Consider the following 144,179-nt stretch of genomic DNA (forward strand, 5'->3'; position numbering starts at 1 on the left):
TGCCTTCATAATCACTCTGGGTATGACTGTCTTAAGGCAACTGAATGCCTTCTGTGGGGTTACTCAGACATGCTTCTCTATAAACCTCTTGAAGTCCTGGTCAGTCATCCCGGCCTCCAGTCTTCAGCTGCCGTCTCAGACAGCTCCGGCCAGACTCCCACGCTCAGGACCCCCCAGGCAAGGGGAAGGCCCCAGTCTCATGGGGTAGGATGTCGATATTCCCTCCTCGAAGACTTTCCTCTTTTCTAGGTTTGCCTTTAGGACCACTCTAACTTGGCTTAAGGGGACAGCCCTCCTTTCTTACCCCAGATTGAAGATCGGGAAGATGCCATGATGCTCTTACACCTATGAATCCCATCTAAATCATCCTCCAGCTTTTTCTTATACAGTTGAAGGTGGTTGATGGAGTTGATGAAGCTCTGGACAGTTGAAGAATCCATTTCTTCTTCTCTCAGTAAGTCCTACAGAAATGTGTCTAGCATTGCTCTTTATAACATAGGGAATTTGTCACACATTTTAACTAGCTTTGAGTTTCAGCCGGAATTCCTGCAGGAAACATCCCATTTCTCATCATATGTATTTTATTTTTAATTTTTTTCTTAGTGTCTGATTTATTAGCCCATTACGACCTCCATGCAAATAAATACTGGCCCATGAACCTGAAGTCTAAAGAGATTTAGGAAGAATAACAGTATAGAATATTGCCTCTTCTTTCTATGTGCTTATGATTGTGGGTTACTAATCTGAATAAGATTATAAAATTTGTACTATAGAAGAGTGCATGAAAAAGCCCATCTGGATGATGTTTGAGTTTAAGGGAGGATGATAATTAATTGCTCCTTCTCTTCAGAGTCCAGAACCAATTAAGAAATAGAGTCCAATGCACAGAGGCCAAAACATTAAATTTATAATTCAGCAAGGCTAGATTGGAGAATGGAGCTCATCCTGTAGCAAATGGAGGCTTCCGCCCACTGCCAACTCAGAAAGGCAGGCCACTGCATCCCGGAGCCACGGATGCATGCCGATTGTTGAAAGGCAGATCCCAGAGAGACAGTCACATGACCCATTTGAAAGGGAGCGAGAATCAGAGAAGCTTGGACAAGCGGACGTCCAACTTTCCCTACCTCCCAAATAAGAATGGTGAGAGAAGAGAGAGATACTTAAAGCACTCCGTGCATCCTTTTCCTTCCTTCCTCCTTTAAGGAAATGTCGTCCAAGAACCCAGGTTGGTAACAGTAACAGTACCCACATTTTAAATGCTCAGCAGCCACACTTGGCTATACTGGCCACTGAACAGCAAAGATAACGAATCATTCTGTCATTACAGGAAGATTTATCAGCTCTGTTTCACTCTGTATAATTACATAACAATGTAAGATAGAATATATTTGTTTCATGTGGGTGTGCCTTGTTTGTTCAGTGAGCTCAAAAGTTTTTCATGGGCAGGACTCTTCTCTTACACTTCTTTTGTATCCCAGAGCGCTAAGCCAGTGCTGGGCATGTATGGAAATAGTTTATAAGTATTTGTTGAATTGAATTTTTAGTACTAACTTGGCAATGTGTTATGAAGTAGAGTAGTAGAAAGAGAACTAATTTGGAAATCAGGAAACCAAGTTTCTCGCCCAAGCTCTTCTGCCAGTTAGTGTGTACCTTGGAATACCTCACTTAACCGAAGTAGTTCATAGTTTCCTCATGTGTAAACAGTTATAGATTAGGCTATATTGGAGGATTTTTCCAGGTTTGGAATTTTGTGATACATGTGGAGTGTTCACTTTTAAATAGAAATGCGCTCATGCGCGCACACAGACACACACACTCAGAATGGAAAACTAGCCTGTTAAAGAATATTCTAGCCTGTTTAAAATCTCTGGAAGTAAGAGTGCTCCCTCAATAGGAAGATCTAAATGCTATTAACATTCAGAGAGTAGAGAAAAATCACCTAGAAGTGGAAAAACACTGGGAAGGGAGCATCATGAGGTTCATTTGCTCTGACGCTGCCAGGTGTGAATTTTTCAGGGGAAGGTGTGTAGGAAGAGTTCCTGCCAGAGGGAGACTGTGAGTGAAGAAGAGGGGGAAAGGCAGCTGTCCTCGGGGAGAACTGAGTGGTCTAGATGGACTTGAACACCAGCAGCTTCAATGGGGGAATAGAGGGAGAGGGTGAAAAGGCCATCTGGAGCCAGGTTGGGGAGGATCTTGGTTACAAGCCATGGAGTTTGTATATTATTTGGTCAGAAGTTGGAAGACAGTCAAAGTTTTTGAGTAGGAGAGGAACATAATTATAACAATGCTTTAAGAAAATTAAGTCGACAGCAGAGTTTGGAATATATTTTCTGGTGAGATTTTGGAAGCAGGAAGATCACTTAGAGGTCCAAGTGGAAGTAATGTTAATTAGTGTCAACGCAGGGGAGTTGGAAGGCAAACGACATGTGTGTGGTGCTTTAGAGTTCACAAAGTTCTTTTCCCATCAAGTACTTCAGTTGATACGGCAATTGTGGGAAGTAAGTTTCTCAATGACAGACACAATGCAAGGCAATCAGTTTGCATCAATAAATCTTAATTGAATTAACTTCAGGAAGACTCTAAAGGACTTGGTGACTATACACGGGAAGGAAGGCAGTGGGAAAGCAAAGATGACTCATAGACTTCAAACTAGAATAACTCGTTCATTTGTCAGACATTTATTGAGCTCTTATTATAATGCTAGGAACTGTTCCAGTTGCTGGGCTGCAGCAAAGAATTTGACGGACAAAGACCTCACCCTCAGGGAGCTTACATACTAGGAATAAGAGTTCATCAATAGATATATAAAGAAATATAAAATATCATGGGGTAAAGAGAAAAAAATCAGGGTGAGAGGATGGAGGGTCAGGAAGTTCTTTTTTTTTTTTTTTTTTTTTTTTTTTTTTGCGGTACGTGGGCCTCTCACTGTTGTGGCCTCTCCCGTTGCGGAGCACAGGCTCCGGACGCGCAGGCCCAGCGGCCATGGCTCACGGGCCCAGCCGCTCCGCGGCATGTGGGATCTTCCCGGACCAGGGCACGAACCCGTGTCCCCTGCATCGGCAGGCAGACTCTCAACCACTGCGCCACTAGGGAAGCCAGGAGGTTCTTTTTTAGTGTATTCAGAGTCCTCTTTCTGGAAGTGGCCAGGACAGAGGCATCTGGAGGCATCTGGCCAGGACAGAGGGATAACAAAAGACCAGATTTAGAAGGGTCTCATAAGCCAGGCTAAGTCATTGTGTGGAAGAATCATTCATAGAGGAACAAAAGTGGACATACAGAGACCAGCAAGAGGGTACTACAGGGGTTCAGGCAAGAGATGATGATGCCTTGGACTAATGTGATATTTTTAGAGAATACAAAAACCAGCCAGATTCCCAATACATGATAAGATAAGGCTTACAGGATCTTTTTCTTGGATTTGTTGTAGCGTGGAAGAAAAAGAGAGAAATCAGAATGCTTCCGAGGGTTTTGCTCTGAGTGGTTCGGTAAATAGTTGTGCCCTTCTGAGATGGGGAATAGTGGGCAAAGGAATCAAGAGCTTTGTTTTGAACCTGTTATCTTTGATCAACCTGCTGAACATTCAAGCGGAGACGTTGCAAAGGAAGGATACGATTCTGGAGTTGGGGGAGATGTCTGGGTTAGAGATCTAAATGTCAGATGGCTTTACCATCACCAAAAATAGAGGGGCCAGGAGGGGGAGGCTGTTCTCATACTTATCCAGTATGTATTAAGTACTTAGTATGTGTAAAGGATTTCTCTAGGCCCTGGGGGTGCAGAGGCCAAAGACATAGTCCTTGCCTTCGAAGGGCTCACAGGTTGTCAGGAATACAAGCAAAGAAACCAATCACATTATAGTATAAGTTCTATAGCAGGAGTTTCCAGGGGTGATACAGGAGACTGCAGAGGGGCAGCAGATCCAGAATTCAAGGAAGTCTTCCTTAAGAAGGTGATACTCAAGAGAAGTTTTGAGAATTGAAGAAGTGTTGTCTGGGGTGGGGGGGAAATCCAAGCCCAGGAAGAATGGCAATTCAGGTGGAGGGAACATACTTTATAACATAGAGGCACAGGATAGCATGGCATGGTCATGCATCTGTGGTTATTTCGGTATGACTGGAAAAGAGGGTGTTTGTAGGAGGGCGGCAAGAGATGAGACTAGACAGGTGGGCAGGGATAGATCATGCAGACCCCTCTAGGCCATGCTGAGGAGTCTGCCAGGTGGAGAAGAGGACAAGTTTAGTCTTAGAATTGCTGAGTTTGAGATAGACATGGGACATGTCGAGAAGGTAACAAAAAACAGAAGATCAGAACTCCAGTGAATATTGGGGCCAAATTCCTCCTTTTATTTCTAGCTATATTTATAATATTTCAGCATCTCCCTCACAGAGATCATTGTTAAAGACATAGACATGAATTAAACATCCAAGAAACAGGAAATGCAGAGAAAAGAGGAGCAGGAAAGGAACAGAGCTGTAGGCAATGCCCACAATTGGAGAACTGGTAGAGGAGCAGAGTCAGGATGGAAATCAGGGCCCGAACAGTCAGAGAAGGTTAAGAACTGGAAGAATACATCGTCACTGTAGCCAAGGACAGAGGAAGGTGTGTGAAGGGGACTGTTGGTGGCAATGTCATATACTCAGTGAGGTTAAGGAAGGTGAAATTTGAGGGAATGTCATCCAATGTGGTGACCAAATGGTCCCTTGGTGACCTTTGGGAGAGTAATTTAGAAGCCTGGGGGTGAAACTCAGCAGCCAGGGGTTAGAGTGACTAGGATTGGAGTGAGAAAGTGAAGCCAGAGAAGGGGAACTTCCAAGCCTCGAATGCCAAGCCTGTCCTAGTTTCACACCTGGCATCTGCCGTTTGTATTCAACCTTCACTTGACCCTTTTTTCCTGGCTTTCTGTCCTGCCTCTCTTATTCCCACTGTCTACTTCCCAACAGGACAGCATCTCCTGCCAACAACAACCCTAGCATTCAGCCAGCCAGCAAGCTATGAACTGAATCATCAAGTAGACTTTATCAGATGACAAAATAGGGCAAGGTTTACCTTGATGAAACATGTGCTGTCATCGATTCTGTAAAATGAATAGAATTTCATTAAGGACACCTTTGACCTGGAAGAATTCACACTAATCTATGAACAGTGGTTACTAACTGGGTCCAGGCAACTAGGAGGTTGCGGGGACAGGAGATGTTTTTTCATTTCTACCATATGCACCATTTTATTGTTTTAGGTTGTTGTTGTTTTACAACAAAAATCTGTTGGTTTTCTAGTTTTAAACATTTTGGTTAAAAAATAAAAACATGACACGCCTCCCCCACCATGCTTCTAAGCTGCAGAAGTACCATTTGGCCAAGACCATCTATATTTCTTCTTTTCTTTATGTTCTCCTCCCATCAATCTTTGGCAGCTAGAATTAACTCAGTGGAAATGCTGGCAAACTCTCCAGTCAGACATTCGTTCTCTTTAACGTCTGGCCATATTGAGATAATCGTTCTTCTATATCCATTGATATCTTGCTTTTAATTAATTGGATCTCTGCATATCCAAAAGCCACTTATGCAAATTAAAACAATGACTCCACTCAAGAAACTGGGAATGATAACCACAGTCATTGTGAAAATGAGTGAAGCTAATCAAAGCCCCATTGTCATAGTTTTCTTCTTAGTGACCAACAGCTGAAACAAGTGGAATCAGGAAAAGAATAATTGGCCACTTATTCCAATTCCCACCATTTATAATAGTAATACACAGCACAAATAGCAAACAAATTAAGTACTGCTCCCATTGAGCTAATCAATTAACAACATGACAGCTTTACCTCCCACTGCTTGAATCTTTCCCTTCTATCTCCGACTCATTCGGACCCCATTCCACTCCCTGGACCATGACAATAGCCTCCCAGACTCTACTCTTGTTCCTCTTAAGCATAGCCTCTGCATTGGTCACTGGAATGAACTCTCTAATACAAAATCCAGGCCACCGCCTTGCTTAACACCTTTCAACCTGGAATGTTTAAGCTTTTTATCATAGCATCCAAGATGGCTGGTTTCTTGGCTCCTACCTGTGGATCTTCTGAACTCAGGCTCGTGGTGTATGAGATGAAGATTTCATCTTGATTTGGGACTATGGTGTGGAGCTCAGATCACTGCCAAACTCCACTTTCTCTTGTGGTGAGTTTCCCTTTGGGGAACCAGAGTGTCCTCTTCTGTCACTGAACAGTGCTCAGGACTGCCACCGTCCACTGTAGCAGGTTTTACTAATTTTAAGATGTGATGGAGAGGGTTAGTACCTCACTTTTTCCCTCTCAGAAGGCTTTTAGGATCCTTATGCAAATACATCCACCTTCTCCCCAAACCTCTGCAGACTGAGCAGAGGTCTTGGCTAAATCAACAGCATTAAAAAAAAAGTAAACAGTATGCCATTTTCCAAAGTCGAATACCTCAATTCTTATATTTATATAGAGGATGCAACTCCGATGTGACTTTCTGTTCGCCTCTAAATAAAAAATTCCACCACACCAGGTACTCATCATAGGTATAAGCACAGACGTATATCTTAATTCTTTTTATGTCTGCTTAGAAAATTACTTTTCTGAAAACTTCCTTTAGTAATATTATTGATATTTTATAGGTGATCTGACAGATCATTTTCTAGAGTCAATAGCACTAAGATTAGAGCCTTCTTAACTTTAACCAAAACCCAAATGAATGAACCATCTCAATCAACTGTTAATTACTTCTTTTGCTCCAGACTTCTAAAAGAAAGAAGGCAAGAAGCTAATAATTACAGATTTATCAGAGACCATTTACAGGAGCTGTTGAGACAGCATCAGCCTCTATAGACCTCAATCACACATTCACACAGAAAAATGCAGTATCTACAGTTCTTAGGATCAAGTGGCTCTTGGGAAGGCAAGGTTTTCAAACTTGGCCTATTAAAGCTCTTTCACCAATAATAACCCTGCCTCATGGAAGAGCTTCTCAGGCCTCTATCAAATAGTGACTGCAGAAGTAGGAATGTCCATTGAAGACTTGACGGGAAAAACTTTAGAAAGACAAGGCTGGACCTTCTGACACCAGTAAAAATATTAGCAGGACCCACAGACATACAGTCAACTAGCATGCTGTGGTCTTTTTAAAGATCCTTAAATATATAAAAATACAGAGTTGGCCACGTGGATGTCTTCAAGTCCTCCAGCTTTCTGAGCTCATCCATTCTTACATGTACAAGTTGAAGCAGACAATGAACTTATTTAAGGACACTAGGCAGTGCTAGAACCTCTGGGAGTCACGTTTGGAGCTGTCTGAGCTACCTGGCCAGGAATAAGGCTATCCAAGTCATGCAAGAGTCCCACCTATTCGGTTTGAGATGGTTAGGGGAGGTAAATAAAGCTTTGTGTCTTTCTTCACACTATAGTTCCTCATTTTCCCCAAATAATAGACCCTTATAACCCAACACTTATCCCATTTTTGTCTTAGTTCTCAGAGCTCCCTGTAGTAACTCCTCAACTAAAGGTTTTGGCAGCATCCTCTTCCCTTTCAGAGTCACCTTATTTATATGGGTTAAACTCTACAAAGCCAGTGTAGAAACTCTAAATAAATTAGTTAAATTAAGTAGAAAGAGTAGCACATCGCCATAGTCAATTGCTGCTAGACCTAGATACAGACATGGCATAGCTCTGGTCTTTTAAGTAGACCATGGATTATCAAAAAATGAATGTCTGTTATTTCACTTTTGCTAAGTCCTTTTATCTTCAGAGGACATCATCCCTTCAATATCCTAATGAAATTGCCTGGGCCCCGTACCATGTGCCTTGGGAAATCCAGGCACAGACAGTGCATGCAGGAGCCGTATGCACACACTTAGCCTATCCCGTTTCAGTCTCTCCAAGGCACCCCAAGAGGTTATGTTTCTAGTCGTCGGTACGTGCTCTGAGCTACCTCTTTCCACTTCTTTGCTCAAAGATTGTTGGCATAGTGGACTCTGTGGGCGCTCAACCAAAAGGAGCTGCCCGGCCTTCAGAGAAGATAGGAGACAATGACTGACCGACACAAGACTTTGAAAAACCATCCCTTTGCCTCAAGAGGAGACCAGCTCCGTGGTGGAATTCATGCTCCAGAGCTCACCGAGGGGTCAGATCCAAGTCAGCCCCTGCCAAGGTCACATCCATGAGGGGTTTTCCTCTCCTTCCCTGCTCTTGTTCTCCCACTCCCCTTCTCCAAGCACTGCCTCAAAACATCACTGTCACAACAACCCCTGACCCAGGTTCTGCTTCTGGGGAACCAGACCTAACACAGTTGGATTTATAAGATTTTTTCCAGAAGGGGACTGAGAACTCAACACAGAACAGCAAGGATTCAGATCTGGGTTCCGTGCTACATTGCTAAACCAGGAGCCCCAGCGTGAACCACCGCAGGGTAGAGAATGCAACAACAGGACAAAATCATAACTACTTTCATGGTTTTAAAGGCTTTTATTCTGTCCTCTCTAAACTGCCTCCCCAGAAGGAGGTGAGCACAAGAACAAGAGGGCAGCAAATTCTTGGTGTAGTTACTTCCCAGAGTTTGACACTTGTATTATAAGAAGTTTCTGAGAGCTGTGGAAGCAGACACGAGGCGTGGCAACCAGACTATTTAGCTCTTATAAATCTGCCCTTCCCCAGACTCATTCCTCTCATTTTCTTTTCTTTTGTTTTATACTTCTTGCCATTACCAGATTATGGGTTTTTTTTTAACATCTTTATTGGAGTATAATTGCTTTACAAAGTTGTGTTAGTTTCCATGGTATAACAAAGGGAATCAGCTATATGTATACATATATCCCCATATCCCCTCCCTCTGGCATCTCCCTCCCATCCTCCCTATCCCACCCCTCTAGGTGGTCACAAAGCACCGAGCTGATCTCCCTTTGCGATGCAGCTGCTTCTCACTAGCTATCTATTTCACATTTGGTAGTGTATATATGTCCATGCTGCTCTCTCACTTCGTCCCAGCTTACCCTTCCCCCTCCCCGTGTCCTCAAGTCCATTCTCTATATCTGCGTCTTTATTCCTGTCATGCTACTAAGTTCTTCAGAACAATTTTTTTTTTTTTAGGTACCATATATATGTGTTAGCATATGGTATTTGTTTTTCTCTTCCTGACTTACTTCACTCTGTATGACAGATTTTAGGTCCATCCACCTCACTAAAAATAACTCAATTTTCTTTCCTTTTATGGCTGAGTAATATTCCACTGTATATATGTGCCACATCTTCTTTATCCATTCATCTGTTAATGGACATTTAAGTTGATTCCATGCCCTGACTATTGTAAATAGAGCTGCAATGAACATTGTGGCACATGACTCTTTTTGAATTGTGGTTTTCTCAGGGTATATGCCCAGTAGTGGGATTGCTGGGTTGTATGGTAGTTCTATTTGTAGTATTTTAAGGAAATTCCATACTGTTCTCCAGAGTAGCTGTATCAATTTACATTCACACCAACAGTGCAAGAGGGTCCCCTTTTTTCCACACCCTCTCCAGGATTTATTGTTTGTAGATTTTTAAATGATGGCCATTCTGACTGGTGTGAGATGATACCTCACTGTAGTTTTGATTTGCATTTCTCTAATGATTTAGTGATGTTGAGTATCCTTTCATGTGCTTGTTGGCAATCTGCATATCTTCATTTGGAGAAATGTCTATTTAGGTCTTCTGCCCATTTTTGGATTCGGTTGTTTGTTTATCAATGGAACAGGATAGAAAGCCCAGAGATGAACCCGCGCACATATGGTCACCTTATTTTTGATAAAGGAGGCAAGAATATACAAAGGAGAAAAGACAGCCTCTTCAATAAGTGGTGCTGGGAAAACTGGACAGCTACATGTAAAAGAATGAAATTAGAACACTCCCTAACACCATACACAAAAATAAACTCAAAATGGACTAAAGACCTAAATATAAGGCCAGACAGTATAAAACTCATAGAAGAAAAGATAGGCAGAACACTTTATGACATAAATCACAGCAAGATCCTTTTTGACCCATCTCCTAAAGAAATGTAAATAAAAACAAAAATAAACAAATGGGACCTAATGAAACTTAAAAGTTTTTGCACAGCAAAGGAAAACATAAACAAGATGAAAAGACAACCCACAGAATGGGAGACAATATTTGCAAATGAAGCAACTGACAAAGGATTAATCTCCAATATTCTTAGTTTTTTAAGGAATCTCCATACTGTTCTCCATAGTAGCTGTATCAATTTACATTCCCACCAACAGTGAAAGAGGGTTCCCTTTTCTCCACACCCTCTCCGGCATTTATTGTTTGTAGATTTTTTGATGATGGCCATTCTGACTGGTGTGAGGTGATACCTCATTGTAGTTTTAATTTGCATTTCTCTAATGATTAGTGATGTTGAGTATCCTTTCATATGTTTGTTGGCAATATCTTCTTTGGAGAAATGTGTATTTAGGTCTTCTGCCCATTTTTGGATTGGGTTATTTGATTTTTGATATTGAGCTGCATGTGCTGCTTGTATATTTTGGAGATTAACCCTTTGTCAGTTGCTTCATTTGCAAATATTTTCTCCCATTCTCAGGATTATTTTTTTGTCTTGTTTGTAGTTTCCTCTGCTGTGGAAGAGCTTTTAAGTTTCATCAGGTTCTGTTTGTTTATTTTTATTTTTATTTCCATTTCTCTAGGAGATGGGTCAAAAAGGATCTTGTTGTGATTTATGTCATAGAGTGTTCTGCCTATGTTTTCCTTTAAGAATTTTATAGTGTCTGGCCTTACAATTAGGTCTTTAATCCATTTTGAGTTTATTTTTGTATATGGTGTTACACAGTGTTGTAATTTCATTCTTTTACATGTAGTTGTCCAGTTTTCCCAGCACCACTTATTGAAGAGGCTGTCTTTTCTCCATTGTGTATTCTTGCCTCCTTTAGAAGAGATAGGGTGACCATATGTGCATGGGTTTATCTCTGAGCTTTCTATCCTGTTCCATTGATCTATATTTCTGTTTTTGTGCCACTACCATACTGTCTTGATTACTGTAGCTTTGTAGTATAGTCTGAAGTCAGGGAGCCTGATTCCTCCAGCTCCGTTTTTCTTTCTCAAGATTGTGCTGGCTATTCGGGGTCTTTTGTGTTTCCATACAAATTGTGAAATTTTTTGTTCTAGTTCTGTGAAAAATGCCATTGGTAATTTGATAACGATTGCACTGAATCTGTAGATTGCTTTGGGTAGTATAGCCATTTTCACAATGTTGATTCTTCCAGTCCAAGAACATGGTATATCTCTCCATCTGTTTGTATCATCTTTAATTTCTTTCATCAGTGTCTTATAGTTTTCTGCATACAGGTCTTTTATCTCCTTAGGTAGGTTTATTCCTAGGTATTTTATTCTTTTTGTTGCAATGGTAAATGGGAGTGTTTCCTTAATTTCTCTTTCAGATCTTTCATCATTAATGTATAGGAATGCAAGAGATGTCTGTGCATTACTTTTGTATCCTGCTACTTTACCAAATTCATTGATTAGCCCTAGTAATTTTCTGGTTGCATCTTTAGGATTCTCTATGTATAGCATCATGTCATCTGCAAACTGTGACAGCTTTACTTTTTCTTTTCTGATTTGGATTCCTTTTGTTTATTTTTCTTCTCTAAAACTTCCGTAACTATGTTAAATAATAGTGGTGAGAGTGAACAACCTTGTCTTGTCCTGAACTTAGAGGAAATGGTTTCAGTTTTTCACCACTGAGAATGATGTTGGCTGTGCGTTTGTTATATATGGCCTTTATTATATTGAGGTAAGTTCCCTCTGTGCCTACTTTCTGGAGAGTTTTCATCATAAATGGGTGTTGAATTTTGTTGAAAGCTTTTTCTACATCTATTGAGGTGATCATATGGTTTTCTCCTTCAATTTGTTACTATGGTTTATCACATTGATTGATTTGCGTATATTGAATTATTGCATTCCTGGGATAAACCCCACTTGATCATGGTGTATAATCCTTTTAATGTGCTGTTGGATTCTGTTTGCTAGTATTTTGTTCAGGGTTTTTGCATCTACGTTCATCAGTGATATTGGCCTGTAGTTTTGTTTCTTTGAGACACCTTTGTCTGGTTTTGGTATCAGGGTGATGGTGGCCTCATAGAATGAGTTGGGGAGGGTTCCTCCCTCTGCTATATTTTGGAAGAGTTTGAGAAGGATAGGTGTTAGCTCTTCTCTAAGTGTTTGATTGAATCCTCCTGTGAAGCAATCTGGTCCCGGGCTTTTGTTCGTTGGAAGATTTTTAATCACAGTCTCAATTTCAGTACTTGTGATTGCTCTGTTTATATTTTCTCTTTCTTCCTGGTTCAGTCTTGGAAGGTTGTGCTTTTCTAAGAATTTGTCCATTTCTTCCAGGTTGTCCATTTTATTGGCATAGAGTTGCTTGTAGTAATCTCTCATGATCCTTTGTATTTCTTTAGTGTCAGTTGTCACTTCTCCTTTTTCATTTCTAATTCTGTTGATTTTAGTCTTCTCCCTTATTTTCTTGATAAGTCTGGCTAATGGTTTATCACTTTTGTTTATCTTCTCAAGAAACCATCTTTTAGTTTTATTGATCTTTGCTGCTGTTTTCTTCATTTCTTTTCCATTTATTTCAGACCTGATCTTTATGACTCCTTTCCTTCTGCTAACTTTGGGTTTTCTTCGTTCTTCTTTCTATAATTGCTGTAGGTGTAAGGTTAGGTTGTTTATTTGAGATTTTTCTTGTTTCCTTAGGTAGGATTGTGTTGCTATAAACCTCTCTCTTAGAACTGCTTTTGCTGCATCCCATAGGTTTGGGATCGTCGTGTTTTCATTGTCATTTGTTTCTAGGTATTTTTTGATTTCCTCTTTGATTTCTTCAGTGATCCCTTGGTTATTTAGTAGTGTATTGTTTAGCCTCCATGTGTTTGTATTTTTTTACAGATTTTTTCCTGTAATTGATATCTAGTCTCATAGCGTTGTGTTCAGAAAAGATACTTGATATGATTTCAATATTCTTAAATTTACCAAGGCTTGATTTGTGACCCAAGATATGATCTATCCTGGAGAATGTTCCATGAGCACTTGAGAAGAAAGTATATTCTGTTGCTTTTGGATGAAATGCCCTGTAAATATCAATTAAGTCCATCTTGCTTAATGTATCATTTAAAGCTTGTGTTTCCATATTTATTTTCATTTTGGATGATCTGTCCATTGGTGAAAGTGTGGTGTAAAGTCCCCTACTATGATTGTGTTACAGTCAATTTCCCCTTTTATGGCTGTTAGCATTTGCCTTATATATTGAGGTGCTCCTATGTTAGGTGCATAAATATTTACAATTGTTATATATTCTTGGATTGATCCCTTGATCATTATGTAGTGTCCTTCTTTGTCTCTAGTAATAGTCTTTATTTTATAGTCTATTTTATCTGATATGAGTATTGCTACTCCAGCTTTATTTTGACCTCCATTTGCATGGAATATCTTTTTCCATCCCCTCACTATCAGTCTGTATGTGTCCCTAGGTCTGAAGTGGGTCTCTTGTAGACAGCATATATGCAGGTATTGTTTTTGTGTCCATTCAGCCAATCTGTGTCTTTTGGTGGGAGCATTTATTCCATTTACATTTAAGATAATTATCAATATGTATTTTCCTATTACCATTTTCTTAATTGTTTTGGGTTTGTTATTGTAGGTCTTTTCCTTCTCTTGTGTTTCCTGCTTGGAGAAGTTCCTTTAGTATTTGTTGTAAAGCTGATTTGGTGGTACTGAATTTTCTCAACTTTTGCTTGTCTGTAAAGGTTTTAATTTCTCCATTGAATCTGAATGAGATCCTTGCCAGGTAGAGAAATCTTGGTTATAGGTTTTTCCATTTCATCACTTGAAATATGTCCTGCCACTCCTTTCTGGCTTGCAGAGTTTCTGCTGAAGGATCAGCTGTTAACCTTATGGGGATTCCCTTGTATGTTATTTGTTGATTTTCCCTTTCTGCTTTTAATATTTTTTCTTTGTATGTAGCTTTTGATAGTTTGATTAATATGTGTCTTAGTGTGTTTCTCCTTGGATCTATCCTGTGTGGGACTCTCTGAGCTTCCTGGACTTGATTGACTATTTCCTTTCCCATGTTAGAGAAGTTTTCAACTATAATATCTTCAAATATTTTCTCAGACCCTTTCTTTTTCTCTTCTTCTTCTGGGATCCCTATAACTTAAAGGTTGGTGTGTTTAATGTTGTCCCAGTGGTTTTTGAGACTGTCTTCAATTCTTTTCAAGCTTTTTTTCTTTATTCTGCTCTGTGACAGTTATTTCCACTATTTTATCTTCCAGGTCACTTATCCATTCTTCTGCCTCAGTTATTCTTCTATTGATGCCTTCTAGAGAATTTTTTATTTCATTTATTGTGTTGTTCATCATTGTTTGCTCTTTAGTTCTTCTAGATCCTTGTTAAACATTTCTTGTATTTTCTCCATTCTATTTCCAAGACTTTGGATCATCTTTAATTTCTCTGAATTCTTTTTCAGGTGGACTCCCTATTTCTTCTTCATTTGTTTGGTCTGGTGGGGTTTTACTTTCCTCCTTCATCTGCTGGGTATTTCTCTGTCTTCTCATTTCACTTAACTTACCATGCTGGGGGTTTCCTTTTCACAGGCTGCAGGTTCATAGTTCCCGTTGTTTTTGGTGTCTGCCCCCAGTGGGTGAGGTTGGTTCAGTGGGTTGTTTAGGCTCTCTGGTGGAGAGGACTGATGCCTGTGTTCTGGTGAGTGGTGCTGGATCTTGTCTTTCTGGGGGGCAGGACCGCATTTGGTGGTGTGTTTTGGGGTGTCTGTGAACTTGGTATGACTTTAGGCAGCCTCTCTGCTAATGGGTGGTGTTGTGTCCCTGTCTTGCTAGTTGTTTGGCATGGGGCATCCAGCACTGGAGCTTGCTGACCGTTGGGTGGAGCTGGGTCTTAGCATTGAGACGGAGATCTCTGGGAGAGCTCTTGCCAAATGATATTACGTGGGGCCGGGAGGTCTCTGGTGGTCCAATGTCCTGAACTCAGCTCTCCCACCTCAGAGGCTCAGGCCTGACACCAGGCCGGAGCACCAAGACCCTGTCAGCCACACGGCTCTGCAGAATAGGGAGAAAAAAAGAAAGAAAAAAGATTTTTAAAAAATGATAAGTAAAAAAAATTATTAAAATAATAAAATAATAATAATAAAAGAAGAGAGCAACCAAACCAATAAACAAATCCACCAACGATTCAAGCACTAAAAACAAAACTAAGATAAACATAAAAATCAGAAACAAATCAGTCTCAGACAGCAAACCCCAAGGCAACAGCTGCTCCCAAAATCCACTGCCTCAAGTTTGGGATGATTCATTGTCTATTCAGGAATTCCACAGATGCAGGGTACATCAAATTGATTGTGGAGCTTTAATCCGCTGCTCCTGAGGCTGCTGGGAGAGATTTCCCTTTCTCTTCTTTGTTCGCACAGCTCCCGGGTTCAGCTTTGGATTTGGCCCCGCCTCTGCATGTAGGTCGCCTGAGGGCGTCTGTTCTTCGCTCAGGCAGGACGAGGTTAAAGGAGCAGCTGATTCAGGGGCTCTGCTCACTCAGGCCGTGGGAAGGGAGGGGTACGGATGCAGGGCGAGCCTACAGCGGCAGAGGCCAGAGTGATGTTGCACCAGCCGGAGGCGCGCCGTGCGTTCTCCCGGGGAAGTTGTCCCTGGATCCCGGGACCCTGGCAGTGGCGGGCTGCACAGGCTCCCCGGAAGGGAGGTGTGTATAGTGACCTGTGCTCGCACACAGACTTCTTGGTGGCGGCAGCAGCAGCTTTAGCGTCCCATGCCCGTCTCTGGGGTCCGCATTTTTAGCCGCGGCTCGCGCCCTTCTCTGGAGCTCCTTTAAGCAGCGCTCTTAATACCCTCTCCTCGCGCACCAGGAAACAAAGAGGGAAGAAAAAGTCTCTTGCCTCTTCAGCAGCTCCAGACTTTTAGACTCCCTCCCAGCTAGCCGTGGTGCACTAGCTCCCTTCAGGCTGTGTTCACGCAGCCAACCACAGTCCTCTCCCTGCGACCCGACCTCCGAAGCCCGAGCCTCAGCTCCCAGCCCCCGCCGCCCCGCCGGGTAAGCAGACAAGCCTCTTGGGCTGGAGAGTGCTGGTCGGCACCGATCCTCTTTGCGGGAATCTCTCCGCTTTGCCCTCCGCACCCCTGTGGCTGCATTCTCCTCCATGGCTCCAAAGCTTCCCCTCTGCCATGTCCCCGTCTCCATAAGTGAAGGGGCTTTCCAGTGTGTGGAAACCTTTCCTCCTTCACAGCTCAGTCCCACTGGTGCAGGTCCTGTCCCTATTCTTTTGTCTCTGTTGTTTATTTTTTCTTTTGCCCTATCCAGGTACTTGGGGAGTTTCTTGCCTTTTGGGACGTCTGAGGTCTTCTGCCAGCGTTCAGTAGGTGTTCTGTAGGAGTTGTTCCACATGTAGATATATTTCTGATGTATTTGTGGGGAGGAAGGTGACCTCCATGTCTTACTCCTCTGCCATCTTGAAGGTCCCTCATTCCTCTCATTTTCTTTCTCAACCACTTTTATGCACAAAATAAAGCACACTTCCCTCCATTCCTTTAGGGAGTGTGGCAAGTGCTACAATGAGGGATGTGTGACGGTTTGAGGAAAGGTAGAAGGTGATCTGGGCACAAGGAAATCCTGTGGGAACCGAGATGTGCAGGAAGGGCATGGCTTCCCCTCCATGGAGCAAGGGTAACATGGGGTGCATATGCATTCTCCCTGCTGCAGCAGGTGGGCTAAGTTGGGGGGATAGACAGATTGCCAGGGGACTGCAGAAAAGAAAGCCGTCAACATGACTTGGTGATCAGGAGGTGAAGGTCAGCAAACTTTTCACTGAGCTTAGGACATCTGATCTATGCCTGGAAGGATAGGAAGTGGATTACCAAGGAGAAAAGGAGAAAGGAGGAAATCCCAGTTGAGAGCCCCGAGCTGCAGAGGTGTGAACCCAGAGAATCCCGCAGTGGTAGGACCAGGGAATCCTGCAGGGCTGTGGCAGGAGATGAGACTGGGATGATAGCTTGGAATCAGCTTGAGAAGGTCCAGAGGATCATGGAAGTGATTCCAGTGGGAACCACTTTGTTCATATGCCCACCCAGTGGGGAATAGACTAGAGAGAAATAGAGACAGAGAGGTGAGAAGGCAGTGAAACCAGTTAGGAGGCTTTTGAAATGATCTCTAGTGCTTACTACATACTTATGACATGCCGGGCACTGTTCCAAGTATTTTCCACATTTTATTTCACTTAATCCTCACAAGGGCTGAATGGGACAAATACTATCGTGCATCTCAAATGGCAGGAGGAAACTGAGATGCAGGAGGCTAAGTAAGTGGTCTAGGGGGTCCAAGCTAGTAAGCACAGAGCAGTGACTTAAACCTGGGAGTCTGGCTCCAGAGTCGGCAGGCTGTTCTGCTCCCCTATTCTGTAATCCTCCAGGGGAGAAATGTTGAAGGTCTGTCCGAGGGCAATAATTGCTGGAATAGAGAAGAGGGAACAAGACGAATGACATTTGCAGGGTGAGTAGGTGAGACAAAGAGATCAGTACAAATAACTGAGGTTTCTAGTTTCAGTGAACGAAGGCATGGACTTTCGCATTAATAAGATGGGGAATAGCAGCTCCAGGGGTGAAATACCATCTCTGTGTGAGATGCGAAGTTTGCAGGGATTAGGAGATATCCTGGTAAAACGTTCAAAAATGTGTCTTACTCCTCCCCTCCCCTTCCTCCCTTTCCCATCCTCCCCAACTCGCATCATCACATTTGCACTGTCCTTTACTCTATCAAAATGTCTTCTCGGGGCTTCCTTGGTGGCGCAGTGGTTGGGAGTCCACCTGCCGATGCAGGGGACGCGGGTTTGTGCCCCGGTCCGGGAGGATCCCACGTGCCGCGGAGTGGCTGGGCCCGTGAGCCATGGCCGCTGACCCTGTGCGTCCGGGGCAAATGTCTTCTCAAGAAACTGCCTGGGACAGATGCCATTGACACACTAAGGCCAGTAAGTTCTCTCTTCCTGGGCAACTCTAATCATAAATGAGAGGCTTATTCCTATCGAAGGAGTCAGTAAAAATCAAGATAATATGCTGGAGAGGAGGCTTCCTGGCACCATGGAGAAATTGACCTCCTTAAGAAGAGGACAGTAAGTCCCACCCGCCACGACCAATCCAAACTTCCAAATAGATCAGGGTCTCCCATTAATTCAATGGCTGTGGACAGACTGGGGTAGTTCTCAGGGTTCTCTCACAGGACACAAAAGCCGTTGGGAAGAGAGAACACTGGAATCTCAACTAATTCCCAAGAGCATACAGGTCTTCTTTCAAAAATGTTCTTGTCCAAAGCACATATTTTTAAGAAATCAAGCATCTCTCTCTACTTCTTCATCTCTTCCTCCCTCCCTCTCTCTCCTGCCCTCCTGTCCTCCCTCCTAGTTGGTTTTACTTAAGTAAAGTCATCAATAAATGCAAAAGGCTATTCATTGTGTCATAATTTATAATAGCAGAGGATTGGACACAATCCAAATGTCTATCCATACGGGACTTAGAAACTATGATATGTTCCCATAGTTCTGCAATTCAGCCTTGAGGAAAAATGAGGAAGATTCCATGCATATCAATATGGATACTGAGATAAATTATGTGCAAAAAGCAAGGTGCAAACTGGCAAGTCCTATGCCACCTTTCCTATATATTTTTTTATATTTGCATAGAGAAATATATTTGCATAAAGACTATTTTCAGAAACAACATTAGTTACCTGCAGACAGCAGAGGCAAACAGGGTGGAGGGTACAGGATGAAAGCAACAGGGCCCTGGATATAACCATTTAATGTTGACTTTGGAATCATACAAATCTTATGTTCAAAAAGTAAAATTAAATGTAAAAAAACAAGGAAAATAGCTCATGCAGAAATTAAAAGGAGATATTTTACAGAAGTAATCCACAGGAAGAAGTCAAACCATGGTGTATGGCCCTCTGGACAAACCCTCAAAGTAGGGGGACCTACTAGGCCCCGGCCGGTCCTCTCTAAACGGTTTTCGGTGGATGGGTATAGGATGAGAGGAGGACAATGGCGGGGAAAGACGCCATTGGATGGCGTGGATGGAGAAAGGGGACAATATGGTACAGGAGGAGAGTGGTCCAGAGGAAGTGACAGGAGAACAGGAAGGGAGAAGCAGCATGATCAAGACATCACTTCCCCAAACGGCCTCCTCCCCCAGCCTGCAGAAACTTCTCCCTCAATCTTGCCACAGATCTTCGTCATTCGCCAAAACTTTTTAGAAATAGTTTTTCTAAATATTTAGGGGAGACCATCTTCCCTATTAGCATTATTTGCTTGTGGGGCAGGATGATACTAATTTAAAATACTAAACTGTGTCTTTTTTTCTCCAGGTCTGACCCTTCTTTCCTCTCTGCTGTCCTGCCCCCAACGGAGCAGGGAGGTGTCTGCATGTATATTGCCTGGGGAACAGATGTGGAGGGTAGAACACAAAGGCCTGTCTGTCCAACTTTCACTGCCCCACCCACCAGGAAAGAGGGAAGAAGATCGAGAGAATGATGTCTGGCATACTGAGAATGAGAGGATCCATCTAATATTCCGGGCACAGACAGCAAGACTCATGGCCATGTGGCCGGGACCCTCCAGGCAGCCCGGCCTGAGGCCTGTGCTCCAGGCAAGGCAGGGAGACAGAATGAGACCCACATGGTATGAAAGGACTATGCAGAGACAAACCTATAAAGATGGACAGTGAACAAAGCCCAGATCCAACCCCACCCATTCTCAGGCCGGGGACAATATCCGGAACTGTGACACATGTCAGGAAGAGAGCCAGCCCCGGCACAGGGTGAGGATTTCCTCTTCTTTCCTTTTTCCAGCAGCCTACTATGATGTGAGTCTAAAGTTAGTATTAAATTGGTCTACAGATCACTTTCATGCAGTGTTTATTGCACACTTCAATTTGGGGGATGAAATATATGCCCAATATCTCTGATTCTTTCTCAACCTAATTAGACCCACTTATACTCCAAGCGGAATTGTGGCTTGGTGCAGGGAAACAGAAGAAGGGCATCTCTGATTTTCCCTGGGCTCCCCCAGCCCCGTGCTGTCCCATTGCAGTGTCCCACCTACACAGGGTGCCAGTGCCGGAGCCCAGAGGCAATGACATGTCCGTGGCATGGGGAAACAGCAACGCAAAGACGGAAGCTTGGGGAACTTGTCAGGGAGGAATCATGACTGCTCAGTCCACCTTTATTTAATTCATGTGCCCAGAACTAAATTCCACAGAGGTCAAACAAATACGCTAGACTCGAGAACAGCCAACAAAAGTGTCCTGCACTTTGTCCTGAAGGCAAAAACAAACAAAACGATAAAAGGGTCAGAACAGGGACAGGGTGGAAGGGGATGCTAGCTATAAATATAAAGGATTCAAAGAGAATGGAGTTTGTTCAATGTCCTGGAGGTCCAGTAGGTGATGTCAGTTGCTACGGAAGGAGAAAAGTTTGCTTGAAGGTAATCGCAGTACTGAAACCTGTCCCACTTCCTAAAACAAAGTTAACCTTTGGAGCTGTGTGAACTGGCAGACTGGCAGGTGAAATGATTACATTAGGATAAGAAGAGTGCATTTCATATGTTCTATTGCCCTCATAAGGTTGCTATAGATTCTACTAAAAAAAAAACAAAAAAAACCAATAATAATTAAGGCCATCTACCAGTCCCTACTTACCTAGACTAACTGGTTCTTTTTTTTCTAATAAATTTATTTATTTTATTTATTTATTTATTTTTGGCTGTGTTGGGTCTTTGTTGCTGCACGTGGGCTTTCTCTAGTTGCGGCCAGCGGGGGCTACTCTTCATTGTGGTGCGCGGGCTTCTCACTGCGGTGGCTTCTTTTGTTGTGGAGCATGGGCTCTAGGTGTGCGGGCTTCAGTAGCTGTGGCACGTGGGCTCAGTAGTTGTGGCTCACAGGCTCTAGAGCACAGGCTCAGTAGTTGAGGCTCACGGGCTTAGTTGCTCCGTGGCATGTGGCATCTTCCTGAACCAGGGCTCGAACCCATGTCCCCTGCATTGGCAGGCGGATTCTTAACCACTGTGCCACCTGGGAAGCCCTGTCTCCATGTCTTTACTTCCTTCTCACTCCTCCTGTTTGTCTCCCCAGCTGAGTGTTTCTCTCCCACTCATGAGGTGGCTGGCACTAAGGACAGTGATGGTGTCATTGCTGCTAACTCTAAAGGACATGCTTCATGTGTCTCCTACACGCCCTCTGCTGCATCCGTCATCATTGGACCCTGCTCTTCCTTGACCTGACTTCCGTGATAATACCCTCCGGTGGGTTTCTTCCTGCCTCTTGCCTCTCTTTCATGGACTCCTCCTCAGGCTAAGTCTTTCTGGAATGTTGGTGCTCCTCTACTTTTCCTGGGTGCTCTTCTCTCATGCTATATACCCTCCTGGTAGATGTCACCCATCCCCTTGTCCTCAACACCCAGATGCAAATGACACCCATATCTGTATTGGACCCTGATTTCTCTCCAAATCACTATATCTGCATCCATATCCTACTTCCTGGACACCTCCCCTTGGCTATCAGTGGGCTGAAATATGTCATTTTGATTCTCTCAATGGAGGCAGTTTGATCTTAAGCAACGGTCCCCAACCTTTTGGGCACCAGGGACCCGTTTCGTGGAAGACAATTTTTCCACGGACCCGGGTGGGGGTGAGGGATGGTCCAGGCGGTAATGTGACCGATGGGGAGAGGCAGGTGAAGCTTCGCTCGCTCGCCCGCCACTCACCTCCTGCTGTGCGGCCCGGGTCCTAACAGGCCGCAGACCCGTGTCAGTCCATGACCCGGGGACTGGGGACCCCTGATATTAAGGACTGAAATGAAACTGGCAGGGGCCAAAATGAGACATAGTAAAATTTGTTACAAATGAAAGGCTGACTTGAGGATCAAATATCGTTGCTAAATTTAAAAACTGCAAAAATTCTTTCAGAAAATATTGGGCTAGGTTAAAAAAGCAAAGTAAACTACAGTGGACAATAGCCAAAACAGCAAATGGTAAAAAACTTTTATTGCTCACAGATTAATGAAAAATCAGAAAAGATTTGATAAAATTTACATGTATAAAATTTGACATGGTAAAAATAGTGAACCTAAAAGGAAACTTGCCATAGTAAAAGCTATAACCTATAAAAATTTGACAAAGATGAAGAAAAGAAGTTGAACAATCAAGGCTTCCTTATAAAAGGTACATGAGAAAGATTTTATCCTGATGGAAATAATGTTGGTAAAAAAAAAAAAAATGAAAGTGAAAACAATTGGAAACAGTTTTAATAGGCTATATAGAAAATAGATCAGGGCATTAAATTGTCTCAATGGAGTTCACTCTGGAATAAATAAATAAATAAAATAAATAAATTGCCACAGAATTCATCCGTGTTGATATCAACCTAGCAGAAATGTTTACATTCCAGAACAAAAGCCAGCAGGGCCAAAATATACAAGTGCTCAAAATGATGATGTCAAAATGTCCCACACTCCCCACAGGTACTTCAAACCCTACAATTTCCAAACCGGACTCACTTTTCCTTCCCTACGTACATCCCAAATCACTTCTCTGTTTCCTCTCCCTGACTCCTCTCCCCTCCTTACCACCTTTTCCCCACCATCACATCTGATCCCATCCTGCCTTTTCTGGCTCCTAAATATCTCTCAATATGTTCTTATCATCCCGTTCCCGATGTGGTTCCTGCTGTGGAGGCCACCATGACCTCTGGGCAACAGCCTCTTAACTGGTCGTGCTGGTTCCCTTGAATATCGCAAACTACCCACACACTGCCAAGGAGGGAGATCTTTCTGAATATCAAATCTGATCATACATTCTTCACAGGTTCCCTCTGCCTCATGCCTGATATGCAAGGCCTCTCATGGTACTTACATCTCCAGCCTCAACCCCGCGGCCACTGCTAGACAATGTCTCTCTCTGCCTCCTGACTTGCTGTCTTCTCTCTGGCTCAACAGCATCCTATCCCATGTGCTTCCCCTACCACCCCAAATCTTGCTGCCTTCATCCAACCCCAAGAATCCCTGTGCTATTCCTTCAAGAATTATATTGCAGGGACTTCCCTGGTGGCGTAGTGGTTAAGAATTTGCCTGCCAATGCAGGGGACACAGGTTCGAGCCCCGGTCCGGGAAGATCCCACATGCTGCGGAGCAACTAAGCCCGTGCGCCACAACTACTGAGCCTGCCCTCTAGAGCCCGCGAGCCACAACTACTGAAGCCCATGCGCCACAGCTACTGAAGCCCGCCCGCCTAGAGCCCGTGCTCCACAGCAAGAGAAGCCACCGCAATGAGAAGCCCGTGCACCACAATGAAGAGTAGACCCTGCTCGCCGCAACTAGAGAAAGCCCGGGTGCGGCAATGAAGATGCAATGCAGCAAAAAATAAATAAAATAAATAAATTTATTAACAAAAAAAGAATTATATTGCAATTGTCTGTTTTCTTATCTGTCTCTCCCAAGAAATTATAAAGTTCTCAGGGAAGGATCATGCCTTATTCACCATTATATTCTTAGTACCAAGCACAGTGGCTGACATGAAATAGGACCTCTCTATGTATTTGTTAGACAGATGGATGGATCGTATTTAATCTTCACAACAATCCTGCACAGCAGGCATTACTACCCTCACTGAAAGAAGCACAAAGAAGTTAGGTAACTTGTGCAAGTTCCCATAGAAAGTAAGTAGCAGTTAAGATTAACCCTATAACAGTTTAACTATAAGGCGCATGTTCTTTTTATTCCACCATGCAGTGTCTTTTAATTAGATGCAACCCAAATACAGATATGGAGACACAGTTCTTACAAATATGGCATTGAGAGTCAACAGGGAGAATAATGCATTAAAAAATAACAACAGAGCGTGGTCATGTAGTTGTAGGCACACGGACAATGGGTATATACAGAAAAGAGACTAGCCATGGGGGAAAGGGAGGTTAGGGAAGACTGCGAAGGGGTATACTCCAACTAGGGCTTAAAGGATGAGTAAGAGCTTGACCGGCAAAGTTGGGAAGTGAATCCTGGACAGATGTAGAAAATGAGTTTAGTTTTCTCATATACCAGTTGCTGCATCAGAAGAAGCTTAAGAAATTAATATTCTCTCTGAGTGGAGTTTAGATGACAAAGCAGCTAATGCCAACATTTTGACATTTCAAAACACTAAAGTGATTAAATATATGAGTGTAAGTGCCAGTGAAGATGATTTCTCAGAAGCATTGGGCATTATGCTGGAAGTGTCTTTCCTGGATGCTGCCAGAGTCCTCAGGCAGGCCATTATGAACACATTTCTTCGTGTCTGGTACCTCGTCAACCTATTCTTCTGTGTTCCAAGTGCTAATTAAAATTGTATGCTGCCTGCCAAAGGAAAAGTGCTTATATTAAAACAATGTGTCTAAATTAAATGGCTCAAAACAGCCTGATTCCAAGCTGACGTACAGTTCTTACCCCACGCTATAATTGTTGGGGGAGAGGGCTGAAACTCAGACATAAAATTTAACAGTGTATTCCTTCTGATATTTATAATTAATCAAAATAATCTAGAACTTTAAAGTTTCCAAAAAGCAGCTTCCAAGCCATCATCCCATTTTACACTTTCAATAGACTAAAATGATTTGATTTGGGATTTTGAGGTGAAATATGATATTCTATACGTGAAGAATACATTGCTTACGGTTAAATTGCATCTGTGATTCCTTGTCAAAAACCTAACCCTTTGTCTTATAGCCAAACAAAACAATTTTTTTAAATGTTTGTTTTACAAATTTTATACAGAGGTAAATTCTCAGTTAAAAAGATGTTGGTAAAAGTTCTTAGGGACTTGGACATTGAGAATAAAACTTAATACACAGTAAATGCCCCATAAACACAGATCGACTTTCTAATTGTTCTACTTAACAACTATGGGTAGAAGTGCAAGCAAATCTCACTATATATGAGGCTCAAAAAAACTATGAATTATTCTTGTCAAGAAGGCCCAGAGGTAGTGTTAGCAACCTTTTAATCCCCTAATTCCTCATTCTACTTCCAGACCATTTTTGCCCATTCTTCTGTCTAGTCAATGCCCTGCCTCTCCCACCATTTTTTCCCTGGGTTTAGCCCTGGAAACAAACCCAGTCTTGAAGCTCTACTCAAACACTCTGCATCTTCCTACCCGGCTCCCTCGGCACACGCTGCTCCATCTGCCTGTAAGGCCTTTTAGCTACCTGTCTCTGCCCCATTTTCTACCTGACAAACACATCTTCCAAGACCTGTTCAAATGCCACTTCCTTCTAAGCTGTCCAGGCTCCCCCTGAACAGAATTACTTGGTCTCCCCTTTGAACTACCATGGCACTCCATTCATTCCTCTACTGTAATACTTATCACACTGCAATGTAATTTCTTGCGGACAAGAACTACATGTCATTTTCGTTGTTACTCTAGGGCTTTGTGTAGTAACTGACATAAAAAACATTCAACAAGTGTTTGCTGAATAAGAAATACTAAAGTCTGTTAAGTAAGGGTAAGCAATTTAAGGTAAACATTATAATTTAGAAAAGGGAATTTGAGTTCATCAGAAGAAAAATAATATTACAAGCTTATGCCAAGTCAACATTTAAATTCAGCCTAAAAATCTCTTAAGTCTAGAACTTAAAGGAAACTTCAAGACAATATAGCCAATCCTCTGCTGTATGGATCAGGGAACTAAGGTCCAGAGCTCATCCTAAGTATCATGGCTAGTAAGCAGCAGCACAGAATCCTAACCCAGGCCTCCTGACTCCGAGTTTATAGCTTTCCCCATTTAATCTGCTGTCTCTCTATCTGAAGACCTTTTCTAGTCTACTGCCATCACTTGATATTAGATTGTAGAGTCTAGCCCCAAACAAATATGCCACAGTTTGGCAAAGAAGCAAAACAATCAGACTGTTTTGAGAAAACCATCCGTTAGCTAGAAATAAATGCTTGCATGGGTGAATCCACCTGTGTGTTTATATAGGTCCCTTAAGAATTAACAGACACTGCCTCTATGAAAATTTAGTTAAAAAATTACAAACTCAGAAGAAAAAAATCCTTGCTGATATGTTGTTTTTAAAAACACATCCTTACAAATACAAAGAAAACTATTTTCTTTCAAGGGAGAAGCCAATTATACTACTCTCCATAAAACAGAACACTAGGAACTTCCCTGGTGGTGCAGCGGTTAAGAATCCACCTACCAATGCAGGGGACATGGGTTCAAGCCCTGGTCCAGGAAGATCCCACATGCCGCAAAGCAACTAAGCCCGTGCACCACAACTACTGAGCTTGCGCTCTAGAGCCCACAAGCCACAACTACTGATCCCATGTGTCACAACTACTGAAGCCCACGCACCTAGAGCCCGTGCTCCACAACAAGAGAAGTCAACACAATGAGAAGCCTGCGCACTGCAACGAAGAGTAGCCCCCGCTCACCGCAACTAGAGAAAGCCCGCGCAGCAACAAAGACCCAACCCAGTCAAAAATAAATAAATAAATTTATTTTAAAAATAAATAAATAAACAATGTTTTTTCTCCTCAAAGAGAGAAATCTGGACTGGAAAGCTTGCTAAGCCATCGCCATGTTCTCTCTCATCAGTATTTTGGAATTTTCCAGAAATTTAAAATTTAGTATGAAACAAACCTTATATCTGATCTTGAATAAAGGGTCTCATTAGCCAATAAAGCATGGATTTACGTTCATATACTTTTATTACATAAACAGAACCTACTTGTAGGTCTTCAGAACAGACTTTTATAAAATATCTCTTGTAACAATATAGTTTTCAATAGGTCCTGTTTAAAATGTTTTCAGTCCTATATTCTTGTGCCAGAGAAATGCTTTTAGAAAAAAGATTTTGCTCATGACCGTTTTAGTTAAGTTGTAACAGGTACATTAGAATCAAAGGCACATTATTCAATTTGTGCTAGATCTTCCAGAAACAAACTGAGTTGATGTCCTTTAGAAATCCATGGAATAAAGCCCAGACAGGATAAAACATAATAAGTATCAGTCCAAAAAAAATGATTGCCGAAGATAGAAAGTATTATGACTGAAACTCAGAGATTCAATATACTCACATAAATTTACTGCAAAGCCTTGCTCTGGGGCCCTCAGTATATTTTATTTCTTTAGAACATCAGTTGCAATGCTGCTCGGATTTTCTGAAAACATCAATTCATACTTTTCTCTTGGAAAGACAAGGGTGAATGAATTAAATTCAGTACTACATTTTGTGAATTAGGTGTGTGGTATTCATGGTTTAGAGAATAGAAGTCATGTACTGCTAAAATAAATTGTCAATTGGGAAATACAGAATTATTTTAAACTGTATTCTATTCAGTGATTGAATCCATACTACCAAAATGCGTGGTACAATAGTAATCATCTCAAATACCTCTTCAGTTGCTGTTAAATGCTACCTTCAAGCGGTGTTCTTTTTTTTTCTTTTTTTTGCGGTACGCGGGCCTCTCACTGTTGTGGCCTCTCCCGTTGCGGAGCACAGGCTCCGGACACGCAGGCTCAGCGGCCATGGCTCACGGGCCCAGCCGCTCCACGGCATGTGGGATCTTCCCGGACCGGGGCACGAACCCGTGTCCCCTGCATCGGCAGGCGGACTCTCAACCACTGCGCCACCAGGGAAGCCCCAATTGGTGTTCTTAAGAGTTATGCATGTGTCCAGTATGGAAAACTTGTATAAAGCACAGAAACCCTGAGTCTTGGGGTGAGGAGTGGAAAGGTCAGCGGGAACCACCAGTTCTCCTCACACAAAGGGATGAAGAGCTAATGCTTAGCTCATAAAGTTGGGACATTAAAGATGACACACCTTGGATGTGTTATCAATAAAGTTACTGCATTTGAATTCCCTGCGTTCAAATTTTAGACCCAATTACAAAGTCACTCTATAATTAAGGATTTCATACTTTTCTACGAACCTTCAGAGTATAGGCAAATATCTAGCTCTTTATAACCCAAGGGTCCAAGAATCTGAAAAGGGTTTGGAAGGGTTTTATCAGAAAATTATAGAAGAGGCCATCAGGGTAATCTGGTGTAATACTCTACAGTGGAGAAAATGAAGCATAGAGAGGTCACATGTGTCACCTTAGATCAAAAGACTCTTTGACTGGACAGCCAGAGGGTCCAGGCCTTCTCTTGATTCAGCGCCCCTTCAAGTCATCAAAGTGCCTGATGTTCCCGTTACTCAGGAAAAGTATATGAAACTAATTCCAAACATATTTTAGGGGAAATATACCAGAAATGTTATCAAGAGATAAATTGCTTTGTAGTTGAAAAGTAAAACCTACTCAGTCTAAACAAAAGGAAGCATTCGAAGTCAGCACTGAGGAGAAAGAAAAAGGGAAATCTTATTTTTTTCAGCTCCTACTGTAGTATAGGTATTGCCCCATTTACCAGCGAAAGATACTGAGAACCAGAGTTTATAGGCTTCATAAGATAATTTTCTGGAGCTTGAATCCATGGTTCCTACACAATGTGTTCAATGTATTTTGTTTAGTCACAAAATCACAATCATTAAATCTTTACTAAAATAGGCTATTTATTGTTTTAATTGTGTACACTACTCACCCAATTTTCATTCTTTTTAAAAACAACATTTTGCGTTTTGCTATTTTCAAAATACAATAGCTACATGGTAGATATTACCACCATTAGGTAAAGAATACAGTTAATTGAGATTGACATATATACACTAATATGTATAAAATGGATAATAAGAACCTGCTGTATAAAAAACTAAAATTAAATTTTAAAATTTAAAAAAAGAATACAGTTAAGAATACGTGTAGCAATTTTACAAACTCTTAATTGAATTTATATAATCATAGTTATTATGCATATATATTAAAATATAATTTGAATATATAAATCCCTTATTATTTAAGAAGTTTCTTCACTCATTGAGTTTTTTTCCTTCAGTACTGTTTACATGTAAGACTCTTCTCCACTTCTCATTCTTGCTCATCACTTTCCTCTACTGAAACTATTACCCACCAATGAATTATCTCTTTCACTAGCAACTAATATAGTGACATGTTAACAGCACACCATCCTACTGTTTGCTGAATTAATGTTTTAAGTTCAATTCCTGCAGCTCATTGTTATCCAAATTCTGCTTTTAACTTATAATTTAACTCAGAATGTTATTTGATGTCTCTTTAATGGCGAGGGTTATCATGTTTCTGAACTACTCCTATATTTCCTAACGGTGGCATTATGAATCTAAGCTTATATCTTTTGTTCTACAACTGATATCAAGAACATTATGATATTTTAAGTTCTATTTATTGTTCTCAGAGAACTGTTGGTTTTCTATGCTTTGTAACTATTTCTTGAGATTATGTGTAACTTAAGTTTTGATGATTTAGAATACATATTTCATAATACCCTTTTCCTGGATTCTGAAAATTTGCCAATGGGTTGAATTAAGTCAGAGAAAAATTTTCATATACAGTAAGATATTTGATTATCTAATTATCAATACCTAGACAAGGAAAGAATAGTGTTAATTGAAAAAATTATTTATATTAATGTTCATTTCAAAAATGCTTTTTAGTATATTAGACTTATGTGTTTGAAATTGTGCAGTTTCACAAAACGTCAGATAAAATAATGCAGCTCCAGTGAAAAGACCCAACTGATGAAAAGCTACAAGAGCTTCAGCTTTCCCATTTCTGCTTTGGTCCTCTGCTATAACACCTTCAGACCTGGCCCGGACACACTGCTCCCTCCCTCTCTTTGCTGACTATTTTAAAGGACAGAGACAGGCCTTGGAACACCATGTTCTTCCTCAGGCTATTACAGAAAATGAGAGAAATCCATTCCTACAACTGGCTGCCTTAGGAAACAGAATTTTAGATTCCTTCCCTTCCAGCTCCTGTTGAGTTAGAAGCAGGGGCCATAAGCCAATAAATGTGGTGAGACAGCACTTGGGAACTGACATAAACAAGCAATAAAAGCCTACTTCCTTCTTCACAATCAGTGCATAATAGAATGGGATGGTTTTACACTATAAAAGATCAGAGAATAATGGAATTTGAGCTGTAAAGGAATCTTAGAGGCCATACAATTTTCAGTACTTTTTGATTTTCAAAATGATTCTGAAGATTTGACCAGAGCACTTGTTTTTGATTGATTCATTAAGACTCAGTTTTGACCAAATATAGCCAAAACAGAGAATTTCATGGTCACAGGAATGTTTAGAAATGTCATCCTCTGAACTGTTCCATTTTATGAAGGGGAATAAGGATGTTCCAAAGGCATCAGTTCCTCCTTTCACTGGCGGCCGAGGGTCAGTTCCCAGCTACGGGGCCATTTTGGTCCATCTTGGTCGCTCGCCCGTCTCTTACCCTGCTGTTAGACTGTTAGGCGGCTGCCCGCAGCACGGTGCCCAAAATAGCTCACCGTGAGTCTGCAACCAGGTAGGTACTCACTAGTGACAACAGAACACTCAAGGTCTTTGGTGAATCAACACGAGGTCGACTTTGCTCTATTCACACCCGTTTATATCTGGCTCTCAGGTTTAGGTCTAGGGTAATTTCCAGACAGCTTAATGCTAAGGGAAGAATTACAGTTTTCCGTTTTCGAATCAAAAGGGTACCAGAGGTACAGGTGAAGTTGGCAGAAGAGAACTCGACCTGTCACGGTCCCCCTAAATGGAGTGCCCGGCCCCTTCCCCGAGCCCCGGGCATCTTCACTTCCAGGAGCCCTGCGGCGGCGGTGGTCTCGGCACCGCCCTCGGTGCGGAGTCACACGCCTGAGCTGCAACGGACAGTCACCCCAAGTAAAGAGGTCGCCCAGGTGATGGAGCAAGGGCACCACGGCGGCCAAAAGCTGTATCCGAACCCTAATGCCGAAAGACAATCTAGTTTGTCCGCGGGCGCGGAAAACGTATAAAGCACACTGCTCCTCGGGCTGAGTCCCTGAGACCATCGCTTCTCCTCCGCGCCCCCACCTGTTGGGTAGCATCTCCGGGCTCCTCCTTGCCCAAGTGCTTTGGAAACTGTCAACAAAAACCTAGAGGCCAGGGAATGTGACAGATGATCATAACTATGCAGAGGAGATGGAGCCCAGATAGCGGACCTATGGGGCCGGGCCTCGCGGGGGTCGGGGATCTGGAGCCGGGCCCTCAGAGCCGCGGCCACGCGAGCTGTGCCAAGACCGGGCGGGCGGCGCCGGCGCACTCCGGGCACCGAGCCTGCAAAACGGGCCCCGGGCGAGCGGCCGGCCACCTCGCAGACAGCGGGCAGCAGGCGCAGCGGCCGCCGCCCCTGGGCGCCTCGGCCAACCCTCCGGCCGCCGCCGCCTCCGCTCTTGCCCCGCTCCCGCCGGGGCCCCGACCCGAGCCCCGGAGGCGCTCGCTCTCCCCGGCCGCGCGACCCGGCTGCATGGAGCCCGCCGCTGGGTCCAAGACGGCCGAGCCCGGCACGGCGCGGGAAGCCAGCGCGCGCTACGGCGACGGCAGGAAGAAGATGGCGGCGGCCGTGACGGCTGCGGCCTCTCACGCGCAGCTGACGCTAGTGGCGCGCGCCGGCCGGCGGACCGCGGATAGTGGTGGCAGCGGCGGCCCGGGCTCCACAGAGGGGCGGGGCGAGGCGGGAAGGGGGCCGGCCGGAGGCGGAGGCCGGGCGGGAGGCTGCAGGGAGGCGGTGGGGAAGGTTTGTTGTGCTCGGAACATGGCGGGCGTCGGCGACGCGACCGCCCAGAGAGAAGGCGGCGGCGGCGGCGCCGACATCCCGGAGAGGGAAGGCCGCGGAGACGCGGAGCAGCCGGGCGGCGGCGGTCACGGGCCCCCGCCGGCGCCTCAGCACACGGAGACACTGGGCTTCTACGAGAGCGACCGCCGGCGGGAGCGGCGCCGCAGCCGCGCAGGTGAGAAGGGCGGGCGGGCGGCGCTAGGCCGCGGCGAGGGAGCGGAGGGGGGCGGGGGGCGCCGTGGGACTGCCGGCTGCGAGCTCCGGGGTCGCCGCTGCCTCCGGGGCCGCCGTGGTGTGGGCGCGCGGAGCCGCCGCAGCTCCCGAGGCTCCGCGGCCGCTGACAGCTCCTCGGGCGGGTCCGCGCGCAGCGCCGAGGCCCCGGCGGCAAACGCCCAGCCAGGTAGGTGCGTCCGAGAGAGAGGGCTGTGGCCCGGGGAGTTCGTCCCCACTCGCTTTCCTGCTTTTGAAAGGTCTTTCAAAACAAAACAGAACGCCTGGTATCCTCACGCCTCGATAACGTTGGCGAGCATCTCCCCACGTCTCAGGGAGCCCAGAACTGAGAAACGCAAGACTGATTTCATTATCTGTGTGTCAAGGTGACTTTTGTTCTGTGTTTTAAGCGAACTTGAGTCATCGAAACCTGTTAACTTGCCCTCTAAATTTGTGTTCTTCTCCTGCAGATAACAAGGTGGTAATAATGACCGTAAAGTTCAGTCATTTTGCTCAGGACATAAATATTTAGCACTCCTGCAAATGTTACCTGTGAACTTTTCCTAAACCGAAACTTAAGCCACTTTGAAAAAAAAGAAAAAGGCTGCGTAAGATGCACTTGTGGATCCTACTTTCAATGACCAGTTTTAAGCATATTGTTACAATGTTGTTTCTTTAAGCTATAGGAATTTATTCTTATTTTTAGAGAGTTTTTAAAAGTTGCATTTGTATTCATATTGCAGTTGTGTATTAAGCTTAAAAAAGGGGAAGACTGAGATGTATGTTTCATTGAATATAGGGTGATAACAGCATTTTAATTCTTAAATAATTCTAAGTTTTGAGCAGGAACAGACCCATAGCTACATTAATGTCTTCCAACTAAAAATTTGCTTCTGGTACACAATAGGAGCTGCATTAGCCGTTATTTCCTGCAGTTCATGCAAATAAATGTTTAAGTACTAAGGCTTACTGCATCATTGATTGCACTCGGGTATTGAAGATGTGGGAGTACTTAAATGCTAACTTAAGGCTGATCAGGTAAGATCCTGATTGATTTGCTAATTATCAGAAGTAGACGTAGGTTAGACTTTGAAGAGGTCTTTATCTTTGAAAAATTAAGTACAGACTGTGCCTTGTTTTGTCTTTTTCAATGAACCACTTAGAAATTCTCAACTCTAAGTTGTCAGTTAAACACTTGCTTGGGCGAGTATTTACTTTCTAAATTGGTCAGATCTAAGTAAGACAAAGTATTAAATCTCTTTGCTGTCTGTTTACTTACTTGGACTTCAAAATTAAAAGCACTCTGGTGCAAATAGAAAAAAATGTAGCCAGGTTTCACTATAATTTCTTTGAAATATTTATGAGTTTTAGGAAAGCCAACATTATAAAAGCCTTTGTTATTGTTTGCATGCACAAAAAATGAAGTTGTTAGGTGCCTTTTGATGATCATAGATGTTGGGCTTCTGGAGTAACCCTTAACACCCCTTCCGTGGCCCTGCTGGTCATGGGTCTGGATATCTGGTACTGTGGACTTCCATTGACTTCACGCCGCCTGTGCATTCTTCATCATCATGGGTTACGGAGCGTGGTTTACTTAACATGTTTGAAGCCGGACTTTTAACCCAGAGTTGCAGGAAGTCGTTATCGGGGACACACTTCCGGCTTTAGTCTTTGGGGTAGTCATTGTTTCCCCAATTCTGGACGTTATGTTGAGGAGAGATGACCGTGGCAGCTCTTGGGGATGAGGACTTAGGTGAGATACTCCCAGGAGTATTTCAGCTGGAGTCACCAGCCAGCGTTGTTGTGTCTGGGCCTGCACATGGGCCCTTTGTCCTTTCCCCGGGTGTCTGTCTCTCCTCCGCTAGTTACACAGCTCTTGCCCTTGCCAGTGCCCACTCTCCAACTCTGATGCTGCACTGGTCAGGGCATTCTCGCTGGAGATTAGAATTCTTTCAGTCACTCTGAAATGCCCTGGGCTGCTAAGTGGCTTCTGCATTCACCCTAACCCTGCAGCATTGCTCCCTTCCACTGCTCAGCATCCTTTCCTTCCTCTCCTGTCCGGAATTTAGAAAACTCTTACCTAGGGGCTGCCCTGGGCCAGAGGGCCTTGGAGTGGCACCACCTAGTGTCATGTGAGAAATATTTCTTCCCCAATCAAATGTCTTCCAAGCCTAGGTGCTTGCACTTAAGGTGTTACATGTCCATTTTTTATATTCTGGTGCTGCCTCTGATACTCTAGTCTTCCCCCCGTCCCCTGCCAATTCAGGGCGACCTTTGTCTTTACTTTTTTTTTTGCGGTACGCGGGCCTCTCACTGCTGTGGCCTCTCCCGCTGCGGAGCACAGGCTCCAGACGCACAGGCTCAGGGGCCATGGCTCACGGGCACAGCCGCTCCGCGGCATGTGGGATCTTCCCGGACCAGGGCACGAACCCGTATCCCCTGCATCGGCAGGCAGACTCTCAACCACTGCGCCACCAGGGAAGCCCTGTCTTTCCTTTTGAAAGTCATAATTTTAGTGTCTTGTTGGCGTGAACCATCAGTTAGTTCCAAAGTCCCCGTTATCATTTCTCCCAAGGAATTTAGGACTCTTATAAATTAGACGTTTGTTGGCCTGCCCTAACCATCTACGGTCCCGTAAATGAATATACAGATTAGGTGATTATCCAAACCCTCTGAATCCAAGTAAAATAATTCAAAACGTAATGTTTGAGGTTCCTGTTTTTATTTTATACCTGTCTGTGTTCATTGATAGTTTTTTTTTTATGTTGGGGGTAGGAGTTTATTAATTAATTTATTTATTTTTGCTGTGTTGGGTCTTCGTTTCTGTGCGAGGGCTTTCTCTAGTTGTGGCAGGCGAGGGCCATTCTTCATCGTGGTGCGCGGGCCTCTCACTATCGCGGCCTCTCTTGTTGCGGAGCACAGGCTCAGTAGTTGTGGCTCACGGACCTAGTTGCTCCGCGGCATGTGGGATCCTCCCGGATCAGGGCTCGAACCCGTGTCCCCTGCATTAGCAGGCAGATTCTCAACCACTGCGCCACCAGGGAAGCCCGTTTATAGGTTTGTAGAATATTTATGTATATTAGTTTGTATATATACAGCTACATCAAGGGTAAGCTTTCTTTTTGTTTGTCTTTTCAAACTCTTCTAATCACTTTGTTCACTGAACTCCCTCTGACTTATATGTAGCCTGGCAATGGGCTGAGACTTTTCTCAGGTTCTAGTACTTAAACCTTAACATAGATAGGAATGGATATCCCACTCGTCATTCATGGTTTCATTCTCTCACTCATAATGGTCACTGTGTATTCCACCGTAGCCTTATGTGGTCACCTGTCTTGAACTCTGGGTATAGTAGTCATCAAGAACCGCAGATTCATCTCTTCTGTCTTCTTTTTTTCCTCTTCTTAAAAATATGACCAACTTCTATTGTCCTTTTTGATATAAGACCAGATAATAAGTACATATGACTGGGACTTCCCTGGTGGTCCAGTGATTAGGACTCCATGCTTTTGCTTTCTCTGTTCAGGTTTGCTCCCTGGTCAGGGAACTAAGATCCTGTAAGCTGCATGGCACGGCCAAAAAAAAAAAAAAAAAAAAGTACATATTACTGTGTTTCCATGCTTGTGCCCCACTTCACAGGTCTGTAGAAGTTCTAAGTGGGAGAATTTCTGTATAGCCATATTCCCATTTAGGAATCTAGGCCCAGCAAGTCAACTTTTGACTAAGAATTAGGCAATCTGTGCTTGGCTTGGTTCAGTTGTTCAATTGCTTTGTAGACTCTATGTTTGCCTAATCCATTTGGCTCTGTTTCATAACTCCACTACTAAATAGTTTAGTATCTGAAGTATCTAAGTTGGCTCTAGTGACTGGAGACTTAACAGTAGAAGACTTGTTGTAAAATAAATACAACACCTACTGGTGAGGATGAAACAATACCTATATAGTGCAGGTATTGGAGTATGCATAGGGATAGGTATTGCTTGTAAAACAAAAGAACTTGAAGTAAGGTATGGGTGAACAGTATGGTTTTTGACTGTAGCAGTGCCATGGGCCCATTTTGTTCCTTTTTAGGTGGTGACTCGTCACTCTGGAGCTTAAACTTGTTATCCATCCCTTGTGCTTCTCTTCTCTTTCTTTACATTTTAAACTTCTTGCTTTACCTCCATAAGAGAATGAACAGAGGCAGGAAGAAAGACTAAAACTCAGAAAAGCCAACTGATCTCCTTTTTAGCAGCTCCCACAAAAGATTTTGAGTGGGACAAGGGTTTTAACTGTTCGTATTCACTATGTCCCATTGTGTATTTGAAAATTTAACATTTTGAATATTAAAATACATTCTCATTTAACCAGTCCTGATCCTCTATAGTATGTTACATAGTTATCCTTATGGCCCCAAACTTATCCTGATGGATGATTAAAGGCTGTGATTCTGAAAATTATGCTCTAGAGTAAATCAGTTTCTCATTTACAAAGGAAAGTAAGAATAATTGTAAAACTGCCTGAGAAATTACTTGGAGTGAACACAGCCCTGATGCAGATAAAGTAAAATTAGCTTCTTCTCTTCTGACAGATGATTGCTCTCCTTTGAAAATTCTCACTTGCTTTACTTAACAAGTACTTGTAAACTGAACAAGCAATGAAAAGTTATTTATTTTGATCTTTGACTGGTTCAATATTCTTGACCTTTTTAAGATGTTTACCTTCCACCTAGTTTACCCTCCAAAATTCAGTCCTAGCAGCTCATTTGCAGCCCACTTTGGGGATGCTTGCATAAGAGAGAAAGAGGTCTTTGGAAAGACTGTATCATTGACTGTCAAGTTAATGATATTTTGTTCCCATTTTTAGTCCCTTACTTTGTAACCTTATGACCTTGGAAAAAGTCACTCCTCTTTTTGTATCTGTTTTCCATCTATAAATTTATGAATATTCTACCTATTCTTTACTTCCCTAAATGAGATTATTTATAAACAGTTTGAGGACCTTAAAAGTTCGACTGGAACCTTTACTGTATTTGACTTAGGAAAGCAGAATTGCTGTCATTGATTCCTAGTTGGCCTTGTATAAGGGTGTGCCTTTGTATTTGTGTAATAAACTTGTAACTAATATTTTAGTGTAACTTTAGTAAAGCCTATTAAATTTTTGCATTATTTAAGACTGTGGAGATTTGCATGTTTCATAGTATTTTCCTAGCAGTTAACCAATATTACTTTACAGTTTTTTTGATGGTCAATGGTATTTTAAGAAAGATATATTTAGACATATTACTGAACATGTAAATATATTTATGATTACTCATTACTTCAAATTAATACTTTTTTATACTGAGTTTTTATTTCTAAAACAAGCTCTCTCAGAAGATAATTAAACAATATTTCTTCTTTTAGGGATGAGGAAGAAACCATTTATACTGTACTTTTTCTCAATTTAAGATACTGGATCACAAGGCAATTCTGTGGTAGATGAATATTGTTTAAAAATAATCTGGAAGAATTGATCCAGGTTTATGATTGGTATTATTTTCCTAGTGTTAAATATTCATAATTGGCAAGACTAACTTATTCAAATGTAGAAGCTCATTTCTATTATAACTGTTGATAAATAGTAAAATACTTCTATTTTTAAAAGACTTTTACTGAATATTTCTTCTTGGTGAGATCTGGATAAATGAACCAAAATTGGTTGACATCTGAAGAGTTCAAATGGTATTCAGAAAATAAACAATTGGATTATTTTATTTTGGAAAATAATTTGCACTTAAACTATAAAGAAAGATGTTTGGCATAACAAATGAAAGTGACTCTTGCTAAGAAGGAATGAAATATCACCATGGTATGGAAAAAGTTACGGTTCAGTTAGCTAGCAGAATTCTTGAAGAGTGGCACCCACAGGTCAAAGAACAGTAGTAGCCTTCCTAAATCATTAGCCAGGCACTGTACCCAGTATCACGGGACAAGTGAGTTAAGGTAAGTCTGTAGAATGCTAGAGAACAGTATTTAAAACAACGGCAGCAACAAACAAAAGCACTGAAACACAGCTATACTTTGGAACAGAAGATTGAGTAGCATCCTGCAGACAATATCCATGGCCAGGAAAAGATAGGAGGTGGGGAGACCAGACAGAGCGGCAAGACTACCCTATGCCTTAGGAGCTCAGGCCACCGGGCAACAGAATCTTGTTCTTCAGCGTGAATCAGACGGCTCCTTCTGACAGGTTGAAGCCAGATCAGGGCTAGGTCATATTCTCTAGTACGATTGTCAGATAGATGGGTGATAATTATGGTCCAGGGGAGAGAGCACGCTGGACTTGGAGTTCAGAGATCCAGGTTCTATTCCCAACTTGCCCCTTAGCTTTTCAGTGACTTTGGACAAGTCTCCTAACCTCTGTGAGCCTCAGATTCTTCATTTGCAAAATGTGAATGCTGTTAACTGTTCTTTAGCTCTCAGAATTGTGAGAATTTCATGAAGTAGTGTGAGCAGGACCTTTGTAAACTACCCCAGGCCATCTAGCGGGAGGATCCTAATCCCTTAAGTAGGGTCAGTTCTCCAGGAGTGGGGGAGGAGGAGGAGGAGGTAAGAAAGCTTTCAAAATATTTCACCCCATGAAGCTTTTTTTGTTGTTGTTAGTATTGCTTTAATGTTTCTTTTAAAACCATTCCCCAGCCATTAGTATGGTGTTAACTGTAGGCAAACACTGCCCTTACACTCAGAACTCACTGCTGGCCGGACATGAAGAAGATCAGGGTACATGGTGCTTGCTTTCAGAAAGCTCATAGGCTGGTAAGGGAGCTGATTAGTAAACAGTGTAACTTCATAGAAGTAAACCCAGAATGCTACAGGAGCACAGAGATGGGGGGTGGGGGGAGACCCAGTTTTCCAGAACACAATGGCCTGTTTACAAAAGCACTTGAGACAGTGATAGAACAATCTGGTGCCAAAAAGCACACACTTTAGGATAGACTGCTTGATTTGAATGCTGGCTCTACCATTTGGCTTGCTCTGTGACCTTGGAGACCTCCTTAACTTCTCTGTGCCTTGGTTTCGTCATCTATAAATTGGGCATAATTATAAAAACTGTCTCATAGTTATGAGAGGTGTCTACTCAAAACATGTTTTATCATTTGATTTTTAAGTGTTTACTTTTAAATTTTCCATGGAAAATCAAAATTGGTGTTTATAACTAAAATTCTTGCATTTCTAGAGGTAAAATCCTGACACGACACTTTTTCATATTTACTATATAGTTAAAACACTTTCATAGGTTTATATTTTATAACTTGTTTAAGGAAAATTAGTTACTTAAGTTATATAGTTGGTTAAAGATGCTTATTTGATGTGTTACCTTTTATCCATGGAAACAGGATTGCAGAAATAGCAATAAACATTAGGTAACCACCAAACTAGAATTGGTTAATACTATAGATCATGTGAAATTACTAGTCAGTAGTTCAAGCATTGTGTCATGCTTTGCAGTTTTCATATCCTTTCATTCAAGTCCTCTCTCAGTCCCTCGAACATCCTTTGTGGATGGCAAGCAGGTAACAGGTGTTGTAAAACTGCTCCAAGCCTTGGTTTCCTCTTCTGTAAAATTGAGATCTATGAGTGGAGCGGGGTCACGGCACTAATGAGTGACAGAACTGGTGCCAGAACTTCCTTCTTCTAATTGCTAATCCTGTGCTGTCTTTGTGCATCATAACAAAACCCTTATTATGGTGGAAGCTCGGTCATCTTGTGGGCACCAGGGAAGGCACCATTATGGAGGATAATTTTCAAAGTAAACAAGGATACAGTGTTGGGCTGCACCCTGCAGGCCTACAAGCCCTGTGCTTGCCCAGCTTCAAGACTGAAGAAAGAGCCTGGACTCAGCAACAGAGACATCAGTAGTTTAATGGATGGGGGATCTTACACACGTGAAGCAAGGTCCTGGAGTGACATCCCACAATGTGTGGCTGACAGCGGGCAGGACATGGTGGCAGTCTTCGCTCTCAGGGAGAGTGGGAGATTACCAGTTATAGGGCAATTGACCTCAGGTAGGCTCATTAGTTACCAGGGAAACCAGTAGGGGGCACACCCCTCACTACCCCTTTGATAAGAACAGTCACTAGCTGGGGCCTGAGGCAAGTATATAGGAAGATCACTCATGTGCCTAAGATGTAGGTGAAGCAGGCACTGGCTGGGCAGGGGAAGTACAGAGAGCAAGAGAACAGCCACCTTTAGTGGCCTCACCATAGATGCAGCTGTCTCAACCTTTTAATTTAATTGGAGTTTTTTTTTAAAATTATTTATTTATTTATTTATGCCTGCGTTGGGCCCTTGCTGCTGCACCCGGGCTTCCTCTAATTGCTGCGAGCGAGGGCTACTCTACGTTGCGGTTCGCGGGCTTCTCATTGCGGTGGCTTCTCTTGTTGCGGAGCATGGGCTCTAGGCGCGAGGGCTTAAGTAGTTGCGGCACGTGAGCTCAGTAGTTGTGGCGCATGGGCTTAGTTGCTCCGCGGCATGTGGGATCTTCCCGGACCAGGGCTTGAACCCTTGTCCCCTGCATTGGCAGGCAGATTCTTAACCACTGAGCCACCAGGGAAGCCCTTAATTTGCTTTTTAAAATTTAAAATTGTACGGTAACCTGTTTATCTCCTTCACACACTGTGATACTAGTGCGCTCCCCAACTTCCTGCACTTACTGGGAACGATGCACCCAGCCACTCACCAGCTGTGACTGCATTGCGGTGCCCTGTCCTCCTAGGGGTGGAGGGACAGGTACCTGTTGGGGGACCTTTTCCATCATTTGGATGCATACGGACTGGAGGCTCCTTAGCTCCGGCGACTGCTCAGTCCAGTGAGACACCAGGAGCTTTGCGTTCTTGACCTGCTAAGAACACCCCAGTCTCAGAACACACCTGCCTCAGTCACGGGCTCTCTTCCCAAGAATCTGCTACTCTCTGCTTTTGCCACTTCTAATTTCTGATTCTGTTTTTCTCTCTGCCACACCCTCCATTGTGATTTCCCTTCCTCTTCTCTGATCCACACATTCTTTCAGCGAGCATTGGTTGAGCACCTCTTACATGCTGTACCCCGAGGATGCAAAGGTAGAGGAGAACACCAGACAAGAAAACGCATGTACCGTGGCTCCGGGAAGCATGGAGCTGAGTTGGGGGAGGACTTGTTCTGCCTGGGGAACCTGGGAAATCTTCACGGGGCAGGTGACTCTGCACGTGTTCACCTGTGGAGGCTGGAAGGGAGTTCTCAGGCCAGTGAACAGTGTGATCCAACTGACACATTTGCCAGCAGTGAGAAGTGATGTAACTAGAAAATCATAACCTTGAGGTTCAGGGAGGCAGTTGTGCGGCACTGCTGGAAAGATAGCCAGGGGCCAAGGCTGCAAGGCTCTGGTGTTGCCACTGCTGAGGTGTTGACCTCACCTGGAGGTCCCACGAGCCCCAGAGGGTTTCCATGGCTGGCCTGCGTGCACACGGACAGGTGCCAGGCCAGGTGGGACTGAGGGGACAAAGGATTGGAAGGAGGGCTCCGGTCAGGAATCCTCTGCAGTAACCTGGAGAGAGAGGACGAGGACCAAATGCAGGCTGAGCCCGGAAAGAAGAGGGCACAGTTAATAAACATTTCGAGAAAGAGTCATTAGGGCTTGGGGAGAGGAGGGAGGGGATGGTCAGAATTGGCCCCAAGCCGCCAGCGTAGAACCCTCTGTATCACTGGTGAGCCCTGAGCTAACAGCAGGGCTGCAGGAGGTCGGGGGGCGGGGGGGATTAGTGGAGAAGAGGTGGTGTTTGGATTTGCTGGTTTAAAGGTGCCTTTGGGATTTCCAGGTGGCAGTTGGAAATATTGGTTCAGGCTCGGGAGTCAGAGCTGAAGGTATGATGACTTAAGGATTTAGATGATGGTTTTGACCTTAGACGGCCCAAATAGAGTATGTGTAGGAAAAAAAAGACAAGAAAAAGAGAAGGTGGCTGATGACACATCAGAGAATATGGCCTTAAAGGATGGCTGGCATTTTACTGTAACCGTACTTTGTTCGGATGTAGTGAATAGAGCACTGAACCGACCAACAAATGCTTAAGGGTCCGGTGGTGGAGGAGGCACCCCGCAGAGACTTAGGTTAGCAAAGGTGATTCTGAGAGCAGAGCGCCACTGATGGGGGTGGCAGGCAGGAACGTGAAGCTGGGGGCAGATGCCGCTCAGCAGTTATGGTGAAGTGACCTTTGGGGCTCATGACTCAGCTCGCTGGCGCCAGTGAAACTTTGTGTAAGTGCAGTTTCTTCCGCTCTCTGAATGTCCTGTTGCTTCCCAGTTTTCACAGGAAAGAACTGATATTTTAGATATTAGGTAATTAAAACATCCCTTTCTTTCTAATTGGAAAACTGAACTGTGTGCACATATAACTGTTTGATCTTTCTTTTCCATTTTAGCTGTTTTGCAGCTCAAAAGACTCTTTTTCTCTCCTTCAGACAGTAGATCTTGTCCTGGACCTAGCCAGCCAACAGCATATTAGAAAGTTACTAGCCAGAAATTTTACTCTGCACAGATTTGGTTATACTAAGGCCTTTTTTTTTCTTTTCATTTATTTATTTTATTTTAATTATTTATCTTTGGCTGCGTTGGGCCTTCGTTGCTGCGCGCGGGCTTTTTCTAGTTGCAGCGAGCGGGGGCTACTCTTCTTAGCGGTGATCAGGCTTCTCATTGCGGTGGCTTCTCTTCTTGCGGAGCACGGGCTCTAGGTGTGAGGGCTTCAGCAGTTGCAGCTCGCGGGCTCGGTAGCTGTGGCTCACGGTCTGTAGAGCGCAGGCTCGGTAGTTGTGGTGCACGGGCTTAGTTGCTCCACAGCATGTGGGATCTTCCCAGACCAGGGCTCGAACCTGTGCCCCCTGCACTGGCAGGCGGATTCTTAACCACTACGCCTCCAGGGAAGTCCCTATACTAAGGCCTTTTAGTCTGAACATCTATTAATATATGCAGCGAAGTTTACATCTTGTGCACATGGCTTCAACCACAAATGTACTGAGAGCACCGTGCTCGTGGTGCACTGGATGATTTGTCCTGCCCCTGCGCTGGGCTGCAGTAGGTGGAAGTCCGGTTTTCTCTCCATCTGTTTCAGTCTCCTGTTTCAGACAGCTTTCATGGTATCACTGACTCTCCAAATGGATTATGAATCTTGTATTTTAAAAAAATGTGTGTAATTTTTTGGGGGAAGCTGTAACTTCTATACATAAGCAAGCCACTTCACCTGACGCTCAAAGAACTAGCGATCTGTCCCAGTGTTGGAGGAAGTAAGCTCTTTTTAGACCCACTGGGAGATAATAAGTCCACTTCTGAGTCTTCCTAAGGGCTTTTCAAGGGTATTTTGGACTATACGCTGTTCCCCATCCCTGCAACCTTTAAATCCTAGCATCACATAAGACGTAACTATGAGGGTCGATCACTCGTAAATGAAATCAACCTCCCCTCTTTGTCATTTTTTGGAGGGAACACCAATACTGTATTTGGTAAAAGGACCACGAGGCCAGCTCAGAGCAAAGAGGACAATTTGAAACCTTTGGTGTGCTGAGTTCTGGAAGAGAGGATGGCCTCCTTGAGAGTAGAAGTAGGGATGTCTGTGAAGTTGGGGACTGAGAGGTCACCGAGGTGCTGGGCTGTCAGAGAAGTGTCACCCAGTGGGAAGATTGGGATCAGGCATTAACATCCTTACTTCTCATCTCAAGTCCTCCAGGTACAGCCAAATGGAAAGCATTCCACCTCCTTTGGCCTTTCTTTCCTCAGCTGAGATGAGATGACTGTGGGTGAATTTGCCTCAGAGGAACTGAGGAGACAGGTGGACAAATCCAAGGAAAGGGAGGTCTTTCAGATCGGGTTGAGGTTCTGTTTTGTATGACTTATTATGATTACCATCATGTTGGGAAGCCTTCACCTGGGGAAGTGGCATTATTTAGATACTTGCAGGATCTCTGAGGCTGAACAAGGAAGAATTTGCACCAGTGTCTGTGTACTTCACCCAGGATAGTTCTTGGGCTGAAGCAATGCCTGTTAGGTGACTTGGCTCCCTTTTGAGTGTGTGTGTGTGTGTGTGTGTGTGTGTGTGTGTGTGTGTGTGTATCTCCATTTTGTATGTACTTGGTATCTACTCTTTTTACCTGCCTTCATCTCTCCATCAGTCCAGGTCCTATATCACCTGTAAGACCCAGGACTAGACTCTCACAGAACACTTTTCTAACTATTCTGGCTCATAGTAATCGTCCCTTTTATATTCCTGTGACTTTTTCAGTTTATATCACACAGAACAGCAATTTTCTCAACAGTCTTTTCCGGTGGTTTGTATGCAGTTCAGTTCTGGGCACAGAAATGTAGATTACTTTGTTTTATTCTCTTGTTGTTTTGCATATACATTACCTGTAGCACCAGCTAGCATGGAAGTTCCTTGATAAATACTGTTCTTTTTGTTTTGTCATTTTTTTTTTCCTGTAGAGCTTTCATTGTTGAGGTTCCTCAGTGCTGAACTAACCAGAGGGTACTTCCTTGAACATAATGAGGCCAAGTATACAGAAAGAAGAGAAAGAGTGTACACTTGTATGCGAATACCAAGGGAATTGGAAAAGGTACTTTTTTTTTTTAACTCGTCGTTTTGAAAATGATGTCAATATGTTAATTCTATTAAAAAATTTTGAACAGCTTGAGTTGCATTTTTAAAATATTGGAAATAACGTGATCATAAATAATTAAATATATTGGGGGAGTAGGAATTCCCATTCAGGAAGAGTCTTAAAAAGTGTATTTTTAGTGTAAGATCCAGTGATTTTTAACTTTGCAACTTATTAAACTTACCATATTCCCATTTGTGTCCCACCCAAATAACTTTTTCAAGGAATTGCTCTCTACTTATTCCTTTAGTTCTCTTCAGTTTTGTTTTACTAGAAGCAGTTTTTTTCCCATTCAGAGGAATATAAATTACTTAATTGCACCCTTTTTTTTAAGGTTTCAGTTTCTCAGAAAGCCCTCATTTTTAAAAACAGTTTCTTCAAAGAAAAAAGACAATTTGTTTCACCTTCATCACAGAAGACATCTCAGCATAGGATAAACATAGTAATAGCAGCACTAAATCTTTGCACATAGGGTGCTCCCTTGATTGTGTCCCAGGCCATCAAGACCAGTCAGATACGAAATCAAGGCCGCTCTGTCTGCATTGATAGAGTTGACCAGTCTGAGCAAGAAGGAAAGAATTAAGAAATAATTCAGCTTTAGCTATACTGAAACACGTTTTCATACTTTTATAGTAACGTAAAATTTGTAATGTTCCAGTCACTTCTCTAGAATCATACTTGACTATTGGAGTTGGTATCGGAAGAGTTTGGTTGGTTTGGAGTTGGGTTGCTTTCTCAGTGTATTATAATAACAAGAGGTGTGGGACAGTGAAAAGGAAGGATGCCCGGTTTGAGAGATGTTGCTTTCAGTAGGTTCTTAGTGGCGCATCATGTGCTGAAGCTTTGGAAAGTTCTGTATTAGGGTGAGATTTAGAGAGCTAGGGAGCCAGCAGACATTTGAGACAATGAAACAGCTTGTTGCCTTTGGTCAGGATCATTAAACATGCGTAGCTATTATTGTGTTGCTGCTTTTCTGGGGAGTTCTAGGGTTCTGTGGAGGAGCCGAGGGCTGGAGGTGAGGAGGGAGGTGGAGGCCTGGGGGGCACCCTCGACAGCACTCCTCCCCAGGTGCAGCATCAACCTTATTTTGTGTATTGGAGTTGCTTTAAGATTTTGTCCTGGAGGGACCTAGGGGGTGATGTTTCTTTTGCTTGAGAAAAAAAGAAATTTTTTTTTAAGGTAAGTCTTGTGTCTTTCTTAAAACACTTTAACCTGCTTTTCAAAGCTCACTGTTTTCTACCAATGATAAGCCATGGCTGGAAATGTGAGGACACTGCTGGAGGCGTGGACCTCTGCGGCCTGGACTCTTGTCGGGGACAGTGCCGGCCTCATCCGCCCACCTGTCTGAGCTGCTCTGGACTCCCATTTTGCTCTGGGAGAGCACAGAGGGATTTGCCTGCAGTCACAGGCAGACTTTATGGACACGCCTGGGAAGCTGGTTCGACACGGAGAGGTGTCCATCTGACCCCTTCTGTCATCCCACCTGTGGCAGAAATAGTGCGTGATGGCAGCATCCTCTCATAATTCTGTCACCTCATCGGAGGCAGGTTCAATACACCCATCGTTCTCTCTTTATTAGCAACATTGAAATCACAAACAGGTTTCTGGGTAGATTTCTCACAGAAACTTGTAAGCGTTTCATGTTTGTTATTGTACTAAATTGTCTTCTGGGGGAAATCCATGCAGGTCTTTCTGGGACTGCAGTATAAACATTGTTTTTCAAACTGTGGTCCGTTACAGGACCACTGATAGGTGGAGTAACCCATACGGTTACTAATCAGTTAGGATTTATTTTTTTTTAATTAAAGAATAGAAAAAGTATCAGATTGCATTCATTGCCTGTGCTAAGGGTAAGTATTTTTTCTTAAAACTTAGGTCTCACTTCTATGTGTATAAAACGTATTAACGTCAGAAAAGTTGAATGGGCACTGCTCATGCACAGTTGTAATTATTCTAATCCTGTTTCCCATGAGAGAGGTTTTTAGCTTTAGGCCTATTTAGGAAATTTTCATTTAGTCTCTTAGAGCAACACTTTAGCAATTTTACTGCTTAAAATGTACGAATGAATGTCTTCTTTTTCAGTTTAGAGCAATTTCTTCTTCTAAGACTAAGTGAAGCACAGAGGAAAGTTAGATTTCAGTTTAATTCCAGGCTTAAATGTCTCTCAAAACAGCATGAATTCACTCTGCTCTCTCTAAGGCCTTTATTTGATATGTGGGGATCCCACTTCAGACTTTTATTGTGCGAGGTAAGAGGCTATCTAGATATTCACGCTAATCTAATTTATTTTTTATTGGTTTCCTTTGTGTTTGTCTATTCTAATATGTAATACCTTATTCGTTTTTTTATTGTTCTTGTTTTTTTGGGTAAATGCTAATATATTTTCACCTAACCTTTGCAGGAAGAGAAAGTTGATAATTAAAGAGCACTTTGCGTCTACAGGGATTGCAAATACTATAAAGCATGTAATTACTGCATATTATACTTTAAAGTCAAGAGAAAGGTCAGCTTAGTATCTCTTACCGAACCTGTTTAGTGATTGTAAAAAAAAAATCCCATGTTTTTTGTGTCAGTGGATAAACACATTATACTTGACATTTAATAAAGGTGAATTGCTTACATATTTAAAATAGTATTTCCAATTATTAGCACTTTTTTACATTTGAACTTTTCAATCTTAGGTAAGCGTATGAAATTTTGGAGCATTTTGTTGGCTTTGGGGCAACATTTCCTCTTTTCCTCCACAATCCCTTTTCCCCTGTGCCCACACACACCCCTTGGGTTCTTGTCCTAGATCTGCTGCTAACTGCTTACGTGGTCCACTTTGGGGGCTGTGTTTTTCTCTTCCATTACAAGGAGGAGGCTGAACTGTACTTTCTGTGCATCCTGAACTGAGAGCCAGGATAGCAACGTGGGTTAAGGGCATGAACTCTAAAGTCAGTCTGCCTGGACTTGAATCTTGGCTCCACAGTTTATTAACTGTGGGGCCTTGATTAATTTCCTTCTGTCCGTGCGCCTCGGTTTTCTCATCTGTGTGTTAATTATGTGGTGAGCCTTCTGTAAGTGTTTTAAAATCTTTACAAGCTTCTCTTCAGCAAATTGGGAATGCCTTGCGCTGGGAGAACAAGAAAAATTTTGAAAGGTTTCTTGTCCCCAGGTTGCATTCCAGTGGAAGTCTCATTTGCAATAGGGGTAGCTGTCATCTTGGGCTGAGTACAGCAGGAAGTGATTGGGAAAGGACTGATTTTCAAGGTTCTCCTGTGTCCCTCTTTCATCTCCTGCTATACTTTCATCTTCCTTCTTTGCTAGCTAATAAACGACTTTTCTAACCCTGCAAGGGCCATGATTTTCTGACTCTCAGCCCTCTTGGATTGCTGACGTCCTGCAGAAAGAGCCTTTAGGGAAAACTGTTTTCTTTCCTCTTTTTAGCCAGACTGTTTTAGGGTAAAGCTTATCTCTTTCATGAGGATTTAGCTAATGGCCATAGAGATAACATACCTTACACCCTGACATTTTCTGCTGAACCCTCAAGTCTGACCTCAGCAGGCACGGGGCTGGAGCTGACAGTTAGGATAGACAGTGGTTGCTTTAATCAGGTGCTGGTGGAACCAGGGCAGGGGATCACCAGTTTCCCAGAGAGGAAATTCCTGGTGAGTGATTTCCACTGCTTCTTACCCCACTTGGCTTGGCCAGTTACATCCCATCTCTGGCATCCATTTCTGTGTTACTAATAAAATGAATAGCATTTATCAAATAAGGATTAGATGCTTAGCACTGTCCTGAGCACCTGAAATGAAATAGCATTAAATCCCATCAGCAGCCTCCTGAGGTATAAGTACCATGAAAGTTCCGTGTCCTCTTCCTGCCACACTCTGCCGTCCCACGTAGACGCCCAGACAGATCTCACCTTCAACCCATGTTTTGGTTGAAGCATGTGCTAGTGTGTGTTCTGCATTTTGACCCCATAGGAACAGTTTACCCCACACCATGTACAAAATCATCCCTTGTCCAAGGGCTAGTTTTGTCATCTGAGTGAATCCAAAACTGCAGGAAGTAGTGAAGAAATGCTCAACGTAGTATTGGATTGGCCAAAAAGTTCGTTCGGGTTTTTCCGTAAGGTGTTACACGTTTCCTTAACATCTTAACAGAAAAACCGGAACGAACTTTTTGGCCAACCCCATATTTTCTAAAATTCCCTAATGTATTTAAATACTAATTTAGAGAGATACAGCTCACTCATGCATTTATTTATTAATTTCCTCTGTCTTTGTTTTGAGTGCTCACTGTGTTCCAGGCACTTTCACAGTGTGGGAGTAGAGAGATAAACATAAGACTCGTGAAGGTAATGGCAAGGTGATGAGGAGAAAGGTCACTTCTGTACATTTTACAACCTGTGTGGCGGGGACAGGGGTGGTTGTACTAGGGAGATCCAGAGGTGGGAAATTGTTAGGAACACACAAGAAAGGACAGGTACACTGGAAGGTTGGGCTGGATCCAGGTTACTTTGAATGGTTAGGCTAAGGAGTTTAGACTAGCTTTGGGAGGAAATTAAAATTTATTTCTCAAGAATACTTTTAGCTGTATAGGTAACAGAATACCTAATGGTGACTTAAAAAGGTTTTTGAAAAAAATTTTTTTTTTTTTTTTTTGCACTACGCGGGCCTCTCCCACTGCGGAGCACAGGCTCAGCGGCCATGGCTCACGGGCCCAGCCGCTCCGCGGCACGTGGGATCTTCCCGGACCGGGGCACGAACCCGCGTCCCCTGCATCGGCAGGTGGACTCTCAACCACTGTGCCACCAGGGAAGCCCTGAAAAAATTTTTAACAAGTGAAGAGGAAGGAGATCGTAATTGTTCCAGCGGATTAATGAGGCCAGCATGGACTCAAGTCCTTTTTATCTTTCTGTTTCACCATCACTGGCACATTGGCTCTCAGTCCTCCTTTTAATAGAAAGATGACAGCTGCAACCTTGGGCATTACATCTGCATTATAATCAGAAACAAGAGGAGATGGACAGTGCCACCTTTTCCACTGTCCCTTTTATAAAGAATTTAAAGCTTTCCCAGAGGTGCCCCAGCATGCTTCCTTCTGCTGTGTCTTATTAGCCACCGAGTCACACAGCCATCCCTGCTGCACAGGAGACTAGGCCAGTGAATATCATGCTTTTCCAACAAAGGGAGAAACAGATTGAGAATGATAATCGGGTTATCCACCCCTCAGAGCTCTGCTTCTGAAACATGGCAATGTTCAACATGGATTAGAAATAAGAGAAGCAGGGAGAGCTTAAGATCCCTCCATAAGTACGCTCTTTCTTCAGATTAAAATCAATTGATTAGGGCTTCCCTGGTGGCGCAGTCGTTGAGAGTCCACCTGCCAATGCAGGGGACACGGGTTCGTGCCCCGGTCCGGGAAGATCCCACATGCCGCAGAGCGGCTGGGCCCATGAGCCGTGGCCGCTGAGCCTGCGTGTCCGGAGCCTGTGCTCCGCAACGGGAGAGGCCACAACAATGAGAGGCCTGCGTACAGCAAAAAAAAAAAAAAAAAATCAATTGATTAATTTTACCTCTTAAGAAATTTATTCCTTATGTTAAATACATGTCATATGTGGGATATGATTATTATGAAGCCTTTTATCAAAATTACTTTTCTGTAGTTACATATGTTTATGTAACCTTGCCTATATCATAAGAGGTAGAACTAAAATGAAAATATATTTTTGACTTTACCTTATAATTCTGTGCTTTTTGACAATCTTTTATTTCATCATTACCATGCTTTGTATGTTATAGTTATTTAATATATTTTTTTAGAAAATTGAATCCAACTGCTTAGTCTTAAATAGAACTACTTAAGTTCATCAGGTTGAAGATATAAGTATACAGTAGGTATAGAATATTGTGTTTGGGGCATAGACTTTGTTATTATTGGAAGGGAGAGGTTACTGTCACAGAGGGAACTCTTGGGGTCGAGGTGAACAACCTTAGCTTCTCATCTCGGGTCTGCAGGGAAGAGCCCAGTAGCCTGATCATGGTGTTCCTTTGGCTTTGACTTTCTTCGTCTAAGATTAGGCACTTGGACTAGGTCATCTCAGGAGGGTGGGTAGTCCATGACCGTGTGAATGAGTTTGCTGACGAGGGGCAGAGGAAATGGGAGTAATGGAAACGTTCACAGCAGGGAAATTTTACATCTCTAGTGGAGGAACTTAGTTCTGCTTTTTTGAGAGTTGGAAGGGGTAATAACATTTAGGAAAAAATAATTCAAAAAGTTCCTTTCAAAATAATGAACTTAGTGAAAATATATAAAGCCTTTTTGTTGTTTCACAGTGTAAGTGTATATTAAGAAAATGTAGTTATAGCCAATGTTTCACCTTTATTTCAATAAAACAGTCCTGAGATTTTGTTATGAGAGTACTTAGATCTGTTTATGGCAGTGATTTTTTGGGCATCCTACTCGGTTTCTAATTTTCATGAAAACGTGTGGGGAATCATCCCCCTAAATTGTTCTCATGATGCAGCTCTTGCTTGTGACACACCCTGACTCGAGACGTCCCACCACATGACTACTAAGACACCGGAGAGCCTAGGGTATCTGCTCATCTCAGCATCTCAGCAGCCTTCGCTGGTGTTCCTCCTGGCCTGCCTGACGCTTGTCGCCCCTGGCTTGCAGCAGTGGTGACAGCAGCTTCCACGTGTCTTGTGTGACAGTCTTACCGTTATAACGCTTCTTGGCGTGGGGCAGGTGGGAGTGCAGATCCATTTTGGCGGGGGCACGAGTAGCCCACTTCAGAGGGAGGTCTTGGAGGTGATGGGGGATGGCCCAGGCATCCAGGGCTTCCTTGGCCTGGTGTCAGCCCTGTACCTCTTAGGCACATAGGATCCATCAGATGGTTCTAGGGCAACCAGCCAAAGACTTCAGGCCTCCATCCCCTTCACTGATGTGTTTAAAAGACAATTTGTGATCTTGGCACTGTGGGGCTATGTTTATCTTTTTGGATCAGTAACTTATTTCTGTCACGTTAGCTTTGGAAACAGTCTAAACTCTTTCTCTTCCTCTCGCTTTCCATCGTGCTGTATCAGGCCACTGTGCTGTCTCCCTCAGACTAGTATTCTCCTTCGTAACTGTTCCTGCTGCTTCTCTCAGCCTGCTGCAGTGCTGCTGGTCGCTCCCTAAAAAAAGCAGATTTGAGCCTAGAAGGTGTGTGATTGTAGCCTGCAGCAGCTGCTAAGACCTCGCAAATGTGCCATAGGGTCCTGAGGGCACACCCAGCCTTGCACATCACAGCCCTGTTTGTCCTTGCAAAATACCAAGTAATGGCCCCTGCCCCAAGCAAGGGTTGTTGTAAGGACTAAGTAAGTTGATACAGGTCAAGTGCTTAGAATATTACAGTATTCAACAATGATTAAAAATAAGAGAAGGAGGAAAATCTCATGATCTTTCCATGTGCAGTCTTTCTACAAATTAAAATCTTCAATATATTTATTTACCTCCGAAGAAATATATTCCTTGTGTTAAATATGTCAGGCATAAGTTGACTGTTATGAAGCCTTTTATCAAAATTACCTTGTTTTCTGTACGCACATGCGTTTATGTGACTTTAGCTGTCATGAAAGTACTTGGCTCCTTGTAATCCCTTTGTTTACCATCTCCTAGAGTGTAGACTTCCCAGGGGTATGAATTTTGAATTCAGATGAATAAAAATTATTTTATTATAGGGATGACCTTGAAGCAGTAATTGCTTTCAAAGTCAGTCATTTGTAAACTTCCTTATTGATAACCCAGTCTCCTTGACATCCTTTTAACTGATCCCCGCATGTGAGTTTGTTGAGAACTTCCAGAGCACAGGATAAAGATTTGTGCCCCTTAGTGGTTAACTGAGCAGATTCCTGACCCTCTCATCTGATGATTACATTCTGGCCACACAGCCTCCCACTCACGTTGCACCTGAGCACGCTCTTGTCTTTGCTTGAAATGCTGTTCCTCCTTTCTGTGCCTGGCGGCAGCTAGTACCCATCTTGTCTCCTGGTGGGAGATCTTTGCTAACACTGTTCCTCCCTCCCCCAGGTGCCCATCCCAAGTTCACACCCCCCGCCCCCGCCCCCAGCTCGCTGCTCAGACCTAATCTCAGCGCATCCAGAGCACATCCTTCATCCGGCCCTTACTCTGCAGTCTGTGTCCCGCTCACTAGATTTGAATTCCCTGGAGAAATTGTCCTTCCTAAATGACCTTTCAACCCCCGTGTAGAATTAAGCAGGACGCGGGTTCTGCTCTGACAGGAGTAGACCCAGAGCTTTATAAACTGAGACCAGGGGAAGGAAAGAAAACACCCTTCCTGCTTTACTACTGCTTCCCAACTCCCACCCCAGAGCAGCCGCCCTCAGCTCTGGACACTACTTTGTGGTCATGGTGGAGGAGGTAGATTCAGAATTGCCAGAAGATGGTTTGTGCAACTCAGAGAGGCATATTCCAGAATCACTGTGCTTTAATTTTGGCCATAACATTTATTGAAATTTCAAATGGCATTAAAAGGAAGGCAGGAGATTTTTGTCAAAAAAGGAAGCATTTTTAAAAGGTTAAGAAACCTTGCTCCACCCTCCACAGAGAGAGGCTGGCATTTTATTTGTTTATTTCTTTTGAGGCTAGTATTTTTCATATGATTAAGAGCAATAGTGTTAGGTTCACAATGAGTGTGGTAAGAGCTGGTTGTGGAAATTTTCACTAGCGTGTGATGTTTTGTTGACCAGAAAGAAGTGTTACAGAATTGTTGTAGTTTTAACATTGATGTTCAATTATTAAAAACTTCTGTTAAATCTTTTTTTTTTTTTTTTTAAACATATAAAGCCAAATCCAGTGGCGAGGTTGAGGCTGAGTGACAGGTGTCTTCAGTAGAAATAGTGCTTCAGTTTCAAAGCCATGTCTTCTGCAGACCTACTGGCCTTGCCTCTACTGCTCAGGAACTGGGCAAGCTCCCGAGTTTCACTGCAGAGTCGGGGCAGGGGCGGCGTGCTCGGGTTGGAGGTGAGGATGGACGGAGGCCCTCAGGCCCTGTGCACAGCACCTGGCCAGTGCCTGGCCGTATTGCCCAGTACCCGTAAAAGGCTTCTGAAGCCTTTGCACACAAGATCTCCCGCCAGACAGAAAGTCCAGGGAACATTAGAACATGCAATACATGTTTCGTTAAGAGAGAGAAGGAGGAACAAATCAAAGACTGAGCTAACTCTGAAAGTTTTCACACAAAACCTTCTGTAGCATTTTGTCTTCCATCCCTGGGAAAATAACACGGAATGGAAAAGAGGTACAAGCCAAAAACTCCAGTGTGGGGTTTCTTCTTGAAGTTTCTCCATTATGCATGCTTTGGTTTTCTGCATTCTGTTATTCATGTAGTGGCCAGTTCAAAGAGATGACATATTTATAAGGCCTCCCCCACCCTGCCCCCCGTAAAGGTGAGATGCAGCTAAAGTAAGATACCGCCTTCTTCAAGATGGATAAAGTGAGGTGGGGCTGGAGCAGCAGTACCAGAGGAGGAGAGAAATGGGGAAATGGGGTGAGAGAGCAACAAGGGTCCAGTGCGCAAGGCATGACTGTCAGCTGATAGGACGGATGTTCACCCGTGGTTTAAAGAGGCATGTTCCAGAAGCATGGTGCTTCTTTGATTTTAGCCACAACATTGTATTTATTTTGAAATTTCAAGTGGCATTTAAAGGAGATCTTTGTGTTTCTCGAAACAGGGTGGCATATGACACCAATTTCATTGCTTTATAGTCACACCTTGTATATTTCAGGGCCGATTTCATTAGCTGTTACTTAAGACTGCTTGAATGCTTTATGGTTATTTGGTCCAAATGAAGAGGAAATAGTACTTGCCTATTTTATCAAGATGCCATACCAGTTAACTGAAGGTGTGAAAGTACACATTATTCTTGTTAATAATATATACTCAAACCTTTTAATTTTATTAAGATAACATTTTCAAAGCTAGCAGGAAATCTATATGTGTGAAATGTTTATGCCTTTTGTAAATTTGATTCATTAAATGCCTTTTATTTCTACATTTTTTATGACACTAGGCAAATTGGCAAAAGACAAGTTAGCACAAAGAAAATTACGTTAACTCCTATGCCTAGCAAAAATAGGGAGTAAGATCTTTTTGCTGTGCTTAAACTGCTTCAAAGAGAACATGTAGGGCCTTGAGGCAGACAGACCCAGGCGTGAAGGCCAGTTCCTTCACTCTGACCCACAGCCTTGGGCAGGTGTTCAGCCGCCAGAGCTGTGGTTTCCTCGTGTGCTGAGCAGGGATGAAAATCACTAGCTCAAGAGCTGATGGGGGATTAAGTAGTCAGCACTCACCACTCGCCTGGAGGATGGAAGACACAGGAGTCCCTCTTGGCACATCTCCTTCAGACTCCTGGATCACCACGTAAATTAAATGAGATGCCCTCCTGCGCCGCCAGGCTCACACTCAGCCCAGCAGGGGTTTCTTTACCTCCCTCAAGGATGAATGTTTTCAGGATTACATCTTGTTTACTTTTTTGGGAAGTTTTCTCATTTTCATTTGTAAAGAATTTAAGAGAATGCTGTGCTTTGTGAAAAAAGTTAACACCTGAACAGTAGATAGAGGAGTTGGGTCACTTTTCCATGTTTCTAAACCCTGAAAGGCATCTCTTTTGCTTTACTTGTGTATTGCATGTTCTCACATAGATGGATGCCTTCTTTCCACCCAGTTGAAGTTTCTTTAGATCATAGCCACTTGCTTTCCTTCCATTTTATTTTTTAAATTTTATTTATTAATTTATTTTTGGCTGCGTTGGGTCTTCGTTGCTGCACGCAGGCCTCCTCTAGTTGCAGCGAGCGGGGGCTACTCTTTGTTGCGGTGCACAGGCTTCTCATTGTGGTGGCTTCTCTTGTTGCGGAGCATGGGCTCTAGGCGCGCGGGCTTCAGTAGTTGTGATATGCAGGCTCAGTAGTTGTGGCTCGCGGGCTCTAGAGTGCAGGCTCAGTAGTTGTGGCGCACGGGCTTAGTTGTTCTGCGGCATGTGGGATCTTCTCAGACCAGGGCTCGAACTCGTGTCCCGTGCATTGGTAGGCGGATTCTTAAACAACTGTGCTGCCAGAAAAGTCCCTCCTTCCATTTTAATATTGAGATCTGTCATGTCGACAGCTCCAGGTGGTCTTTATGTGGTCAGCAGACAGTGGGGGGAAGATTTTTTCTTGCCCACTGAGTTTACTGGGCTGGTTTAAAATGTGAAGGGGAGGATAAACAACAAGGTCCTACTGTATAGCACAGGGAACTATACTCAGAATACTGTGATAAACCATAATGGAAAAGAATATGAAAAAAGAGGGCTTCCCTGGTGGTGCAGTGGTTAAGAATCCGCCTGCCAATGCAGGGGACACGGGTTCGAGCCCTGGTCCAGGAAGATCCCACATGCCATGGAGCAACTAATCCCGTGCACCACAACTACTGAGCCTGTGCTCTAGAGCCCGCGAGCCACAACTACTGAGCCCGCATGACGCAACTACTGAAGCCCACGCGCCTAGAGCCCGTGCTCTGCAACAAGAAAAGCCACCACAATGAGAAGCCCATGCGCCGCAACGAAGAGTAGCCCCCGCTTGCCGCAACTAGAGAAAGCTGCACACAGCAACAAAGAACCAGAAGCAACCAAAAATTAATTAATTAACAACAGCAAAAAGAGTATGAAAAAAGAATGTCTATGTGTATAACTGAGTCACTTTGCTGCACAGCAGAGATTGACACAACATTGTACATCAACTCTACTTCAATAAAAAGAAAAATTGAAAAAAAAAGTGAAGGGAAGGCCCGTTAGACTTTTGTTACTGTTGTTTACCATGATACTAATACACATTCCTCTAAGCCTAAGAAAGGTGACTGTTCTTTAAAAGAAGGTTTGATTCTTTAAGAGACAGTTTTCGTCATGATTACTTTTCTCATCGGTGTTCTTGTTCACGCTTCTTCCTCCCCTGGAAAGCTTCCTTCCCCTGTTCCCACCCCTCCACCCCCTCCCAGTTTACTCTCTCCAGGTGTCAGTAGCCCTCATCTCAGATGTCATTAAGAGTCTCCTCTTCTATGGAGCTTTTTCTAAATCTCCCAAAGTTGGGTTGGCCATTCTTTCTCAGGGCTCCCCTGTTCCTTGTATACTTAGTTCTATCATAGCAGCCGTTACCTCTGCATTGACCTCCTTTATCTACATGCTCGTGTCTCTATCTGTGAAAATGCGAATAAGCTTGCTGAGGGCAGGAACCCCATCATGAGGTCCTGCCAGGCTCTGCCCGCCAGGCTGAGCATCCTACTTGGCCCGTATTAACGGCTTAGTAGATGCTGATGAATGAGTGATGTGTTAATCCCCAGTGTAAGGTCACGAGAAAGACAGCCACTTACACGGACACAGCAAAATACCTTCTGGGAATGTCAGGTTTCTGTCATTTTCTGCCTTTGGAGTGTAAACAACAGATCACCAGCAAACAGGGAAAGGATTCTTGGTGACAGGAGAGTAAGGACCACTAGCTTTAGGTGGACCTCGCTCAGTCTTTTATAGCACTGCTTTGTAAAACAAGGGAACAGACAGAACTGTGACTGTGCTGACGACAGGATGACTGACTCAGACCAACTACTAAGAAACCTGGCACATATATGTATACATACACATGCGTGTGTGTGTATATATATATATATTTTTTTCTTTGAGACATTCTTGCAAAAAATTAATAAAATGTGTCCTTTCTTATAAAGGTGTGTTAGTTTGCTAGGGTTGCAGTAACAAAGTACCATGAACTGGGTGTCTTAAACAACAGAAATTTGTTTTCTCACAGTTCTAGATGCTAAAAGTACAAGATCAGAGTGTCAGCAGAGTTGGTTTCTTCTGAGGCCTCTCTCCTTGGCTTGTAGGTGGCTGTCTTCTCCCTGTGTCTTTGTGTTGTCTTCCCTCGGTGTCTTGTCTGTGTCCAAATTTCCTCTTCTTATAAGCATACCAGTCATATTGCATTAGGGCCCACCCTAATGACCTCATTTTAACTTAATTAACTCTCATCTCCAAATACGGTCACATTCTGAGGTGCCAGGGGCTAGGCCTTCAACATCTGAATTTGGTGGGGAGGGATGCGATTCTACCAGTAACAGTGTGGATTTTAACTGCTTAATATATATATGTAGGACAGTTTATTGACTAAGAATACATCAAGTGCTGTGTGTGAGGGTGTATATATCATACCATGTTTGTGTGTCAGACATACAGAAAGTCACCACTCTTAAAATAGGGGAGTTTAGTAACCTGGGTATGGCTACTTCTCTAAGCCATCAAAAGATTCTGTCCTCCTTATGTGGCAAGTATACAAGAAAGGGGGAAACATTACAGATATTAGCAGCTATTCCTCCAATTAAGAATAATGCCTTCTCTGTACAACAAGTTAAAGTATACATGCAATTTTGTTAAAATTAGTAATCTCTTTACATAACCTTACTCTTTACATAAGAGTAAGGTTAGACTTTACAAGTTTTATCTGAAAGGTTTTCCATAATATCTCTAAAGTTTGAGGAAGTACCCAGAAAGCTACATCAGATGCTGTGGTCAAGGGCAACTTGTGTTTTAATTGACTTGTGTAGGTGGTAAACCAAAGACTCTGGAAGAAGAACTACAAACTTGCATTTTGAAAACGGATTTTTCATTAGAATATGGCTTGTATACACAAGGAGAAGTACTAACTTGTTATTCCCATGGATAAGTTATAAGAAATGAATTTCCTACAAAGCTTAGAAATTCCTTGATTGTTTGAAATTTTCATCTGTAATATTTTAAAGAATATTTATTTTACATTTTGTTTTTTATGTTCTTCTCTGCTTTTAAAATCCAGCTCATGGTCTTTGGAATCTTTCTGTGCCTGGATGCATTTCTGTATGTGTTCACCCTGCTTCCTTTAAGAGTTTTCCTGGCGCTGTTCAGGCTCTTCACACTGCCTTGCTATGGCTTAAGGTAAGTTTAAGGTTATGAACTATTTTAAACATTTAAGTTATTTTTACTACTTGTAGTTGAGCTAAATAACCACTTGCATAGATTTTTTAGAATAGGGATAATCATTAAGTTTCTTTCACACTTTGGCCCTTAATGCATAAATGAATACTGTTTATCTTTTTAATGAATATTATATAATATGCTTATATAATATTTGTACATTTTATATGTACGTTTTTTTTTCCAAATGGTTTTGGACCAGAACTTTGCTTTGGCTAGTAAACAAATGTTAATAATGCAGGAGGCTGTGTAGAAGAACAGAAAAGGCCTAGCACTGAGAGTCAAGGACCAACCACATTGCCACTGTGCTAGCTCAGCCTGTGCTTTTATTTTCTTCAAGTCCCTTGGCCTCCTGGGCATCATCTGTAAAGTGAGGACCAGGTGCTAGGCTGGGAGGTGGGCGGCGGCTGGCATCAGAATCTCCTAGGGAGCTCTTAGTACAGGGTTCCTCCTCTGTCTCATTTGAGAGTCTCTGTCTTCATGGCCTAGCTAGCCTTAGTTACTGCTTACAGGTGAGATCCCCCTCTGATTTGTGAGAGGGGAAAGCTCTTGAAGACCATTGTCCTGGTGGGAAGGATCAGACAGTCTGGCCCAGCATAGATTAACTGACGAGTCATCAGCAACTTCTCTAAGCTTGTGTCCCCATCAGTAAAAAGGGGATGTTTAGAGCCAGCATCTGTTACCACAAAGACTGAGAGATGTGCAAAGAATACCTAGTGTAGTGCCTGGTTTGTAGTAGACAGGAATAAATACTAGTTTCCTTCCTTCCTTCTCTTCCAAAACTGGGAACAGGAAGATGAAAATGTAAAGCTTATGTGAATCTTATTGCTTTTTTGGTCTTGAGGTTAGAAATTTGGATTTTACAGGTTTTTTCTCTGGTTACATCAACATGCCTCTGCTCTGTGTGGTCACTCTCTGTAACATTATTACAGTGTTCTTAGCATAGTTGCCCAATTTACGTTTCTCACATGCGTCATTTTTCTAAATACGTTTCATTCCGAAAAAGTTGCAAAATACTGAAATGGACAATAATATGTGAAACTTTATTTAACTATAAAGTAGGTGACTCTTCCATGGTATATTAAATATATGAATAATAACATTGTCATCAGTAACCATGGAAACTGAGTTATAAAGTTATTGATCAACATACAGAATTATATGTTCATTTTTTTTTAAGACTAAAGTCATGGAAGAGTCTCTTTTAAAGTAATAAGCATATACTTGATATTTAGTATGTACTGAATAACACATAACAGTCCTTTTAAAAATGGCCTTAATCAGTCTTAATAAGGAAGAAATCCCTCCAGTGTAAACTGGAAGAATTTATCAATCATGATGATCATATTGTGATAAGAGTAAAAGCTCTTCTTTGCAAGATGGCATGGGGTAGATTATAAGAATTAAGATCACGTCATTGTTATATGTGATACTTCATATTCTATAATCTTCCTCTCCTTCCAGAATGAAAGAATTATGTTATATATTTTATTAATTTCTTGTTAATCAAACGGGAGTATCTTTTTTAGTAATTTACCGTCAACTTTAAGGTATTCAAGTACGTGCTTTATGCCTTTGGGAGAATATTTAAGAAGACTTTATTCGTATCAGCAAACCTTTTTTTTTTTCAGACATTTGTAGCATGGTACTCCAATATTCAGAAAGCCTAACCTTGTATACTATCACTATTCCTTTATCACTGTTGGGAGCTCAATAGAATCATGGTTATTTCAGTTACCTTTTCAGAAGACCAAGAAAAAAAATCTAAGACATTACTAAATGGAAGTCTTCATGTGTGATTGCATAACAAGAATAGACGCATGGAAAGTTGGATAAAGCCCAGGTGAGGCTATCTGACATAAAATAGCTCGTGTCTACACTATGAGCTAGATTATTTTTTAGTTATTCTTTGATCAACAATGTGAGGCAAGTTCGTGCTCTAGCTGTCTTTAAGCGAATGGCTTTTAAAGACAGAGCATGTTCTCCGTGGCTGTTGGCACTATGAGATATAGCATTAAAAGGATGTGTAACCTAAAATCAACAAGAGCCATCTTGTTGTTACACAGGTATCTAAACTGTGTCCCTTGTCACTTGGGGAGCAAGGCACCAAAGTAGCATTAGAGAAGTCTTTCAGTGTTTGTTCTAAAAACTGGGAGAGGTGTTGCAGAGAGCTGGGAAGACTTCATCCCTCTACTCCTTGTTGGCTTTAGTGTGAGTGGTCAATGGTCCCTAGAGCCAACCTTTTCTAGGTATTTTAAGGGGGGTTTTTTTGGCATAAAAAGTAAAGGTGATAACTTTCGTATATTACTTTAAAATACTTTTCAATCTAAATTAATTTGAATAACATTTTAAAACAGAATTCAAGTCCGTTCTATTTTCAAGTTTTTATGGCCAAACTGACACTAGAGAGCAGCCCATCACACTACAGTGAAGACTCCGCTAAGTTTTCCTGGGCAAACAGTTCTTGCTATTTCTGTAGTTTGGATCAACTGAAAAATTACATTTTATGCCATCACTAATAAATATGTGTATATATAACGTGAAGTGCAGTTAAAATTATATAACAGAACTTCAGCACTTTAAATACTCTGTGAGTGTAGGCAGATTATACAGAATATGAAGATACTGCCTTCCTGTCTTAGTGCCTTAAGTATACTTTATCAGAATTAGCAAAACTATTGTTAATATTAAGTCTAAGACCTTTCAGATATTTTAGGAATATAAAAATACATTTTATTTTTACAAAATTATTAATCAGCTAAGTTTTGTTATCTTATAGCTTTTCTTCCAGCATTCTCTACTTCCATTCAAGATTATTTGATTTGTCTTGCCTGTAGCTGTATCATGTCCCATCTTTTTAAGCAAACAAAAAGTGCTCTTTCCTTCAGTCTGACTTTATTTTTTCAAAGAGGTAAGAAGAAATTAAAGAGACCAGCAAAGAGGTTAATTGCATTCTTTTTTCTTTTTCTCACTCTCCTGTATTTTAGTTTTCTTTCTGTTAAAAAAAAAAAAAGAAAATTACTATTGATATCTTCCTAGTCTCTTAGTTGTTTGAAATTATTCCCCAAAAGCCGGGTGGGGGAGTGGGAAGGGATATTTGTCAAAGTAATCAAGATGCTGACATGAAAACAGCAACAGTTTGCAGGCTCTGGTGCTGTGGTTTCAGTGTCACATCACAGCAGAGTACTATTATTGCCCTCTTTTCAGAAATGGGATTGGTGTTCTCACCTCTTCTACGTGCAGAGTTGTATCTGGTACAGCATTTGTGAGAGGCTTCCGAAAGCTGACAGCCTCCCGGGTTTTCTGCTTTAGAATTGATTTTTTAAACCTATTTCTAAATCTTCTGCAGACTTGCCGTGGGTTTTGGTTTGGGGGTGTTTGTCAGTACTGACAAACTAAATAGACTTTCTGTCTTTCACTAAATAGACTTTCTGCCTTTCACTAAGCCTGAATCTGCAGCCCTTAAGAAACCAGCCTTTATCGTGATTGCTCCCCTGGTGGACATTTTGCCAGCTTTTGACCCTGTTAAAATATTTTTCATTTTGAGATGTTGGCAGGGTAATTTTCTTGACTCGATAGTTGTGTGTGTGTTATCTGCAAAGGGTGTACTGCTTGCATAAAAAGTTTACACCTGTCCTTAGTAATTTCAAGAATATTTAGGTGAAAACTGTTGCTAATGAATGTACAGTCTTGAAAAGTCTTTGCCCTTAACTATTTTGTTGTAGACTGAAATAAAGAAATACATCCGGATTCTTTAAAAGCCAACTGATTTATGTATGTCTTCCCTCTTTCTCAGGATAGTATAATTTTTTAAAAACATTTGAGAAACTTCCTGAATTAGGATAATTTTTTTAATGATGAGGACATGAAAATCAGAATTAAGTTTTGATTTATTATATGACATATCTTTGTTTCTTGGAAGAATGAAAGTATTTTGTTTTTTAGAAAAGTAGACTGCTCTATATTATGCTAAAGAGGTATCCAACATTATTTTTTCCAAATTTACTTATAGAATAAATAAATAATAACCAGTTGTATGTGTGTTTTTAATTCACCTGGCATTTTTTCTGGATCCTTTTTCCTCCTCCAGCCTGTGGCTTCATTTTGTGTTGTAGAAGCCTCAGTCACATTTGAGTTAAAAGTTGAGGGAGATTGTAGAGAAAAGCAATACTATCTGGTGCCAGGAACTGATAGTTTTGAAAACTTTGCTAAAATATTTTAGACGATAATAAGTGTAGAGTAGGTTTAAGTAATAAATGCTAGAGTATTTTTCTTTTACTATTGGAGCAAATAAAATATGTGCAAGTAAATTTTACTGATTTCTCACCTCGGTTTTAGGCATAACTCTTACTTGGGCTTTATGTACTTTTTTGTTTTTCAGAGGCAATGGTGTCTTTTTCTTTTGAGAATTTACCCCACAGAAAGCTCTCATCTCCCGAAGAATTATGAATTTCAAATGCTTGAGAGTTTCTTAACCCATTGGGTTTCTTCCGTATGCCTTACCTCCTCCAAGGTAGTTCTACCTAAAATTAACTGCACACATATGAACACACACACATATACATAATAGATTTTTCTCTTTTTAGATATAAGCCTTATTTTTGGCCTGAGTGATTCATGCCACCCCTGTCGCGCATGTAGGGAGAGCTCTTGGTAACTTTCTCTGGGGAAACAAGTACGTCTGTCATTTCCTCTTACCAGGGCTGGTCTACGTGGCTGATGTGTAGAGAGCAATATATTTGTTACAGAGTCTTCCTAACCTCAGTTTTATTGTCCGCTGTTTCCTCACCATGACGCTCTAAGTAGCGTAGCAACATTACAACCTTCTCTCTTTCTTTCTCTCTCGTAAATCAGACCGAAGGGAGGAGCACTTTCACTTCCTTTATAGAATGGAATGTGGTGTCACAGGGACTCCTCGTGGTGAGTAAACCCTGATTTTTCCTTCTATACTCTCGGCCAAATTGACATCAGTACAAACGAATACTGATTATAATGAAAAAATGTAGACATAACCATTTGGAGATGGACACATACTGAAGAAAATGTGGTTCCCTGTCCTTACTTGGTCATAGAGCTTTGTCCACATTTGTGCAGGATTTCACCGTGATCTCATCTAACATAAGAAAATCACTTGATAAAATGATCTTTAATTATACATGTCGGACTAGACCTGACATCAAGTACTTCATTCCCAATGCCACATCAGTCAGCTGAGCCCTTCAACGTGAGCAGTTTTTATTTTGCATCCTCCAAGCACCAAACATAGCTTATAAAACCAGTGGGTTTTTCCTAGTATAGTTTGAAATTATTTTCAAAGCCCAAGGAACGCTTTAGTCATTCAGTTTAAGCTTTTATAATTATTTTTCTACTGTCTGTCACAAAAACTTAAGATTTAAAATTTTCAGTCTCCTAATTAAAGAAAATATCTTAATCTTAATACTTTATTCCAGTTTACTCTAAAATTATAAAACGACTTATCTTTCAAAAATGGAGACCATTTTTAATAGTTCACATTTTTTTCAATAGTGCTTATATATCTTCATTCTTTCAGTTATACCACAAATAGCTAAAAATGTTAAAAGAGAAAGAGAGAAAAAAAGAAATCCCATCTGCGTATTTTGTAATGAAGTAGCTCATGCTGATACCTTGGCATGTTTCAACACCAGTTTGAAAATTAACTAGGCAGGGCTTATCCCAGTTCTCTTAGTCATTTGTGTTGCCTCCTCTTCTTTCCTGATCTTTTTCTGTTCACTATCAGTTTTTACTTTAATCTTAGTTGGCATAGTACCTTCTGCTGAACAGGGTGCAGAAAAAGCCTACACCTGATCATCTTGGTTTACTACATCATTCTGTTCCCCAAACGTGCCCTTGAAACAACTGGGTCACTTTATTCGGTAATTGTGCAAATCCAGGGAAAGTATTTGAAAGACCAAAAGATAAAATTTAGAAATGTAGACAATTTAATTTCTGTAAGAGTGGCTTAACTTGAAAATTAAAAAAAATTTAAGTTGTGTTGACTCTCTTGTTTAATATTACTTGTCTTGTGATAACTCACAGCCAGCTGTAAATTAGATTTAGTGGGTTTTTCACTTTGTCCAACAGCTTCCTCCGCTTGTTTATGTGTTAGTGTGGGATTTTCAGTGCTTGCAAAACGAATTGCCAGTAACCACTGTTTAACAGGCATTTATAAGGAAGAGCTTCAGCCTGAAAGTATTGTTCATAAACCAATTCAGAGTTGATTGGCAGGGCTGTAGAGAAGCTTCTTATGGAGTTGGAAATACTTATCATATATCATATCTAAAAATGTCCTGGCAGAGAAGGAAACAAATGCTGGAACTGGTTCAAGTTGTTTTAATCAGCTGGACTTATTTTGAGGTTAGATTTTTTCTTACTCAGAGAAGCTGTGATGCCCCCTTAGAAATGATTTTTTTATTTTTGCAACTTTCCTTTTTCATTTACAGGGAAATTTATATGAAAACAAGACCCTTGTTTCTTAAGAGTTATGCTTTTATTTTTTTATTTGAATAAATCCTCAATTTTGAAATTAAGGAGAAAATCAGAGTCATCTCTGTAGCACCCAGTTGTGATGTAAGCAATGGAAAATTTTCACCAAAGCAGAGTGCACATAAAGCAGTGCACAGATCCAGTGAAAATAGTCCTTTTTTCCGTCTTTTTAGAAATGAAAAGTTATAGCTATTTTTGGTTTTTAGCACAATAATTTTTCCATATGAGATGACAGTACAGTGATAAATTACACAGTATTAAATTATGCTGAAAGATAAAAGATACTGAGTTGCTGATTCCTGTAAGTTTAAAAGTTCTTTTAAAGAAAAGTCTGGGACGGTAGATGGGAGTGAGAACATGCCTTCTGGAGCCAGATGCAGAGGGTCAGATCCCTGGTCCCCCACATCTGATTCCTGACCATGCAGCTGCAGGCACGTTCTTGATACTCTTTGCGTCATCTGTGAAATTGGGATGGTGATGTACCTTCCTCATAGGATCTCATAGGATTGTCGTGGAAACTAGAACAGATAACGTGCCAAGTGCCTAGAATGGTGCCTGCCTCATAGGACCTGTGGATTGTAGCATAAGGTGTTTCTTCAACTCTTCCGCCATTTTTACAGCCTGGTTTAATCCTAAGCAAAAGAAAGCTAAATTAAAGTTGTTTATTTAAAATTTAAAAATTTAAATTTATTATCATCTTAGTTTAAAATGTGTGGTATTACGTTATTTGAGGAGACAGCTTTCCAATGTTTGGTAGCTAATTTCTAACAATGACTTGTATCAAATATAATATTCCTCCTTAGATATACTAACACACTGTTCCTTTGTTGCAAATGTTTATAAAGAAACAAAATTGGACAGATAGGTATTAAAAATCCTTGTATCTCTTAAATAAAGTGCTTTGACTGAGATCACTTAACTAAGTAGATGCCAATCTAGTACCAAAAGCTCTAAGTATAGATTTCTACTTTAATTAGTTATCTAAATCTTTTTGGTAATTAATGCAAATTCATTAATACCACCCTACTTTTCGTTCCTATTGTTTTCTTTAGTTCATAAAACATGACCTCTAGTTCTTAAACACAAAGGCCCCCGACTGTGGGTGATTTGTGCTTTTCAGCATATGCTCAGCTGTGCCAGCACTTCTGAGGGGGAGGTGGGTGTGTGCTCCTGGCTGATGCTTCGGGTTGACGCTGGCCATCCCAGGGGAGACAGGCACACGGGCCAGGCGCCCAAGAGTGTTCAGAATGTCTCCTCTTCTCATTGTTTGACTTAAAAATATGTTTACCTCCAGCTCTTGACAAATATACCGCTTCCATTTTTTATCTTGGGGTCCAGCAGCGAATTACCTCGATATCTGAACAGCCCTTGGCAGAGTTCTGTGTTCTGGGCTAGGGGTTTGGATATGGGAAACACAGCTCACTCTGGATTTCATGAGGAGAAAAGGTCCAGAGTCTACAGGGAGAGAGAGGAACAGCACTGGAGACAGAAAGGGACAGAAAAATGATGATAGACATTGATCAGCTTTGTCCTTGAGGCAGTTTTTCCCAAGATTTCAACTTCAACTACTAAGAATAACTTCCCTCGGCTTGTGCCGTGGTGGTATGACTTGGACACGTGGCGTGACTTGGACTATTCTGACCCGTCTCTCCATCTAGCTCGTTGGTTCAGCCCAGTGTCTTCTCATCCTCTGCTAGCCCTCCCTGGACCCAGTCTTCTCAGAATTTGTCTCTTTTCAGGATTTTTGCAGATTTCCTATTCTCTCTGTGAAGGGGTCAAATTCACACCTGACTGAAAACCTCTGCATACTACCATGTAGTACGCAGTGCAGTGTGTATTGTAGAAAACAAGTGTGAGGTTCTGTAGCACATCTGGCAGAATTGGCATCGCATGCCTCACTGTTACCTTATAGACCAGTGTTCTGGGTGGCAGTTACAGGTTCCTTGTTGAGCCCTACAAGGATCTTTGGGAGAAAAGAGCCCCCGATCTGAATGTGGACAAGGGCTAGGAAGGAGCTCCAAAGAGAATAGGTAGCCAGGAAATACCAAGTAAGTAGAGAGCTCAGGACGCCAATAGGCCGCTGGAAAGGGAGCTCACCCCTTAGGTAGGTCCTAAAGTGTTGTCACAATGGGCAGAAATGAAAAGACTCTGGAGCTCCTAATGCCAGTATTCAGGCTTTTTATTGATTGTACGATACATATGTAAAAGCTGCCAAAGCAGGAGACTGAGCATTTTCTATCTTGAGGAATCGGCCTGTAGTTGACTTAGAGAAAACACCTTTCCCATTCTTGTCACAGGAATTTTACGTTCAGTGAAAGAAGTCTTAAATTTCTTCTTTTCTAATGTATTTTTTTGCTGTATCTTAGGAAGACATTTCCATTCACAATTTAGGTTTAGCTCCTTATACTCTGATCTCAAAAGTAAGGAATGATTCTGCTTGTATTAATTAGGAAAAAACCACAGTTGACACTTGAGCGACTGGGGGTTAGGGCACCAACCCTGTGCTCAATAGCCAGCCCTCCGTATACACGATCCCTCCGTGTCCGAGATTCCTCTGTATCCATGGTTCCTCATCCATGGACTCAACCAATCGCAGAGCACGTAGTACTGAAGTACATATTTATTGAAAAAAATCCACATATAAGTGGACCCGTGCAGTTCAAACCCATGTTGTTTAAGGAGCAACTGTATTTTCGGCTCATGTCATAGACGGCTAACTTTCGTAATATAAAAGCTGTCCTACAAACCAGTAAGAGAAAGATGTGAGGAGAGAATTCACACACAGTATAAATAACTTAAATATATAAAGAAGATGTCAGTCTCCTAATGAGAGAAATTAACATTGAAACTACTAGATTCAATTTTTCACCAGTGGCATTGGCAGAGATCCCAAAGTTGATCAAATGCTAATTGATGCACGTGGGCTTACAAGTGTCTAGTGCAAGTGTAAATTGGTACAACCCTTGCAGAGGGCAGCGCAGCTGCTATTATCAAAATGTCAAGTGAACATAACCCTGAGATTCCAGTTTTAGGACTTCATCCTATAGATTCACTTTCACTGACATGGCATGACATGTATATTGCATCATGGTTTATAGTTGCAGAAGGCTGGAAATCTGTCAATGATATGTTACATAAATTATGATACATCCACACAGTGGGGCACTGCACTGTCATGTAAATATGAATTCCTTATGAACTGATATGGAAAAATCTGTTACGCTGTTAAATAAAAAGTGCAAAGTGCAGAACACCATGCGTAGAGTGCTAGCACTGCGTAAGAAGGGCTGAGCCAGTGGGGCTCCAGGGCTTCCCGGTGAGGTGGGAGGCTTGTGTCTTCTTCGTGGAAATCCATTGCTTCCAGGCACTCTATCAGCAGCCGCCTGCCTTCGGTGTTCACTTGTTTAGGTTCCCCACTTCTAGCAGTAATTCTGGTTTAATATTTTATATTCTCTCCTTGGGCAGAAAATTTCATACTGTTGAGTAGTCAGCATAACTTTCCTTGTTAGTTTGAAATTTTTGAAAGATCAACCTAAGTCCCATTACCTTTGTTTGCCACTGTATGTCCAGTAAAGATTATTTATTCAGGGACACAGAAGGTAAAACTCATATTTTTATTACTTCTCATATATTTCAGGGACAGACGTTTGCTTCAGCCTGCCCAGGTGTGTGACATCTTGAAGGGTGTCATTTTGGTCATCTGCTATTTTATGATGCACTATGTGGACTACTCCATGATGTATCACCTGATTAGGGGCCAGTCCGTCATCAAGCTCTACATCATCTACAATATGCTCGAGGTGAGTCTGGGCCCTCATTTACCCTCCAGGCAGTCCAGCGCCCCAGCCTGCACAGGCCTGGCCGGTGGCACACGGCTCCAAGCCTTCCAACACAGAACACTTTCCTGCAGCCTCTGGTAATGGTGCTTCTGGCCTCCAGTGTTCATCCGGTCATTGGCGACCTTGTTAAAATGCACATTCTGATTTAGTAGGTCTGGGCTGGCACTGGAGAATCTGTCTTTCTAACAAGATGGTGCTTGTGCTGCCGGTCCTGGGATACACTGAGGGTAGCAGGTCCTCAGGGCACAAAGTGTCCTCAAGCAGGGAAGAGGGGCACCTGCTGCCTAGACATTTCTGAGTCAGTGCTCCCTTGAGAATGTAAACTGTCAAATGGTAGAGAAATTTATTTTGCAAATTCATTGGAAACCTATGTATACTTTTTGCTAGAATTTTTAAATTTATGAAGATACTTTTAGGGTTGTGTGTATGTTGGCTATAGTAGATTTATATTTTAAGTTGCTTTTGAATTTTCACACCAAGCAAGTAAACAATTTCCCGATTTCTCTAAGTACTTAACATTTTGAATACAATATGTCTTCCAAGTACGCTACGCTTTAAAGCAGTCATCATATGAAAATCTGCATTTACATAAATTAACAGTTACACAAAGCAAAGAAAAACATGCTTTGCTTTATAGGCAGAAACTTAATAAGTCAGATAGATAGTAAGCCAACCTGGGTTATATAATTAACCTCTGAGACTAAACTTGCACTTTCCTATACTACTCTTTGGGGACACAAGTAAGGTCTACCTGTCTTTTCAATTAGTCACAGACGGGCTTGTCCTGGCATAGACACGTGGGGTGGTGTGGAGGCTGCTGGCCTTTCTGCCCTGAAGCTGCGCTGCCCGGGCAGCTGGGGGCTTTCCATCTCTTCGTAGAAGCCGCAGAACTCTAGCTGTCCTGGTTAGTCCTTAATTCATTGACTGGGATGATTTTAAAACCACACCCCAGCTTCCTGGTTGTAGGCTCGTTGCCATACACTTGCTTTGCCCCGTTAAGTGTGGGTGTGGCTTGTGAAGCAGAGTAGCCATCCTGCTCTCGCCTCCCTCCCACAGAAGGAAAAGCCCAGGCCTCCTTTCTTCCCCGGCCGCGTGGGTGGCTCTCCGTGCCAGCACCCCACTAATCTCCTCCATGCCTTCCCTCCGGGGGATTGCAGGTTACCGGGCTTCTCCCTATTCCCAAAATTAAGGCAGATGCCGCCTGATTGACACAGCCCTCTACAAGGTGGTGGTATTACCGTTACTAGGAAACAGGGCAAGCAGAAAGATCCATGAATTGCTGATCGAAGTGGCTTAAGTACTGATTCACTTCGTAGACTAGAGTTGATGAGTGGTTTCAGCATAGTGTAGAAGAGTCCAGGCTCTAATATAGAGATAACTACCTCCAATCCTGGTTATCCTGCACATGGCCACCGGTTGCTGAATGACTCTAACCTTCAGCTTCTCATCTGTGAAGTGGAGATACTAGGGGAATTACCAGGAGTACATGAGACAGCCCGTAGAGGGGCTTAGCACAGACCAGGCATGTGGTGGGAGCTCCCTAAATGGTAGCGATTTATCCCTTCATTCGGCAAATATTCAACCAACACTCCCTACGTGCCAAGATCCCGAAGATCCAGAGATGAACAAAGCCTAATCCCCTGGAGCTTATATTCTACAGGTGGGAGAGAGGCAGTAAACAAGGAGGTATTTGGAAATAATAAATAACCGTGATGAAGAAGAACACGGTAATAGTTAGAGACCACGGGAACCACAGAAGACTGGATGGTCTGGGAAGGTCCTGTCTTAGAATGTGACTGAATCCTGAATGATAAGCCCTTCTGTTTTCTTTTTTTATGTGCTTCTCTTTATTTATCATATTGTATTCATGGAGATCAGAACTTGAAAATGTCTTTAGGAAGCAAATCTGCTTATTATATTCTTATATGATAAACCTCAAACAAATTACAGCTATTGTTATTTACTGCTTTAGGTGTGAGTAGAGTGGGTCAAATGATATATTTGTCCTAAAGGATTTAAGTTTGAATCCTGAATTTGAGTTCAGAGAGTTTTAAAACCAGAGGAACTGTGATTTTGATGTATCCTCTCCCTTTTATTTTTGCTACTAAAACTTTTCTTGTTACAAACAGAGTTTACTAGACAAAGTCTAATTCAGGTAACACAAAACTTGAGCACTCATTGTGTGTCAGAGAATAAGGAAATGTAAGTGAAGAAGTAAATAAAGATCCTGCTGTCTTTTGGAGCCTAGCTTCTAGTAGGATTTAAAAAGTGAGATTTCCAGTATTTGAGTTCACCTCTGAATTTTAGTAACATATTCAAATGGAATACTGAGAAACACCTTAACAAAATTTTTCCCTTTAGGTAGCAGATCGTCTGTTTTCATCATTTGGACAAGATATATTAGATGCTCTCTATTGGACAGCAACAGAGCCCAAAGAAAGAAAAAGAGCCCACATCGGGGTGATTCCTCACTTTCTCATGGCCGTTCTCTATGTCTGTATCCTTTTAGACTTCTCGGAAATTCCAACCATCAATGCATATTTTACATTATTCTATTTGGTTAGCTGTTTCTCAGATTTAAAGATGTGTGTGTGTGTCCATATCCTGAAGACTAATGTGAACCCTCTGCTTTCTTTTGAGAAATTGCTTATAATGGTACAGTTGACCCTTGAACAACACAGGGGCTAATTCAAGTATAACTTACAATTAGCCCTGTGTATCCAAGGATTCAAGCAACCACGGACCATTTAATAGTGTAGTATTTACTATTGAAAAATATATGCGTATAAGTGGACTCATGCGTTTCAAACCCATGTTGTTCAAGGGTCAACTGTAATTGTAAATTAATTTAAAGAGTCTCATGTATACATGACCCTTTGAACTGCCAGAAAATAGTTCTGTTCTCCGTGTAACTGATTATAAGGAAGAATTTTAGAATAAAGGGATAGTATGTTTATACATATTTTAGATTTATATAGATCTATATAACTTTTTCATACATATATTAGAATTTTTTTGAAGTTATCTTTAAACCTATGAATTCTTTGTTTTAACCTTCAACTTAAAATGTATACAGTTCATCTAGAAATAAAATTTGAAATTGGTTAGGGAGGAATTTTTGAGCTTTTATTTCTCCCTCCTTCATGTGCTGAAAGCTTTTCTTTTGGAGAGTGAATGCTTCACTGTATAGCGCAGTGTGCACGTGTGTGTATGTATATTTACACACACATGCATACCTACACTTAAGGTCCATATGGGATCAGGACTCATTCAAAGGAATGTGTCGTGTGATTTTTTTTTTCTGTACTGTCTCTGAAAGAACAATGCTTGAAAGAATTGGATTAATATTTGGGAAGTTAAAGGACTATGTGGGAAAAATTTCTGTGGAGAGTAAAAGCTTGTTCCAAGTATAATGAAGTAAAAAGTTGCTGTTCTAATTTAAATAAACTATTCCATTGGTAATATGAGTATAATTCTGCAGCTTGTGGATGTCTTCAAAAATGACATCTGAGGAAGAATCTTAATTATCAGACATTTCTTATTGTCTTATATTCCCCACCCCCTGTAGAACCAGAGAGGAAAATCAGTTCCAGACTAACTTTTACTTTGTGTTCTCTTCTATTTTAGAATGCAAATTATCTTAATTCACAATGTATATATCTAGGTCTCTTCTTCCAGTATTTACCATAGTTTATTCCATTTATTTAATAAACTTTTCTGAGATCCTATTTCCCAAGCAAATGCCAAAGATCCAGAAAGAACAAGACAACTGTTTTCCAGGACTCACAGTCTAAATGACTGGATTCATTTCTGCTTTTGTTTTGTTCCATATGAGTTGCATGCATCTTATCCCATCAAATTTATATCAACTATAGCTAATAGGGGAATTACAAAGATAATAAAATACTTACATAAGACTTGATTTAGAAAGCATAGTCATCTTTTTTCCCCATTATAAACTTGCAAGATTTTATAGCATTATCTATTAATATAAACTGAAAACAGACTTAAGTTTTTTCCTTGACATCACTTACTGCTAGTTTTGCATGCGATCCTTATAATGGTTCAGGCAACAACTCTCAACGTGGCTTTTAACTCACACAACAAGTCCCTGCTTACTATTATGATGTCTAATAATGTAAGTATGAGATTTTATTTTACATTTTTGAGGTTATATGGTACTTTAACAGCAGTATTCTGAATGGGAAAAAATTATTTTTTCTAAATGTTATTTATTCCCTAAGAAGTTTTATATGTAGCCTGTCCATTTTTAAAACTGTGTTAATGATGAAGATGATATTTGTGTTTACTATTTCAGTTTGTTGAAATTAAAGGAAGTGTTTTCAAGAAGTTTGAAAAGAACAATCTTTTTCAAATGTCAAATAGCGGTATGTACAATCAGATTCTACTTGCAGCTTTATGCAGTATTATTTTGTAACTCATTCTGAAACTCTAATGTCACGATTCCTATGGGCCACTGTTTTCTTTGACTTAAGCTGTGCTTGCTTTTGTTCTCCCAACATCTTTACTAAGTATTTTTTTTATTATTTTGGTTATTGTAATCTCAGGATGTTTAAGATAGTAAAAAATTACAGGTATTTGTATCTCACCTTACCATACTTTCAGAAACTTCTCATTGATCCAGAAATTTCTTAGGAGCAGCTGATATTATTCCATTTTACAGATGTGAAAGTTGAAACAGAGAGTAATTTGACTTCCCTAAGGTCACTCACTTAGCTACTAAGAGAATTCTGGTGATAAACCTCAGATTGGCTCTTAGTTCTAGGCTTTTTCAGTTGTGCCTTACCACCTCCTTTCTAATTCTAAGATGTGTGGGGGCACAAAATTTATCCCCAGAAACCTTATCTTACATCGTTAGGATAATCATAGCAGCACAGTGTCTTGGTTCTCAAGGTGTGGCCCATGGAACCCTGGAGGGGAGTCCCAAGACCCTTCCAGGGAGTCTGCAAAGTCAAAATTGTTTTCATAAGAATATGAAGACATTACTTATCTCTTTCACCATGTTGCCATTTGCACTATGGTGGAAAACAGGGGTGAAAAAGCCAGTGAGAGATCACCACGCGCCCACTGGAATGGCTGGTCCTGTGGCTGCCAGTGTGTGTCAGTGACGCTGGGGAGTGCCCCGCACTGATGGTGGATGTGAATTGCTGCAGCTGCTCTGGGAAACCTTTTGGCGGTTTCTTACACAGTTACACATTGACCTACCCTATCACTCACCAGCGGGAACACAGTTTCACGAAAGGACTTGTACTTGTAAAGAATTGTAATGGCAGCTTTATTCATAGCCCAAAACTGGGAACAGCCAAATCCTCCCATTAAGAAGAGAGCAGATAAATAAATTTTGGTATATCTCCACTGTGGGACACTATTCAGCAGTTAGAGAGAACTACGTATATTCAGCTACATGGATGAATCTCAAAAGCCTCATGCTGAGTGAAAAGAGGCCAGACACAAATAAGTACCTACTGTGTGATTTCATAGTTACGAGGTTTATGATCAGATAAAATTAATTTATGATAGAAATAAAAGAGTGATTACTTACTGGCGGTGGGGTTGACTGGGAAGGGAGCAAGGAAACTTACTGTAGTGATGGAGCTGTTCATATTTTAGTGATGGGAATGGTGGCATAGCTTATGCATTCATCAAAACTCAATCAAATTGTACACTTAAAAGTAAAATTTCACTATACATAAATTTTGCTGTATGTATATTAGACAAGGAAAGTAATGGCATATGAATATATTAAAGCAAAGGAGTGTTTAGAATTATAGGAGATTTGATAGCTAGGCAAGGAACAGAAAGAACTAATGAAAAACTTTAGATAATTCTGTGGAGCAGTGATAGACCTTAGATCTCAGAGCTCTGAAGGGCAGTTGGCATGGTGTCGTTCTGTGCAGTAATATTCTTTCAAACGTGTGCTGCCAAGCTCTTTACGTTTGAAATGTAAGAGGAGGGGAGGGATAGGAGGAAAGGGGCATGCTCTTCTCAGCTTCAGGAGTTAACTCTAGAATATATTGCTTCAACTATAAGAATTTCACTTGTAGCAGAAATCATATTATTTGTATTTAAATTAATAACCTGGTTTGAGTAGGCATTCTTTGTAGAGTTTTAAACTAGACATGCAGATCTTTAAGTTATAAGGGTTTTCAGTCTTTATGTATCGTGAGGAGGAGATTGTGAACGATTTTCAACCTTATCGCCAGTATGTTGATATAATTAATATCCCTTTTTCCTTTCTTTTATAAACAAGTCCCCCAAATTTTAATCTCTTAGCTTAGAAAGATAAGGAATTCAATATTTCAGCTCTAAGAAAACTCTGAAAACAGTAGCATATTAATAAAGCAATGCATGTGAGTCTATAAGGAATTCAGATGTATATTTTGGCTTAAAATGGTTAGTAATCAGCATGAAAAGTTTTGCTTTTTGTTAGAGGTAAAATAATTCACGTTACAACGCAGGGTGATCTGCGTTGTACCCACTTCTGTCTCCCTTCAAGTTTTATAAGAAATTAATTTTACCTAAGGTAGAATTTTAAAACCTGTTCCCAAGTAAGAAAAAGAAAAATCTGTCGGAGACAATTTCGCTGATGTTGCAGGCGGTGCTCAGATATTAAAAGAATAGGTAAGGAGTCACTAAACGCCTGCCTTTCACGTGGTGACTGAGTTTATTGCCTCCTCCACGTGCGTTAGCATCTATGAAATGAGAGCCAGTCCACAGGATGCTGCCGGTCACACACCAGCTATTTCTTTCCCTGTGAATTTCCCTGGGAAACTGAGCTGCCATGTACATGGGATCAAATTTAGTACCTCATTCTAGTTTAATGTTGAAAACTTGGTTTGGAAATTTTAGAGTGACTTTATCCCTTTCAGTTTCTTGCCTGACTGTACCTTGTCTTTAGGGGAATTACCTGAGGACAACGAAATAGAGTTTAGTTAATAAAACCCAACTTTTAACATTTTGTCCTTTCTTCCACATCATGTCATTGTATGCCCCAGCTGAGTATGGAACCTAGACCTTTCTGACCTGGGTTCTTAAAATGAAATGTTTTACATAGCTGTTAACCCACTGACAATGTGAACTGTACATTCAGAAAGATCCTGCAGGAGTTACATTGGTCTGAAGTAAGGTTCCAGCTCAGGGTGATTCTGTTTAACTCTCTTAACATAAGCCTGAGTACCTGCATTAATTTGAATGACTGTTGGAAATAAAAGAGTCACTCATTGCACATTTAAATTGTGACTGTAAATATGTTAAATATCCCTGTTAGTGGTGACTTAGAAGAGGAAAAAGGAGCTTAATAATTTGAATATCAGAAATATTCTTAAAGCATTAATCACCCGTGTTTTTAAGCTCATTAATAAAGATTAAGAGAAAACATTCCCATTTTGGTAGGAGTTTCACTTTTTGATTAATGCGAGTTCAATCTAAGTCAAAACTGTGTTCTGAAGATGAGATATGATGTAAATACGTTGTGGATTGCATTATTAATATTGTAAATAGATAAATCATTCAATCAGCAACATATTTATATCTTATCATTATCAGAATCTATTATTCTAAAAAATGTTACTTCTTTATGTCAGATTTTATTTTATTGCAGAGGAACTGTGTCAGAATTTCGGTATACTTTAGTGATGCTCAAATTTTAAAAGTCAAATCTCTGTAAATTATTTAAATGTACAAAAAACAAAGTTGTGAAAGTACAAGAATGAAACATAGTGGGATTTTTTAATAGCCACATAGCAGCCTCATTTTCATAGTTAGATTGATAAATGAGTGCTTTTTTTATTGTTTTTAATCTTCAAACTTACTACCTTTCACGTCCCTCATAGTGTAAAATTGCATTTATCTACCAGAATTCATCAATTTTTATTAATCTCTACAGTATTTTGAAATAGTCTGCTTTTCTAAAATCTATTTGACCTTAAATATCCCCCTAATAAAATGGAGTTTTGGGCTTCCCTGGTGGCGCAGTGGTTGAGAGTCCGCCTGCCGATGCAGGGGACACGGGTTCGTGCCCCGGTCTGGGAGGATCCCACATGCTGTGGAGCGGCTGGGCCCGTGAGCCATGGCCGCTGAGCCTGCGCATCCGGAGCCTGTGCTCCGCAATGGGAGAGGCCACAACAGTGAGAGGCCCGCATAACGCAAAAAAAAAAAAAAAAATGGAGTTTTTCCCCTTTTATCAGTATTCTTAAAATTGAAATGATTATAGGTTTCCTCTGTGCCAGCAGCTACCATGTGTCCAAGAATCAGATATGATTAATTTAAGCACTGCTCTTGTTTTTGTTTTATTATGTAAGACTTCATAAAAATTATGTTGGATTATCTCAAATACTATTTTAAATTTCACAAGGCAGTTTCTTTCCAAGTAATTCTGCAGTGAACCAAGTCAGTATCATGGAAAGTGGAAAGGTCAGAAATAAGTACACTTCTTTGCTAAATTTGTTAATGGAAATTAGAAATCCAAAGGGCTTAGCACACATATAGATGCAGCTCTGTGAATAACTGTACAGAATTCCAACTGAAAGTACATGAACAAATTTAATTAGTCCCATAAATTAAGTCCCACAGTTAACTATACATAAGTAGCAGAGAATACATTTTATTTAGATTATGATGGAAATTATTCTAGGACAGGCTTTTCTCAACTTCTTTTTTTTTTTTTTTTTTTTTGCGGTTCATGGGCCTCTCACTCTTGTGGCCTCTCCCGTTGCGGAGCACAGGCTCCGGACGCGCAGGCTCAGCGGCCATGGCTCACGGGCCCAGCCGCTTCGCAGCATGTGGGATTTTCCCGGACTGGGGCACGAACCCGTGTCCCCTGCATCAGCTGGCGGACTCTCAACCACTGTGCCACCAGGGAAGCCCTTCTCAGCTTCTTTTAACCTATACTCCCGTTTGAAATCACAGAATAAGTTGAAAATGTGATCTAGAGCTAGTCACAACATGTGTGCTTTACACTCCAGAGTGTGCTTCCTTGCAATTCTGCAGTGCCCTTCGAGGGGGCACGCCTGTGCTCTTCACCTGGAGACTCACTGTGCTGTGAGCTTATACCCCAAAACATGGCATTTCATAAGAAATAACGCTATGGATTCATAATAGAACAGCAAATTGTGACCCCTAGCCTTTGAAGAAGTAAAGGTACAGCTCAGACTCCTCACAAATAGGGGCTAGGAGCCAAGCTACCCTAGAAAAGAGGTACTGCTACTAACTAGAGAGAGTTCAGGAATTTAGGGAAGAACACACATGGAAAACACCAGCTCACTTACAGAGGCCAAGGTTTAGCTGTAGAACAAAAGTCCAAATCATTTGCTGTAGATTGACAGGGTAAGGTGGAAATCAGAAAGGAAGAACAAAGCTGTCCCAGGAAGGACTTCAGACTGAAACTGAAATGCAGAGGGCTATAGGGGGTCCCACAGTTGAATTCCTGAGAGATTAGATTTATTAGGGAAATGACAGATGTGTACAGGCTTTTGAGATGGGCACTACATGCGTGATGGCTTCTAGCCACAGCCCTACCATTGCATAGACCCAACATGTGGATGTACCAGACTTACCACAGACAGATTTATTTCATTCCATTTTTTGGTTACATAGTATCTTAGACTCTGATAAGAAGATAACAGCTTCAAAAGTGAAATGTGTAAACTAGCCTTTAGCAGGAATTTACTTATTTGCTTTTATTAAATTCATTCAGACTAAGCTCAGAATACTTAGTAACTTACGGTAAATATCATGAAACCTAATTTTTTGCTCGTTTTATTCCCCTAAGTTCCACATATATCCTTAGTAATGCTATTGTAATACTAGCACTTTCTTAGCTGAAGGAGTCGTCAGGTCGGTACTTGTATGCTTACTGTTTACCAGATCGGAAATAGTCTGGGAAGCAGGGGTTTTATGTTACCCAAAGTCTTACATTTTACACTCTTCTATTATTTCTTCTTCTATAAAATGAAAACAGTTTTCTTACGTTCCCAAAGACCACTGGAGCGGTCTGACTCAATATGAGCAGATTGATGGCTTGAATATTTTTTGAAGTCTGTAGAAAACCGGAATTTCCATACTAGAATTATGTTGGTGAAAGAAGTAGATGGCCTACCAACGTAGCACCACCCTATATATAATTTTACAGACACTTTATATATATTTTATAATATATTAATTTTACACACATTTACATATATAATTTCATCATGCTCTGACTAAAAGAAAGTTATTTTAGATACATACTATATAATTGTTATTTATATACAATTTGTTATATATCTACTATTTGTTAAATTTTCTTTCAGATATTAAAGAACGATTTACAAATTATGTGCTTTTGCTAATAGTGTGTCTAAGAAACATGGAACAATTTTCTTGGAATCCAGGTAAGTAACTCTTAACAAATATGGTGCCTTCCAATTTTACTCTTGAACCAAAAATCATTCTCTTCCATGGAATAAAATGAATATTGCAGAAAACTCAAAATTTTTAGCTGTTCAACTCTTTGGGTGTTGGAAATAACCGTTCCAGTAGGACAGATTGAGTGTGCTTTCTGTGGTATGGTGGGAGCCAGACCACGTGCCGTGGTGTTTGGCCCGTCATTTCCTGTGAGCCACACAGCATCTCTATAGAGCTGTGTACCCAGTGGGTGAGTGGACCCTGTCGAGCACTGCAGCTTCCAAGCCTCTTTGCTGATTTTTCTAACTGTAGTGTGCTGTGGTTATCTAAATACAGTCAGATCTTTTTCATTTTACGGGTTCACCAGAAGACCTTTTACTCTTTCCTAAAATTTATCTTTTACTCATTCACTGCCTATGAATTAGCATTTTGAATAAAGATAAATTAAAGAAATATAATGTAAAGCAGTAAACTTTGTTACTTACACTCTCTGAATCAAGGCTGGCAAGGAAGTTGTTGAGATTCCATGAATTTTCATCAGTCATCCAGCTAGCAGACATTCACTAAGTATATGTTATGTGCTGGGCACTGGCACAGGTAAGAAGGACTAAGATGTGCGTAGGAATCACAAGCTAATAGAGGAAATAGATAGGTAATTATAACACAGTCTGGTGGTGCTGAAGTCAGCTTGGTGGGAAACGATCAGGTATCTCAAGTAATTTAGAATTTTTTACGTCCGACATTTCTGTATAACCTTGGTCTTAAGCATCGAGGTCATGTTTTGCAGTTTAGTACCCCCAATGCCGTGCATGTTATAGGTATTTAATAACTTCTTGTTAGTTTTCAGGTGTGTGTGAAACATCAGAAACAGATGTAAAATGAGATATGTGATCTTGGAAATATATTTCCAGAAGTTATTTTCGTGTAGAAAGCATACAATCAAATGGTATATCTTAACAGTGGCTTGACGTCTCATCTGAATAGATCCAAAGGCTACTTGACCTGTGGTAGCAAAGCCCCTCCTCCACACACACACACACACACACACACACACACACACACACACACCCCACCCCCCCCACCCCCCCCCCCAGATTCTCTGCATAGCTGGATTCTTGCTTTACAACTAAGTCAGCTAACAGGATGTCCATGAGAGGCAGTAACGGGCGAGTGTGGCTGGTCCCAGCAGAGCCCGCGTGGGATCAGCAGTCCCTAAACATTGTTGCGCCCCAGGATAGTAATCCCTAAACCTGCTGACAACTGGATGTTTAAAGTAGTGTTCTCATTTGTACTTGATTTTCAACAAGTTGTCTTAGTTTTCTTTGCGAGTATGATAAGAGGAACACTTCTTTGTTGGTAAATTCATCATTCTTTTACTCTTTGTTTTTGTTTTTTTTAGGTTTAAAAAAAATTTTTTTTAAACCAAATACCACTTACGGAACCTTACCCTAAATTCCCAAGATGATGAATAACATAGAAATAGTACAAGCTTTCCTGTATGCCTGGCCCATTGCTATGCACTTTACATCATTGTCTCATTTAATTCTCATAATGGTGAAGTGTGGATACTTTTATCTGGTAGATGAGGAAACTGGAACTTAGGTAATTGCCAGCATCATCTAGCCAGTCAGTGGCAGAGTTTATTGTTGAACGAGGTTCCCTGATTCCCCAAACCTCAACAGGATGTGAAACTCCCTAAGATTGCCTTGTCTTGTCAGCAGGCAGAGCCCCAGCTGTGCTCTTTCCACCCCACCTTCCAGCTGCCCAGGTGCTGGGTTGCTACAGGTCCCTGCCAACAATTCCGGTCGTTTTCTTGCTCTGTCCCACTCATATCCTTCTTCAAGGTCTAAGGAGGTTATCTGTTGGCGTTTTTTTGTCAGGTACTTGGTGCTGAATTGACATTCTAATAAATATGGTAAAGGTGAGCAAATCTGACAAATAACATCTGTATGACAGTGAAATAAATGATTGATCAGTAACTTTAAGTCTTAGTGATCAAGGAGGGAAAAAAATTTGTTCAGTTGACTTCAGCACATGTTCCTAGTAGTTATTCACTGTCACATTAAGGCAGCCAGAGAGTTTTACAAGGAGCCTGCTTAGTTAGCCGTCCCACCAGTCCTCCCGTGCTGGTCCGGAAGGAAGCCAGGGGCTCTGCTCACCACTGTGCCCCCTTCAGTAGGGGTTGGCACAGAGGAAGCACAGAATAAATAATTGTTGAATGCCTTATCCTTTATCTGGATAAAATAGGGCTCTTCTGATAATTAATTGAATGCTGGTTCTCTCTCTATTATCACTTATTGAAAACGTTATAGTTTTGTCCTGTGGAGATTGCAGGTTTCTGTGGTAGCCTGTGATAGGATATTACGGATTCTCTTCATAGTAAAAGATTTAATTGTCTCTCTTCTCCCCTACTTTATAGATCATCTCTGGGTGTTGTTTCCAGATGTCTGTATGGTGGTTACATCAGAAATCGCTGTGGATATTGTAAAACATGCCTTTATCACAAAGTTCAATGACATTACTGCAGATGTATGTATTTTAATAAGCAATTCAGTGTTTGGTGTTGACTTCTGGTTAATATTAGAAAGTTGTAGAAGAGCAAGTTTAAGTTTACTGCATTTATGAAGAAAAATAGAAAAGTACTACTACTTTAAAGTTAGAATTATAATTTTAAATTTCTAAAAATAATTGAACTACTGAAAGTACATTATTTCAATGTTAAACAGTTCTGGTTCCATACATTTGGGTAGAGGTATAGATTGACCAGTAGTTGAGATCAGGGTGTCAGTAACTCAAAACCATTATAAACTGCTAATAACCATCATAATCTGTCTACTTAAACTGTTTAAAAATCACATTGTTTCTATTTAAAACATTAGATATCAAAACTTCTCTCTCTGCCTAGATTGTTTAATATTTTATATTTAAAAATTGATTCTTTTTCTGTGATTATGAATAGGTTTCTGATAAGTCCTAGAAGACAAGAGCCTTATGTTATATTTTTCTAGTGAAAGCATTTGCTGGAACTTTGAGAGATTTGTTTTATATTATAACCAGGTATTCTATAGCATTTCCAGAAATAGAAATGGGGCTTTAGGCTTGTTGTAAACAAAACGTAGGCAAGTTTTCTAGTGCAGTCCTCATTCCTACCTCAGGCCCAAAATGAATAGTAATTTCACCAGTTATCTAGATTTGGTTTGGTTGTGCTTTGTCTTAACTCTGATGCTTATTATTTCAAAAGGCAAAGACTTAAAATGTAATGCAGTTGCAGCTGCTACAATGTGATGATTGGATTATGGGGTTTCTGAATGTTTTAATGTACTTGAATAAAATATAATTTTGCACTTTCTTGCATAAACGGTGATAAAGTAATTTTACCCTTTACTCTCTTGGCTTCCTCCAAACAAGAATCCCTCTTCATGGGATCATTTTCTCAGCAACATAAGTCAAAACTAATAGGCTTGATTCTAATACTTCGTGCAGTTTTTAGTGGAATACAGGTGCCTTCATAACTATGTTCTCTAACTCAGCTTTATATTATGTTTAGCATTCATTTTTCTAAGAAGGCATCATTATCATTAGATATACAGTAATAATAATTTTTAAAGTGTTCATTTAATTTAAATTTTCAGAATTATTTTCTGTGCCTTACACTACTTAAAATATAACCACTCCTCCCCAGATTCTAAACTCTCAGGATCATAATCGTTGAATATTTATCCCTCTTTAAGAGAAGGAAAACTTTACAAAGCCTGTGAACTTACCAGTTGGGGGAATTGAGGCTATGTTTTACCCTTATTGTAGGAAAAGGAATAAGAGAAAAAACTACCCAGATGTTGCTTAGTTAGTAGCACCTTCTTTCTGGCTAGTTATTGAACGTCTTATCTACAAGGTAAATCTTTCCACGTTGTATGTTTGCACTATATTACTTAATATTTCATTCTTACTTGTCTTTAGGTCTACAGTGAATATAGAGCCAGCCTTGCTTTTGACCTTGTTAGCAGTCGACAGAAAAATGTGAGTATCATATTGAAGACATAGTCTGAAGTTAACTGAACAATGGTTTAATTCAGCATGGGATATTAATTAAGGGAAAGCTAGGTAAACTTCCTACTTATCTCTGTTCTTGACACTAAATGTTTACAAAATAATAAAAATAATACTAATATGTAACATTACATAGGGTATGGTTTCTGCAGCGTTGTAACAGTTATGCAACTTTGTATTTTAAACTTCTTATGAACACTTAGATTGCCACATCATTTTATTAAATTACATTATAGGTGCTAGGTTCTCGCTCACAGCCTCACCTGTTTATAACATTTGCTGGTGATGAGTGAATTGTATTTTTAAAATGCTATTTAATCCCGTAAATCCTTTTCTCCTTTCTCTGTCTAGGCATATACTGATTACAGTGATTCCGTGGCACGGAGGATGGGGTTTATTCCTCTCCCACTAGCTGTTTTAGTAAGTCCATACTTCTTTTCCCTTTTTTATGACGAGATGACTGTCATTATAGAATATTAATAAATGGATTATCAATAAGTTTGTTTTAAAAGGACTTGATATAAAAATTAAAGGTACATGACTTAGAAGGAAATTTTGTTTTATAGTATCTTCCTTTTGGATTTTGAGCCATCCAATAGGTAAATGATATTAAGGCTCTATTTTATGTAATGGCTTTCCTGACAAGGAGACTATTCATTTTTGCTTATTCATTTGGCAACGATTTTTCTTTTAGAGTGGAAATACCTAGTGGTTGGCATTGATGTGGCCACTGTAACACATATTGGTGGAAGTATAAGTTGATCCAGCGTTTCTAAAGGGCACTGTGACGGTATTATGCTTTGATGAAGTAATTCCAGTTCTAGGAATTTATCCTAAGAAAATAGTTATAAAAGGCACATGATGATTTATAGGCAAGGTTATGCATTGCAGTGGCATTTATAGTAGTAAAAATTTGGCAACAGATGAAATAGATAAATATGGTATGCACAAATGAAGAAATACTCTGTGTTCGTTATAAGCACTACTTCTTAAATTTTTTCCGAAGTTTTTACAAGGATATTTTCTACTGTTATACACAGGAAATATCATATATATTTTTTAAATAATAGTACTGAAATTTACTAGATCAACCAAAAAAATTAGTCATCAACTTCTGATATCTTAATGAATTGCTCAGAACAGCCTTGCATATAGTTACTATAATATTTAATTAAGGCTGTAATAATGTTAATTAAGAAGATTTGCTGGCTGCACTTATATATGATTATATTCTTTTTTGGGGGGGTTTTTTGTTGTTTTTTTTTAATTTTTGGCTGTGTTGGGTCTTTGTTGTTGCACACGGGCTTCCTCTAGTTGCAGCAAGTGGGAGCTCTACTCTTAGTTGGGGTGCATGGGCTTCTCACTGTGGTGGCTTCTCTTGTTGCAGAGCATGGGCTCTAGGTGTGTGGGCTTCGGTAGTTGTGGCACACGGGCTTCAGTAGCTGTGGCTCGTGGGCTCTAGAGCGCAGGCTCAGTAGTTGTGGCGCACAGGCTTAGATGCTCTGCGGCATGTTGGGATCTTCCCAGACCAGGGCTCGAACCTGTGTCTCCTGCACTGACAGGCGGATTCTTAACCACTGCGCCACCAGGGAAGTCCCTATATTCCTTTTTGGCTACCTATTCTCATATCAAAACAAATGCCATCTTTTTGTCAAAGGACATCTGAAGTTCTCTTATAATGCAGAGTCCCATAGAAATTAACTAAGAGAGGTATAAAGAAGTTGTAGATTATGCTAACTGTAGTTTTGACCAGCTTGCGTAACTTTTTTTTAGAGGATGGATGATTAATAGATTTAATGTTATTTAAACTTCAGCAGGACTCTTCTAATAACCACATCCTAAATGTTTTCAGTTGTATTAGGAGCTTGTTTTTATTATGTACTAACTAATTCGACTTTCTTTTGCTTGGGAAAAGGAGCTCCTAGAATTTTGGAAAAACAGAAAATTTTTCAAGAGTAAAGTTATTTGTTAAAGGTGTAAGAGATTGATGAAATAGAATTTAAAATTTTTCTACATTTGTTTTCTACAACTGGAAAAAGGATACAACGGTGTGAGAATAAACCTAGGTTGCCTGACTTTTTTTTTTAAAGGATTGGTTAAGTGGTTGGATTTAAGTGTGTCCCTGCTTTGCCAAATAATACTTATTTATCTAGTAACTTATTTGCCAGAAAACTCGATTCATAATTAGTATGAATTTTTTAAATTAGATTTTTTAGATTTTTCTTCAGTCTTTGTTTTACTCTTTAAATAAGTTTTTATGGTTGTTATACGAAAAGATTTAAGTTTAATTAATAATTGATTAGCAGAACACTTCTGGGAAACCTCCTGTAGTTTCAAAGGGGATTACATAGTTATGTGAGGATCCAGCAGGTTTTCTTTTGCAGCGCTTTTCTCACAGAGCGCCAGAATGACACCCTAGCTTTGGCAGAAATCTTGGGGCCCTGAAGAATAAGCTGAGGCCTCAGTAACTAAGATAATTCTTTAATTAAGGCTAAGAGTGGCAGTGTTTCCTTGTAAATGTTACCGTTGGTCCTAGAATGAATTCATATCCAAGAAAAGTAAAATAAATCATATGTTAAAGTCTCAAGGAAATTGGACTTGGGACACATGTATCTTAAAGTCACCTAATAATATACTGGGTAAAAATGATGTCGTTTAAGCCTTGAATGTGATCGTTGGTTTGCCTTTCATATTAATGAATAAAATTCTAGAACTTTCCATCACAAATGTTTGTACGACAGGTCATTTCCCCGTTAGAGACTGTGACAGAGATGACGACTTCCATATCTTTCCTCATCGTGAAATTTTATTGAATATATGGCAGTCCATTCTGTCTATCTCCTCCCAATTGCTCTTCTATTAAAAGCTTTTTTTTTTTTTTTTTTTTGTGGTACGTGGGCCTCTCACTGCCGCGACCCCTCCCGTTGCGGAGCACAGGTTCCGGGCGCGCAGGCCCACGGGCCCAGCCGCTCCGAGGCATGTGGGATCCTCCCGGACCGGGGCACAAACCCATGTCCCCTGCATCGGCAGGCGAACTCTCAACCACTGCGCCACCAGGGAAGCCCTATTAAAAGCATTTTTTAAATGTCATTTAAAATGTATCTTATGATATTTATTTAGAGACCCTTCCATTTGATGATAACATTACTAGATAAGGTCAGTTATTTTCCCTGATTTTCTATTTTCACATAGCAGTCCCCCTATACCCTAATATGTGGGCTCATTATTAAGCTGAACTTATAACGTGTAAACATTTTCCAGCAACAGATCCCACCAGATTTATTCAGCAAACTTCCAAGGATAGTGCTGTTACTCCTATGTTTCTGTGAGATAAGTAAGAAAATAGGTGTTTAATCATAACTATCCAAAGGAGGCAGAACGTTTCTGGCCTTTAAGTAATTAATTTTGTAATAGTATTTAGTTTCTTTAAACAGTACAAACCCCCTAAGGTTCCCTTTTCTCTCTTCCCCTGCAAGTCATTGGGGGTTCTTAGAGAGTCAAAGAAAAAAGGGCAGAAACAGCAGGAGCGAGGGAAATGCCCACTAAGTGCTTCTAGTTCTGGTAGGGACACATGCAGCAAGATGAATTCATTTGTATCTTCCAGAATAATTTTTATGTTAAAAGTCAGCTGATTTGCATCTATGTATTAACATACAGGTAAACATGTCATTCATGAGCTAGGTATAGTGTCTGACGTTAGAGTCAGCAGTTGAACATGGCATTAGCCGCAGCCATCCTGGAGTTGTCTAAAGAATCCAAATCTACCACAGAAGCTTTCACAGGCAGCCAGATTCTGATATGAATCAACAAAACTAGAGCTGCTTTCTTCAGTTTAGACAAAGGCCACAGGTATGTGCCCAAAGTGTTAAAATCCACATGGAGAAATCTTTATTTAAATATTAACTAATAACTCTGTTTGTATGTTCTGTTTATGTGTTTTGTTGTTTTGGTTTGTTTCTGGCTAGCTCATCAGAGTTGTAACAAGCTCAATTAAAGTGCAAGGAATCCTGTCTTATGCCTGTGTCATACTCTTCTATTTCGGGTAAGATTAACCATTCTTGAATATGTTTTTGGTTATACAGTAAAGTATAAATGCAAGATGTGATGGAAGTTAATAGCAGCTAAATCATAACAATATGCCCATCCCAGCTGTCTTGGGGGTCTCCCTTGACAGCATGTATCTCCAAATGTATTTGTGACTCAGTTAAATTCTAGTTAAATTAAATATGCTGTTTGGTAGTAGTATTAATAGCACTTTAGATTTAATTTTAATCTTTTAGTGAAATCATTTAAAGCCCTTTCTGCCTAAGACTTAAGTTTCACCCATGTTTTATGATAAAATCTGCCTTTGTAATCAGATACTGTTCTATGTTTTAAAAAAATCTTTGTTTCTACTATGTTTGCCATACTGATTATTTAGCATGCTCTAGGCCTATGTCATATAAACCCAAAGGAGATGCAGAAATGTATCATTTCTCTGCCTGTGACTGGTTAAACTTTTATCTGCAGATTTGTTGGTCTCATGTGGCTTATATCTTGTTGGGAAAGACAAAGGGTAACAAATTAACGACTAAAATACTTTAAGATAGTAATAAGCGGTATGAAGAAAATAATATAAAAAGGCATTTTTTGCCACTGCTAGTTTTTTCACTACGTGAATTTATGATAAAGTAGCCCTGCCTAGGTTTAGATTTACTTTAGAAGAAAGGGACCCCATCCATGGTCCCTGTGCTCACGTGCAGTGGCGCATCAGGAGCCGTGCTCTGGGCGGCAGTCAGAACTGAGTGTCTCGAGAGGAGAAAGTGAGGAGAGGATAAGCGTAGCGGTAGTGACCTCAGCCAGAGATTCACCCAGAATCTGCCTCTGGGACGAGGTCCGCTTTCCAGAGACATCTGGGTATTTCCAGTTCCACGTTTTGAGTGTGTTTTCTACACTGCTGTCTGCCTGCTAACTGACTCAGCAGGTGCTCCAGAGGTGTCCGACGCAGGAGCCCAGGAGCAGTCAGTTTTCACCGTCTCCACCAAGTATGTGAGTTACAAATAAACTTTCTGTGCCCTCAGTGCCGCGTTCAGGCTACGCGGACAGTGTCAGTGATGCCCAAAGCAAGATGTGATTCTGATCAGATTGCATACCATTTACTGTTTGAATGAACATAGAAATGCTTTACTGTATTAAGGTAACTTTCGTCAGCTACTGCCATTAAAAAACGTGAGATCCTCCTTCCCTGGCACAGATGGTCACACTGCCCTGCGAAGTTCTTAGTATCATTCCTTGTTTATCTCCACCCTGCCAGGCAGAGAGCGTGGGCGAGGATGGCCGGCGGTCCGGCAGACCCCGGGAAGGGCCTGGGCTTCAGCTCTGAGGGAGGCGAACCGCTGGAGTCTTGTGAGCACAAGAGGGCTAGACCCATCTGGCTTTTTGCAAGGGCCGCTCTGGCTGTTGTGCAGAGAATGGACTGGAGTGTAGCAAGGAGAGAAGCACAAGTCAGGCGAGGTCAGGAAGCTGTTCCAGTCGTTCCCCGGAAAGGTGACCACAGCTGGAGTTGAATGGTGGCAGTGAGTGCTAAAAATCTGTCAACTAGGGATACATTGAAGGTGGAGATGTGCAGGACTTGCTGATGCATTGTGAATGTGAGGCGAGAGGGAACACGAAGCACCAAGTGTGATCACAGGGTGTGGGGCTCAGGCAGTTAGGGTGATGGGTTGGCCGTCCACTGTGATGGGGAAGCCAGTGAAGACAGACACGTGGGGCTGGTCCGCCTTGGTTTTTTTGGAGGGTTGGGGCTGGAATCGAGAGTCCTGTTGGGATTTTGTAAGCTTGAGATCCTCCTAGACATCCCCTAGTTGTCTCAAGGAAGCAGTGGAAGGGCTGAGTAAGGAGGGCGGGGGAGGTTGGGGCCGGCGGTAAACCTGGAAGAGTGGCGCATGCACGCGGAAGGTCCTTGCAGCCTTGGGTCCATGTGAGGCCCTCGGTGCTCCGGAGTAGGGAGTGGGGAGGCCAGGGAGAGTGAAGGAAGCCTGTTTGCTTCTTGTTTGACCTCCTTCCACCCCCCTCTTCGGACTTCCCCTCACTGATGCGTAGTTCCGTGTCACTACCAGGATTTCGTATCAGGCCTAAGAAATCGCCACCCCCGTCTTCACTCACTGTAGAACTGACCGTGAGGTCCTTGGTGTTGTGCCATTTAAGGGCCCCTATTTGTGTGACGATACCAGTGTGAAGAATTTTTTTCAGAATTTTTGCCAGATTTGTTTCAGTTGCCTAAAAACGTTATATACCTTTTAGCCCAGAAATCCCACTTCTGTAATTATGTATTTTGGAATTTATCTTAAGGAAACACAGATTTAACGTAAGTTTTCCTAGCCAGAAACTTTTTAATAGAAGCAAAATATTAGAAATAGCCTAAGTAACCAGAAATTAAGGGCTTTGAGGGGCTTTGTTATATGATAACCAATATAGTGAAGCGTTTTGAGACCATTAAGATAATGTCATTAAGGAACACCAGCGGTTCTGGAGAATATTCATGATGTATTGTCATGTCAACAGCAACGATGGGAATAAAATAACCAATTTTGTTGGCGTTTCTGTGTGCTCAGCTCTGTTCTGAGCACCTTACTTAAATCACCTCTATGGATTAACCTGTTAGGAAACTCACTCAGATCCACACAGGTCCTGAGCAGTGGAGTCAGGATTCGAACTCAAACACTTGGCCCCTGGAGTCTCTGCACTCGCTCTGAACTCCAATCCCCTACTGCCTTCTGAAGAGACCCCATTTCTGGACAGTGAGAAGTATGAATAGACGTACATTCAGAGCAAAAATGACTGAAGGATAATATACCAGATGTCACAGTGATTTGCACTGGAGTGTGGCATTATAAGTTTTTGTTGTTTTTCATCTGCATTTGCTAAATGTATTTGTTTTGTAATAAAAGAATAAATGTCAATTTAGAACCAGGTGAGACTTCTAAGTATAATTTCTTCTTATAAAGAGAACTAAGGAGTTTTTCAAAAATGTTCCCCCATGGTAAAGAAACCTCCAGAAACTTGGGTTTTGCATAAGGAACTGGGCCCTGCGGCGCCTGAGTCATCCTCTCTCCCCCTCCCCTCTACCTGCCCAGCGACTGAGACGGACTCCAACAGTAGTTGGTCATTTCTTTCCGGTTTTAGGTTGATTTCTCTGAAAGTACTGAACAGCATTGTCCTGTTGGGAAAATCATGCCAGTACGTGAAGGAAGCCAAAATGGAAGAAAAGTTGTTTAACCCTCCCCCGACCAGCGCTCCCAGCAAACCATCCAGTAAATCACAAAATAAATGTAAACCCTCTCAAGGTAGGTTTGGTTCTTTTTATCACTTCTATGAATCATTCTATAATGAATTAATTGTCTGAACTCCACTTAATAAAAAAATCACTGTTCAGTCGATGTTTAGCAGTGCTTTCAAGATTGGATTTCGCTTTGCTTAGCTGTTGATTTTTAATGTTTGTGCTGTGGATCTCATCACAGGTGCCCCTAACGCAGTGCTCCGAGCTTTTTCACTCCTTCGTTGGTTGTTCGGTAGATGGTAATTGGGCACCTGTTACCTGACAGGCCCAGGGATACAGCAGTGGGGCAGGCAGAGCTGGATCATCGGGGAGAGAGAGGGAATGGATGTGCACTATGGCAGGTGGCTGTAAGTGCTGTGGAGAAAACTAAAGCAGACTCAGGAGAGGGACTGTGGTGGGAGTTGGGGGCACTCCCCAGCCGTGAGGAGCCGGCATCCGGGCAGAGACCGAGCCTTCCAGGGAGGAGCCTCCCAGGCACAGGCCATGCGTCCAGAGGCCCCAGGCAGGAATGTGCGTGGCGTGTCAAGGGACAGCCTCTCCCCCGGGATCGGGAGGGACTGGAAGGGGGTCCAAGAGGCTGCCCAGGGCTCCAGGTCACCCAGGGCCCTGTGGGCTCTCGTGAGGATCTCAGCTGTTCCTGTGTGAAGGGGTTGTTGCAGGGCTTGGAGCGGAGGAGTGACACGATCCAGCAGACATTTTAAAAGGACTGTTTTCAGTCTTTGTGGAAATTAACCTCAAGAAGGGTGAGCCCAGAGCTTCCCTGGTGGCGCAGTGGTTAAGAATCCGCCTGCCAATCAATGCAGGGGACACGGGTTCGAGCCCTGGTCTGGGAAGATCCCACATGCTGTGGAGCAACTAAGCCCGTGTGCCACAACTACTGAGCCTGCACTCTAGAGCTTGCGAGCCACAGCTACTGAAGTCCACGCGCCTAGAGCCCGTGCTCCGCAACAAGAGAGGCCACCGCAGTGAGAAGCCCATGCACCGCAAGGAAGAGTAGCTCCCGCTCACTGCAACTAGAGAAAGCCTGCGTGCGGCAACAAAGACCCAACGCAGCCAAAAATAAAATAAATAAAATTAATTTATTTTAAAAAAAAGAAAAGAAGGGTGAGCCCAGAGGTGGAGGCCAGGGGGGAGCTGCCTGGCTCAGTGCATGGGTCAGCATGTGAGCGGGCAGGCTGACCAGATTCTGGGTGGGTTAGGAGGGGTCCAGGGCTTGCCAGTGAGGTTGTGCCGTGGGAGAGGAGTTGAGGATGATTCCAGGGCTTCTGGCCTGGAAGATTTGGAGGAAGAACTGGGGCAATGTGTGTGACAGGTAGCATATGAGATGCTGGAGATACAAAGGTAAATAAATCATGCTTTAGCGCCTCACAGACTGACAGGGGAGACAACAAAAGTGGATAATCCAACTTGGTGAGTGAGGTTATAGACAGGGGTGTGGAGGGCACAGGAGAGGGGCCCTTCCTGGAGGTGGTGACGCCTGAACTAAATCCTGAAGGGCGAAAAGAAATAGGCCCAGGTGAAGCTGGGGGCACGTCAGGAAAGGGACCAGCGTGGGCCTGAAACAGAAGAGAACTAGTGGGTCAGTATTCCAGGCGTCAAGTTTGTTCTGGAAGGAATAAGAGATGAGACTAGAGCTGGGCCGGAGGCCAGTCTGAAGAGAGAGCCATGCTCGTCATGTATGCTTTATTTTAAAGTAGAACAGAAACTTGTGATTAACTTGAAAATAATTTTTAATTTTAAAGAACACATAAGTACTATTGGTGATATGGGATTGCATTCGTTTCAGCTACCTGGATAGTTCATAATGGGTCCATATGTGTTCTGTTAGGCTAGGCTCCTTCAGCACAGTAAGAAACTAATAACCATCAGTCTTGCTTTCAAGAAGCCTCCAGTTGAAGAGGGGATAAAACCTGTAGCGCGCACTGCAGTTCAAGTTCACTGGATCCAGAGCCCCGTAATAAGAAGTGCATTTTGCGCGAGTGCCTTTGTGTCTGGTCAGGATGTTTTGGAGGTCAGGAGACCACTGGCCAGAGACCATTCAGGAAGATATTGCAAGTCAGACAGCTCGGGCCCAATTTGCATGTGAACAGAGGGGCTGGCTGTCAAGACAGCATGGAGTCTATCATGTTCCCAAAGAAGCAAAGGACAGCAGGAGGGAGGGACGACCCAGAGAGATGAATGTATTCATCGTCTCAACCGGGGCAACGGTTTCAACAGGTGTATATATGTGTGAACACTCATCAGATTATCCATTTTAAATATGTACCATTTGTGGTATGTCATCCTTACCTTGATGAAGCTGCTCTTATAAGGACTGAATGTATGACTCGGGGATTGGTGGGTCCAGGCCCCCAGACCACTGCTCCTCAGGCCAGGCTCAGGATCGCCATGGCCCAAAATACACATTAGAGGTTTTGTCCATTGATTTGTTTTTACTTCTGATTTGGACTTCCTGGACATGAAATGCTGACCATGTCTAATGTGACTTCACATAAGAGGTGGAATGGATTAGAGTCTCCTTAGCCCTGATGTCCTGAGTTTAGGAAACAATGTTAATTTTTCAGCTCTGGCAACAATCTTCTTATTGGTTTTATAGGAGGAGGGTTGTTACATAGGAGTTCTGATCTTTCCAGAATCAGGTAACAGTGTTATTTGTGTGACATGATCCACATAATAGCTTTTATATAAACTTTTGGATGAGGAAACAGAACTAGTGTAGCCTCTGAGTTTCATTATAAACTCTGGGGCGTATACAGCATGCTGTCTGGCTATTACTCGCTTTATCCAAAAGCGTGGATAATCAACATTTCTTTTCAGTACCACTATATTGGTAAGCTTGTGGTTATTATAAGTCGGGGGGAAACCCTTTTCTAATTAAATGAATCTGTTTTTCCACAGAAGAAAACCTGTCTGCTTCGGTCACCAGCCAGCCTCTTCATCAGAAGGAAAATGTCATACCACTACTTGTGACAAGCAATTCTGATCAGTTCCTGACAACTCCAGATGGTGACGAGAAGGACATAACGCAAGAAAACTCTGAATTAAAACACAGATCCTCAAAGAAAGATTTGTTAGAGATAGACAGGTTCACAATTTGTGGAAACCGAATTGACTGATTTCTGTAGCTGCGTGTGCCAAAGATACAGAGTCCCGGGGCAGCAGATGCTGTGCTACCAGGATGGACAGATGCTGAAAATGGCACTTAAATATTTATTTAAGAACTTAAATTATTAATGGAAAGCAAATCTTAGTGTCCTTCTTCCAGTGATGTGCTCTGGCTGAAGGTCAGGTCACGTGAGTCCGCCAACAGTGACCTCCAGCCTTGACTCCTTGGAAAACTTGACGGATTAGGAAAAGTTCCTGCTGCTTGGCAAAGCAGCAGAATCTCTCTGGGCCCGACAGGAGCAACACAGACATCACTTTTGCTTTGTCAATCTGTGCTTCCAGAAGATCGGATTTTGATGTGAGTCCTCTTCAGTATAAGGATATACCTGGAAAACTGTGAAGCTCTTAGCACGATGCTCCCTTTCCAGCCTCACTCTGTTTCCACAGTTTTCAAACGTCACTTCATCTGCCAAACCATTAAAAATAATAATAATAATTAAACTTAAGTCAAGTGTTCTTACCACCAGGATAATCTTTGAAGATGTACCTGAATTAATCAGAATAAAAAGCTACCTTAAATAAGACATGATGAATAGTAGCACTTTATAGAGAGAAAATAAAAGACCCTAAGCCAGTTTATTTAAAAAATATTAATTAATGAAGGTTATGCATCACTGAGAAAATGTTTCATAATTTTTCAGTTTACTCTTTACAGCAAACGTGAGCTGTGTATTGTTTCATTGCAGTGGATAAAATAGGAATTCCCTTACAGAAAGCCACTTCCTGTGCTGAGAAAGCGGAGCAGTGTTAACTTTAACTGTAGTTAACTGGTTTCACTTTAAACTAATTAATTGCTTCCTAAACTGTTACAGTTAAAAGGATTTGGTGTTGAACAGGCTGAAGAACTGTCAGTATACAAAATTCAAAGGTGTCGACTTCAAGTGGGTTTTCCAAGCAACAGTTTTGAAGTCCATCTTCTAGCAGATGGGGCAGCATCTTGCTCCGGCTTCTGGAGTGCATGGGTGGGTCTGTCTGTGTGCCTGCGCCTGGGCGGGCCTGTGTTGTGTGGGGAGGTGTGGCTGTCACGTGCACCTGTGCCGGGCTGGGCAGGCTGTGTGGGGGAAGGGAAGTGGGGTGTTCGGGGCGTTCAGGTGGCTGCCTGGGTGTGGACAGGTGTTTGTGCGGGGATGTTGGGAACAGCGGCCAAAAGGTGCTTTTTGGTTTTGTTTGAGATGAGTATTCCATTTCTGCTTAATTACCGGTTTGTGGCCCACGTCATAGGACAGGTTATTTTCCACCACATTTTACCTTGAGGAACCTTTCTGCACTTTTATAAAAATTTTACAGGGTCTAATTTCAGAATGTCCAGGTGTTAACCATTAACTGTTAACTTCCTTTGATGGTTTCATTTTAAAGTTTTCATTTTAAAGTTCAGCTCTTGTGCTGATATTTCCAGCACTTGACGTGCAGAAGGTAAATTGTAGCTGGTTTGTCTGTTTCCTGGGTGAAATGTGAAGAAGCAAGCTTTAATGCTTTGGCTTGTTCCTCTGAAAAAACAAAAGTGGATTTTAATGTTTTACCTTAAAGCTAAAGAAATCGAAATTAACATTTATGTAGGGTAAAAAAGAAAATTGTACAGAAATGCTTTTGTGAAACCAGGAATTATTTTAACTTAAAGATGAAAGACTTTAAATTGTTTTGTGTATGTTTCAGTGAAGGCCCGTTTTAGGATTATTATTCTTTTTTCCATCTTCTCTTCACCAACATAAAGAACAGTGTCTGTGAGGAATGGGAACAGTTTGGGGATAACTTTGCCAAACATAGCCCTGATCAGAGCAAAAATATGATTTGGGTATATCTTTCAGTTCAGCTTGAATTACTCTGTTACTGTGCTGTCATTTTTGAAAGATCTTTTTTTGGCAGAATATATTGGGAGTTTGGAATAATGTTCATTTCCTCTGTTAAAATGGCATTCAGTACTAATTTTATAAGTGCATCTTGTGTGAAACTCAATAAATTCAATTTTATAATCTTTTTTAAAAAGGTCACTGAATTTATTTTAATAATATTTACTACTATATTCAGTGGAGTGAATTTCCCACTCTATAATAAGAATTTACTTCCAATTCACAAGTGACAGGACTGTCTAATTTGAATTATTCTTTTGGTTTTAATGGGAGAAAAATGTTTGATTTTTGTCTTTGGAGGAAAAAAATAGACTGGGTCTTGATCATAGACCATTTACTATCTCTCAGCAAATTAAGGTACTTCATTTTGCAGCTATTTGAATGTCACACCATGTGCTTTTCATATCTGGGGGTCAAGTTTAAGACAGTACTTCGGTTAAAAAAAAATCTGAGGCACAACGTAAGTCAGACTCTTAGCTTTCTCTTTGGGATAGAAGTATAAACACCAAGAGTCATTCAGAGCTTGTCCAAATTTTCTTTGTACTTCTTGTACTTCGGCTAGCAGTTAGACTTTATACTCTTTATACATATACATGGAAGAAACTTGTTAGAACCTCAGAAATTTTCCTCCCATCCCTGGTAACTCAGCAGAGATGGATATAAAGTCACAAAATAATTTAAAATCACTACATTTTGGACTGTTTCAGTTCCATCTATTTATTCTCTCAACAAAGATTTATTAACACTTTCTATGTGTCAGGAACTGCTCTAGCTGCTGGAATCAGCAATGAACCAAAGTCCCTGCCCTCCTGGGGAGGACTGATAGTAAACAAGTCAGTGAAATAACAGCTGCTGTGGGCAAGTTGCCTAATAACCAAATGATCTCTCAGGTCTATTTCAGTTTTAAAATAAATACAGTTCTTTAACATCTTAATGTAAATCTGGTTTTTTTTCCTATTGGATTTGCTTAAAATAAAATAATCGTATAGCAGTTTCACAGTGCTTCCATAAAATAGAAAAAAATAAGAGGGACTTCCCTGGTGACACAGTGGTTAAGAATACGCCTGCCAATGCAGGGTGCGCGGGTTCAAGCCCTGGTCTGGGAAGATCCCACATGCCGCGGAGCAGCTAAGCCTGCGAGCCACAACTGCTGAGCCCGCATGCTGCAACTGCTGAAGCCCACGCGCCCAGAGCCCAGGCTCTGCAACAAGAGAAGCCACCGCAATGAGAAGCCTGCGCACCGCAACGAAGAGTAGCCACTGCTCACCACAACTAGAGAAGGCCCACGCACGGCAACAAAGACCCAACGCAGCCAAAAATAAATAAAAAAAAAAAAGAAAGAAAATGTTGTTTTTTACTAAATACTGCTAGTTGTCCACCAGCATCTTCTGTGGCATAAGCATAGAGCTGTGGCTGGGCACCTAGCTGCCTCTCTGGGGACTACATTCCCAAGCCCCTCTTGCTGTTACATGTGGCCAAGTGACGAATTCTCACCAAGAGATGGAAACCAAGGGTATATACCATCACAGGCCCCCCTACACCTCTCCGTTTCCCACCAGTTGGAACCCAGAGAAGGTGTGGCCCCTCCCCAGCCATGCAGGTAAATGCACGGGGCTCACTGGATGGCAGAGCCTCAGCGGGGAAGGAACCCAGGTCCCTGAATGCCTCTGCGGAGTGGAGTTGCCCATCAACCTGGGACACTCAGCTTAGACTATACATGAGAGAGATGTAAGTGGTTTTGGTTCTAAGCCACTGAACCTGGAGGGTCTGGATTACAGCCCACATTCATAACACTTGGAAATCTGAAAGGGCCTATTTAGAGATCTCTACATAAAAGGAGTGGATGTTAGACCTAACTTCCTAAAACGGGTGCTTCTGAAAGTACTCTTTAGATATTTACTATTTGTTGTTTGTAGAGGAAAAGATAAAACGACTATGCCCCACTTATTCATCAGTCAGACTGCAACACCCTGGGTCATCACGACATTAAGTGTGTTTATAAGTGGCAAAGTCCTATTTGTTCATATACTCTACAGAAAAGATGTGCCCTGTCCCTTGTCTCTCAGGAAATTGTACAGGAAGAATAGATTATGAGTACAGTCGAACAGCACAGAGAATTGGAAAGAAAAGGAGTTAGTGTGTCAAAAGAGCAGCAGAATCGCGATAATCCGGGACCAGTTTGAAGCAAATGGTACCATGTACGTGACGGCTGAAAATATCCAATGTGTACAGTTGAAAGGGGAAGTTGTTAAGAAAGAAATTGACGTTCCAAGGGAGCTTCTGTTATCTGAGGAGTTTCCTTAGTAACAGGCAGTGCTCCGCAAGTGCAAGCTTGGCCTTGCTGTTGTAAATTTCAGTAAGAAAAGAAAAGCAACACACACTGGCCAGTTAATGAAAGGCACCGTTTTGGCACAGCATAGTAAAGTTTATCTGGAGTCGTTTGATATTTAAAGTGATGAAAAAGAAGGGAATGTATCTGCACGATGTAGTTTGCTTTTCACTTACAACTTTCTTTTTGGCAGGTGAGGAAACGAAGTGAGGGTCTTGAGAGTACAGTTGGCACCTTTTTGAGGGAATTAGATCAGGGATTACAGAGTGTTTGTGCTCTTGAGGGGTGAATCACCTGCAAAGTGGGTACTTTCAAAACTGCAATTATTTTCAACAAGCTTATTTTCATTTCATTTTAGATACGTCTACGTAAAAATGTAAATACTCGGGAAAGAGACAGCTATCATGTCAGGGTTAACCAGATAAGTGAAATACAACAAAAATGCCTAAATAGCTTGTCGGGCTTGATGTAAGATATTCATGGCACGGTCAGTCACTGTGCACAGCACAGAACTAAATAAGCTGTGCTCTCTGTTCACAGAGTTTATCTGCAGCCTGACAGGGGACCACTAACTGAGGTAAGTGCTACCGCAAACATGGTGCTGGTTGCTACAGGACATCGGATTCAGATGGGTTCACCATGTTCACTGTAGCCCTGGCATTTTGTACAGTTCCTGGCACATGGATGCAGCCAATAAATGTTTATTGGATGAATAAACCTGGGAGTCATTGTGGAGGATGTGCAATTAGGCTGCTTTGAAAGAAGAGTAGGAATTAAATGGATTAAAAAAAAAAAAAGGAAGGACAAGTCAGAAGTGAATGAATGAAGGAAACCCTTTAAGGAGGTGACTGTGGTCATTCATGCCAGAGTAACAGGACTTAAGGGGTGTAGGGCATGGTGACCTTGTGGACGTTGGATGTCTAGAATGTTTACCCCTCTAGGAAGTCCGGGGAGAGCTGGCTGGCTGGCGATGTGGTGTTGAGTCAGGGACTTCCTCCGTGTGCAACTGCAAACCTCAGTTGTAAACTGGGCTTGATAATATTCTCAGGGTTGTTGGGAGGAGCGAATAAGATAATGTATCTAAAACTCGGCTTGTAAATGATAAAGCACTGTACAGATCTAAGTTGTGCTGACCATCATTACCTGATGCCTCACAGCTTAGATTAGTGGTCGTCAAAGCGTTGTCCCAGAGCAGCAACATCGCATCACCTGGGAAGATGTTAGAACTGCACATTCTTGGCCCCTGCCCAGCCGTGTTGAATCCGAAGCTCTGGAAGTGGTGCCCGACGATCGAGGTGATTCACGTGCACGTTCAAGTTTCAGAGCCCCTGGCCTAGAGCCATCACTGTCTAGGATCTGGACCTCACATTATGGGGCCAGAAACAGCTCCAGCTGCTCTTCCCAAGGTAAAGACCGAAGAGACTAAAATAGAATTGGGGAGCCAAAGTTCTCTAGCATATGCCAACGTTTTATTTAAAATCCACACTTCACTGATGTTGCTTGCGCAAGACAGGGCAGTTAGATGAGGCAGAGCAGGGCTGAACCGGTGTCTTCCAGATGTTCAAGCCTCAATGCTCCGCCTACTGCACCCTCAGGGCTCCACCCCCAACCTCTGGCAGTAGAACTTTTCAGATAAATCATGCAGAAATCATAGAGCGCTGGGTCAAGATATCACATGACACTCCAAGGTTTTAATCACCAAAGTCGAGGAAGAGAGAAAGGACACACAGTCCACTAAGTTGTGCAATTGAGCACCAGAACCCTTTGCGGGAGACTCATCCCCTCTGGGAGCAGCCTGCTGTTCTGAGAACTAGTGACACAGCAGACAAGGCAGCAGGGTCCTTCACTTGGAAGCTTACTTTCCAGTGCGGAAACCAGACCACAACCTTGGGAACAGCTGAGTAGTGTGGACGGTGATGGGTGCTATAGAGAAAACAAGATAATGTGATAGGGATGGTCAGGGAAGCCCTCTAAAAGCTGACATGTAAGATGTGGCCTGAGGTAGAAGGAACTCCTTTCAGGCAGAGACCAGCAAGTGCAAGGTTGCTGAGATGAGAGTGAGAAGGGTGTATTCTTCCCACAGAAGGAAGTCAGCAGGGCTGAAGAGATGTGGGGTTAAGGACAGGATGCAGCTTGAAATGCAGTAAGAGGTGGGCTATGGCAGGGTCTCCAGCTCCTCCAAGCCCAGGGGCCAGGAGGGGCCAGGATATTCCTGGTTTGGGGGCCAGATAAGGAGTTAGGATGTTGCTTTTTCCTGCTGTGTGAAGAGTGGGTTGTAGGGCAGCTAGCATGGAATCAGGGACATGTGTGTGTGGGGGGGTGCTTTTATGGGATAAACCAGGGGAGGGAGGCCTGGAGTCGGGGCAGGGCCAGGAGCCCCCCAGTCTGACTTGGTTCTGTCTCCACCTCGGAAGGAAAAAGCAGCACCTCTGCAGGAACCTTTAAACCTCCGCTGGCCGTACAGCCACATAACAAAGGTTTCGACTTACACTTCATCCTTGTGTTTTTCCAATACTGACACTGCACGTAGGCAAAATCAATCTTTGTCTGATTTTCTGTTTCTCGCTGGATGATGTAGTGATGAGCAGCCTCCTGAAATGATTGCGCAGACAGGCTGGGACCCAGTCACCGGCTCAGGATGGAAATCACGTTTGCATTTACAGGCAACGGAAGGAAGCACCCTGAGAGCCACAGGCTGAATAGCAGGAAACTGGGCTCAGCTCCCTCATTGTCCGGACTGGACTGAGAACTGGAAACAAACATAAAATAGATAGGTAGTGGGAAGCGGCCGCATGGCACGGGGAGATCAGCTCGGTGCTTTGTGACCACCTGGAGGGGTGGGATAGGGAGGGTGGGAGGGAGGGAGACGCAAGAGGGAAGAGATACGGGAACATATGTATAACTGAGTCACTTTGTTATAAAGCAGAAACTAACACACCATTGTAAAGCAATTATACTCCAATAAAGATGTAAAAAAAAAAAAAGCTGGTGGCGGGGTGACATAAAGCCATGCGGTTTCAGATCCTACCCATCTTTAATTAGAAAACACCGCATGAAAGAGTATGACTTTCCCTTGTAAATGTAGTGGATGTTCATTTCTCCTTCAAAGATAACATGTTTAAAGATGATGTAGGTCCTAGAAAGATGGAATTTTAGCCTTGAAGGGGCTCTAATAGGCACCCAACCTCTGTCCCAGGACAAGCTAGTTTTCTCCTGTACCCCAGTGTCATCTAGCTTTGGCTTGAAGCAAGAGCTGTAGTAGTAATAAGAATAATAATGATTTTTAGAGCAGTACTTATTAGACATCTACTGCAAACCATCATACAAGGCCCTTTTAATTCATACTTCATCTAATCTGTACAATATGCCTGCAGGGTCCCCATTTTATGGATGTGGAAACTGAGGCTAGGAGGCTTTTCACAACAGTCATCCGGCTAGGGAAAAATAGGACCAAGATTTAAAGGCTGGTTCATCTAATGGCAGAGCACTGGTCCTTCACAGCTGTGCAGTGCTCAGATCCCAGGACAGCCCTGCACCAGAGCCCTTACCAATACGCACTGGACGTTTTTCTTAAATCAAGTGGTTTTCCAACAAAAGCGTGAGCATTTAACAAATTTTCCATTCCTCCTGACCTCTTTTCAGTTCACATTTTCCAGTCTCTCATATGATTCCAATTCTCCACAGGTTGGCTTTGCTGAGTGCTATTTTTAGAATTTGGACGATGAATGGATTGTTCTGGTTCTACTGCTTACCGTTGAATCACCTTTTTTTTCTCCCTAAGGAACCTAGACGGTGTGAGGCATGACAACATGGATTTATGTGATGCTTAGCATTTGGTTTCTCATTTACTCCTGCGTGGTGGGTCCTGATGTCCATGTACCAACTGGGAGACCAAGACCTTGGTTTTCCAAGAATTTGGGTGTGGTGCCAGGACCTTGGAGCAGGGCTCCTGACCATGGGGGGGGGCACATGCTTGCTAAACACGTGGGCATAACATGCCCCCCATTGCTGATCACGTGCTAAGAAAGGAGGGTGGGGACCACCTTCCTGGCTTGAGCAATGGTAAATAGCGCATAATTTAAAAGCTTTTGCCAATCCTCAGGTAATAGACATTTGTTATAGAAAAGTCAGAGGACTGTTAAGAAAAAGGTAGAGATGTGGAGAGGAATATCTATAATTTTACCATCTAATTTGTTGTACTTTCTTTCAAACTGTTTCTGACAATATATACACAGGTATAGGTTTCTACGTGTAAATATATTTCCATGATACTCTACATACTGGTTTATCACATGCTTCCTTTCCTTTACACGTGGTGGACATTCTTCCAAGTCAATGATTTAAAATATTTTAATGGCTGCCTAGAATTCCATTTACGGCCATATCATAATTTGTTTAATCAATTCCTTTTTGTTGGGCATTTGATTTTCTCGTTAGCATAAATTCCTAGAGCTGGAATTCCTTGGACAAAGTCTCCAAACAACTTTTGTTGTAGTTATGAAATTACCTTCTAGATGCACACATGAGCATACTTGGACCCCCACACTTCCACCAGCCCTGATCTAATCCTTGCCAACCTTACAGAGGTTTAAAAAGGGTACCTAGTTTTAAGAGTGTAATTAAATATTTTAAAAATATTTATTAGTTATTTTTCATCTTAGTGGCATGTGTATTTATATCTTTAATTTTTCTTTTTGGTGTTAGCTGCAAGTGGGGCTGGGAGATGGGGACTTGAGAGCTTCCTGATTGGCCTAGACCAGTGATTTTGGAAATTTCTGATGGAGGCCCATAATAGGTAATAAAGCTGACCCTTGAACAACAGGAGGGTTAGGGGTGCCGACCTCACTGCAGTCGAAAATCCAAAATCCGTGTATAACTTTAGAGTGGGCCCTCCCAATCCATGCTTCCGCGTCCTCGGATTCAGCTGACCGTGGCTTGTGTAGAACTGTAGTATTTATTGAAAAAAAATCCACATGTAAGTGGACTCAGTTTAAACCCGTGCTGTTCAAGGGTCAACTATACATGGCACATTGAAACCAGGGTACACACACATATATAACTGAAAAGTAAACTTTCACCAAACAATACTTACCTCCACTCTGATTTATTCAGAAATTTTCAGTTTATAAGTTTTAAATGCTGGTCACACTATACTAAGTTGATTTCATAATCTTGTGATGGATTGTGTCCATAGTTTGAAAAACACCAGTTTACACCGAGCATAATCAACTACCTGGAATATACTGGCTCCGAACAAAATCAGGGTTTCGTTAGCACAGGATGAAAGGGAGGGAGACATCAGGTAGACATGTAACAGAGCCGACATCAGACCTTGAAGGGTGGGCCCGTGTGAACACGTGAACCCTGGCAGAGCGGCAGTGTGAGTGAACACAGGCGGGCTGGGCTCTGGGACGGACGGAAGGAGACTGTCTGGGAAAGTTGTCTGAGCCCCACCTGCCCCAGAGGACCTTGACTGCCAGGCTGCAGGAGAGCCCCTTCAGGGAGTGCCTTAGCCAGCCACGCTGCTGGAACAAATTACCAAAGATGAGGGTGGCTTAAACAACAAACCTTACTCAGTTCTGGAAGTCCAAGGTCAGGGTGCTGGCAGATCTGGTCTGATGAGGAGCCTCTTCCTGGCTTGCAGGCGGCTGTCTTCTCTTTGTAGCCTCATCTGGCGGAAAGCAGAGAGAGAAGGCTCTCTCCTGTTTCTCCTGTCTCCTGTCTCTTCTTATAAGGACACCATGATGGTTAATTTTATGTATCAAGTTGACTAAAGGATGCCCAGATAGCTTTCCTGGTAGCGCAGTGGTTGAGAGTCTGCCTGCCGCTGCAGGGAACGCGGGTTCGTGCCCTGGTCCGGGAAGATCCCACATGCCGCAGAGCGGCTGGGCACGTGAGCCGTGGCCGCTGAGCCTGCACGTCCGGAGCCTGTGCTCCGCAACGGGAGAGGCCACAGCAGTGAGAGGCCCGCGTACAGCCCAAAAAAAAATAAAAAATAAAAAGGATGCCCAGATAGCTGGTAAAACATTATTTCTTGGTGTGTCTGTGAAGGGCGTTTCCAGAAGAGGCTAGTGTTTGATTCAAAAGAAGAATAAAGAGATCCACCCTCACCAATACGGGCAGCGCCATCTAATCTGTTGAGGGCCCGAATGGAACAAAAAGGTGAAAGGAGGGTGAATTCTCTCTCTCCTCCAGCTGGGATGTCCATCTTCTCCGGCCCTCGGACATCAGAGCTCCTTGTTCTCAGGCCGTTGGACTGAGGGGCTTAAAACCAACAGCCTCCCCAGTTCTCAGGCCTTCAGCCTCGGACTGAATTATACCCTCAGCTTTCCTTATTCCCAGCCTGTAGACAGCAGACTGTGGAACTTCTTGGCCTCCATAACCTTGTGAACCAATCCCCAGGATAAATCTCCTCTTGTATATAACTATATATATCCTACTGGTTCTGTTTCTCTGGAGAACCTAACAAGGCATTAATCCCATCCCGAGGGCTCCAGCTTCGTGACCCAATCACCTCCTAAAGACCCCACTTCCTAATACCATCACATTGGGGGTCAGGGTTTCGACATGTGAATTTTGGGGGGACACAAACATTCAGCCCATAATGGAGAGAGTTATCCCTGGGCAGGAGTTCTCAGATCCCCAGTGGCCGTTCTTCAAGGTTCATTTTAGGACAGCAGGATCACCCTCCTCCGGGCTATTCACCAAGCCCAGTGTTGTTTCTTCAGGTGTGTTCAGATTGCAACTACTTCTCTGCACTCTTTTCCTCATGTAGGATAAGTTTTCCTAGTGTCTTTTCAAGCACGCATCGTAACAAATCTTCTCCCAAAGTTCTATTTAAACTCTTCATTGGATGCTTCTCCAATGGCTAAGGACAACTATGCAATGCAGATCAGCAGTTACATTCGTTGGGGCCCACATCCCCTTGAGTCACAATGTATAGAGCATCCAATGAACTGGGCCCTGTCTCTGGGACACAGCACTCAGCATCCTCTCATTCCCCTCCATCATTGTTGCCCCAAAAGACTGGGGACACGGCAATTGATCCCCATTCTGTCTAGGCCAGGCACAAATTTCCCCCCAAAAGGAGGGTTTTGCTCAGTTCCTTAGTGTCCAGAAATAAAGCATCTGTGTTTTTGCCAGTGGATCATTTCAATGCCATTGGAGGAGTGCTTCACCAAATCTTTGATCACACCATCTCCTGCACCCTGAGTCCTGTCAGTTTGGAGCCTCTTTGTCGTAAAGTTGATGGTCAGTGATGATGGAGAGAAAATCGATCCTCTGTGACTGGATTATGCTTGTAAGGGAGAGATCATCTAACAGGTTATTGTGGACATCGCAAACGTATGTACTCCCTGTACATGTACAAAGGAATATTACCTAAAGGGAATCTCAATTCATCATCTTCCATTCAGTCATTCATTCAGTCAACAAACCAAGTGAGAAGAAAAATCCCAAAGAATCACTTTTACTGTACTGTGTTGCTTATAAGAAATAGCCTTCTGGAACTCACTGTGGTATTTACTGGAATGCTACTGGACTCTGTATGTTTCTACATGCTACTTCGAATCCTTGTTGTTAAATGATGGTCAGTAAAGAATTAATGAACGAAGAAACAAAAATCTCCATTCTCTGGTGAACTTGGACCCCTGGACTGAGAGATGAGAGAAAGGATCTGATGTGATGATGATGAAACCTTGCATTTGTGTAGAACCTAATACTTTCTGGACTGTTCTCATTAATTATCTTTAATAGATGAAATAGGTTTGACTATACTCATTTTTCAGAGTAGGAACACAAGACCTGGGAAGGTTAGATAACCTGCCCTATAGGTGACACATCTGGCTAGTGATGGAGGTATGACGCACCCAGATGCAGCCCTGTGGCTCGCAGCTCCGGGTTTACCCCACCCTACCCCCTGAGCAGGGCACCCTAGTGCCACTGCAAATTAAATTCCTATGATTTCCTAATTAAAATGGTATTAGTTAGCTCTGCCATTCTAACACAGATGACTGATAGGGATGCCGTCTTTCCTCTACTTAGCAAAAGGCCTTTCACTTACAGCTACGTAGTTAAGCCACAAGATAACCCCCCTAGCAAGCTGCTGACCGGGTTTGAAAAGCCGAAGCTATAACTCAGTGCAGACACAGTATCCTACCCAGGAATTAGAATCTCTCTGTGTTCCTGAACTTGGTCTAGACTCACAAGGGCAGCCTCCCAACCCCTGGGTTTCATCCTAGAGTGGGCCATTTTCCCTTTTTTGCTGTTTTGATCAAATGACAGAAAGCTTTTATTTTCAAAAAGCCATTTATAACTCACCAAGAGCCCACATACCATGATTTCATTGGATGTTCAGGGCAATCCCGTGAGGTCAAAACACATAATTCGGGCTTCCCTGGTGGCGCAGTGGTTGGGAATCTGCCTGCCAATGCAGGGGACAGGGGTTCGAGCCCTGGTCTGGGAAGATCCCACATGCCGCGGAGCAACTAGCCCCGTGAGCCACAATGACTGAGCCTGCGCATCTGGAGCCTGTGCTCCGCAACAGGGGAGGCCGCAATAGTGAGAGGCCCGCTCACCGCGATGAAGAGTGGCCCCCACTTGCCGCAACTAGAGAAAGCCCTCGCACAGAAACGAAGACCCAACACAGCCATAAATAAATAAATTTTAAAAATTAAAAAAAAACACAACATAACACTGGTTTGTGTTGATGCAGTGCTCCTTCCCACGTCTGGACTCTGTGTTCACGTACGGTGGGTGCTTTAGGTCATTCATTCTGCACGTACTTTTTCTGAGCTGGGTACCCTCACAATCTGCTCCTTTTTATGGATAAGACTCTGACTTAAGACAAAAGCTGCAAGTTCAAAGGAACACAGGAAGTGGCGGAGGCAGGATTCAAACCCAGGGTGTCTGGCTTCAGACCCTGCTGAACCACCATGCTGTTCGCTCCATCTGCAGCCTTTCTGCAGCCCTGGGGCCATGTTTGCCACTTTGATCATGGTCCTGTCCAGAGAGCAGGTGGGACTGGCAGACAGCAGAGCGTCATAGAATCGTCCTCTCCTTTCGGCCCCTCCAGAAGGCATGGACACCAGCTGGCTCAACCCAGGAAGCCAAGAGACGCAAAGAAAGAAGCTCACTTCTGTTGCTGGCCTGCTTGATGCCAGCAAGAGGGCTGGGTCCTCGCCGCACACTGTCTGAGTCCTCACTGCAGGGAGAGAGTCTTTTTTCTTTTTTTTTAATGCTTTTATTTATTTTTTTAATTGAAGAATAGCTGATTTACAATGTTGTCTTAATTTCTGCTGTACAGCAAAGTGATTCACTTATACATGTATATCTTTTGATATTCTTTCCCATTGTGGTTTAATCACAGGGTGTTGAATATAGTTCCCCGTGCTATACAGTAGGACCTTGTTGTTTATCCATTCTACATGTGATAGTTTGCAACTGCTAACCCTAACCTCCCACTCCAGCCCTCCCCCTCCTCCCCTTGGCAGCCTCCAGTCTGTTCTCTTTGTCTGAGTCTGTTTCTGTTCTGTAGATAAGTTCATTTGAGACATATTTTAGATTCCACATGTAAGTGATATCATATGGCATTTGTCTTTCTCTGACTTACTTCACTTAGTATGATAATCTCTGGTTCGGTCTGTGTTGCTGCAAATGGCATTATTTCATTCTTTTTTATGGCTAATATACCATAAGGAGGACAGTCTTATCTCAGGTTTATAACTGAGGAGCCTGAGGTCCAGGAAGGCCAAGTGAACCCCCTAAGATCATACAACAGTTGGTGGAGATGAGAATTGAACCCAGTCTGCTGGCAACCAACACCACGCCCTTGAGGCCGACGGTAAAGTGACGTTATCATCCCCATCCAGGATCAGAGAAACAGTCCCAGGGGCGCTGGTGCCAATCATGAAAGACAAGACGGTAGGGAGCCTGTTGCGTGTTGACTTGATTCTCAGTAAAAACCAGGCTCAAGCAGGACTCAGAAGCCCCTCACGAAAAACCTCAGTAACTTTCGTATCTCAAAGATCAGAAACCAAGACACATCACAGCTCGAATACGCTCTCTTTACGGGGGACCAGATGTGGTGGTTTCCAAGAAAAACCAGCACCCCTGCGGAGAGACGGGACCCACTCAGGACCCATCTATGAGACCTGGGCATCCAGCAAAGCTAGACTACAAAACACACGAAGGAGGGTGGCATTAACAGAAGGGAGACTGGGGAAAGCTGGGGGCCCAGGGGAGACCCTTCCTCCAGACACACTCCCGCGGGGTTGAGGAAACAAAGGCGGCAGATTGGAGCCCCACCGCCGCCCTCAGTCCCGCCCTGGACCCGCGAACCGTCTGCGTTCAGAGGAGGAACCCCCTGTGAGGCTGGTCCTCGGGAAGGGGTGGCCGCCGCCGCCCCCAGTGCCTGCGGGGATGGGTGGAGGACAGACCCCGGGAGCCCCGCCAACCCCAGCAGAGAACCGAGCCCCCCGGGGCGCCGGGGATGGGGTGGGGAGGGCAGGGTTCCGCGGACTCAGAGAATGGACCCCCAAGGATCAAGTCTGGGAAGCCCTGGAGTGGGCTACACTCTTCATCCTGTAGCAGGAAGTTTTTTTGTTTTTATTTTTTTTAATTATTTAATTAATTTATTTATTTAAACATCTTTATTGGAGTATAATTTCTTTACAATGGTGGTTAGTTTCTGTTTTATAACAAAGTGAATCAGTTATACATATACATATGTTCCCATATCTCTTCCCTCTTGCGTCTCCCTCCCTCCCACCCTCCCTATCCCACCCCTCTAGGTGGTCACAAAGCCCCGAGCTGATCTCCCTGTGCTATGCGGCTGCTTCCCACTAGCTATCTATTTTATGTTTGGTAGTGTATATATGTCCATGCCACTCTCTCACTTTGTCCCAGCTTACCCTTCCTCCTCCCCATATCCTCAAGTCCATTCTCTAGTAGGTCTGTGTCTTTATTCCCGTCTTACCCCTAGGTTCTTCATGACCTTTCTTTTTTTTTTCTTAAATTCCATATATATGTGTTAGCATATGGTATTTGTTTTTCTCTTTCTGACTTACTTCACTCTGTATGACAGACTCTAGGTTCATCCACCTCACTACAAATATCTCAATTTCATTTCTTTTTATGGCTGAGTAATATTCCATTGTATATATGTGCCACATCTTCTGTATCCATTCATCTGCTGATGGACACTTAGGTTGCTTCCATGTCCTGACTATTGTAAATAGTGCTGCAATGAACATTGTGGTGCATGACTCTTTTTGAATTATGGTTTTCTCAGGGTATATGCCCAGTAGTGGGATTGCTGGGTCGTATGGTAATTCTATTTTTAATTTTTAAGGAACCTCCATACTGTTCTCCATAGTGTCTGTATCAATTTACATTCTCACCAACAGTGCAAGATCATCAAAAAATCTAGAAACAATAAATGCTGGAGAGGGTGTGGAGAAAAGGGAACACTGTAGCAGGAAGTTTTAAACTCCTCTGCCGAGCTCAGGGCTCCCCGAGGTACTTTAAGGGCTTCTGTGGGAGGGCCGGAAGGGGCAGGGGTGCAGGGGGCCCAGGAACAGCGGAGTCCAGGTACCAGGACCCGGGGGGCGCACAGGGGCTGGGGGGCGGTCCGGAGCACGGAGTGGGGAGGGCACCGAAAGGGGGAGGGGAGAAGCAAGGGATGACGGGGAGCAGGGGAGGGGCAGTGGGGTCCGCAGCACAGGAGTGTGGGCTCAGGGTGTGGGATCAGAGGGAGTCTGGATTGCAGAGGGTCTGGGGCACCGCGGGGGTCAGCGCACACGTTCTCCTTTCCCACCCCCACTTGAAAGGAAGCTCCGCTTTCATCCTTTCTTCTCTGAGGGCTGCTCCGGGAGGGCCCCTCTCCTGGACACCCTTCCGTCACCCCACAATCCGGCCGTTCAAAGGGCAACACTTGGCACAGCTGAAGTTGTGTCTGTTCTGATGGGCCGGTGCTAGGCCTTTGGGTTGTGAAATATTTTCCATATCACCCTTGCTTCTGAATAAGATGCTATCTGACAAAAATTTTCTACTACTTTAAAACAATTGAAAACCATTCCATTCCGCCAAGCCACCTCTCTCTGTGTCCAAGGTTCCTCACTGGGGCCCGCAGTTGATTTTGACCCACAAGTGTTTTCAATTGGGACCATCAAAAGGTGTTTTAAAAATCAGGTAATTTTGCTTAAAAATATAATTTCTGTTTTTTAACTTGCTCTAGTCCCATCCCTCATTTTCCAGCTCAGCAGTAGCCTTGAAAAATAACAGTCTGCATTCCCCATACTGGATGGAACAGAACAAAGCTGGAGTTCTTTCAAAACATCATTCACAAAGAACAATCATCATTTGACCTGTCTGGTAGCTCCCTGGAAGACCCACACTCAGAAAGCTTGTCTTTATTTTAACAGACTCAAAGTTCACCCAGTGTAAAAGTCTCTCCCACTAGGATGGCCGTAATAAAAATAAATACATTTTAAAATAACAGGGGTTGGCAGGGATGCGGAGAAACTGGAACCTTCACACATTGCTGATGGGAATGAAAAATAGTGTAGACTCTACGGAAAAGTTTAGCAGTTTTCCAAAATGTTAAACATCGTTACCATATGATACAGCCATTCTCCTGGATATATACCCAAGGGAAATGAAAACTTACCTCCACATGAAAATGTGTAGCAATGAATTTTTATAGCAGCATTATTCATAATAGCCAAAAAGTGGAAACAACCAAATGTCCATCGACATCAAACAGAGGAACAAAATTCCATACAATGGAATATTATTTGGCCACAAAAAGAAAAGCACTGACTCAAACTACAGCATGGATGAAACTTAAAAACATGCTAGGGCTTCCCTGGTGGAGCAGTGGTTAAGAATCTGCCTGCCAATGCAGGGGACACGGGTTCAAGCCCTGGTCTGGGAAGATCCCACATGCTGTGGACCAACTAAGCCCGTGAGCCACAACTACTGAGCCTGTGCTCTAGAGCCCGCGAGCCACAACTACTGAGCCCGTGTGCCACTACTACTGAAGCCCACGCCCCTAGAGTCCGTGCTCAACAACGAGAGAAGCCACCACAATGAGAAGCCCGCGCACCACAGCAAAGAGTAGCCCCCGCTCACAACTAGAGAAAGCCCGCACACGGCAATGAAGACCCAACGCAGACAAAAGAAAAAAAAATCATTAAAAAAAAAAGCAAAGTGAGGGGCTTCCCTGGTGGCGCAGTGGTTGAGAGTCCGCCTGCCAATGCAGGGGACACGGGTTCGTGCCCCGGTCCGGGAAGATCCCACATGCCGCGGAGCGGCTGGGCCCGTGAGCCATGGCCGCTGAGCCTGCGCGTCCGGAGCCTGTGCTCTGCAACGGGAGAGGCCACAACAGTGAGAGGCCCGCGTACCGCAAAAAAAAAAAAAAAAAAAAAAAAAAAAAAAAATGCAAAGTGAAAGAAACTAGACAGACTACATGTTGTAGGATTCCATTTATAGGAAATGGGCAAATGCATAGAGACAAAAAGTGTATTATTGGATCCCAGGGCTGGCGGGAGGGGAAATGGGGTTTGACTGCTTAATGGGTATGGAGTGTCATTTTGCGGAGTGATGAAAACATTCTGAAATTAAGTAGTAGTGATTGTTGTACAACCTTGTGAATATAATAGAAGCCGTTAAATTTTATACTTTTAAGTGATGAATTTCATGGTATAGAATTATATCTTAACATTTTTCATCAATTAGCAAAAGTATGGAGGAATTTGTTGTAATTTTTGCTGTCTTATGGACCAAATGTCAGCTCCAAATTGTACTTTTGATACCGGCCTTCTACATCTGATGTGTATTCTGACTTCTCCAGGCAGAAAGCAAAGAATATGGATATTTATTCTGGATTTGATTGGAGAGAAAATAAGAGCAGAGACTGGTTTTAAACCATTTCAGGAGCTGGCTCCCTGACTAGCCGTTGTCAGCTTGCTCACTGTGGAACTTCATTGCTTCTGTACTCGTGTCTAGAGGAGTTGGTAAGGGAACACTTTTAAAGTCTAAAAATAAAAGTCAGTAAGAAAAATAATGGAAATTGTCAAGTTACAATGCAAAAGCATGAAGTGTGAAGATATTTGAAAATTATATAACAACAAGGCTATTGCTAAACAAATAATAAGAAAGAAGCGCAGTGGAGGAGAAAAAAGCAGGTACAAAATTGATTCTTGAGAAAATAAATGAATACAGTGAATAAACATAAAAGTATACAATCTCGCAAGTAACTTAAAAGTTACAAATTGAAAATGAGCAGAAGATCTAAATAGACATTTCTCCAAAGAAGACATACAGATGGCCAACAGGAATGTGAAAAGAATACTCAACATCACTAATTTTTAGAGAAATGCAAATCAAAACTACAATGAGGTATCACCTCACACAGGTCAGAATGACCATCATCAAAAAGCCTACAAACGATAAATGATGGAGAGGGTGTGGGGAAAAGGGAGCCCTTCTATATCTTGGTTGGTAAGTAAACTGGTACAGCCACTATGGAGAACAGTACGGAAGTTCGTTAAAAAACTAAAAATAGAGTTACCATATGATCCAGCATTCCCACTCCTGGGCATATACCTGGAGAAAACTATAATTTGAAAAGATACACGCACCCTTGTGTTCATTGCAGCACTATGTACAATAGCCAAGACATAGAAGCAACCTAAATGTCCATCAACAGATGAGTGGATAAAGAAGATGTGGTATATTTATACAATGGAATATTACTCAGCCATAAAAACGAATGAAATAATACCATTTGCAACAACATGGATGAACCTAGAGATTATCATACTGAGTGAAGTAAGCCAGACAAAGACAAATATCATATGATATCTCTTATATGTGGAATCTTTAAAAAAAAAGAGAGATACAAATGAACTTATTTACAAAACAGGAATAGACCCACAGACATAGAAAACAAACTTATGGTTACCCAGGGGGAAAGAGTGGGGGAGGGATAAACTAGGAGTTTGGGATTGACATATACACACTACTATATATAAAATAGATAACCAGCAAGGACCTACTGTATAGCACAGGGAACTTACACTCAATATTTTGTAATAACCTGTAAGGGAAAATAATCTGAAATATATATATATATATATATATATATATATATATATATATATATATATATATATATATATCTGAATCACTTTACTGTACACCTTAAACTAACACATTGTAAATCAACTATACTTCAATTAAAAAAGAAAAAGAACAAAAAAGAAAACATGTCTACATCCTCAGAGATGACAACTCTGCCCCTTAAAAAAAAATTACAAATTGAAACAGTAACAGGAAATCATTTTTTGACTATCAAATTAGCACAAAGATTACATAGAACTATAAAACCAGTGTTGGTGAGAGTTATTAGTACTTTTCTGCATTTTTGGTGGGGACTATAAATTACTGTGAATTTTCTGGAGGGCTATTTGACAAAAGGTATCAAAAGAATGAAAAGTTACAGAAACTAATTCCATGTGTTTAGGAGTCAGAAACAATTAATAGCTCTAAGTTCTAGAATCAGGTGAACATAAGTGTGATTGCAGCCTTCGTCGTTTACTAGCTGTTTAACCTTGGGCAAGTCATTTAATATTTCCGAACCTCAGTCACTTCATCTGTAAAATGGGGTCAGTTATAGTACCTGCTTCCTAAGTTTCTCTGATCATTTGTTAATCGAGACAAATTGTACAGCATTTGATCATTAACTGGCCCCTATAAGCACTCAACAAATATTCACTATTTATTATCATTAAGAATTTATTCCAAGAGCATGTGATGTTTACCATTGTGTTCTTTATGCTAACACAAATTAAAAGGATGTCTAAAAATGTGGAATGTTTAAATAAATTATAGCTCATCTACATAATGGATTTCCATGCAGATATTTTAAAGTGTAATAAAACCTTTATTGACATAGAAAAATGTTTACATTATATTGCTAAGTGAAGAAAAACAGGCTAAAATACTATAACGTGAAACTATATAAAAAAGTCTTTACAAAGACTCCAAGCACACGATTAAAATGTTTGCGTTATCATGTGTGTATGTGATCAGACTCTTAAGTGATTTTTTTTAATTTTAAGTGATTTTAAAAAAAAATAGGCCTTATTTTTTAAGACCAATTTTAGGTTCATATCAAAAGTGACTAGAAAAGTACAGAGTGTTCCCATATGCACCCTGGTTTCTGACATTCACCACCTCCACTCCCACCATCAACATCCCCCAGGGAGTGGTACACTTGTTACAATGGATAATCCCACGTGGAAACATCATGATCACCCAAAGTCCATAGTTTACAGGAGGGTTGACTCTTGGTGTTGTACCTTCTATGGGTTTTGACAAATATGTAATGATACGTATCTACTGTTATGGTATCATACAGAGTAGTTTCACTGCCCTAAAAATCCTCTACGCTCTACTTATTCATCCCTCCCTCCATTCCCCCAACCCCTGGCAACCACTGCTCTTTTTACTGTCTGCATAATTTAGCCTTTTCCAGAAAATCAGATCGCTGGACTCATACAGCATGTAGCCTTCTCAGACTGGCTTCTTCCACTTAGTAGTACACATTTAAGTTTCCTTCATGTCTTTCCACGGCTTGATGGCTCACTTTTTAGCGCTGAATAATATTCCATTGTCTGGATGGACTGCAGTATCCATTCACTTACTAAAGGGCATCTTGGTTGCTTCCATGTTTTGGCAATTATGAATAAAGCTGCTATAAACATCCGTATGCAGGTCTTTGTGTGGACATAAGTTATCATAACTAATTTTTATAACAGCTTCAATTCATATACCATAAAATCCACCCATTTAAGGAGTATAATTCAGTGATTTCTAGTATATTCATAGAGTTGTGCAACCATTACCACCATCAATTTTAGAACATTTTTGTAATCACAAAAGAAACCCCATATTCATTAGTAGTCACTCCCCATCTCATCCACCCCAGGCTTAAGCAACCACTAATATACTTTCTGTCTATAATTTGCCTTTTCTGGACATTATTTACAACATGTGTTCTTTTGTGAGTTATTTCACTTAGCTTAATATTTTCAAGGTTCATCCATGTTGTAGCCTGCATCAGTACTTCATTCCATTTTTTAAAAAACATCTTTATTGGAGTATAATTGCTTTATAATGGTGTGTTAGTTTCTGCTTTATAACAAAGTGAATCAGCTATATGTATACATATATCACCACATCCCCTCCCTCTTGAGCCTCCCTCCCACCCTCCCTATCCCACCCCTCTAGGTGGTCACAAAGCACTGAGCTGATCTCCCTGTGCTATGCGGCTGCTTCCCACTAGCTATCTATTTTACATTTGGTAGTGTATATAAGTCCGTGCCACTCTCTCACTTCGTCCCAGCTTACCCTTCTCCCTCCCCGACTTTGTTCCCTTTTTATTGCTGAATTATATTCATTGTATGGATAGACCACATTTTCTTTATCTCTTCATCAGTTGATGGACATTTGGGCTGATTCCACTTTTTGGCTATTATGAATAATTCTGCCATGAACATTCATGGGCAAGCTCTTATGTGGACATATGTCCTCATGTCTCTTGTGTATATCCCTACGAGTGGAATTGCTGGGTCATGGGATAACTCTGTTTAACATTTTGAGGAACTGCCAGGCTGTTCTGCAGAGCAGCTGTGCTAAATGCCAGTTGTGTCTGAGGGCTCGAATCGCTGCACATCCTTACAACACCTGCTGTTATCCTTTGCAGTATAGCCATCCTTGTCAGTGTGGTGATCTATCTTTATACAGTGTGCATGTCTCTGACTTACAGTGAGTGTCTATTACTTTTGTAATTGTGAAGGACGTGTTATTAATACAACCCATAAGGGACTTCCCTGGGGGTGCAGTGGTTAAGAATCCACCTGCCAATGCAGGGGACACGGGTTCGATCCCTGGTCCAGGAAGATCCCACATGCCATGGAGCAACTAACCCTGCGTGCCGCAACTACTGAAGCCCACGCGCCTAGAGCCCGTGCTCCACAAGAGAATGGCTCCGCAATGAGAACGGCTCCACAATGAGAAGCCGGCGCACTGCAACGTAGAGTAGCCCCCGCTCACCGCAACTAGAGAAAGCCCAGGTGCAGCAAGGAAGACCAATGCAGCCAAAATAAATTTAAAAATAAATTAAAAAGACCTATTTCATTAAAAAAAAAATGCAACCCATAAAAGTTGTGAGTGAAAGTGCAGAGAAAATGCAATTTCAGTCAGGGAAACTGGGCAGGACAAGCCAGGTTGAAGGAGCCAACATTGGCCTGTGTTGACTTGGGGGAGCTTTGAGGTCTGCCCCCCCTGCTGTCCCTGAGGCCCCACCCACTGAACGGTTCCCCAACTCCAGGAAATGGATTCAGAGGTTGGCCCTCCTTGGCTGGATTTAGGGTTTGCCTCTTTTTTTTTTTTTTTTTGGCGGTACGCGGGCCTCTCACTGTTGTGGCCTCTCCAGTTGCGGAGCACAGGCTCCGAACACACAGGCTCAACGGCCATGGCTCACGGGCCCAGCTGCTCCGCGGCATGTGGGATCTTCCCGGACCGGGGCACGAACCCATGTCCCCTGCATCGGCAGGCAGACTCTCAACCACTGCGCCACCAGGGAAGCCCTAGGCTTTGCCTCTTCATCACCCTGCTTTGGGTCTCGCCTCACTCTGCTGCTTACCTGGTGGGCAGCAGAAAACATTACATGTATGGAAAAGCTCTTGGGATATTTCAGGAAGGTGCTGGAAACAATTTTTGCTAGGTCCTCTCATAGGCAACTTTACCCCCAACAATGCTCAAGCCCTCCTGGAAAGATGAGGTTCAGAACTACTCCCTTATCCCCAATATACCGCGGTCCAATTTAACTTCGTGCATCTAAGGGCTGACAAGTACACACATGCGATCAGACCTGTGTCCCTGGGAGTACTGTATTAATGGATAATCAAATGACAGGGACATTTTCCCTTTTTAACTTCAAGTCTAATGATCATTGTGCTGCCCAAGTTACAGAATTCAAAACAATAATCAGAATGACAGCAGTCACTATGAAGACTTGATGCCTTTAGCTCTGCTAGCAGTTTATATACATGTCTTTATCCTCTCACACTCAGTAGCTTCCCTGTGGCCTGTTTCCTCACCTTCCAGAAGGTGGCAGAAACCATTCTGCATCCTATTGGTCAATTCTACAGTAGTAAAGAAATCATTCTTGTATTTATCGAGTCTTTTTATTCTGTATTTTTGATGCTTTGACATCTTGGGGCTTTGCCGACCCTGGAGGGACTGTCCCTTCCAGAGCAGCTAATTCCTAGAGACAGCCAATGGCTGGTCTGTACACATGTGTTTCCTAAGCAAACCGGCCAATAACCCAGAGCCCCATACCCCCAGCAACCTCCTCTAAGGCTCTCACCATCTGAGCCGCTATTCACCTGCCCTAATCTCCCCAAGGCCAGGTACCAGACAACTAAGGACAGCACCTATGCCCCACAGTCTGCCGAAGTTATTCACACCAGCCAATCCCAAGCCTGCCTACCCTGCAGCAAGTTCCTTCCCCTGGAAACCGTGATAAAGGCTCTCTCTTGTTCATGTTTGCCCCTTGCTCCCACTGCCCCCAGCAGACCATGGTGCTTCCCCATGTGGCCCTACATAGCACGCTATGCCTCCTGTTTCTAGGGATCTGCGAGGATAACACACTTCTTCCTTGACAACAGTCACTGACACGTCGGTATCTTATCATACCGATGAAAACAAATCCTATCTACCCTTTAAATACTCCTGGAGACCGAGTCTAGAACCCCCTACTCCCTTTAGCCTTCAGATGACTTTGTAAGCACCTAATTCCCTGTACTAATTCTCTTTTTTGCCTAGAAACTACTAGAGGCTTTTGCTTCCTGCAGTTGCCCCTGATGATAAAGCCACTTAGCCAGCTGCACAGATGGCCAGAACAAAGACCCACGCTGCCTGCCTCGAGCACCCATGCCCTCAACCAGGAAACCCTGCTCTATTTACGCTGGCATTCCTATCACCATCTCCAGTCTCAAAGGTGGCCACTAGGTGACTTTCGTTGGCCAGCCTCCAGGTGAAGCTGTTGCCTGAGTACATGTTTTACAATTCCTTGAAGTCTGGATCATTTCCCTGCAGTGACCTGGGCTCCAGGTTAGGTTTCAGTCCCTGGAGAAGACTTCTGTGAAGCTGAATTGAGGGTTCTTTCCATTTTGGAAAAGCACAAAGGAAGGCAAGGATTCTGAGATAACCTCCTGCCGCCACGCTCGTCTTTAGAGAGGCACTCTGGCTCCTGCTGCGGCTTAGGGGGAAGTTTCGTATCAGAGCCCATCAGATATTTCTACCTGCATGTTTCCTTTGAATTCTTTCCCAGCCTTACCTCTTGGAGGCAATTTCCCACATTATATAGGTGGATCCCGTACCCCATTCTGGTCATTTTCAGATAGTATAAAGATTCCAGTCTAGGGCTTCCCTGGTGGTGCAGTGGTTAAGAATCCACCTGCCGATGCGGGGGACATGGGTTTGATCCCTGGTCCGGGAAGATCCCACATGCCACGGAGCAACTAAGCCCGTGCACCACAACTACCGAGTCGGTGCTCTAGAGCCCACGAACCACAACTACTGAGCCCGCGCACCTAGAGGCCGTGCTCTGCAACAAGAGAAGCCACCGCAATGAGAAGCCTGTGCACCACAACGAAGAGTAGCCCCCGCTCACCACAGCTAGAGAAAGCCTGGGCACGGCAGTGAAGACCCAATGCAGCCCAAAATAAATAAATTGATTTAAAAAAAAAGATTCCAGTCTAATGTAAGGCAGACCTTTTCTTCCTTTTTCTTTTTTTTGTCTCACATCCCATTTGAAGCAGCACCCTTCCCCCACTTCAGGCAGAGCAACAGCAGGAATGAGGGCATTGTGTGTCCTTCGCCTCGAATTTCTCCTCCCCTCTCCCCCATAGGCTTTGCCGTGTCTGGCTCCTCCAGAGCTGGAGGAGAAGGGTGAGCAAAGGGAGAGGAGATGTGAAGGCAAGGCAGTTCTGTTGAACTCCTGTTGGAGTGTCTGGCTCCCGGTACCTGCTATGTGGTGGATGCTCAAAGGTTGGTCCCCTTGTTAATTTCCTAGGGCTGCCATAACAAAGGACCACGATATGGGGCACTTCAATCCACAGAGATCTGTTCTCTCACAATCTGGAGGCCAGAAGTCCAAAAGCATGGTTTTGGCAGAGCCGCGCTCCCTCTGAAGTCTCCAGGGGAGGAGCCTCGCTTGCGTCCTCCAGCTTCTATTGGCACTAAGGGTTCCTTGGCTGTGACAGCATCACTCCAGTCTCTGCCTCTTCACACGGCCTTCTCCTCTCTGTGCCTGTGCCCGGTTTTCCCTCTTCTTGTAAGGACTCCAGTCACAGTGGATTAAGAGCCCCTCCTACGGCGGTGTGACCTCATCTTCACCAATGACATTAGTCACAGCCCCATTCGCAAATAAGGTCACGTTCACAGGTATTGGGCGTTAGGACTTCAACATATTTGGTGGGTGGGGGTGAACAACTCACCCATAATGGCACTCTTTCTCCTCTCTCTTTCATGGGGTGTTTTGTGGGCTCTTCGGGGATATCCCCTTCCCCTGATACCCACCCTTGTCGCCACCTGGGGCTCTTGGCTTGGGAGGTGCACTCTCTGTCTGACCTCTCACAGCTTCTGCCCATCATATCTCCGGCCCTAGAGTTCACGCTGGAGGCCCCCTTGCCCAGCAAGCAGCCTCTTGGGCAGAATTTTTTCCAGGAAGTCTCTAGTCTGGTTCCTTCCTTGGCTTCCCCTGGCCTGTCCGGCCCCTGGGGACGCAGATTGCTCCCCTTGCCGTTACGCCTCGCTGTGCCTCCAGGCCAGCTCCAGGAAAGGCGTGCCACTTGCCTGTGGCCCCTGAAATTCAAAAGCCAAGGCTTCATGCCATGGTGTCACCACACTCTGCTCTGGTCTCAAGGTGCCCGGGCCTGCGCTTCAGCAGCTCAGGACACATTCAGGAGGCAGAGTTTGGACGGATGCAGCCACCAGCCAAGGGATGCCCGGAGCCACCAGAAGCTGGAAGAGGTAAGGAAGGATTCACCCCTAGATCCTTCGGGGGAACACTGCCCTGCCAACGCCTTGGCTTTGGACTTCTTGCTTCTAGAACTGTACAAGAATAACTTCCTGTTATTTCAGGTCACCAAATGTGTGGTCATTTGTTATGGTAGCCTTGGGAAACCAACATAGTAGACATCTGGTATGGCTACTGAGTGAATGAATGAATGCCATCCATGGCAGCACTGTGCAGCCCCTCTCTATGGGATCCTGGGGAGCCCACTGTATCAAGACATCGCCCCAAAGAAGGAGCAGGTATCAGGACCACTGAGGGTAAGTCCCAGCTCTGCTGCTAAGTGTCAGTTCCACTCCTGGCCTCAGTCTCCCCAGTTGGAGATGGTCCCTGGGGTCTCCGTGATCCAACAGGAGTGTGCAGAGACCAAGAAGACTCTCTCCAGGCAGCTCTCTCCAGGCAGGCCCGCAGGCGTTGGGTCTGAGGCCTCAGCTGGCCGAAGGCCCCCGGGAGTCCCCCCAGAGCAGGACATAGGCTGCGTGCCCAGCAGTGGGAGCTGCTGTGTGTCTGTGTCTGCCCACCCCCGGGGCCTTGGGTTACCTTAGTGATCATCTCTCTCCCAGGCTCCCCGCAGTAGATGGGACCAGCTGGCGGTAGGGCTGGGGGCGGACCGTCCCCTGGCTGGCAGACGACATCACAAAGGACTTAACCTCTCGGTCAGGGTGGAGAACCAGTGGTTTAGGGAATTCACACCAGTGCTAAAGGCTTGTTTTCCATTTAGTGGAGTCAGGGAAGCCTCTGGTATCGTCATGTCTCCTGGGAAGTCTGGCCGGTTTCCCCAACACAGAGAAGGAAGACTATTTTGGAAACTTGTAATGATATACAGAAATTTATCCACAAACTCTGTCTCCTGAGAGGACGGTTGGATGGCGAAGTTGGAGGGTTAATTTCAGCAGGCTTGTATGGGTTTTTTAAAAAATTCATATCTCAACGTGTTTGAACTGTAATTCAGCTGACCTTTCCAATGACCGATTCTTCCTGCGCAGCTGCTGCCCATTGCAGTGGTCACTGCCCTTGGCAGCCGGATGGAGCCCAGAGGACACTGGCCAAGGTCCCAGGACACATGAGCATTAGAATAACCTGTGTGACTTCGAAGACGTTCCTACAGTTCTCTGGTCCTCAGCAGACTCGTTTGGGAACTAGAGATCACAGGATCACAGTGTCTGCTGTGCCCACCTCCAGAGGCAGGGAGAAGGTCCAGGCAGGCAGGCACTCGCCTATGCCACTCGCCTGCTCTGCTGTTGTCAGTCCCACCTGACTTTGCCGTCTTGGTACTTTCACTGCATTTCTCCTTCCCTCCAGAAATGCTCCCACCTGGACTCAGCCATCTTGTGCTGCCCTTTCTCCGGATACTGCTTCTTTGTCTCTTCCATTTGCATTTGCTCTGCTTTCTCCCTGCCCTTCAACCCCGGTTGTAACCCAGGGTGAGTTCCCTTTTGTGTCTGTTCTCCTCTCTAGATGCCCCAGTTTTATCCCAAGTCTTCAAGCAGAACTTCTCCGCAGAGGCTTCCAAGATGGCTGCTCTGCCCGGCTGATGGGCAACACCGCATAGATGGGCATCACCATGTAGATGGATCACTGCATGAATGGGCATCACCATGTGGAAGGGCATCACCCTGTGGACGGGCATCACCCTGTGGAAGCCCACATCTAATATCAGCCCAAACCACCCCAACTGTGATTTCCTTGTCTTCCTGTGAACCAGAGATGGATGAAATTACACAGCCACCGAAAGTACTGGGGCATCTTTGCAAGGGAATTGAAGAGAGAAGTGGAATTTTGGCAAAACAAGTCAGATTCAGGACTTGAGGTCCAGAGAGCAGTACGGGGGATCTGAAGACCATCTGCAAGTTGATAGTTAAGATCCATTCTGACCCAGCTAATATGCTCTTTGGGATGGAAAAGGCTGAGAATATAAACAAAAGAACTACTTGCCAACCATAGGGATTATGGCTGACGTGATCATAACTCCAGCTTGGCGAGGCTTGGAGACATTGGGATAACGAGGCGTGTGTGTGTGTGTGCACGCGCACGTACGTGCGTGCACACGTTCTGGGGGTCACTAAATGTGCTTATGACCAAATTCTAAATTGACAGGTGGTAAAATCAGTCTTTATTCAAAGCCAAGACAAAGCTGAATATTCCAATCATAGAATGAAATTTGAGGAGAGTGTGATGAAGTGGGTCTTTGTGCTCCAGGAGGGGCACAGAGATGCACCTCCTGGACGCCTGGTCCACAGGGAGCCCGGCTGTCCAGAGGCCACGTCCTCACTGGGACGGACACAGTGTTATCAGCGCCATTCCTTGAGCTGGGCACACAGCAGGGCCCACAAATATTTGTTGAGGAAATGAATGAATGACATGTTTTCTGCTCTCAGCGCCCCATAACTCATGGAGGAGGTAATAATTAACATCTCCAAGCTGGAGGGTCAGATAAAAACTACAAACAGAGGGAGTGTCACATTTTCAGGACCAAGCCCTGCAACAGGAATTCAGGTAAAGTATTTTTGTCTGATTTTTAAATATATTGAAATGAAAATCTTACAAAGGTATTTGAATTTAAGCACACCGACTACTTTTCACAACCTTCATGACCCCAGGCTGATATGAGCCACGTCATCCCATGCCTGGCAATTTGGGTCACTTCCTAACCATTCTCACTGTTTCCATTCTTTCCCCCCAGGGATTGGTCCAGGGGTTTCATATGTGGACAATGGACAAGACAAACACTCCACTCTAGAGTCTTAACCCAGTGTGACGGGATGGGAGCCTTGGGTTGCTACTGGTCAGGTTTTCTGTTACTGGAAGAAAGGTGGTCAAAGGTCAGAAAGAATAAAACAAAATGAAGTCCTGGCAACATCTTATGAACCACTGGATCCACCTGTGCCTGGATTTTCCCCTATTCTTTCTGGACACCTAAGTCAACAACTTTCCCTTTGTGCTTAAACTCCTTTGGAGCCATGTTTCTGTCGCTTGCAAACAAAAGGCTTCTGGCAAATGAAATTTTCTAAGTCTCAGTTTCCTCTTCCGCAAAGCAGGCCACCTCCTAAGCCGGTGGTGAGGATCAAACGAACTAGCGTTGCATCAGAGCTTTGTGAATAGGAAGTAAACTTCGTTGTCATGTACCAGCCCAAAGCACTTCTCAGCTAGGATGCTTTGGGTTGTGAGAAATAGAGCAGGCAACTAAAATGGCTTTCAGCCATGGCTGCTCAAAGTGCGGTCCCTGGGTCAGCATCAGCATCACCCGGGAGTTGGCTGAAAATGCAAATTAGGGAGCCTCACTCCAGCCCCAACGCGCATCCCTGTTTTAACAAGCTCCCTGAGTGATCCTCATACACACGCTAAAGGTTGGAAATCAATGGCTTGGGCACCTAAGGATCTATTATCTCATCTACAAGTAGTACAAAGGCAGCTGGGAGCAGGTTGTTGAATTTTATCAAGGGCCTGGGTGCTTTCTACACTGCTTCCTGGTTTACCGGCTTTTGTCCTCAGGTTTGCCTCATGGTTGCAAGATGGCGGCCTCAGCCTCTGATTGCCTGTCTTCACAGAATCATGTCCAGGAACAAGAGGGGCAATTTCTCCTCACATATCCTTTCCATCAGGGAGGAAATCCTTCCCCAAATCCCCAAAGGACCCTCTCCTTTTGTGTCAGGAGCTAGGGTTACATCCCAAGCCCACACCTAAGCAATCATGGTTGTGGGGAATGAGGGACCACAAATGGCTCAAACTGAGCCACATTCATCGCCTGTGGCCACAGAGACACTAGCCCCCTTGAGCAGGTGGGGTAGGGGGTGCCCAGATCTGCTCCGGGCTTTGGCAGCAGGGGAAGAGAGTCGAGCCAGCTGAGGAAGCCCCCCGGAGGGTCTGCCACACGTATAACAGGAGTGTGGTCTACAGGTTAGAGCGATTGTGTTGCTTTGTCCTCTGATCCTTCCACTGAAGTCCAAGTGTGGGAACCTTCTCTATTTATTGGGAGCCTTCTCCATGCGTCATGGACGATAGGATTTTTCCAGGTGTATTAAGTGAGTTTTCATTAGTTCAGAAAGGCCAAGGAGAGAGCTTAGGTAGGCAGAGGCCCCCGGAGGCATCACCTGTCCCACGGGTCTATTCCGTGTGGACGTTCTAAGTCTTCCCCGGCGTCAAAGCCACACCCAAACACTGACAGCATCTCCATCCGTGCAGCACGGCACAATGGTGCTACACGTGCTCGGGCATCTCATCACCTAGCAGGTGCCTGACATCCTCAAGGGACAGAGTCCAAGGCATTGGCAATTTCTAAATTCACAAATAAGTCTTCACCTGTGGATGCTCTGGGAACTCTGGAACAGAAGGTCTACCCGGCTCCCACCAAGCCCCAAGCTGGAGGACTTTGGGGCACTTCACTGAAGGGAGGCGTGTCCAGTTTCCAGACTGAACTCCCGTTTGACAAGCCAGGCAGCCTCATCTACAGCCCAGCCAGGGAGCAGCCCAGATGGGGTTCAGTGGGGCTGCCAAGACCAAGGCAGCTGTGCAGGCCTCTAGTCCCAGTGACTAGGGAGCAGCTCCTGCTGAGAAGTACTCCCATCTCAGGAGATCTCCAGACAGACAGAGGACGGCAGGAACAAGCGTGCTCTGGAGGGATTCGGGCAGCAGCCTGAACCCTGCGTCCCTGTGGTCCCCAAGTGGAATAATTTATGATGCTGTATTGGTCAGGTTGTGCTTCTAATTAGCATCCTGGGAAAGGGCTGCAGCCTCGAAGCCCTCCTGTGGAATCTCAGGGAAAGCTCTACGGCCCAATGAATTGTTTCGGTAACAACATCCGGTGCTGGCCATGGTGAGCTGGCAGAGCTATGGGCTCCAGCCTGAGACGTCTTCCTTGCTTCACCGGGCTTGAGGCATTTCTCAGTGTTTCGCAGGGCTTACCCTGCCCCAGGGCAGAGGTGGGAGGCTTCAGTGGATGGCATCCGTGAAGGGAGGCCTGGTGCCTGGCTCTGAGCTCACAGCAGATAGTGTATCCTGGAGACGCCTTGCTCAAAGGCCCTGGACTGTCTCTGAGCAGTACCCGAGGGCCTCCGGCAGTAGAAACCGGGGCACTGACAAGCCTGCTTCCACAGGGTGTTTGACTCCGCTCAGAGAGACACTGGAGACACTGCAGGAGTGTCTCCAGTTACAGCCCAGAGATGACCAGAGCAAGCAGCCAGAGGGAGCCGATAGCAGCCCTGGGAAACCAGGAAGGCAGAACCGGGTGCTTGGAACCACACAGAGGTGAGGCGCCCTGGCCACGTGATTGTAAATCCCAGGTTAGGGGCCTTCGTCACACGGAAGGAGGCAGTGGGGCAGGATGGAGGAAGACACCGGGACTGCTAATAACCAGCCCTGCACCTAACTTGCCGTGTGACGTTGGACACACTAACCTCTCAGCACCTCAATTTCCTTCTCTGTAAAATGAGGCAGTGATAATGACCTAGCACATAGAGGTACTCAAAAAAGAATCTTTGTTTCCTTTTGCCTTTTGGCAAATTACTTGACCACTCTGACCCTCGGTTTCTTCTTCTGCAGATATAAGAATCCTCATGACATTGAATTGTGGGAAAGAATATGATAATAGCTGACGTGGATGCATTGGCTGAGCATTTATTCTGTGGCTCTCCCTGTTTTCAGCGCTTCACATGTATAATTCACTTATTTATCCTCTCAATGGACCCATGAAGTAGGTACTATTATCATCTCCATTGTACAGGTGAGGAAAGGAGATACAGAGAGGTTAAGAAACCAACCCAAGGCACGTAGCCGGGTAGAGCAGCCTAGATGCTCACTGATATTTGCTTGGGGGGAAAAAGTGGAATATTTGTCTCTGAAATATTAGTATAGTTATTCTGAGGGATGGGACGAGGAGCAATTTTAAGTTTCTTCTTTGGGATTCTCTCTGTTTCTAGCTTTTCTACCATGAAATGTGTGACTTTCTTTATCACACACAAAAAAAGTCGCAACAAAGGTTAAAATATGTCAGAAGGAAATCTACGGTTCAGCCCTTCTCGACCTGATGCTCTGCAGGCTGTTCATAGGGAGACAGGGTCGTACGGTTCCATTTGTGGGAAATACCCAGAAGAGGAGACTCCACCAAGACAGCTGCAGAGGGGCCTTGCCAGGGGCTGGGAGGCGAGGAAAGGCAGCACCTGCTTAATGGGATCGGGGCTTTCTTGGGGGTGATGAAGGTGTGTTGGTACCAGACAGAGACAGCATTTGTCCAGCCCTGCGAATGTACTAAATACCAATGAACTGTACACTTTGAAATGGCGAATTTTATGTTGCGTGAATCTACCTCAATTTTTTAAAAAGGAGAATAGGGCCGTGCCTGTAGCTGATGCCTGTCCGGGGGCTGGATCTGCTGGACTGACCCTCCCCGCTCCGGAGCTTCTGCGTGATGCTCAGGAGAGACCAGCACCTCTCACACGGCGCCCTGCGCCTCACTGTGCGCCCTACCACCCTCCGAGGGCGAGGGGCCACTTAGGCCCCTTGGAGCCTTGAGGCCCTTTTCCGGATGAGGAAAGGGCTCCCCAACCCCCTGTCCCCCCATTTCCTGTGCAGACTCAGCCCAGTGCAGCCCTCAGGGCCCGGCGAGGAGGTGGGGAGTGTCGTGTGGAGGGTCAGTGGACGTTGTGCCCTTTGCTGGACTTAATCGTTGTTCTTTACCTCTGATGTGCTCGTTCAAGGTGAGTCACTTCCCCCTTAAGACCCCTCCATCCTTCGAGCCTGACGCCCTGGCTCTCCCCGAGCCCCAGACTGGAAAGCCGGCGTCACAGGATGAACAGGATGGAAGTGAGGTGGCAGTTGCACCTGCTTTGTGGCCGCGGTCGCAGGACCAGCCTGGTTGCCAGTTTCAACAGTGCTTTTAGGAGACCGAGTGGGTGAGGCAGTTCTTAGCAGGAGGGAGCTCAGAGGCCTCCAGACAGTCTAGAGAGGCAGGCCCCTGTTTTCATTCTTCCCCTCCTTCCCTCCGACAGACAGCAAGTGCTCAGCAACGGTCTCCAGATGAGTTCTATGGTGAGACAATAAAACACTGTGTATGACTCCCAGCTCTGCCACTCACTGGCCACGTGGATTTGGGCTCGTTTTCCTGTTTCCTTGATCTTGGGTTTCCTCCTCTGTCCAAGGGAGAAATAAGAGCAGCCCCTGCCCCGCAAGGTGTGGAGAGGCTGGGAGGGGCGAAGGGGCGAAGGCCAGAAGACGCCTGGGAGGGAGTTAGTAAACCCTGAGCTGTGATGGGATGACACCAGCATGGGAAAGGGGACCGCCACCGAGGGCCACATACTTTCACTTTCAAACATTTCCTGCAAACACCTTACTTACTTTCCCAGGGTTCAGTTCCCCCACCCCCTCCCCGGGGGGTGTAAAGAGCTGGGACTTCCAACAAGGTTTTCATTAGCTTTACTGTGTAAATAAGGAAACTTTCTTCCTCCTGGCTGCCAGGAATTGGATCCCCTCCTGCCTCCAGGAAGGAGGTGCCCTGCCCCGTGTGAGTACCCGGGAGATCATTGGAACGGTTGCTACCTAACCACAGAAGGGAACAAGTCATCATAATTAGAGTCAGGGCCTCCTCTGCTGCAGCACGAGGGTGCAGCCTGGCCCATGTGTGGGAAACCTCAGGGCTCCCCAACCCCCTGCCCCCTGCCCCCCACAGGAGCAGCTCCAGGCAGTGGGAAAAGGCTTGACAGCCCAAGTCTCAGCCTCCTACTGGATGCAAGGACCCTTGAGGGGGCACATGAAATCTGTCTGAGCTTCTGTTTCCTCGTTTGTAAAGTAGAGACAATAACTCTTCCCACATGGGGTGTCGATTCATTCGCTAGGGCTGCTGTAACCAAGTTCCACAAACTGGTGGCCTAGACGACAGACAGGCACTGTCTCACAGAGAGCGAAGGATGTGTCCCTGGACTCCCTCCTTGGCTTGTAGACGTCCGTCTTCTCTCTGTTTCTCTGCACAGCATCTTCCCTCTATGTCTGCCTTTGTCCAAATGTCCCCTTTTTATAAGGACACCAGCCGTTTTGAATTAGGGCCCACCCTAATGACCTTAGCTTAACTAATTACCTCTGTAGAGACCCTGTCTCCAAGGAAGGTAACATGGTGAGGTACTAGGGGTAAGGACTTTGGGGGATGCCATTCAATCCGTAACAGGGTGGCTGCCATGATGACAGGCAATCAGGGGTGATGCGTAAATGTGTTCGATTTTCTCTCCTAGAGGCTTGGGAGCCTTCGTCTTGGGGACACTATGGTCCTCTTCTTGCCTTGGCAGCTGGGTGGGTCCCTACTGTGTTCTAGATGATTCCACTGTACACTCTGTGATGGACAAGGGCCATGAGCTCAGCACAACATGTCCTGATGGCCCAGAAACCTGCTTCAGTGAATTCTTCCCGACTTCGTTTTCTCCTCCCCAAACTTCAGGCATCTTTGCTTAAGAAGCAGTGTGGTGTGGTAGCTAAAGTCCCAGGCCCGGAGTCAGGCCAATCTGCACGCAGTCCCCCACCTCCATTCCTCAGCAATGGAACTTTGCCAAGTCTCTCCACCTTGGGAATTAAGAAAATGCATCACACCTAGATGGGTGGGATAGGGAGGGTGGGAAGGAGACGCAAGAGGGAGGGGATATGGGGATATACGTATATGTATAGCTGATTCACTTTATTTTTTAAAATAAATTTATTTGTTTTATTTATTTATTTTTGGCTGCGTTGGGTCTTCGTTGCTGTGCGTGGGCTTTCTCTAGCTGTGGCGGACGGGGGCTCTACTCTTCGTTGCCGTGCACGGGCTTCTCACTGCAGTGGCTTCTCTTGTTGCGGAGCACGGGCTCTAGGTGCATGGGCTTCAGTAGTTGTGGCACGTGGGCTCAGTAGTTGTGGCTCGCAGGCTGTAGAGCACGGGCTCAGCAGTTGCGGCACACGGGCTTTGTTGCTCCGCGGCATGTAGGATCTTCCCGGACCAGGGCTCGAACCCGTGTCCCCTGCATTGGCAGGCGGATTCTTAACCACTGCACCACCAGGGAAGCCCCTTTAGTTTGTTATAAAGCAAAAACTAACACACCATTGTAAAGAAATTATACTCCAATAAAGATGTTGAAAAAAAAAAAAGAAAATGGATCACGTGCATTGTGTCTGTATAATATGATACTGAGTCAAATCTATCAAGTTTACATGTATTCACTCTCAGTATAAACCGCTACGTTACATGGCATGTCCCTCGTGGTCTCTGTCCTCCAAACTCATCCAGACTCTGCTCCTTTTGTGTCCCATTTGAACCTGGAGAACTACTCTGCTCCATTTGCTTCGGTGTCTAACTTGTAAACAGGGTGACAGTTCTTCAGCTCAAGGCATGATGGGTAGAAGGAGCCACGTACCTTACCCTGAGACTAGCCGGACTTCAGGACACCCCCGGTGAGCCCACCGGCCCCTTGAGCCAGAGACTCAGCAGCACAGGCAGAGTGCAGGACAGGAGGCCAGCCCCCACCAGGCTACCCCCCGCTCCCTCCCCACCATGCTGGGGCTGCTGAGCAGACATGAGCTTCAAGAAGCCAGGTCAGGTGGGAACTCCTGCCCCAAGCAGCTCAGGGCGGGCGCGAACTGAGTCCAGGGGCACCGGTCGAGCTGTGAGGAATCCTCCCATAGGAGAATCTGTGACCTCTGAATGACACTGAGAGCACAGTGCTCTTGTTACCGAGCAAGGGCCCGTGTGCACAAGGCGCCAAGAGCTAAACTCTGCCAGCGGGTGTTTGCAGCAACGTCAGGGTTTATTTGCAGGGCGCCAAGCAAGGAGGACAGGCAACTTGTGCTCAAAAGACCCCAACTTCCTCATGGCTTCCAGGCAAGGTTTTAAAGACAGTGTTAGGGGATAGGATGTCCTAGGGTGCCTGACCAGCTGGTGGACCTTCTTCTGACTGCTTGGTGGTGAGGTAACGGGGTGACGTTTCAGGAATCCCAATCGTCAACCCTCTGGTTCCCACCAGCCTGGGGTCTACGTGCTTATGGTCAGCATGTAGTCACCATCCTCCACCTGGGTGGGGGTCTTAGTTTTCATAGAACAACTGAAAGATATGCACCAGATTGTTCTCTGTATCTTCAGGAGGAGCTAGGAGTCTGGTGACTCTGAGGCAGGAGATAGATGGGCTCCAGATTAGGCATTTACAACTGGCCTTCTGTTTACATTTCGTAGGGCAGGAAAAAGTGGGCTTCAGGCCTGACGCTTACAACTAGTCTCCTGTTTCCATTTCCTGAGACAAGAGTTAGATGGGCTCCAGGTTAGACATTTAAAATCAACCTCCTGTTTACTCTCTGAAATGGAAGCTATGACGGGGACTGGATAATTAGCCAAGCTTTGCCTCTCGTGGAGGCCTTAAGACAACAGTCATGGCAGGAACAAAGAGGGGCAAAACCTTGTTTGAGTAAAGGATCAAGGGATCTCTGCTTCCCCCCTCCTTGGGGCAAGGGAGACACTACTCAAGTGCAGAAAGGCTCCTTGGGGATCAAAATCAGGGGACAACTCCAGGCCATAATGAGTCTTGCTCCCCCCAGAATCCTTTGCGTAGAGATCCGTCTTGGCTGAGAGATGCGTACGCACCTAAGGGGAGGGTCCTGAGACAAATTAGCCAGGGAGCACAAAGCAAGATGTTTGGCCAGAAGGAAGACAAAGACCCGGAAAACGGCCCCCTTATAAAGGATTTAAACTTCCCAAAGGCGAGACTCTCTCTCTGAGTTCGCCCGTCCATCTTTCCGCATGTACTCTGCTTTTCCAATAAATTTTTTACTTTTTCTTCACCTTCTGCCTCCTAGCCTGAATTCTTTCCTGACAAGGCAGGCAAGAACGGCGGGGGGGGGCGGGGGGGGTTAGGCCCTAGCCGCTGGCCTCTGTGGTCTAGCAGTTAGGACTCCCCTTCTGGGAACTAAGATCTTTCTTCCAGCTACTGCCCGCCGCTGCTTGATGCAAGCTGCCGCTGCTTGATGCAAGCTGCCGCTCACTGCTGCGTGCGTCTGAAATCAACTCTACTGTTCTCATCGTTACCGGCTTGAGTCTGCTCTCTGGAACTTCGGGAAGACCTAGGGGATTCAAGCCTTTTTTCTACAGAGAAGAGACGGGGAGATCAGCTCGGGGCTTTGTGACCACCTAGAGGGGTGGGATAGGGAGGGTGGGAGGGAGGGAGACTCAAGAGGGAAGAGATATGAGAACATATGTATATGTATAACTGATTCACTTTGTTATAAAGCAGAAAGTAACACACCATTGTAAAGCAATTATACTCCAATAAAGACGTTTAAAAAAAACAAAAGAGAGATGGGAGCATGGAGGGTCTTTCGTACCCAGGAGGGCCTCATAGGGTCCTGCTTGGTTTCAATCCCCACTTTTCTTTGACACTCCTCAATCCTGAGGGGAACTACGGCAGGACAAGAAAGGCAATGAAGTTTTGAATAGAGAGGTTAATAAACTCAATAAGGGAACTTGGTTTTAGGGAGACTTGGTTTCACTCTGATAGGATTAAGCTGGGGCTACAAGCCCTTGGGGTGTTGGGCAGGGTCTCCTACAGTGACCCTGCTGTCAATCAGGTGGGAAGAGGAGGATTCTGGGACGGGAAGTAATGTGGAAGGCTGACCTTAAACTGGTGAGGAGTTGGCCGCCTGCTTCTCTGTGGGCCCCTCCGTGGGGACCAGGACCCCAGGATTAGGGAGCAGTGGCTGCTGCCTGGGAAGGGGCTGAGCCAGGCAGGGGACAGCTGTGCGTGGCCTTGAGGGTTCTGAGAGCAACCGTGGCGGTGGTAGTTGTCAGTTATTCTAGTTACATCCCTTTGGTGTTCCCTAAGCCCCCTGTAAAATCTTGCTAAACTATCCAACCTGGCCTCAGCTGGGCTGGAACAAATCGATGGAAGGGTCTGTGTTCAAGTTTAGGTCAGAGAGAGTAAAGGGCCAGCAGGGGTGTGATGACACCAGGGGAGTCCCAGAGTCAAGCCTGCCATGGCCCTCCCCACTGGAGAATCCCCCTCCCTGCCGCCAGCCTGGAGAGTCAAGGTGAGAATTTGATGAGAACACTGGTGGGGGAGGCACAGCCACCCAAGTGACCAATTCCCTTTTCTACGCGTTTCCTTTCCAAAGACTAGTGTCCAGAATTATGTGCCCTGGGTGGCATGGGAGCCAGGGCTTCCTGTAAGGGCAGAGGGAGCCAATAGGGAGTCAAGAGAATCTGCCCTGGAAAAGCCAAGTTCAAAATCCAGGAGGACCAAGCTCAGAAGGTCAGAGCATGATTGGGGGGTGCGTTACAGAGTTTAGGGTTTAGAAATCTTCATCTGCCTCTTCAAATCTCTGACCTCATTTCCAAACCCTGCACTGGAGCCACCTAGGCTTCTTGCTCTTCCCTGAGCACATGAAGCGACCCTATCCATATCAGGGCCTTTGCACCTGCCGCGCTTCCCCCTGGAACCCTCTTCCCACAGTTATCCACTTAACTTGGATCTCTGCTCAAGTATCACCTCCGAGAGACATCTCTGACGACCCTGTGGAAAACAGCTCATGTCTATCCCCTACACTTTCTTGTACTTCACAGCATTATGCCCTACAATTTTATTCTATAGGACATTTATTTGTTTATCTGATTATCATCTGTTTGCCCCGGTAGAATGGAAACCCATGAAGGCAGGAACCGTGTTTTGCTCACTGTTGCCTCCCAAGGGTCTCAGACAGGGCCTGGCACATAGTAGATACTCGATGAGTATTTGCTGAGTAAATAATTAAAGGTGATAGATGTCTACTGACCTTCCACTAGAGTTCCAAGACTTGCCTTTCTGGAGATCAGCCTGCCTTAAAGGGGCAGGCACTGACAGAGGCAAAGTGGACGAGCCACAGGTACTTCTACCTAGGCCTCTGGCGACTCTGTTTCCCATCTTTCTCTCTCTGGCACTTGGTCATCTCCCCTGAGGAGACACAGTTCTCCGCAGCATTCCTTGACCACACCACACACATTTACTCTGTCTTGCCATCCTTTATGCTTTTGCCTCTTACAGTGTTCTTTCTCCATTCTCTGCTTTCCAAATCTTTCTTCTCTTTCAGGTCAGAACTATTCATCCTTTGAGAGCTAGGTTGAGGCTCTTAAACCTTTTCATAAAAACCTTTTTGTACCAGTCAAAACTAATATTCCTTTCCCTGGGAACCCTGAGCACGTTCTTTCGACTTCAGTTAAAGCAGTTTTCCCAATCTGGTGTAATTAGGACATAAGAGGGGGTCTGTCCTCCTTAGAAGATGATGAGCGGAGCTTCCCTGGTGGTGCAGTGGTTAAGAATCCGCCTGCCAATGCAGGGGACATGGGTTCGAGCCCTGGTCTGGGAAGATCCCACATGCCGCGGAGAAACTAAGCCCGTGCACCACAACTACTGAGCCTGCGCTCTAGAGCCCGTGAGTCACAACTACTGAAGCCCACAACCTAGAGCCTGCGCTCCACAGCAAGAGGAGCCACCACAGTGAGAAGCCTGAGAATCACAACGAAGAGTAGCCCTCACTCGTCACAACTAGAGAAAGCCTGCACGCAGCAACATAGACCCAATGCAGCCAAAAATAAATTAATTAAATAAATAATTTTTTTTAAAAAAAGATGATGAGCTTCTTAAAAATATTGAATGGAGGGTTGGTATCCCCAGGACTTTGCATATAATAAGTGCTCAATTAATGTTTGGTTAATTGAATAAAATTGATATTCTTCTCTGAGAATTACCTGGGGAAAATGAAATGAATTTAAATGTGCTCTGTGTGTTCCACACTATGTTAATAATGCCATATTATACTTTAATTCCCAAAACCTTATTTCCAAAAAGCTGCAGTCTCAACAGCACATACATCTTATGGCATGTATATTACCATCCCTGTTTTATAAATAAGGATCAGAGAAGTTGTGTGAGCTGCCCAGGGTCACACAGCTACTAAGAAGCGGAACAAGGGTTTAAAGTCAGACTTACATATTTAAAGACAAAATGGCTTATATTTAGCTTAATGGCTTATGTTCAAATTATTTTTATCCCTGTAAATTCAGAATGAAATTCTAGAAGATGACATAGCTAGATATAAACAGGGATGGATTTGTAAACCTGATTCTAACACACCACATGGTAAAAAAAAAAAAAAAAAAAAGTGTCCTTTTTCCACAAGACTGAGAATAACTTTCTGCTGTCTTCTGTGTGTGTGAGGAGTTTCTCTGAATTACATAGACATCTGCCCCAGATGAATCAAAACAACTGGCTACAATGAGGGCCCATAAATGGGTGATGCCTAATTAACATTTTTCCGGAGGCCAGAACAACTAGCATAGTTTTACCCAGGGCTTTAGAGATATTTATAGCAACAATAATGGCCGATTGCAAGTGTTTGTGTGCCAATTAAATTTATTCTAGGAAATCTTATAATTATCAGGTTCAGTAGCTATCACATAGGACTCAACAGCTGAAGCCACAGTTCAAAATTTTATTTTTAAAACCTCCATTGAAGCTAAGAATAGAAAAATAAGAGGGTTGCCCTGAAGTGGTATCGCAGGGCAAACTCAGCTCCCTGAATTTTGTTCAGTCCCTGAAGAAATAAAACTTTACAACAGTGTAAGTGAAATAAAAAACTATTCATAAAAAAGCATCTTTCCAGATAATGCACTCTGCCATTTATAGAACTTATCAGAACATGAAAATTGTCCTTTAAAGCATTTCTGCGAAATCCTTAAATACTTCCAGAGTGAAAACTAATGCATTCTTAAACTCTCATGCTTTTTTCCAGAGTGAAAATACTTCCAGAGTGAAAACAAATGCATTCTTAAATTCTCATGCTTTTTTTCTAGAAAAGTTGTTTACCAAAATGTATTCCTTACAAACTCGAACAATAGAAAAACCTTCAAACCTAAAAAAATATAAAAAGAGGGGTTGGATGGAGATACTTTTATACAATGCTAGTGATTTTTTTTTTCCTTCAAAGAAAGTTTTCTTCTTTTAATGATGCTTTCAAGAAAAGACTTTTAAAAAGCCTTTCCAGAAAATCTGGAAAATACAGAAAAAAATGTAAAAGAATAGAAAAGAGAAAGAATTTTGTCCCACTGCTCCCAGAAACGATTGTGGCTAACATGTTGATCTCCTTTTGCTTTGTTTCTTCTAAGCTTGGTTTTTATTGTTTCCGTGTTTGTTGTTATTTATCTGCCCATGGTTTTGTCCTGAGCAGCGCTGGTGACCTGGCAGATGGAGGTCTCGGAGTCCCAGGAGACTGAGCTGCCATCCACGGTGTGATCACAGGTGAGTTATTCCTCTTCCCCAGGCCGGATGTTTGCACAGGTCGGTTCTTAGAATCAAAAAATCAAGCACCCTCTGTCCACAGACCGACACCATCTTGCACACAGGCTCAGAGCCCAAGTCCAAACTCCTCAGCCAATCAGAAGCCTCAGGTTCAACACCCTGATCTAGGTGATTTTAAAGACCCCCCACCCACCTTGGGGGACTTCCCTGGTGGCCCAGTGGGTAAGACTCAGCACTTCCAATGCAGGGGTCCTGGGTTCAATCCCTGGTCAGAGAACTAGATCCCGCATGTGTGCCACAACTAAGTCTATGCGCCACAGTGAAGATCCCATGTGCTGCAAGACCCCGCTTTTTGTTTAAATCCCTGTGAGTTCTGAGTAAGAGGCAGGAGGAGAGAGCCTTTCCAGAACATTGCCTGGGCCTCCCTGTTGCAGACTGCTTGCCATCTCCACCACCCTTGCAGGTAGATTGTAGGAAGGGGCAGGGGCAATCAGCAGACTTTCTGCACGTGATCCCAGGTCACTGCTGGAGAAAATCAGATGAAAACCATCTATTTGTGTCAGGGTCAGGAGAAAAGAAGCCATCAGTCAAAGCTTAAGGAAGTGTTTTGTTTTTTCTGTCCCTGCAAAATGGTCCAGATTCATTACATGCCCTGGCATGCATTTGATGCCGCCCGGGGTGATGGCCACACCCAGGCCCTGACCACACAGGGTCCAGGGGCAGCAGGACTCTTAACTAGAGTTGCCAACCGCTAAACAGCCTGGGCCACAGTGTGTGGTAACCGTGACACACGCCATCTCCTCCCGGGACACAGCCAAGCCAGCAGCGGGGCAGTACGAAACCTGCAGGTCAGTCAGGGACAGAGCCAGGGGCTGGCAGGCGGGGCAGAGGGCCCAGTGGGGCAATTGGGGGCTCAGGGGTAAATGGTGCCCTGGGAAGGACTTCTAATGGGAGTCTGGAAGATGGGGGATTGGGGTAGAAAGAAACAGGGAAGTACTTCCTAAGTACTTACTGAACCCAATGCTACTTATACAATAATTCTATTATTTGAGCTTCTCAAACATGTGAGCTAGGTATTGTTCTGATGTTATGGGCTGGCGCTCTGCACCAGACCCTGGGGCACAGCAGCAAGCGGACACCAGATCCCTGCTCCCCGGGAGCTCACCTTCTGCTGGGGGAGCAGCCAAGAAAGAACTAGACAAATAAATATGTGAGACGACAGGTGAATGAGCTCCAAAGAAAAACTGAGCTACCTCAAGGGACAGCGAGGGTTGCCGTCGGGAGGGGCTGAGTGGCGTCTGGGTCTGAGACCCCAGGCGGAGGACGCAGCCGCGGAACAACTTGCCGGAGAAGTGTGCTGGGGGCCTGGGGGCCGCAGGGAGGCCCGGGAAGGGCGTGGCATATTGTTACAGGCCGCGGTGGGCACTTTGGACGCTGTTCTGAGATGGGGGTCATCAGGGGCTTTTAAGCAAAGGAGAGACAGGATGTGGCTTCTGGTGTGAAAACATCGCTCCCTGGGTGGAGAATTAGACCACAGGTGGGAAAGAGGAAAGCAGAGGCGCCTCAAAACCCCTCGTTTACAGATGAAGATTCGGAGGCTCAGGAACGTGCCTTCAACATCCGACGGCACCATGACCACCCCTCATCTTTGAGGGACTTCCTTTCGCCTTTAGAATAGAGCGCATGCGCGGACGAGACCACTTGTGATCTGCCTCCCCCTCCCACCCCAGTTTCCCCGGCTACCCCGGTCGCCTCCTGGATTTCTTTCTGGACTCCGGAGGCCCGCATTCAGGTACTTACCTGGTCTCTGCGCATTTGTCCTGATACCTGCAGTGCTCTCGTCCAACCTGCTCACCTGGCCGAGTCTTAGTCAGCCTTTGCATCCTGAACCACCTTTTCTCAGGGAAGCCACTCCCGTCCCCTGCAGACCGGGCCAGGTGTGCTGGGTACCTCCATGGGGTCCCCCTCCGCTTTGGTGGCATTCTTCACCTCTAGTGGTCCCTGCTCTTTGGTCGTCTCCCCTCCAGGCTCTGCAACACCCATAGGCAGGCTGGCTTCTCACCTTCCACCATCAGCACTTCAGCCAGGCACATGGTCTGGCACGTAATACGGACCCTCGCTCATGAATACTTTGTGAGTTGAGTAGAACACTTGCCCAAGATCACACAGCTAATAAATAGGCCGATCAGGATTCAAACTTCTGATTCCAACTTCCATGTAACCTCAGGGTGTGGACTCAAGTCTTGGTTTAGCCCAGGCCCTGGGCGCTTCTTAAGAATATTTATTCCTGGCTTCATTCTGATCTGCAGAATCACAGCTCCCAGACTGACTTGGATACTGCTTCTGTTTGTTTGTTAGTTTAATCAAGAACCCCATGTTCTTATCACCAAGTATATTTTGGAAACACATTCCAATGCGACTCTTTCCCAGAGGAGGTTCCTAAAAGAAAAGAAGTCAAGGAGGAGGTGAGAACATGATTCCAGGGACTATTTCAACTGTAACAGCAGTTCCTTCTCAAATGTCTTCTCTCTTTTATAAAAGGAAACTGCAACTGAAGCCCGATGTTTGTTTATGTGAATTATTTTGGGGGCCTAATGGAAGGTTCCTGAATTTCCATTGTGAGTGTAATTTCCTGGACAACTCTAAATAGCACTGCCCGACAAGCTTTGACCAAGTCTGAATTCAGGAACACTCAAAAGAAGCACAAGCAGAGGCAGGGGAAACTCTTAAAGGCCCTGAAGGGAGACAGAAGACCAGAGAGGTTACCCAACCTATCTGAAGGCACACAGCGGACAGGTGGTAGAGATGGAACCAGACTTAGATCCCTGTACCCCTGGCTGTTATTTTTTCTTCTGAACCATGAGCGTGTGCCAGGGCAATGTGGGTTCTGCACAGAAACGGTGATGCTTGCACTTCAGAGGAAAGGTGCTCTGTAAACATCACATTGGTGATGACCCACTTGAATAACAGTACATGGCGCACAGTAGGTGCTCAATAGATAGTGGTTAACTGATTGACCAACCCCAGCCTCCTTATCACCTGAGAACTGGATGCTTCATACTATTTCATTCTCTGCCTTGTTGAAGTAAGTTTGTGGAATCAAGTTCCCACTAGCCAAGTGAAAATATGTTTGATGATTTTAAAAAATAATCAATGCAGAATCAAGGGAGGCAGACTGATTCTCACTCTGCCATTTCCTTACCTCTCAGAACCTCAGTTTCCTGATCTGAAAAATGGGGATGATGCCTCCCTCATTGTGTTGTCAGTGAGGATTAGATGAGATACTGCATAGTACCTGCACAGAGTCAGTCAGCATTGGTTAAATTAAAAAGAACAAATGAATGACAGGAAGGAAGTGGTTTGTTCTGTCTTAAATTTAGAATTTGTCCTCCCTCCTCCCAGCCTCTTGCTCTATCTATCAAATGTGCAGCAACTATAGCCAGACCTTCCCTGAATGAAGAGTCTGTGGTTAGAGAGAGGAAGTGAGTCCAAATACACTATACTAATAAAGGCAGAAATGAATGACAAAAAAGTTCCCACAGGACCCACCATCTTTCATTGAATGTGATATATTGGCATTTTATTAGTTTTGAGGAAGTTTGGCTACAAGTAACAGATCAGAAAACAAAACAAAACAAAACTGTAGCTTAAACCTCATAGAAATTTGTTTGTCACTCATTATAACACTGGTGGAAGGAAGGCAGTGGGAGCTGAAGTGATGCTTCACTTTTCCTTTTATGTGACTCTGCTGTGCATGGCTTCTATCCTCAAGGTCAACTCATGGCCCAAGATGGCTGCTGGAGCTCCAACCATCAATCCAAATTCTGGGCAGCAGGTAGGAGGAAGAGCTGAAGAAGGAGGCACCCTCTCCCTCTGTGATGGTTCATTTTATGTGTCACCTTGACTGGTCCCAGGTGCCCAGTTTAAACATTGTTTCTGGGTGTGTTTGTGAGGGGGTTTCCTGATAAAATTAGCATTTTAATGAGTGAACTTAGTAGATTATCCTCCCCAGTGTGGTTTGGGCATTGTCCAATCTGTTGAGGGTTTGAACAGAACAAAAGCTTGAGTAAGAAGAGATTTCCCCCTTTTTTTCCCCTGCTTGACCTGGGACATTTCATTTCATCTTCTCTTGCCTGTGGACTGGGATTTACTTTATCAGCTTCCCTGGTTCTAAGGTCTTCAGACGCAGACTGAAGTATACCACCGACTTCCCTGGGGCTCCAGCTTGCTGTTGGGAGATTGAGGAACTCCTCAGCCTCCAAAATCACGTGAGCCAATTCTTAGGAATGAATCTCCGTATAGATCTCCTGTTCTGTTTCTCTGGCGAACCCTCATTAATACGCCCTCTAAGGACATTTCCGAGAACTGCATACACCCCTCTGGCTTTATTCTGCTTAACCAGAATTTAGTGATAACTCTGAAGAAGGCTGGGAAATGTAATCTTTACTGGAGGAGGTTATGGGTACTGCTTATTCATGATCTCAATGAGTGAAAGAAGAAGGGGAGAGTGGACATTGGTGGGCAAGGAACGGTCCTGGCCACATCCTTATTTTCTGTGTGCTGCTTGACTACTAGTGAAGCTCAGGGCTTTTCCTAGGCCAATTTTAAATGTTGAGTTGGGGTAGAGCATCGATGCTTTTTTCTTAAATGAAGATCTTATTTAGTGACCTAACATATGTAACTGACACCTGGGTGTTCGTTCCCCTTGAAATGGGGCTGGGACTTAAGACTCCTGTCCTAAGCAAACTCTAGGGCTCCCTGCCCCAGAGTTAGAAAAACACACTCAGAATGGAAGCATTTTGAGAAAAGGCTTCCGGTAATGGAGGAGTCAATGGGCTTTTATCAAGTATTATATTCGTAAGATACACATCGCTGTTGTGCCTTTTGTTCTGCAAAGCTTAACGCCCACACCTTTCCATCCCCCACGGTGCCTCTCTTTCCGTGATGCAGAGGCCTGGCCTGGGCTTTCTCCAGTATTCTCTTCTCCCCTAGCGTGCGATTGAAGGAAAGATCCCTGAGCTGAGAGTCCGGAAACTTTGGTACCCATCTTCCAGTGATCCTCTAACTACAGTCTACTGAATCCTGCGGCTTCTGCTGCCAGCATCAAGGACTACGTGAGCAGGGAGTTTCTGGAAAGGAGGGAGGGGGGAGATCTGAGTGGCGGTGTGAGTAAAGGGGGATGGTAAGGAAGCTCTGCAGGCCTCATGATGGGTGATGTTCTCCTCCGTGTCTCTCGTCCCCCGGGAGACTGGCTGCAGTCACCACACAGGGCAGTTTGGAGGCAGATATAGCGGAAGGGTGGACCTGGAAAGCCACGGCGTGTGAAGGCAGGCCTTAAGGGGCAAGAAGATCCAGGTTTATTTGGGTCTTACTGGGTTTTAGTGGGGGAATCCCTCTGACCGGCTCTCAGTGATGGGTGGGCTAGAGTTTGAGAACCATTGGGCCAGGCACCCTCTGGGGATTCTTTTAGCCTTCCAAATTATGGCCCAGATTTGGGGATGAGGCCATACACCCCAGATCTGTGCAGCACCTGTGGAACTCCATGTTTTAAGCGCCCTGTAGCAATTTGGAGATGGTGGTGATAAGGATGTTGGGTCCTGTGACGGGCTGTGTCTGCAGGGGCAGGAGACAGGCTTCCTCAGGTGGTGTTGTGGCCATGGGTGTCAGAGCAGCAGCTGAAGGCCATGTTGGGCTCTGAGTGGTGGATGAAAGCAGAGAACAGACACCTTTGGGGACTCCCCAAAATACCTCATTGGTACTTTAAAAGGCATCTACTTTTCTGCTTAGGTAAGGCGGTGGGGGGCAGGACATGGAGACTTCTAATTGGGACAGAAATGTAAATGAGACTTTATTTATTTATTTATTTTAGTTATTTGGTTGGGCCAGGTCTTATTTGCGGCAGGCGGGCTCCTTAGTTGTGGCACATGGGCTCCTTAGTTGTGACATGTGAACTCTTAGTTGTGGCATGCATGTGGGATCTAGTTCCCTGACCAGGGATCGAACCTGGGCCCCCTGCATTGGGAGCACGGTGTCTTATCCACTGCACCACCAGGGAAGTCCCCGAGACTTTATATTGTTGATCTAGGGTGTTGAGGCCAGCAGACATTTGCTGCATAGAATAATTAGACTTCTTGCCAGCAATTGGGTAGAGAGAGGCAACACAAGGAGAGGTTAATCTAATGGATATTCCAAAGGCCAGAGCTCTTCAATGTAGAGGAAAAAGCCAGACTCCTGAATAGGGCACCAAGGCCCTTGTGAACCAGCCCCTGAGTACCCATGCTGGATAGTGTCTCGTCAGGCTCCTCTCTCCCACACCACACAGCTTCCTCCTCCCCAGCCCTCCTTCTGGAATAATCTACCTAAAACTAATGTCATACCATTACTCCTCTACTTTATAACCATTGATGGTTCCTCCATTGCCTTCAGATGGTCCAAATCCCTCAGCCTGGTTGTTGTATGAGTCCCTTCACAGCCTCACCCTTTCCAACCTCCCGCTCTAGATTCACTGTTCATTATTCATTTTTCCAAATTGTGTTCCACACACTTTGCAATCCAACCCTACAATATCACTGACTGAATCTGAATGTTGTCAAACCCAAGTTCAGTCCTGGAAGCACAGTGAGGCCAAACAAACTGAAACGTCAGAGTTTGGAGCAGAAATAAGGTTTATTGCAAGCGCCAAGTTAGAAGAATGGGTGGCTCATGCTCAAAAAGCCTGAGCTCCCCGATGGGTTTGGGGAAGAGTTTTTATAAGCAGAATTTGAAGGGAGGGTTGCAGGGTATGTGACCTTACTCTGATTGGTTGATGTTGAGGTTACGGGGTCGTGTTCCAGGAATATCAATCATCAGCCTTCTGATTCCAACCAGAAGGGGTCCACGTGCTTGTGCCCAGCCTGAAGGTACCAACCTCCACCTGGGTGGGGGGGCCTTAGTTCCTGTAGCAGAACTCAGAGATGTGTATCAGATTGTTCTATATATCCCTTGAGGAGGAACCAGGATGCTGCCCCATCACTGCACCATTGTTTCTTTCTCTTTTTTACAATTTATGTATTTTATTTATTTTTGGCTGTGTTGGGTCTCCGTTGCAGTGCATGGGCTTCTCATTGTGGTGGCTTCTCTTGTTGCGGAGCACGGGCTCTAGGCACGTGGGCTTCAGTAGTTGTGGCACACGGGCTCAGTAGTTGTGGCTCATGGGCTCTAGAGCACAGCCTCAGTAGCTGTGGTGCATGGGCTTAGTTGCTCCGCGATATGTGGGATCTTCCTGGACCAGGGCTCGAACCCACGTCCCCTGCATTGGCAGGCGGATTCTCAACCACTGCGCCACCAGGGAAGTCCTGCACCATTGTTTCTTGACTGCTCCTCCTTTGTTTCTGCTTTCCCTCACTCCAGTAATTAGTAACTGTTTGAATCTGCCCTCTGGCGTTAAGGGAAGGCCTAGGAGGCTGAAGCCTTTTAACTACAAACAAGAAATGGGGGGACATGGAAAGGCTTTTTTCCCCAGGAGGGCCCCATAGGATCCTGCTCGGTTTCAGAAAGACACCTAGGAATGCTGACTGCTTTGCTCAGAAGGTCCTCCTCCTTTTCCACCTGCTGAACTTCTCACTCCAAAGAAGTAGCTTGAGCACCAGGGCCCGTGGGAAGCCTTCCCTGATCCAGCTGGGGCTGAGCTGAGCTTTGCTTCCTCTCTTTATGCCCACACTTACCTTGTCCTCGCTCTCTGTTGGTGCACCTAGAATTCAGAGTGTCCTTTCTTTATTTCCCCCACTAGATGGTGACAATCTTGAGGGCTGGGCTTGGTGTTCATCATCTCTGCAGGCTTAGAGCTTAGTATAGTCGCATGCAGAGCCACGCCCCAAAGAGCTTGTTTAGTGAACAAAGGGAAATGTGTGGATAAGCTCTGGTCTTGGCCAGTGTTGCATGGAGTCACACAGGGCCAGCACAAAATGTAAGGGGCGCCTAAAAGCTCATTAATGAAGATACATAATTTCTTTAAGTTGAAGTATAGTTGATTTATAATGATTCACGTCTACAGCAAAGTGATTCAGTTTATACACACACACACACACACACACACACACACACACACGTATATAAAAATTCTTTTTCGGGCTTCCCTGGTGGCGCAGTGGTTGAGAGTCCGCCTGCCGATGCAGGGGACACGGGTTCGTGCCCCGGTCCGGGAAGATCCCACATTCCGCAGAGCGGCTGGGCCCGTGAGCCATGGCCGCTGAGCCTGCGCGTCCGGAGCCTGTGCTCCGCAACGGGAGAGGCCACAACAGTGAGAGGCCCGCATACCGCAAAAAAAAAAAAAAAAAAAAAAATTCTTTTTCAAATTCTTTTCCATTGTGGTTTGTCACAATATATTGAATATAGTTCCCTGTGCTATACAGTAGGTCCTTGTTGGTTATCTATTTTATATATAGTAGTATGTATCTGTTAATCCCAAATTTCCAATTTATTCCTCCCCCTACCCGTTTGGTAACCATAAGTTTGTCTTCTATGTCTGAGAGTCTATTTCTGTTTTGTAAATAAGTTCATTTGTGTCATGTTTTTTTTAGATTCCACATATAAGTGATAGCACATGATATTTGTCTTTCTCTGACTGACTTACCTCACTTAGTATGATAATCTCTAGGTTCACCCATGTTGCTGCAGATGG

The 144,179-nt window shown here is 43.6% G+C and overlaps 1 protein-coding gene across 1 annotated transcript; it reads left to right on the forward strand.

Annotated features, from left to right (window-relative positions):
• The first annotated feature begins 31,174 nt into the window (after nucleotides 1–31,174).
• Nucleotides 31,175–97,068, forward strand: TAPT1 (transmembrane anterior posterior transformation 1). Its single transcript, XM_060012786.1, has 14 exons — nucleotides 31,175–31,961; nucleotides 44,461–44,591; nucleotides 58,497–58,615; nucleotides 68,796–68,958; nucleotides 71,359–71,494; nucleotides 73,038–73,135; nucleotides 73,316–73,385; nucleotides 79,308–79,388; nucleotides 81,821–81,930; nucleotides 83,359–83,418; nucleotides 83,800–83,868; nucleotides 87,414–87,490; nucleotides 90,613–90,773; nucleotides 93,665–97,068. Exons 1-14 carry the CDS (start codon nucleotides 31,175–31,177, stop codon nucleotides 93,880–93,882), a joined length of 2,280 nt encoding a protein of 759 aa, XP_059868769.1. The 3' UTR covers nucleotides 93,883–97,068.
• The last annotated feature ends 47,111 nt before the right edge of the window (nucleotides 97,069–144,179 follow it).

Source organism: Delphinus delphis, chromosome 5, assembly GCF_949987515.2.
Source record: "Delphinus delphis chromosome 5, mDelDel1.2, whole genome shotgun sequence".
NCBI lineage: Eukaryota > Metazoa > Chordata > Mammalia > Artiodactyla > Delphinidae > Delphinus > Delphinus delphis.

Bases quoted from the DNA above. Each gene is read 5' to 3' on its own strand.
- TAPT1 (XM_060012786.1), top strand. From the start codon at position 31,175: ATGGGGCCGGGCCTCGCGGGGGTCGGGGATCTGGAGCCGGGCCCTCAG. The intron at 31,962-44,460 runs GTGAGAAGGGCG...TTTTTCCTGTAG, and splicing joins GCGGCGCCGCAGCCGCGCAG to AGCTTTCATTGTTGAGGTTC. The intron at 87,491-90,612 runs GTAAGATTAACC...TTCCGGTTTTAG, and splicing joins GTCATACTCTTCTATTTCGG to GTTGATTTCTCTGAAAGTAC.